The sequence below is a fragment of the Sebastes umbrosus genome, chromosome 19 (genome assembly GCF_015220745.1).
Source record: "Sebastes umbrosus isolate fSebUmb1 chromosome 19, fSebUmb1.pri, whole genome shotgun sequence".
Lineage (NCBI taxonomy): Eukaryota > Metazoa > Chordata > Actinopteri > Perciformes > Sebastidae > Sebastes > Sebastes umbrosus.
The window spans coordinates 19,465,178-19,587,073 of record NC_051287.1 but is presented as its reverse complement, the minus strand read 5'-3'; the positions used below and the strand labels follow the sequence as shown (position 1 = coordinate 19,587,073).

General features: G+C 40.7%; 2 protein-coding genes and 1 long non-coding RNA gene across 5 annotated transcripts; 2 read left to right on the top strand and 1 right to left on the bottom strand.

Moving 5' to 3' along the window:
- The first annotated feature begins 542 nt into the window (after positions 1-542).
- Positions 543-50,126, top strand: rai14 (retinoic acid induced 14). 3 transcript variants are annotated; one of them, XM_037752226.1, is made up of 21 exons: positions 543-837; positions 3,728-3,809; positions 26,135-26,265; positions 28,407-28,495; positions 28,753-28,817; positions 30,597-30,654; positions 31,333-31,403; positions 36,317-36,423; positions 36,535-36,719; positions 38,016-38,034; positions 38,466-38,559; positions 39,045-39,134; positions 40,918-41,055; positions 41,646-41,747; positions 43,357-44,073; positions 44,274-44,743; positions 44,975-45,143; positions 46,903-47,070; positions 47,304-47,474; positions 47,587-47,652; positions 48,207-50,126. In XM_037752226.1, exons 2-21 carry the CDS (start codon positions 3,774-3,776, stop codon positions 48,291-48,293), a joined length of 3,033 nt encoding a protein of 1,010 aa, XP_037608154.1. In that variant the 5' UTR covers positions 543-837; positions 3,728-3,773; the 3' UTR covers positions 48,294-50,126. The 3 variants fall into 3 exon arrangements, with proteins under 3 accessions (XP_037608154.1, XP_037608153.1, XP_037608155.1); XM_037752225.1 differs by having other exon boundaries at positions 544-837; positions 38,016-38,041; positions 38,473-38,559; XM_037752227.1 differs by lacking the exon at positions 38,466-38,559 and having other exon boundaries at positions 544-837; positions 38,016-38,041.
- On the bottom strand, positions 47,549-61,039 carry LOC119477950. The gene is made up of 3 exons (XR_005204349.1): positions 60,913-61,039; positions 50,458-50,512; positions 47,549-47,673 (listed from the first exon to the last, which is right to left on the bottom strand). It is a non-coding gene; the product is annotated as an uncharacterized LOC119477950 (long non-coding RNA).
- A 30,876-nt stretch (positions 61,040-91,915) lies between these two features.
- On the top strand, positions 91,916-112,376 carry LOC119478593 (fibroblast growth factor 9-like; the record flags this gene model as incomplete). Its single annotated transcript, XM_037753425.1, has 3 exons — positions 91,916-92,636; positions 107,458-107,561; positions 111,225-112,376. Coding segments are annotated over 3 exons (1,026 nt in total), but the record flags the coding sequence as incomplete, so codon positions are not given.
- Positions 112,377-121,896: the final 9,520 nt, after the last annotated feature.

Here is a 121,896-nt window from a genome sequence, read left to right as displayed (position 1 = left end):
ACATTGGACGCTTGGTGGGCTGTCACTAGACACAGGCTGTCCCCACCTGATTGGACGAAAGGTTTCCCTCCGTTGACTGCTGCTCCCAGCTTTCACACCGGAAACAGTGTGAAGGCTCGTTTAGAAACGTTCTTCTCTTATTTCACGAAAATAGTTCACCGAAATGTGTTTCTGAAAACATTTGAGGCGAGAAATAAGCCATGAAGTTGCTAAATCTGTCTTTATTTTGGATCGACAACGTTTATTTTAAAAGATTCTCGTGAGTTTTGAGAGGTGGGGAGTTGCGTCGGACGTCCGTGATTTGCATAAAGTAGACTAGCCCTCAACTTCATGCAAATGAGGAGCGGGCGTTGTGACGCTCCGTTTCTCGAATCGCGACGCCACGCTACCAGAATGCATTGCGCGGCTGCTTACATAGAAAATGAATGGGGAGCGTGGAAAGCACGGAGCCTGTGAAAACGTACCATTATCGTTCACTTAAAAGAGCCGGCTCTTTGAACCAGCTCGTTCGCGACCAACACATCACTAGTTGAGTCCCGGAGAGCCAGAGTCAGACAGACAGACAGAGACAGACAGAGACAGACAGACAGGCAGAGAGTCCGTGAACAACTTTTAATGTATGCGGGCCGAGCCGGGGCTCAGTGTGTCGGGTTGGGACGCACTGTTTTCTCCTCCTTTTATTCACCCTCCTCCTGCTCGACTTAGCTCAACTACGGCTCGCTGTTTCCTCACCGGCTCGGTAGATAATCTGCTTTTTTTGGCACAAAAAGGCGGTTTGTGTGTCCGTTTGTTTTATGTGTCCAGCTTCTCCCGCAGCGACTCCAACACATAACCCGGGTAAGTGTGTGTCCAGTCATTTCACATCATGTAAGGAGTTGTTGGTCGTACAAAAGCCTCACAACTAACTGTTTTTAAGTCTCAGTGGTGAATTAAACTACAGCTCCTGTTAGCAACCTTTAATATATCCATGGTTACAACCCGTTCTCTGTATATATCCATGGTTACAACCTCGTTCAGTCTGACTGTTGGTGCACAATGATGCAAGTTGCGCGCATTTTGATACTTTTTGTGCTAATTTGCTCATCGAGCTGCAGCCGTGACGTTAACCCATGTTGGTGCACGGTATTCCTGCACAACTCCCATTGTTTGAGGGGCCAGTGTGCAAATATATACACAGGTAGCTGTTTGATAGTTGTCTGAACTGGTTGTTGTTCTGTTAATTCGTGGTCCAATAGAAAGTTTGACTGTTTAGTAGTTAAGTCTGTTGTCCAACACTGAGACACAATGTGTTTGATGTCTCAATGTTGTCTTTATTGTTGTTTTCACCCCTTTTGGGGTTTAAGAAAATATAGACAAAATTGGTGATATTATGTTCTGTGATACTGTTTTGATTCTCAAAAACACTGTATTGATTTTTAATTAATACTATACATGCAAAGTTTAACTCTGTCAATACTTTATTTCATTTGCAAAGAGATGCACCCTCTGAGTGTATGTGCCTTCTCAAAGTAGTGCTATGATGTTGGATGATTGGTTGGTTGATTGCAGAAAAAAAACTATACTTTTTTTTTTACTCAGATTTAATGCATATGGTTTGTTCTTTATACTATAACAGTTTTCTCCGTAATTAGATTAAAAATCACAATACATCTCCTACTTACAGTGAGACAAAATCTGTTTGATGTCTCAATGTTGTTTACAATCAGTGTATGTGCCCTCTCAAAGTAGTGCTATGATGTTGGATGTTACAGTTAATGCAAGTCCCATTGTTCTGATTGCAGAAAAAAAGTATACTTTTTTTTACTCAGATTTAATGCATATGGTTTGTTCTTTATACTATGAGAGTTTTCCCTGTAATTAGATTAAAAATCACAATATATCTCCTACTTACAGTATTGCAATATATCGCAATGTATTGAATTGTAACCCCTGTATCTTGATACGTAAGGTATCGCTATTCTCAAAAACACTGTATTGATTTTTAATTAATAATAATATACATGCAAAGATTAACTCTGTCAATACTTTATTTCATTTGCAAAGAGATGCACCCTCTCAGTGTATGTGCCCTCTCAAAGTAGTGCTATGATGTTGGATGTTACAGTTACTGTGATAAATGCATGTCCCATTGTTCTGATTGCAGAAAAAAGTATACTTTTCTTACTCCGATTTAATGCATATGGTTTGTTCTTTATACTATGACAGTTTTCCTTGTAATTAGATTAAAAATCACAATATATCGCCTACTTACAGTATCGCAATATATCGCAATGTATTGAATCGTAACCCCTGTATCTTGATACATAACTTATCGCCAGATTCTTGCCAATACACGGCCCTATTTGTCATTGATGGGCTGCTGATATTTGACCGAAAAATAAGATTTGAATGTTGAAGGCAAATCTATGTTAATCTGTGGCTTGAATGCTGCCAGAGGAGCCCAGACATGGCTGTCCTCGATGCACTCACCTTCAGTACACCATGAGTATCTGTCCACGTAAAGACTCTTTGAAATTGGAATAACCCTTTGTAACTTATGCTATTGTCTGCAAAACCTTAATGAATGAATGAATGAATCATTTATTTTTGTGCCTGGTCATTTACATAACCCATCCCTCATGGGATTATTCAGACACATTAACTAACAACAAACATTACGGCATGTTAGCCCACCATCATCTAACAGCACAATACACCAGCATCATCCAAACATAAAATGAAACATCATCCAGACATAATCACAAATGTGAACCTCCTACAAATAATGCTCCAGGATATATCCCACAATGGAAATGCAACAAATAAACAGTCACAGATATACGAACACGGCTCCCTAAGCGAAAGACACATCTTATCATGACAAAAAAAGGCATAAGAGTCTGAGGAATTTATCTATTGCATATGTTACTTTTCTCCTCCTATCCCATGCTTTAGAAATATATTCAGAAAATACATAAACATTATCAAAAATATATTCAATTAAGGCTCCAGAGTGCACTGCGGGTTATCATTGCAAAGAGCTTGAAATTGCTAACATGTTGCTCTTGGTTGAAATACAAGCAGACACAGAGGAACCTGGAAATAATAATAATAATGAAGTAAGTGAGTAGGCTAATTTTGACTGGAATGCTCACAATGATATTTTGGTAGTAAATCACTGTCAGGCATGAAAAATTGGAAATTGCTAGAGGCATTTAAGGCGCAAAAAATACAGTCACCAGACATCCCCAAGGGTTCCGTGGTGATTTAAAACATCCTTATAGGAAACAATACAAAGCCGGATACCATTTCCAGCAACGGGTTTAAATTAGAATTGCATGTGGTACACATTCCCAAAACTGCCCATTGATTGGAGAGGAATAGTTGAATGTAAAAGTGCTTCAGATTTGTTACAGCTCGAGTATAGAGTTCTGTGATCATTATGAAAACGTTGTACACATTTACTTTTGTCACTTACTGTAGAGGAAGCTGTGCTGCTGACGAGGCTTTAATAAACGGCATATTTTAGTTTTTATGAGGAAGATGTTGATTTATTAAGGCTGTATTTATTGCCACTGCAAATCCGTGCTGCTGCACTGCACATTTACACCTCATATTGACTGTAACTTGTGTAGATAATAGTGTCACAAAATACCTGATAAATCAGATAGTTTAGTCTTCCAGAAACACTAAATCACATTCGATCACTCAGGCTGAGTTTAAACATCTGTGTCTTTTCTCTTCACAGCCTTGACTGAGTGATTGAGTGGGTGACTGCATGGACCGGACTGAACATGAAGAGCCTTAAAGCGAAGTTTAGAAAAACTGATGTAAGTACTGTAACATGTGTTCATAGCTGTGTACATGCTACCATGTGTGCATGTCTGCGTGGCTGAGTCAGTGTCTGTGTATGTATGCCCTGAGCAGTACTATGGCAGATTTTCTTAACCTTAGGGTCAGCAGCACCCCGTGGCTTGTTGATATTTTGCTATTTAAGAACAAATAAATAGGCTCTAAAGATAAAATAAATAGATTTATCATAATGTCTATGTAATCTATTTAGAGCTTCCCCGTGCTCTTGTAAACAGAAAGTATGCCATGCTCAATTTCACATGACAACTTGTCAGCTCTAATTGCGGGTGTCATGAGAACCTCAGGACCTAAAAACGGGATCATGAGTTTGAGAAAATCAGGATTTATGATGTTAGCGATATGACACACACTTTTATACAGACATGTGGAGTCACTTTAGGAAGGTGACTGTGGATGTGCAAAAACTTGGATTAATCCTTTAAAGACCACAAATATGCTCAGATACTGTGACTCTGCACCGCTCCAGATGAGGGTTTGATCCTGCTAACTATGAATCAGTCTTTAGGGAGGAATTTCTCTGTGTTGGTTCATCATCATCCATTCAGTCACAGTCTAAGATACTCTACAATCACAGGAAGAGAGGCGTCTCCACAGCGTCTGACTCATCTGTTGTCACAGTGACCGTAATGACACAGAGCCAAGCGCCAGACAGGAAAAAGCTGGAGGGTTTCTGGATGAATGGGATGAGTTTTAGGGGATGAGGGAGTGTCAGAAGTAGAGAAGTTGGCGAATGGAGAGGAGAATGCCTACTAAATGAGATACTTGGTTTATGTAGACAGTTTCCATGAGATTAAGAGTGTGTGGCGGGGCAGGGTGGTGAGCTCTGGTTAAATGGCATGCTCTGTTGAGAGAGAGAGAGACCGTCCCACAGAGGAAGAGTTAACTTTGCTTCTGCTTTTACTCATTTATAGCCACAATATACTGCAAAGCATAACTAGTGCATGGATGTGTGGAGAGCAAAATCAAGTCATCAGAGACCATCTGGAAGAATATTCAAATGTAGAGTTTAGGGCTGTCCTAAGACAGAAGTTCTTAGTCGACTAACACTCATACAATTTTGTTGACTAATCGATTAGTTGATTTAATCAACAGATATGTAAAACTGAGTTTCTCCACAAGGAATCTTGTGTTTACCAGAGATGTGCTCATAAGTTTCTTGGAAATAAGTCATTCAGCATGAAAAAAGCCTAAGACTTAGACCAAAACGACTGATTAGTCGAATAAGAGTGGGCAGCCCTAGTAGAGTTAGTTTGCTGTTTGGGTGTTTTGAAGTGGGGTTGTATGAGGTACTTGTATTGCTTACATTAGATGACGGTCGGCACGCTCCCAGCATCGCGAAACAGACCGGATTACCGACATCGGAGCAAAGCAATACAGTGCTGTGGATGTGAACGGCAGAAAAACTTATTTTAGCCACCTAAAAGAAAGGCTCACCTAAACAAAAATGACATCCGTTTACGTGTACGCTATATTTAGAATATTTTTACTGCTTTATCTTGCCGTCAGACAGCCCATTCCTTCTCCTTTCCGATGGGGAACTGGACTTAAAGTGAAACTTATCTATGCTCTCTCCAAAGCCAACAGGCTCAGATGAAAAAAATAGTATCAATACGTTTCACTTTTAGTGTTTCACTTTCTAATTATAGCATACACTTAAATGGATATAAATTTTCTTAGGTGAGCCTTTCTATTAGGTGGCTAAAATATATTTTTCTGCAGTCCCCATCTACAGCACTGTAATGCTTTGCTCCTGTGCTGGTACTCCTGTCTGTTTCTCGATGCTCTAGGTGCCCCAAACGTCATCTACTGTAGGTAAAATACTGACTATAGTTAAGTACCTCCATACAACTCCACTTCAAAACACCCAAACTATCCCTTTAAAACTCTCTATAAGGAATACAGATGCAAAGATATATCAATAGAAAATGGGAAAAATAACAATTTACTCCCGTTTTCTGATTCAATCTTTAACAGCCTGCAATTTTACACAGTCTCTACAGCCTGATATTAGCAATTTTTTGCAAATTCAGTCAGCTATGTGGGGGAGTACAATAGTGTCCCTTGTTCTAGAAAATGTTGAGTCCAGAAATGGGCAGCAAGGTCACAGAAGTTCCTCCTTAGTGTGTAAAATGGATGGTGGTTGTCTCACCTTTACTGGGTGTTATTCCAGTAAAAAACTGTATTGTTACAGTAAGGGTTGTAAACTGTTTGAGATGCTTTTGGAGAGGAATGCTTGTCGTCACTGAAATAGCTGGTCGTAGGCGGCATGAGAGAAGAAAGGGAAGAGCAGTGGATGTGCATGTTGCTTAGAAACACGACTGAAGCCATTTGCAGTCATGCATGCCTTTAGCAGACCTCTCACACCCACACACATTGTCGCACTTTGACCAATGTGATGTCGGGTTGTCTTTCAATTGTAATAAATCCCTGTTTTCTTATCTGTGCATTGATATGATACAGTTTGGGAAAGGAAACAATTGAACTGTTGTGCTGTACCAGTCATATACAAATACTAAGAACTGTTGACAGTTTTGATTGATATACCAGTTCTCTGGTTCGCTTGCACTCAAGCTGCATGGACATCATATAATGAAATGATAGTAATGAGGCGTTATTGTTTTGCTGTAGAGATTACATAATTCAATAACTGATCTGATTGCAAACGCATGTTTATTTCTTTTTTTTAAAGCATATCTAACCAACTATATTCTAAGTTTGGACAATTTTCTCTTGAGTAATTCTGAAATACAGAATACAAAATTATATTTTTTAAAAGAAAGATCCATAGATATATACAATGGTCATGATTAAGATATGCAGAAAATTGTTTCACAGACTAGCATGGTTATCCTCTGAGCCAACAGTCATTCCATTGCTTTTTATAGAAACCCTGAACAACCGTAATAGAAAGAAAATATCTCGGTTGTTCTATTTTAAGCTGTGTGTGTCAGCGACTGATTTCTCAGGAATGTTCCCCCCCAAACCCAAAACAGGCCCTTCTTTTTTTTTTTTTTTACAAAATAACAGAAACTTAATTCCTTCGTAAATATCTTTACTATGAAGTAAAGACCTTTCCAGATAATGTGTAATGGAATCTGTTTTGTCAAATCATTTCTAAATGCTTCACTAAATGCTTCACTTCCAGCCCAGTGTACTGAATGCATCACACAGCCAAACCTTTACTCAAACACCTACAACATGAGGCCTAAATAAAGTAAAAGGTATGATACAGGCAGGCAGTATAAGGGCTAAAAGTTGAGCTGGGTGATATGGCCTGATAATAAAACCGTGATACAAAACATCTAGAACTTTCCATTTGATGCAATGGTAAGAGAGAGATGTATATATGTATACAACAACACCAGATTCTTCTTTAGACCATTAGTTGATGAACAACTCAACTTCTGATAAACACACAAGAACTTTACTTTGCATCATGTATGGTTGCTTTATCCCTCATCAGGGTGTTATGTCTGGTGGTCTCATTTTTGTTAGGTTATGCTTTTATCTCTTCTTTGGTGTTGAGTGTATGCTTTTTATGCCTTGTGGTCATGTTTAATGCCTGGCTTCACACCAATTTCTTCTAGGATAAGAAGTTTATGTACGTGACAGGGGTGCACAAATATAAAAAAAATATGAATCACGATTTTTGCATCCCACAATTAAATGAAAATGATTGACTGTGATATTGACGTTTTAAAATTCTCCACTCATAGAAAAGAGGCAAATATGTCATGTTTTCAGGGCACTCGGAACAACATTTCACAGAGAACATTAGTCATCAACTCCGTTCTATCCCTTATGATCACCTAGTTCGACACTCCTATTAACTGTACAGCAGCCAAACCATAATTTGGATTTTTGGATGCTCTGGTTATAAAAATGATGGTATTGGTATTACGTTGGCACACAGCGACATAGTCAGTAACGTCACACATACAATACATGTCGGTGTGGAAGTTCTTCAGCTGAGTGAAGGATCTGCAATTTTCCACAACTGCAAGTCTTAAATAAGCCGTGGAGAAACAACCTTTAAAAACATTTGGAACAACTAACTTAATAAGAAACTTATTATATTGTAAGTCATTCCCATGATATTGCTCAGAGTAATCACAGTGACCGGCTCGTCTGCCGACAGCGCGGAGCTGAAGAGTTGAACGTTAACGGAAGTTCCATTGGGTTACATTATGGTGCGTTCAGGCTCTGCTCAGTAAAAAGCAGAGTATTGGGCGAAGGTAGATTATAACCCTATCATGATGCATTCAAATGTAATCTTGTAAAATGTAGTTTTGGTGAGGAACTTGAACAAATACAGTTGTTTGAAGGAAGAGAATTATGATCTGTTTAACTTCCTAACACTAGCTCTAAGCAGCTTATAATACATCATTAAAACTACTAATGCCAAAGCAGTGCTTGAATGACCTACCACTTCCTAACATTTATTACTCTTTTTTTTTTACTGTTATATTCTCCACCATGGCTTTACTGACTTGATGCTGGGTGGCTTGAAATGAATTTCCTCTTTTACAAAAACCTGACCTTTCTTATGTTTTGGGTTATGCTTGTAGTTATTTTTTGACCTTCCAGTATATTTGACTGTTATATGAACCTGTGTTCAGCTGCAGTAATGCCACGCAAACTAGCTAAAAACTGTCCAGCCAGGCAGACTCAGCAGAAAGTATCACCAGGTTAAGTAGCTCGGCTTTCTCAAATGCTGCACTGTGAATGCGCTTTAAGGCTAAGTAGTGTGAAAACGCCGCCTACGCTTAAGGTGCTCATGCATTTCTAACCTTGATATTAAACAGCTTTATTGCTGCACAAAAAAGATTAACTGAGAACAGAATGTGTGATTTTTCTCACAGATTATCCAGTATTGGTAATAACCGCACTGAGATCATCATGGCTATGTTGTGGTCTGACTTTTTCTACATGAAATGTGTCCATCAAAATTCTGTGCATGCCAGTAGGGAGTAACACCAGTGTTGCTTTATCAGCAGGTGTGTAGTTATGCAAGGTCAGAGTGAATCAGAGGAATTCTTTTTAAGTGTGTGTGTGTGTGCTCTGAAATGTTTGCATGTCTGTCTGCTAGACTGTCTGTGTTTGACTGTTGTTTCTGTCTGTCTGAATATGTCTTCGGAATATATCATAGACATTTTGGGATTCATTTGTGGATCATTTTGGCTAAGCCTATTTGGCCAAACAGTCAGCATAATGAGGGAGGTTCTGTGTGTGTGTGAGCAGTGTTTAAGACAAGCAGACGCTGTAATCTGGTTTCTGGGAATGGGGTTGGCAATCAGCCACAGAGAGGTTTACAGGCATTTTGCTTCGGCCATGCCTGAACAATCAGCCGTCAGAGATGGTTTTGCCGTGACCTGCACCGATAATGTCAATACGATTGTTTCTCTTTGTTTTGTTCAAACTAGGCCTCATTTATTTAAAGTTAATTTTAGAGCTGCAACGATTAATCAATTAGCTGTCAACTATTATATTAATCACCAACTATTTTGATAATCAATTGGTTTAAGTAATTTTTTAAGAAAAAAAAAAGAAAGAAATTCTCTGATTCCAGCTTCTTAAATGTGAATATTTTCTGGTTTCTTTACTCCTCTATAACAGTAAACTGAATATCTTTGAGTTGTATACAAAATGAGACATTTGAGGACGTCATCTTGGGCTTTGGGAAACAATGATCAGCATTTTTCAACATTTTCTGACATTTTATAGACCACAATATACCACAATATAGTAAGCAACTAATCAATTAATCGAGAAAATAATTGTCAGATTAATTGACAATGAAAATAATCGTTAGTTGCAGCCCTAGTTGAGTTGGAAATACAAGAAGACCCAGATTTAGCGAGTTGAGTGTGGTTTTGTTTGGTTTGGTTGTGAGTTTTGGTATAAATACTTATTTCACATCTATGCCAGTCTAAAGTTGACAAAGTTTAGATTTAATTCAGTAACTATCTGATCAAAGAATAAGTTAACAAGACTAATCTTTACAAACATTTAGTTCCAGCTTTTGGTACTACATTTTTTGGCAATACTTACTGACGCATTTTGGTGGAGAAGAAAACGTTATTGAAGTTTGATAACTAGCCCTAAATAGTACTCTGTAATACCTACGAGTAAAACAATGCAAAAACCACGTTGTAATGTAAAAAGTCATTCTACAATCATAATGTGTTTTTCTTGAAACAACCTTCATCGTAGAAAACGGTCGTGTGTAATTAGTTTGAGAGATCTTAATTAAGTCTTGTAGTGTGCGTCGACCCTTTGAGACCACATTAACAACTCTCCCTGCTGTTTGTACAGAGCTGCTCTAAATTAGTTAATTTGCTTACACTGTTATCTGTACTCTCAGCCCCTTACTACCATCCCCCAAGCACATTGCTTACTGGCTGTGCTGTTGTGCGTACACATACACATATTATACAGTGTTTGTTATTATGTGTGCATTTCTATTGTTGACAGTAGTTCTAGTATTAAACCCTCACCCAGCCCTTCATACTGTCACTACTTAAACCTGCACCCCCAGCCGGTAGACTAAGCAGGATTACTCGAGGCTTTCACTCACACACGCATTTTCACATCCATGTGTATAGACTGGTATCCACAGCATATGCGCAGACACACACACACCCTCCACAGTCTCTCTGTGTCTAATTGATGTGTGGATTATTTTGTCTCCTCTCACTCCACACATCTGTTTCATGGCTTCAATTCATCTGAGCTACACGACACTGGAGACTAAACTGTGCATTTACTGTTTGGCACTTATTAAAATGTATATAATCTGAAGTTGGCTATGTAAATACTGCAGGAATGGAGGCCTTCTTATCAGGAGTTCTGAAATATGTCCGCTGTGTTAACTGGAGCAGCACTGCAAAGCAAATCACATGCTGATCATCTGAAAGCATTTCTAAAAGAAATGTGCACTGTGTGGTTGAAAACCATAATACCGTATTTCCCTTCCTTCTCAGTACATCGAGGAAAAAAAAATGTTACACCCTACTTTTTCCATGAAAGTTGAAACATACTTTAGTCACAAAAAAGAAAAATCATTCTATACTAACACAATAATGAAGCAGCCCCTCAATTATAGAAGGTTTCTTTTTAACTGAAGCACATCCACTTGGCTCTGTTTGATTTGGCCCAGTCTAACTTGGTTTGGCATGGAATGACTGGGTGTAGTGAAAGCGTATTAGCGCTGGTAGTGACAGACAGTAAAACCTCAGGGACAGCCCAGCATTAATCTGGGAGAGGAGGAAGGGTGTGTGTGTCTGTGGATGTGTATGTTTGTCAGTTGTCAGCAGGAGATAGTACAGCAGTCCAAGAGATAACTACGGCCCCGTTCAGACATACTATAGTATTTTATCTCTAGATATACAGTGCGTTCTGATTCTGTCTACATTCAACAGGAAGTGTCAACAAAATACAAATTTAGCCAATGCAGAGAAGGACAATTAAGGATGATGTGGGTTCACAGCACTTATCAGTTGGATTTAATCATGATTGTCAGGAGGATGAGTGACCCATCAGCCAATCACACGTCTAGCCGTGGCTTAGGTTTAGAGCTGAAACGATTAGTCTTTTAATCAGTTAGTTTATTGCCAGAAAATGATTCAGCAACTTGTTTTGATAATTGATCATTTAAGTACATTTTTATGCAAAAAAGATCTCTGTCTCTCTCCAATATGAGGATTTGTTACTTTTCCCTGTGTAGTTTTGGACTGTTGGCTGGAGAAAACAAAACATTTGAGGACATGATTTGAAAACTGGGAAAGACATTTTTTTTACGGTTTTCTAATGATTAAGCAAGAAAATAACCAGCAGATTAAACGGTAGTGAAAATAATCATTTGGTCCTTACTTATGCCGAATTCACACCAGGCAGCAGTGAGGTGCGGCTCGCTGCAATAATAACATTTTTCTGCAGCCAGGAGGCATATTCATGTTTCAAGCAGGAAGAAATTCTTTGTAACATAGGTCAACATGTCACAGGAGTCACATGATCTGTTCACTGATAGGCCGTGGGTCCTCGCTGGCCGTACTTCGCCGCCACAAGTTTAACTTTTCCCAACTTTTGTTTGGTCACATTTCGTCGCAGAATCAAAAGTCCGCAGCTCGCTGAGCTCGAGAGCGGCCTCCCAGCTTTTTATAGACATTGCATGGCAGCTCGCCGCAGGCTGCACTTCGCCGCTGCCCTGGTGTGAATTCAGTGTTAGGGTTCCCCAGACCCAGCATGAACAGAAATAGAGCTGAAACGACTAGTCAGTTAATTGCTACACAAAATTAACCAAATGTTAATTTTGTCTCCTTTGTGGAACTAGTTAAATGAAGAGTCCTGCCTCTATGATGGTACTAGTGTAGCTTACTTATGTTGCATGCAGATTACCAGTCCAACTACTGGTATGCTCGCCACGGTTAGTCAGTTGTTGATTGCACTAGCCACTGTGGTCGTTATCCTAAAGTTTGACCCTTGATTTTGCCCCCATAGGCTTCTAAATGAATGTTAAAATATACAGACTTGAACTAGTTTAAATTAAGCCAAGGAAAGGCTAGAGGAAAATGGCTTAGAGCCTGTTTAAACATGGATCCAATTAAAGCAGGAACTGCCCATGGGATCTCTTTATTTCTTATCGCCTGTGTACATGAACTACAGGAAACCTGCTCATCAGCAAATACATGAAGCAGTGAGCAGCATGGTAAAAGCAGGCGGGTGTGATCCTTATGTCTGCATGTGTTTGCATGCTCATTGATATGTGGGCGTGTGTCTCTGCATGGGCTTGTTTGTTGTCTGGTGTGGGTGTGAGCACATGATGCAAGGTGCTTGACTGCTGCTTTATGTACTCTATATGTTTGTATTTATGTTTAAGAGGATTTGTTTGTGAAGGTATATTTATCAGTGTGAGCTTAAAGTTTTTAAGACAGCTGTGGCTGTATCCAGTGTAGCATGACTCACTAGTCTGTTGACATAGTTCAGAATTACATGTAGATGAAGTAATGGTGCGAGACATAACTAATCACTGATAATAACGTCGGCAGCAGAGAGATAGACGACAGCAGATAAGGTAGATGATGAGGGGAGTTCAGGTGAAAGGTTGTGGAAAAGTTGTGAAGAATAATAAGAGAAGAGGGAGAAAGATGAAGGAATAATGAGGAACAAGAAGCGGATAAAGGAGGAGAGATTGGGGGATGATGGGGGAAGAAAATGAGCAGCAGAGAAACCCTATATGAGCGAGAAGGGCAGTCCGGCTCCCCGCCTCCAGTCAGGTTCAGACGGGTTGTTTAGTTTGGCCTGCGCAGAACAACTGGAACAATATTCAGGCTTGGAGATGGATGGAGAGAGGGTTAATCTCAGTTCACCTGAAAAAAAATATCAGAACTTTCCGTCATGAGAGACTTTTGGCATCGCACTGCGTGATTTGCAGCGTACTTCCGAGAGCTGTTTTTGCTCTCAAGCGTTTGTGAGATGTGTTTTTAGTTATGTCTAATGATTTAAGTGATGGAGGAGTGATAGACAGTTTTATGGACACATCTTTAAAGTAGAATAGCCGGACCAGAAACACGGTTTCCTGTCAAAATTGAGTCCTTGGAGCTCAACAGAATGATCAGTGAGACTGTGTAACTTCTATTTGACTCTACTTTGACTCTTTGTACACTGACGTCTGTGCATGAACTCCTATCCTGTCTAAAGTGAGGAATACAGTAGATTTTTGCCCTACTCTGCTGACTTTATGAGCGGGCCTCGAGCGTAATGAGGCTGGTTGCTTTCCAAGTCCAGCAGTGTTTATTTATAGGGCAGGAAAGGCTATTTGTGTCAGGAGGAAGTGTTGCATGAGGGCTATTTTTTACTGGAGGTTTTCTTGCACCCATAAATGTCCTATGCCGGACTTCTGCATCAATTCATCAGCTTTAAAATAAGTACATTCAATGAAAAGAGCTGTGTGTCATAATTGTATGTAAGGAGTTCTAGTGGTAAGATCACATACATGTAGTAGGCTTGTGTCTTTGTCGCAGCCTATAATACTCTAAGCAAAAAACATAGTATATACTTATATTGTCACAATTCAATTCTTAGAGTCATGGTGGCCTCGTAGTATTCCCGTAACTAAACAAGTTGTTTATGAGGGGAGCACAAGAAAAGCAGTAAAATAAGAGGTAATTAGAGAGGTCAAAGGGAAACGTCAACTAATGGGAGTTTTTCAAGCTCCGACACTAAAGTGAAGAGAGGGTAAAGGGGGGCTGATGGATGACATGACAATTTTGTTTTCATTTCTGTTAAGTCTTAATGTTGATGCCCGGTCATCAGTGGAAACTTTTAAAACACGATCACATCATATGTTTAGTTTATCAGTCAGAAAATAAATACAATGGTACTTCCAATGCAGATTTACCACCTTAGGCAAGAACAATCTTATTCTTCTAAATACTCTAAGTGTGAAGCATAAACACAGAGCTTATTTAGCATTTATAGCACTTTCATCTGAGAGTCTCCACTACACCGCATTTAGCATTTACGTAAATAGAGGAAAGCTAAAAATAACTGAAACTGGACTAAAATGATGTATAATCATAACATTTCCTTTTTGGCAAACATATTTTGCTAGTTGAAAATGAATCACATTTTCCTTCTGTATTGTCCATACTATGATGAGTTACGAACTTCTATTTTAAACGAAATGTGTGTTCAAAATCCAGAAATGTTTCAGTGCTCGGATGATGACAAAATGGAATGGCTATTTAGTTTTAATACTTATAAATTGGCAACCTTTGTTTCTCAAGCTTGGAAAAAACATCAGGATGGTTTATTTGTCTCGTAGTATATGTTATTTATACTGCTACTCTGGTTTCTGCCTTTGTCTTTTCTTTTTTTTCTAAATAATGGTGTCTCGTAAGCCCGTTTGGGCTGGACATATTATAAGACACAATAATAATAAAATCAAATCATATTCTCGTTTAACAAATTATAACCAATCACATAATGGCAGACTTATTCTCTAAGGTAAATTGATTGAAAATTATTAATCATCACTGTATCTCGGGCACAGATATTCTCCTTGACAGTCTCGGATCTTGGCAGACTTTGAGTGGTAATATATGGGTGTCATTCAACTTGGCTGTCATTAGTGTCTCTAAAGGGGAACTCCACCGATTTTACACATCAAAGTCTGTTTACAGATCTTAGTAGTACAACTTTATATTAGGGGTGTAACGATACATCGATCAGGATCGATATATCGATCCCAACTGTTGGTGGTTGAGTTGCATTGTGGGTAATGTAGGCCTCAGGTTTTGACAAGGAAGAAGAAATAAATAAATAAAAATATCTCTGGGTCTGCTGCATTGATTTTGATCCTTTTTTCAAACTGTCCACCGTGAGTGTTATAGGAGTGCAATGCTAAACCGATGAAGTACACCGCTGCCTGATGTTCATATATGGACAATATATTGACTGTACCAACGATCACCAGTTTTGAGGGTAAAAGACATTTAGTGGGGAGACGGTGGTTCCAGTAAAATTGCAGTTAATCCAAAACAAAGTTGCCAAATGAGAAATATTGTCATGATGTAAATTTATTTCATTATCTAAACGTGCGGTCCAGATTGGGGGGTATTGTGAAATACATGGCAGCATCTTTCATCCTGAGAGCAACCATCTGGTCTTTGTTTAACAGTTCTGTCTACTAACTCTCTTATTCTGGGTTTGAGTTTCAGAGTCTAGTAAACTATTGTGTGTGTGTATGTGTGTGTGTGCTTGTACTACAGAGGGCAGTAAGCAGTTTCAGCTGTGGCCCGAGAGAAAGGATGTATTGTCTGAGGACATTTGAGCATCTGCTTTGTTGCAGATAAGGGGTTTATAGTTAACAGCCTACTGATCAAAGGGCAGAAATATTGTAGATGTGTCAGTCTCTCTTTCCTTCACTGTTTCTTTTCCTTTCTGTTCTGTACATTGTTCACTCGTCCATCCTCTCCTTCCTGTCTGTACTGCCCTCCTCTGTCTCTCAACCGTTCTCTAAAACAAAGAATATTCTTGTAACCTGCATAGATGTTATTCCCCTCTGGAGTTCAGTCTGCATGTTGCTTGTGTGTGTTACCTCCCAGCTAACCTACTTTTCTCTCTGCATTTGTTTAGCTTTATCTTTCATCTCTGCATGTAATCCCACAGACAACATAATGCTCATTTTTTTCACAAGAGACAAATCTGGTTTAGTGTGTGAATTGGAACAGTGGGGTTGTGTGTTCATGTTCAGTCAGCTCTCTGAGAACCTGGGAGAAGAAAGGACTTTAATACATGTATTAATGTATTTTCATCCTAATAACCTTGTGCTGCGTTGGTTGTTTTTTCCTTTTCCACTCTCCATTTCCTTTCCGTATTTCCTCTCCATGCTTAAAGGGGTAGTTTGGGTGTTTTGAAGTGCAGTTGTATGAGATACTTATCCATAGTCAGTGTGTTACCTACAGTAGATGACGGTTGGCACTCCCCCAATTTGGAGAAACAGACAGGAGTACTGGCACGAGAGCAAAGCAATGTACTGCTGTGGACGGGGGCAGCAGCAAAACCTATTTTAGACACCTAAAATAAAGGCTCACCTAAAAATATCAATATCAGTTTAAGTGTTTGCGATATTTAGAATATTTTCGCCAGTTTACCTTGCCATGAGACAGCTCTACAATCTATGTTTCCGATGGGGAACTGAAGCCGTTATCTATGCTCTTGCCAAAGCCTCCATTGGAAAAAAACTGTAATTTTACCTTGCAGAACACGGGAGCTGCTGGTCTACCGCTGCCTCAAATGGGTTAGTTTGAGTTCGGATTCACCAAAGTCACACAATAGCACAAACAAACTAACCGATTGAGGCAGCGATAGACCAGCAACCCCCGTGATCTGCGAGGTAAAATTACAGTTTTTTTTCAATGGAGTCTTGTGGCTCTGGCGAGACCATGAATGGATACAGCGGCTTTAGTTCCCTGTCGGAAAGAGCTGTCTTTCTGTTTTGCTTCTGTTTCCCTTATCTTCTCTCTTTATGTCAAAATTTTGTTTTTCCTGCCCAACTAACAGAGTGGCCTAGTTGGTTGTTCTGTCTGTCCAACACTTCAGTCCAAAACAAGATTTCCTTACAATTACTGCCCAGATCACCATGAAATGTGTTAGGGTTATTTTTCATCCCCAGGGTGCCAGTGATGTTGTTGCCACCGTCGGCTCAGATTTCCCTTAAACAACCTGACAAGGCATCTGGAAAAGTAATTCTTGGATTTTTCTATGAAGTCTGCTGAGGATATGTGTAGTCCTGGTTTTGCCTTTAACATTATATTCTAATCTTTAGATTTCCTGGGAAAGGATTTGCTTTGTTTTCTTTTTCAGTGTCCCCTAAGTTCACACAGATGCAGTACACCGACAAATAATAGAGTCAAAAGGCCTCCTGGTCTCTTTGCTTATCAAATCAGCTTTAACTTAGTTATTAATGAGTTATAGCAATAAGTAGTATAAGTATAGTATAAGCTTTTACCACTTTATATGTGGAAGTAAAGCAGCTGCATTGAAATGACCTGTATTCTCCACGTAGTTGTTCAAAGAAGAACAAACACCTTTTTATCCGTAGATCAACAAACATGTTATTTTGTCTATTTCGGAGGGAAATACTAAAGGTTTTCTTAAGTAAACGGTTTTTAAGTTAAACTCCACCTGCTCTTAGGGGCTGAACTCTACAAACATACAGACTGTGATGTAGGACTTACTGTTTCCCTATCTTAGTTTGTTTTTCCTTCAGAGAACCGAGGAAGTTCAGGGAACCAGAAAAAACACAGCCATGTTTACGCAAAAACCAGTAGGATAACAAACAGTCGCACACACTTGATGGGTATCTGTTTTCTTTGCAATTTATTCTAAAAGTGTAGTAATGACTGGACGTTTGAAGTTGTCATTCCATGATTTAGAGAAATTAACACCTGTGGGACGTGAGGAGAGGAGAGGACACAACGACTCATTGAAACATAACTGTAAAGCAACACACAGGACATTAATATATGGTAAAACCTCTGATTTCTACCAGTAATGTATCTCTGTTTCTTTTTGTCTCTCAGCATGTCTCTACCAATTCATTAATTGCTTTCTCTTTTTCCTCACCTCTTCAGCTTTCTCGCTCCTTGTTCTCTTGTCCTTGTCCTTGCAGCCAGCCTCATGCCTGGACAAACAGGAAACACTTAGTGTTATCAGCCGACTCTTTGTGTGTCTTAATGACTGTCAGGCTAAAGACAGAGCGAGAACACACTACCGTCCACACCCTGATTCCACTGTAAACACACTTATCGCAGCAAAAGAAACAGAAAGAGAGGGAGAACCTGAAAGAGAGACAGGCGGACGGACAGGGACGGACAGGGACGGAGAGGACGGGGGGGCAGTTGGGGAAACAGAACTGAAAGCAAGACAGGAAGTGAGATCCTTCTCACTTCCTGGGGGTACACACACAGAACAACGGTGGTCTTACTGGTTTATAATCACAGGATTAGTGACCCATGACTTATTGGGGCTAAACCCATGCTGTCCAGTGCAAGCCAATGTAGGCTAAGTCAACAGTATTCAGTACAAGCAGATATTGTCCAATCATTTAGAGTTCATGTGTTGTACACTGGTTTAGATGTTTTTGAAAGTGCAGTGTTTGTACAGTATTTGACATGCTCTTTGCTGTGTTGTCATGAGGGGCAGGGCTGCAAATAGCAATTGTTTTCATGAAAGTGGTTAATATAATTCATATTTTGTAATAACACTATCATATATGTGAAAGGGGTCGTTGTGATGAACCTTCAGAGAATTAACACCTGCATCTGCAGCTCCTCTCAGTTTTACAGAGCTTTATTGCGAGTTTCAGCTCATTGTTTAGCTGTCTTACTGTTTCGGTTCACTCTCTTTCACAGCATCGTTTTCGGTCGCAGCAGGCAGCTGTTTTCAGCAACAAAGCCCACTGTACACTCCCTGCTCTGCAGCAAATAGTAGACACACACAATTAGAGACTAGCTGGAGAACATAGTGGAGCATTTAGAAGCTAAAGAGCCAGATATTTCCCTCAGGAGTTGGTGGAGAGCAAAAACAGAGCTAAAAGAGAGAGAATATTGGACTTACATTTGTCAGGTGAGCCGAAACACGATTCCAAATGAATGCTCATGTTGCTGGTTTAGTGATTAATCTGCCAATTCTTTTCTCTTTTACTTGACTAATCGTTTGTCCAGCCAGCAGTCCAAAACCCACAGATGTTCAATTTGCAATCACATAACAAAGAAAGGCAGCATATTTTCCTCACAACTGAGAAGCTGGGACTAGGTAGTGTTTGGCTTCTTTGCTTGAAAAATGAATGGTTAATAGATTATCAAAATAGTTACAGCAAACTTTAAGGGTAACTTCTGTATTTTTCAACCTGTCTAAGTGACTAATGGGGACAACAATTTTTTGGTCCAGTATTGAGAGATAACGCCAAAACCGGCAGCCGCGAGCAACCAAGCTGCGATGGCAAGTGAGCAGCATCAGTGTAATGTTGTGTTCACTAAAGGTGCTTGTTTTTGCCACTGACAGGCTCAGATTGTTATCAAAAGTGTCTGACAACTTTATGGAAAGGACCCTACAGAGAAATAAAATGTTTTTCTTACCTTTCGCTTGATCCGGTCTGTTTGTCCTTTAGTCCAAGTCCCGTTCGTGGAGAAGTCTCGTTGTGAAACCTGAATATCCGTATACTCTGGCTCAAATAAGTACGGGTGGCCATCGAATTCAAAGACCTCATCCACATTGTCGAAATCATCTAAATATTCAGCCATGACATTGAGAATCTTTTAGATAACACTAAGCTACGCTTTCTGTACTCCAACACAACAAACCCTGCCCGACTACTCCATTTCCAGCAACACGTAACATCGCAAGATTTCAGAACAAGACTTCTCCTTGAGCGAGACTCTTTCCATAATGTCAGACACTTATAATAACAATCAGAGCCTGTCATGGCAAAAACAAGCATTTTTAGTGGACGCAAATGGCGGTGCCAGCTTGCCCCAATAGCACCATATTGCAGCCTGTGAGCAGCTGCTGTCTACAGCACCTCCCCCAATACTGGACCAATTTTAGAAATGATTGTCCCTATTAGTCAGTTAGACACAAAAACATGGGAAAATAGGGTCCAGGTTGAAAAGTACAAAAGTTACCCTTCAAGGACATGAGGATATTTTTTTTCTACTGCACTGCAACGGTATATGGTACACTGTTTGCCCTCTCAGAACAGGCAAAAGAAAATTTGGTTAAGAAAACTCTTCAATACACTTTGTTGAATCACTTTTTGTTAGAGCCGTGGAGGCCCGTGCTGATTTTGCACCATCTCTGCCGGCCCATGATTATTTCATCAGCCTCCCCGGGATGACACTATTTGTGTATGTGGCTGAAACTGGAGCAGTGCATTCCGCTCCACTTAAACCTGTCCATTGCAATGTACTGTAGTCTAATGCTATCGATGTCATGCTGCTTTGTCGTGATGGCCTTTCATTTCTTTGGTCAGCCTATTAAAATCACAGAAGCCATTAGGCAGGATCATGTGATACAGTACATCAGTGTTTCCCCTGTAATTTTTTCTATCAGCGCTGGTTGGTATTTGTGTTGGTAGGGGTTTAAAGTCCATTCCAGTTTTTCTACCACATGCAGTTCTTGTTAATGAGACCACAACAGGAGCCTTACCTGCAAAAATCAACTCTATACTTGGCAGTTTTTGGTTAGAGATGTTTCTTTTACAGTCATATAGTGTTCAAGAATCAAAATAAGAGTGACCCATAAACCATTTGTTTTGACCAAAAAGGTCAGCCACCCAAATTTGAATTACAATATGGATTTTTGTAGAGCTACAACGACCCGATTAGTCGATCGACAGATAATGTGTTTGAGTGTGACCAGCAGGATGCTTCAGTGTACAAAGAGGAAGTCCTGCTCAATATGAAACAAGTTAAATGAATCATGAACACTGGAGAAAGTACACTTCGGAGACACAGATGTGTGAAACGTTGTGCAGATGTTGTAATACTAGTTTCTCTGTCATATAAACCTTTGGGTAATAATGAATGGCGTGGTAATAATAAGTTACAGTACATATTTCTGTTTGACAGAGAAGGGGAGTGTCGACTCTACTCTGTAGACACAGTGGAGGTTCAGATGAGGTAAAAGCTTTTGTAGAGTTGCATACTTTCAGAGTGAAACTTTTGCCTGTAAGGCAGTTGTTAGAAAACGCAGGGTAGTGGGCTGCAGTTTCTTGATTCAAAGACTCTGACAACCAAACACAGCATGAACAAATCTTTACTGAAGCAAGTATACAGAGAACTGGCTGTCTAGTGTTCTTGGCAGTGTTTTTAATGATAGCACAAAGCCCTGAAGCAAGAGAATATACAGTACCCAGATCCCTGGACTTTAGTTTTAAAACTACCTCATACCTTTTTTTTTTTTTCTGGTTTTCCGTCTCTGTGAAACCACACTCTAACTTAATAATTTTCAGGTTCCTCCTCGTACTACCCTCTTAGGTTGGACAGGTTTGTGTGGTTGACCATCTTTCATGACAACTCTTCTCTTCTGGGTTTTTCTGTAAATATTGGGTGGGTGAATCGTAAGGATAAACATTGGTAGTCGTTTCTTTGCATGGTGCATTTAAAATCTTGTGTCTGTTCTCTGTGAGATATTATCCCAGCATACTTCTGTATTTGAAATGAAAACACTTCCATCTAGGCATTGTACCAGTATTTTGTCTTTTCAGTATCATTCTGTGTCTTTTGTGACATGCTCCTCTGGTTAAGCAACTCTGAAAATCATTTCATGTCCTGCTGTACGCCAGTGTGTTGAAAACATACCAGAGAAAAAGCATGTTCAGTTGTTCAAACAAACAGCTAAATAGGTGTGTAAGAAAATACCGATACACTTGAGTATTGCAATATTATGTTTTGTGATACTGTATTGATTCTCAAAAACATTATAGATTTTAAATTAATAATTTACATGCAAAGATTTGTGGCAGACAGTGGCTCATATTGGACAAAAAGCAGTGCTATGATGTTGTATGATACAGGGAATGTGATAAATGCAAATGTAGATCTCACCGTTGGGATTGCATAAAAGAAGTGAACTTTTTTTTACTCAGATTTTATGCATATGGTGATGTGTTTTTTATACTACGACAGTTTTTTTAGAATTAAATATAGATAGCAATATATCGCCTTGCTTACAGTATCAAAATATATTCAATCGTAACCCCTGCATCATGATATGTATCGTATTGCCAGATTCTTGGCAATACACAGCCCTAAGCAAAGTACAGCCTGGACTAGGAAAGGATGCAGGATTAACTTTTTTAGAAAAGGTACAGAGTCTGATTTGATCAGGTGGGTCACCAAATCCTATAGAAAGGAGGCTGGGTGACGGGCGGACATGGGTCTTGGGGTATGGGGTATAACACATGCGCAGTGTAACTGAAGCTGCGGTCGTGCGTTGCGATTGGCTCAATTTCGGCGACTGCAGGCCATATTTTACTGCGCATGTGTAATACCCCGAAAGATATGACGCGTTGATGACGCGTGACCCAGCCTCCCATAGGACTTGTGGGTCACAGGGAAGCTGGAACCAACCCCATCATGAACTGGGGAAAATAACAAGCTGGGTTAGTGGCCTGTCAATCACAGGGCTTCATATATACAAGCAATGTTGAGTTTACTTCACAGGGTTAGATATAGGAAATACAAAGTTTCAGATCCATCTAAATTATTTTAATCAACTCAGTTTGCAGACCTTTCATGCAAATATCTGCAAAGTGTCAACACCCAGTAAAGAATCAGATGCAACATCAAGTGAGTTTGTTATGATGTTTATTTTGAGAGATCTGGAAAGTTACTGAATTATTCAGGTGCACACAATACAAACTTAACTTGAACTGTAGCTCCCTGAATAAGGTCCCATTAAGTGACACCTCACCATCTGCAAGATGCGACTGCTCCTGTTATTCAATCTGTAATGTGCAGTATAGGAATGGCTTTGTTTTGCTGCTATTTCCGGATCATAAAGGCACTAAATTACAGCAGCAAGTTCCACCCTTCCTGATGTCCCCAAAACATGATAAGAAGAGTACTACCGGGTACCGTGTTGAATGAATAATATAAACAAACAACTCTACAAGTTCCTTTTACATTCTCTTTGAAGATTTTGATAAAGCTCGGGCAACAGAAACACAGGGTTCATTCGTATGCATATATGTATTTTTTTCCTTTTTCTTCAGTTATGGCTCAGTTGTTTTTTTAGTATTTGATTGCTTGAGTGCCCTGCATGCTGCTTGAAAAGCACATGACTGAGACTTTTCTGACCAGCATACTGGGAGGCAAATACCACTCACCTCTGTGAAAACAAGGAATCCTAAACACTACACCATATGGGATATGTCCTCTTTATAGCTTTAGTTATCTCCTGCTGTGTCATGTTTCACTGCACGTCAATCATAGTGACGGACAGATGCACGTTCTCTGACTTTTCTGTTCCACTTGCACTTACCCCCCCAGTACCATTGTGCATGTTTTACTCTGCGACACAGGGTTTCCCCTGAGATATAGATTAGCAGAGGCGGGAAGCCACCCAGGTCCTTATTCAGCTCATCTAATGATCAATGGTCTTGAAAATATTTTTAGCTACAAAAGGGGGGCCCTGTAGAAAAGGTTTGGGAACCACTGCTGTAATGCATTAACGCAATCAATCTTTCGATGTTGTAGCAGGCTCAGTTTTAAAGCTAGAGTGAATGTACTGGCATCATATGAAACAAGAACACCTAAGGAATCGATTGGTACAATGTCATACTAGCTTGTCACCAAAGGAGGTTGAATAACGCTGCAAACCTGCGTTAAATTTTGGCGAGGAAAAACTGTCATGGCCATTTTCAAAAGGGTCCCCTTGACCTCTGACCTCAAGATATGTGAATGGAAATGGGTTCTATGGGTACCCACGAGTCTCCCCTTTACAGACATGCCCACTTTATGATAATCACATGCAGTTTGGGGCAAGTCAGTCAAGTCAGCACACTGACAGCTGTTGTTGCATGACAACAAAGTTGCTGACTTTGCCATGTTATGATTTGAGCATATTTTTTTATGTGAAATGCAGTACCTGTGAGGGTTTCTGGACAAAAATCCACAGTTTACCTTTAAGAAAACATAAGCAAATAGACAAAACATGAGCAAATACTGAAATGCTGTAAGTCAACACAGCAGCAGTTTCTGGGGGATACTGATGAACACGCTAGTAATAAACAAAGGGCTACTGCTAGGTGTATTGCCAGGACAGTATCTCTAATAATACAGGAATTGTGCAAGCAGAAAGTTAAAACTCAAATTAACACAGTTAATGGTAAACTTTGTTATAAAGGTCCAGCATTTATTTTGTAGTAACTCTAAACTGGTCTTGGATATTTTTGGAAATACTTGGTGAAGTACGCCCATCGTTGCTCATCAAAGACATGGAAGGGCACCTGGTAGATTCATAAATCTTTTTCACGTGTCCCTTCAGTGCTCAGCTGAGTATTTTTATATCCAATCTGTTATTTCCAGTCTGTCGGAGAACTTTCTCGTCTTACACAGCCTCCTAAATAGTATCTCACCTCTTGCTTCAACGCTTTGAAGCCTGGAACACAAAGAGCATGTGTGGGTTTACAACAGTTTTCCAGAGCTCCTCGCCAGAAATGCAACAATATGTCTCTCCTCTCAGTCTTACTTTCTTTTTAGTTTATAAAACACCAACAATTTAGTGTATTTAATTTCCTCACTGCTCCATATAAATGACTCTGTGGCTAAGGCTGCAGCGCTAGGTGGTCATCCTAGCTGTTTCAGTGACAGAAGGGATTTTTATAGCCCAGCAATTTTCCACCAGCTGTGCAAAACGTATTGCAGTGATTGCATTTGGGGGTTTGCCACAGAGGCTATCTACACCAAGTATTGCTATGTTAGCTTATTGCTCTCTTGAAATAGAGTACAGTTTGCCACCACAAGTATTTCTGGAGTCAGAGAGTTCACCCCCCTTATCACGTGTAGGTCAGTAGGCTATCGGGTCAAATCTAATACTGTGCGCTGCATCCTAATATGCACAGATGGTTGCATGGAGAGCTGACTAATGAATTTGTGCTGCCAACATGTTTGAGGAGCGCAGGTTTAGTTCTGCCTGTCACTCTGTTATCAAGTTAAGGAAACAAATACATTTACAACACGCTCCCTTTACAACAATTTTGTTAAACACATTTTTGAATCTGTCTTTCTTTCAAATGAGCGGCTACTTCTTTCCTAGTTTGATATTTATGATTTTGGTTGATTATAGTTTGAGTGAGTCCATCGTCCTTTTTATATGGTTAATGTATATGGTAAATGTGTTTTCATAATGTTGGTTTTGTTTTTTGCCAGAGGTAAACGCTTTTGTGGACAGCTCTTAAAAAGCTTACTGTATTTTTTGCCATCAGACTGCAGTGTGCAGTGAGATCATGCTTGAAGCTTTCCAATAGCTGACATCTCTCTATCTGAACAGCCTGTCAGTGATACAAAAGTGGGGCCGTTTGGTTTGTGTACGTGTCCACATTGGATGTTACTTAGTTGTGTGTGTGTGTGTGTGTGTGTGTGTGTGTGTGTGTGTGTGTGTGTGTGTGTGTGTGTGTGTGTGTGTGTGTGTGTGTGTGTGTGTGTGTGTGTGTGTGTGTGTGTGTGTGTGTGTGTGTGTGTGTGTTCTTCTCACATATGGAGACTAATGTTTTGTGCGGGCCATAGCAGAGCCAAAAAAACATTCCCTCCCTCTGAGAAACATTACTCACATTAAGGGCATCTCGGTCATTTTGGCTGCAGAGTAAGATCTGCTAATGTGTATGTTAATGTCCAATGATGCACGTCATTGTTGGGAAAGTATACATTATTATTAGAGATAAAGTTAAATGTCTGATATAACATACTTTCTTATAATTAAAACCATGGATACTTCCCCCTCTTAGTTGATCAGCCGACTAGTCTCGTCTTGGTCTAAATCGACTAAGATTTCTTTATTAGATTAGTAGTTTTTTTATGCTTTTTTCATGTTGAATGACTTATTTTCATGAACCTTATGAGCACATATCTGGTAAACACAAGATTTAAAGTGGTGGAGTTTTAGTCGACTAAGAATTTCTTTGGTCGAGGACAGCCCTACATCACAACAATTGATATCTTAAAGTCCGTCTTGATGATGTTGATGGTTTTATCTTTCTCTCCCATCTCTTTAGGTCAATGAGTGGAACAAAAATGACGAGCGCCTGCTTGCTGCAGTGGAGCACGGCGAGGTGGAGAAGTTGGCGTCGCTTCTCGCCAAGAAAGGTGCCAGTGCTATAAAGCTGGACAGCGAGGGCAAATCAGCGTAAGCATTCTTACTAATATCTACAAAAGAATCAAGGAAAATGGCTGTGATAAAGATGTAGCAATCAGGGAAATTAGCTTTTTAGCACAAAATTACTCCCGCAGAGTAATTAATTGCTTCTGTAGGATGGGTACTGTATGAGCTCGGGGAAGCAGCTTCAGTCAAAAAAGAAAAGCACTTTGATTCAGATCTGCTACACTGACAAGGCTGCAAACCAAAAACCTGAGGAGAATAAAATGTGCAAATCTCCAGTTTGCAGCCTGGTTTAGTAATATCTGACAAGTAAATAGAAGTGCAGCTATTCAGGTGCTATCTGGGACTTAGCTCACACTTTAATAACAAAGGTGTGATAAGAAATAGTGTGGTTGTGGTAAAATAAAAGTGGGTGTATTAAATTTTAGGGAAACATTATCCAGTCTTGGTGATTTTTGTGTTTTCCTTTCAGTTACAGCATATGCTCAAATCCTCATGTGTTGGGCTTGTGAGACTACTTTCACGCTCCACAGCACTATGTTAAAAATGAATGGCCAGTCTAAAAATACAGCTTTTTTTCTATTTCCTGAAAGGTTGACATTTTCAACCATTCATTCAGCCTCCCTGATATTCAGTGTTTTGAGAGCCGGTTCATTTCTGCAGAGGCAGTGAAGCTCGTTGCCTCACCAGTTCAGATTGTTGATAACACAGAGGCTCAGTGTTAATATTTGACCTCCTTTCTTTTTTCTGAAACACAACACCCGCTGACCTCAATGTGTTGAGCGGCTCACGCAGAGCCAGGAACATCAAAACTCAGGAACGCTTAGACTCTCACATGCCGAAACAAACACACAGGCTTTTTTTTGTTCCATCAGTAGTTCACATCCTTGACCTTTTTCTCTGTGTGTGACTATTAGAACGCAGAAACACACATACAGATGCATACTCGCAGCCTTTGTAAATCATGATGAATGTGGTGGTTTGGGATCTCAGAGCGCTCCAATCTTTTCAGGACGCACAAAGGAGGAGTCTACAGTATCTCTATGGTGATAAAACCTGATTGAAAGGCATGTGGGCATAGTTGTGTGAGTGTGTATCCTACACACACTCACACACCAAGGGAATGCTGGGCATGTGTAGTAGTTTTTTTCATTCTGCTCGCTGAGGTGGAATGGGGTTGTATTGATTGGCCACTGCACGCATACGCACAAACAGACAAAATGTAAGAATTAAGAGTTGTGGTTTTACAGTGGGTTATGTGCTGTATGAGCATGTAGATGCACTATTTTGGAAAGTAGTAGTTTTCAAGGAAGTTCAGGTTCCTACGCTATGAGATCTTTAATGCTGAAAACTAGCAAATACCTAAAATTGCTGTCAAACATACAATACATTACTGCTAGGGCTTTCAGTCGATTAAAATATTTAATCAGGATTAATCACATGATTGTCCATGATTAATTGCAAAGTAATCACCCATTTTTTATGTTCAAAATGTATCTTAAAGGGAGATTTGTAGTAGTATTTAATACTCTTATCAACATGGGAGTGGGCAAATATGCTTGCTTTATGCAGATGTATGTATATATTTATTACTGGACATCAATTAACAACACAAAAAAATGACAAATATTGTCCAGAAACCCTCACAGGTATTCCGTTTAGCATAAAAAATATGCTCAAATCATAACATGGCAAACTCAAGCCCAACAGGCAACAACAGCTGTCAGTGTGCTGACTTGACTATGACTTGACCAAAACTGCATGTGATTGTCATAAAGTGGGCATGTCTGTAAAGGGGAGACTCGTGGGTACCCATAGAACCCATTTTCATGCACATATCTTGAGGTCAGAGGTCAAGGGACCCCTTTGAAAATGGCCATGACAGTTTTTCCTCACCGAAATTCTGCGCCAATTCTGCGCATTATTTGTTATCGTTATTGTTCGTTACAACCTATGACATGGTTGGTACCAATGGATTCCTTTCACATGATACCAGTATCATCACTCTTGCTTTAAAACCGAGCCTGCTACAACCTCTGAAAGATCGATTGTCTTAATGTGTTAAAGAAATTAGTGGCGTTAAAACAAATTTGCGTGAACACATTATAATTTGACAGCCCTAATTACAGCACTTCTAATTTGTTCTTTGTTCTTGGCTTTGTATCTAGTCTTCATGTGGCAGCTGCACGTGGACAGACAGACTGCCTATCTGTCATCCTGGCCCATGGAGCTGACCTGTCAATCACTGATGCTGCAGGTATGTACTGTTGTTATATATGCAGTATTAATAGAACAGATGGATATTGTTTTGAATCTGTGTTTCTGCAAAAAATGTGATCTCTTTTTCAATAAATACTGTGAATAGAAAAGTATAATGCTGTGTCCACATGCTTTCTAGTGCCACTTCTAGATGCTTTCTTGTGGTCGTTTTCTTTTTCATCTTATCCAATTTCTCACAAAATTCTTTGGCCCAGTGAAGATCTCAACTAAGTTCCTTTCTTTGTTTATGTTCAGGTTTCAATCCGTTACACCTGGCTGCCAAAAGCAATCACATCGAGTGCTGCAAAAAGCTCATTCAGGTAAGATGGATATAGTGAAGTAGGCTTTTATAAGTAACAAATTGTGATTTGTATCTCTAAATTGGCTTTGTCATATTTAATGCCCTAAAAATATTGCAACAATTTGCTGCCATCTATCAAGCCATGCTATTTTACACACAATATGGTCCCATAGTGATCATTTACTACATGGTATTTGATTTAATATAATGGCTTTACCATATTTTAGGTTCAGTGAAATGTTTTCGTGACATGTTGTACAGCAAAAAGTGCAAGAAATATGGAGCTAAGAATGTTTTAATGGCAGAGCATCTAGTCACCAAGCAGGCCTTCTTCTTGGACGCATTACTTTGTGTAGCCAATAAGGAATGCGTGAAAGCGGTAGCATGAACCGTGTGAAACCTACACTCTGAATAGTCTCACTATTCAGTTAATATGTCTGAAACCAGACAGTTTCAATGCTTCATTTCTTCAGCCTGCTGATTGTGTGTGTATGTGTGCGCGCAGATCAGCAGATCTCAGCAGGAGGAGACACACACAAACTTTCACACACACTCTTCCTGCTCTGATCTGTTGACCGAACTACCCCATGACAGTCTGCAGCATCTCAGCAACACACACCTGCCTGTTTAACGTGGCATTTTGACAGTTGATGGTGCTTTTTGTATTCAAGCATATGTCCCACACAATAATAATAATAATGATCAATCACACTCCCGTGACATGCTACAAAACAACTCTGAGGAAACAATGGAGCCTGCCGGGCCCCTCAGTCAGATGCTGAATGCTGAAATACTGTAGATCTTCGTCATGGCAGCAACTGTTACCCACAGAATCACGTCCTCTTTAGTGATTTTGTCTACAAAATAAAAGCGTGAGAGTTTGTTTTTTACAATTTCACAATACAAATTAAATACAATAACGAGAGGCTTTGCACTCACTTAATGTGCAAACTGGCATCGCCCATCGGTCATGATTTTCTTGGATGTCTGGTGACATGGACGTCACTTTAATCCGCAGGCAGTTCTCAAAGTTTTTTACGTCAATCGATTCCTCTCATGCGTCTTTATTCATTGATGAGGAGGTCGACTCGTAGGTTGAAGAAGGCCCGGTGCATGCACTTCTGCTGCCATAGGCGAAAAACAATTATGCCGCCCCTCAATTTCCCCTCACTTCGATGCTGAAGACCTTCATGGAACTTAATCGTCGCTTTATTTTGCTGTTTCGCTCTCAGCTGCATAGGAGTCTTGTAAAGTTGTTGATGATGAAAACCCAGCATTTCCTGATTTTGCTACTTCATAATAAAGGCTTTTAAATAACAAAATAACGGGGGACTTTATTGTGAAGAATATAGGAAATGAAATGTGTTTATCACCGTTTTACAGCTACTCCTTTGACCACTAGTCACAGCCGTGGTTACACACACCCTCAAGCAGGTAGCTCTGTTGTAATGGAGCTCCAATGGCAAACTAACATTATAATCTACACCAGCATGAAATGTAGCCACGTGACATTTTGGACATTTTTTTGAGAATCATTTGGACAGATGTCATGTTCTCTGAAAAGTTTTGAAAGTCATTCAGGGAAATGTAGGAATTCACCAAATTAGCAGACAGACACGGCAGGTTGATGGAGAGTGGAGACTAAATGTAATCACAGCAGTTCATCACACCACAAGCACTGAATATGTTGCATGTCACAGACTACTGACACAAAAAAAGTGTATTTAACAATTTCCTTTCATAATTCATGTGTAAGACATTGATTTGCACTTCTAATATGTTTCTGTTTCCCCTCCAGAGTAAATGTCCTATCGATGCTGTAGACAGCTCAGGAAAAGCTGCTCTGCATCACGCTGGTAAGTGTCTCAGTGTCCCGAGACTTAATTAAACAAAAAGTGCTTTTCTCGAAGATTAGTCTGCTTAGACAAGGACGTGGGAAAATATCTTGTGAGATTAGGTTCAAGCTCTGATTTTATTTGGATGAAATCCTCTACCATATTTGGAATTAAGTGATTAAACATGTTCAGCCCAGTTTGTTTCAATCTAAAGTTCCTATAATACTCTTGCCGGTTTTCATTCAAACCAAACACTGTGTCAGAGTGATGGGAAGATTCTCACAGACCTCATCATTTTTTCATGGAGCTTCTACTTTCTGTCTCTAAAAATAATGTTTTTCAACATCGTCTGCCAACACTGAGAATAACAGATCTCTTCTGAGCTTCTTTTCAGTTTGTGTTACAATGATGAGTCGACAGGGATGTTTAGGTAAATTCAATGTTGTCCTTTTAAAGTTGAGGCAATGGCTTACTAGTGTCATGTGTTACAACAGTACAGCTACCATAAGCCTGCCAATGGGAAAGTAGACAGTCCAGTCATGTTTAACTCATCTTATTTTAAATTCATTTGGTGTTTTGGAAATCAGAGAGGGAGACAAAGCAGACACATTCTTGGTAAATTAAATCCTAACTGATCAAGACCACACTGCAATCTTCTTTTCACGACTGACTTTCTGACTTGTTTTATTTTATCCTCAGCTGCCAGCGGGAACATCCAGATCGTCCAACTGCTGTGTGAACTCAAAAGTCCCATCAACCTGAAAGATGCAGTATGTACTTTCATTATTACTTCCACTTTCTTTCTTACCCAGACTTATTTTTTCTGGCAGGATAGCAAGGGGGCTCTGAAACAGGATAAAGACCACAGAAATGCTCCATTCAGTCTCATTCATATCGCTTTCATACTGTGTTATTTCCAGAGAGGAATTTGTTCTAGGAAGGTTAATCACTATTTGTACGCTTTGGATTTTACCTGTCTATTGGTTGTGTGTGTGCCCCAGGATGCTATTGGTCTGTGTCCCTTAATGTGCTTTTTGAGTTTGTTAAGAGAGCAGAGACAGTTGTCTCTCACAGCTGTAAATCTACACTATGAAGGATCCTCATTAACTGACATTTCCTCTTGTTTCTCTTTCTCTGTTTAAAGATTGATTAATGTACATTGTGTGTGCGTGTATATGTGAATTTGTGTGAGGTAGGGGGTCAGTATATTGTGGGAACTCTGCTCTCAAGCCGCAGACATGTGGTCTCCATTGCAGTGACGCTCCATGCCTGTGGTTTTTTACCCAACTGGGGTGCGTGAGCATGATATTTTGTGTTTGTGTAATAGAAAAAGAGAGCAAGTGAGAGAAAAGAAAGAGAAGAGCATGTGTTGCCCCTTTTTATTATCCCGCCACATCTGGCCTGTTGGAGATAAATATACACACGCAGTGGTCTCTTAGCCTACATGTAAAGATGTTATGTTTATTTTTAATTAAAATGTATTGCCGCCTCATGCTTGTTTAAGTCTTTGACAAGATGTATGTTGTGGCTTTTAAAACTGGTACATGCTACCACTTTGTACCACTGGCTGTAAGGGTTTTAAAGCTAAAGTATAGTGTTTCTGAAATCCTATTACAATTTGAGGAGGCCCAACCAGACTTTTTAGTTTTTTTTCAGTGACATTTACACACGGTCTTCAAACATTTCTTCCTAATCTCAAAATGTGTCAGCAGATCGTATATTTACGTGTTCTCACACTTGCACATTTTAGGTTTTATACATGAATTTGTAGCTGAAAGACAGAGCTTCAGTGCAGTTTTCTGTTAACCGGAAGACAAAATGTGATCATTTACTTTTCCAGCCAAACATCTGCAAATATGTGTGCGAGATGTGAGCAGCTCTGTCTGCTGTTAGTCGACATGTAGACTGAGAACCACATAGTCGTCTGGAACATATTGCTCTCTGTGCTGAACAGAACATGCCAGCTTGTTAGCCTCAGGCAGACATCATGGCTGTAACAAATACCTATACCTGATCTATATTTGGCTTAAATAAACACACAGCAAGATATAGAAAAGAAATAGGGGAACATCTGCCAGGTTTCACATATGTCGGACAAAGAGTGTTTATAGAAAATCAAGTAAATGTAAACTACTGTTCAGAAACAGTGGTGCTATGAGTGTAAAAGCTTCCTTATGCTTTCAGTTGGAAAGAAATATATATCTCAGTTACTTAAAAGAAGCTCAGCCTTCCTTGACACAATTCAAAGACATGGCTGGGTAATTGTTGTTTGGTTTGAGTGGGTCAAAGAGTGTTGGAAGACTGCAAAAAGGATATGAGTCATGTAGCTGTTAATATACAGACAATACAGAGTATAGCCCTACCAATGCTTGATTTTTGAAGCTGATAATGATATTGATTTTTGGGTGTTTAGTAATTCCCATAATGATAGGTAATACTAATTTCTGTTTAATATATAAACACAACATAAGCATGTTCATATATGCAGTTAGCTAAGGCAAGGTGAGCTGGGCAGCAGGAAAAGGTGGAGACCTGGGTGTGCCAACCCCTGGCATCGCAGACTCTCTCTAGGGACGAATGTCACTTCACTGGCGGTGAAGGAACCAGAACTGGTGCGGGAGTAGGAGCAATATCAACTAGATATAGTTGGGCTCAACTCCATGCATAGCACTGGTTCTGGAACCAGACTCCTGGAGAGGGGCTGGACTTGCAAGCCCCTGTCTGGGGTTAGGTGCCGCTGTGTTGGAGTTCTCCCCAGGGAATGAGAGGGTGGCCTCTACGTGACTGAGAGAAAGACCCTGACTGTTGTATGTGCTCATGCACAAAGGTCTCTGGGTGGCATCCTAAAAAGGGCGTCTATAGTTCTGCTGGGGGACTTCATCGCTCACGTGGGCAACAATGTAGAAACCGGGAGACGGGTGTTTGGAAGGAACGGCCTGCCTCACCTGAATCCGAGTGGTGCTTTGTTGTTGGACTTCTGTGCTAGTCATGGATTGGCCATAATGAAAAACATGTACGAATATAGGGTGGTTCATAAGTGTACTTGGTACCGGAACATCTTAGGTCGAAGATCGATGATCGACTTTGTGGTCATATCATCAGATCTGTGGCCGTATGTCTTGGATACTGGGGTGAAGAGAGGAGCAGAGCTGTCAACTGATCACGTGGTGGTGAGTTGGATCAGATGGCAAGGAGGCTGCCAGACAGACCTGGTAAACCCAAACATGAAGTGAGGGTGATCTGGGAACGTCTGGCTGACGCCCCTGTCCGTGTGGTCTTCAACTCCTATCTCCGGAAGAATTTTTGTATTGCGCAACCCAGGGGAGGCTAGGGACATGGAATCCAAGTGGGCCATGTTCATAATTTCCATTGTGGAAGCGGCTGCTAGTAGTTGTGGTCGGAACGTCGTTGGTGCCTGAACCAGAACCCAAACGATGCCGTCAAGCTGAAGAAAGGCATGTACAGTACATGTTGTGCTAACCTCAGTACATGTTGCTAACGGCGTACAGCTGATGTTTCTGGGCGGAACTTACGCTTGTGAACTGTGGTTCCGCATTACATGGATCAATCCACATACCGTGTATTCTGCATGCCGCTGTTTGCACGGAACCATGACCCCCGTACCGTGACGGTTCAGCACAAATACAAGAACCATTAAAGCCCTATCGGCCTGGACAATTTATCTGTCTCCCTACTACAGAGTGTTGAATAAAGTATCCTGAAGAGTTCTACAAGACCAAATGGCAGTATGCATGTGTATTCTAGACAGCATGGTACAACAGGTATGAGTCAGGTCTAGTCTGGTCCAGTGGACATCCACATACCAGAAAGTAGCATGGTGAGTGATTCATTACTTTCCCCAGTACTGAAATAAAACTTAAGTGGAATTCAGATGGAGCTTTTAGCAATGATTCCCAACCTGGGAGTGAGGACCTTGTACTGATTTACGAGACAGGATAGGTCAGACAAAATTGTAAATATTTCAAACTGTTTTTTCCAATATTTATTTTTCTGTGTTTATAGTTTTACTTCGTCAGGCCTCTGAAATTATAGAAATGAAACAATCTGATCACTCTTTGTTTCGACAGTTCACAGCTCAATGACATGCAACATGTGAAGATGGGTCACAAATAGACATTGCTTGGTTTTATAGGGTGGCATGCTACAAAGGTTGGGTTCATAGTGTCCTTCAGCCTACTCCTCAATTAGCAGCACATAAAGTGATAGAGCTAGCACAACAACCACTTTTGTATCCACTCTCCTGTCATTTTTCATGAGTAAGAGGTCTTATGAAAAAAAAATGCCCTTTCTAAAGTAGTTTGTCACATGTTGTACTTATTAAATATTCATTCACAAGGCTGTTACATGCACACAGACATGTACTGTATGTAGTATTTGTGTCTACATCAACCACCACAGAGAGTTAATTATATTATGCTTCCTCTTCTCTCTTGAAATTCAACGCAGATCTATTTTTTTCTCACAGTTTACAGTTTTAAAGCCAATTTCAACTCTTTTAATGCGTATTTTGGTGGCAATTTTGATAATTATTGTTCCATTATGAGTGTATTAAGCCTTAAACAGGGGCATGTTTTGTGTGTTTTTGCTTTGATCGACAGGCCTCTCAAATTATCACACTTAGCTGTGATGGCTGCTGCTCTGCGTCAGCTCTGCCCAGTCTTTACCTCGTTGCCCAAATTTGGTATTCTGGCTTTAAACTGACAAGATGGCAGCAAGTTGTAAACATAACTTGTAGACAAACATTTATACACCTACGCTCTCACATTCATCCACACAGACACTGAATCTATGACCCTGACATGAAAAACATATTTCAGTCTTTTATATTCCCGGAGAAACAGTTCAGTAGAAACAGAGACTGAGCAGAGCAGACACAGGGCTGTTAAAGTCTTTAGCAGAGCTCAGAGGAACCCACAACATAGTTTTGTTCTCTGTGGTGTGTTGAAGCAGCAGCCTTGTAATATAAAACACAAAGCTATGCTGACACACTTTACTGTTTCTTGGCATTCTTTCTCTTTTTTCCAGTTGGACATGACTTTAGATTTTATTCCCCCCTTTTGTTTCACTTTAACAAAATAAATTGGCAATGTGAAAAAGGCTGTTCATACAGTTTAATAATGAGTTCTAATGTCATCTTTGTGAAGATGATGTTATGGCATCAGCTCCTTCCAGGCTGTACACCGCCCTCCACAAGCCCAGCCAATCAAATGTTTATGTTAGATTTAGGTCATAGAAGGAAATGTCATGCTTGGGGTTAGGATTTGTCAATGTTGGTGAAAAATGTGGGATTACATTGCATGACATACCGCCTCAGTTGCCCAACTCATGGCAATAAATTCTACCGAGTCAGCCCATTCATTTAGAACTGTAAATGTATAATTTTGGGGATTTTCCCCAAATCTACGCCTCTCCAGAAAGTGGAACAACTTTGGCTTTTCTGTTTATGTTCTGGGAAATTCATTTAGGAGACATCCACTCCTTTTTCACATGGATCTGAGATTTCTCTCACCACACAGACACTTGCCATATTTCATGTCCAGGCCCACGTCCTCATGTCACACAAGTTAAGTTATGTAGGTGTGTGTGTTGTGTTGATTTGTGGTCCTTCCATAGGATGATTTCAATCATATCTGATGTTTGTAATGTCTTGTTTGTTCCAAAGGACGGGCTCACCCCTTTGCTGTTGTCAGCCAAACACGGTCATGCTGAGGTGTGCAGCACTTTGCTGGACTGCGGTGCTGAAATCAACACTTCTGACAACAGTGGCAGGTACAAACACAGTCAAGACACACACTGAAAATTCAGAAATGATGTGTAACAATAGTGATGACTGATTACAGACACTTATGTATTGAATATTTGTTATATTCTGTGTTGCAGGACAGCCGTGATGCTGGCAAGCGAGTCCGACGCCGTTTCTGTTGTTGAAGTCTTGGTTCAGCGAGGAGCAGATCTGTCAGCAGTAGATTCACAAGGCCATGATGTCGTACACTACACCAAGCTGTTGGGCAACTCCGAGGTCAAAAGTGCCCTCACTGCTGCCCTGAACAGACAACATGTCTCTGGTAAGAGTTATGCAAAGTCACACACACATACTCACTGTAGGAGCATTGAGGCAGCAGTAGACAAGTGTTGTTGTGTTTTTACATTATACATTATACATACATAAAGTTGCTAAATTCGAAATTCAGAGCATGTCTATTTCTTCCACACGGCTCTCAACATGACAACCGCTGAGCTGGCGGCTCGTAGCTAATGGTGCTAACAGTGCAAACAACGGCAACAGTGCTGACAGAGCTAACAGTGTTTACCTGGGGGGAACCTGAGGGTGGGTGCTACGCTTCTGTGACGCCGCCATCAGTCGGGACCGCATTATCAGCTGTAACCGCCGTATGAGAGCAGTGCAGAGCTGCGGCAGCGAGCTAGGGCACCCACACATGCACTAAAAGGCCTGTGGCCAGCCCGGCTATGTAAACAAAGCACGGAGAAGCTCGGACTACAACACACAGAGGGAGAGTGGCTATGTCCAATATACCCAATATGTGTACTGTCTGAATTAGCCTGAACTAATTTGAAATATATATTTACGCCTGGCAAAGTTAAATCGTATGCTTAATTTAAACGGAAGCATTATTGACGTTACAGAGCTGTCCGTCAACGTCTGTTATGAATGTTGTCGTCACTGCCGCATTGCATTGTGGGATATTTATGCCGTCGTAGTGTCCAGCGTTGCATACTGTAATATTTCACCGGAAATGGGATGCAATTTGCATACTATTGGTTTCATACTAAGATTTTCGGACATAATAAAAAAATTTCACATACTGCTTTAGTGTACTAAATAGCATGTTAGTATTGAATTTCGAACGCAACCAGTGATTTCATTCTCTGCTCAGGTAGACATGACTCCATATTTTTACATAATTTTCCTTGAGACTTACTCTGAGTTTAACCATAACCAGCATAAACCTAACCTCAGACCCAACCCAACCCAAACCGTAACCAAGAAGGTCTTAACCTTACTATTTAATGGTTGATTTGGTGAGGACCTGGTTTTTGCCCCCAGATGGGAGTTGAGTCCCCATAATGTCACTGTTTTTATCTTTGTCCCAACAACATGATCAATACTAATACACACATGCACACAAATGTATCGCCTCTATGTGGTAGAGATTTGTACTGCTCTGGTTTCAACACAAAGTCAACACTGCCATCTGGAGGAGTTCTCCCATTAGTATTGTGTATGAATGCAATGTCACCTGTAGTAGAAACATGTAAAATATCTAAAGAGAAAGCTATGGTTATTACTTCTATTTTTATTTTTGTTCATTTTTTGTGTTCTTCCTATCTCCTTTTGACAGATACAAAGTCTTCTAGAAGTCCTCAGGTAACACACCAGACTTGTCTTTCAATACTTTTCTTTAGAGGTCATCACAAAAACAGGCAACCATAGTTACTACAACATCTGAACTTACAACAACCAATCAACTATTAATAGTGAAAGAGTCTAATAAGTTTTTAGCACTACAATTTGATTCATACTGAGGAAGAGCTGAAGCCCAATTCTGTCTAATTTCTGTTGTGTAGCTACAACTCATGGATTGTAGTTTAGTATCAGCTTTTTCTAATGTGTCAATATCAAATTTCTCAGCTTGTAAAAAAATCTTTTAGTTAATATTTTTGGAAAACAAAACTTAAGTCTTACTGTAGCCCTCATTGATTGACCCTCCTCTTACTAACCAGCACTGAATCCCTCCTTTCTTTTTCTCTCTTTCCGTTGCCTTTCTTCTCTTCTCCGTCTCTTTGCTGGCTCCTCAGCATGATCAAGTAGCTAAACTAAGTGATGAACGGATCACAACTCCCAAAAAACGAAAAGCACCTCCACCTCCTATTAGCCCACTGCAGGTAAATGCATGTCTCTCTTTTGTATCCGTCTGCTTGTATCAGTATGCCACTCTTTATATTAATGCATGTCTGCAGTATATTCATAAAATGAGTAGTCAGACCTGTATGTGTCTGGTCTGTTTACTGTTATATTATTGTTCTCTCCGTCAGTCAGTCTCTCATTAGTTTATGGTTTGCCAAAGTATAACAAAGTATTTCACTCGTGTAGTATGTTAATTTAATTTATTTACTAATCTACCTTTTGTTTTCCAGAGTTTAGGATTTAAAATGTACTTAATGCAAACATTTAGGGCACTTGATTATTGTTACAGGACACTTAACATTTTGAAGTCTCTGTGGTTTCTGTACCAATAAATTATAAACGTACTGCACATTTGTTTTTAAAGCTGCTCAAGAACAAATCTTGACTTTCATTCCAACTAAATCATGACAAGGGTTTATGAGGAAAACAAATCCAAACACTAATCAACTTCACCCTCCTTCAGAGCTCTGGACCCTCTTCTCCTTCAGTCCTCATCTCCGCTGGGACCCCTGGATCCAACAAAAGTGACACTCCCAAAAGATTCACCTACAAGGTAATATAAAGCATATAAAATAACAGTCAACATAACACATATAATAACTTGAATATGAAGATCTACAGAACTTTATTCCATGAATTGATGTTTTGTCAACAACATGTCTTCTTCAGAGCTTACAATAGTGTTATTTATTGCTACAGGGACATCAAGATGCACATAATTATTAAAGGAAAATTAAAAATAAAAAAAGTAAATCAATTATTTTATCATATATTAAAATATTCAATAAGCCCCAAACTTGCAGCAAATGCCTTTGAACCTATATCAGTGGTAATAGGAATAAGAAGACCCTCATAGAAAAATACAGCATATTATGTACTGTAGTAATTTCAACTTAAAATACAGCATATTATGTACTGTAGTAACTTCAACTTAAAATACAGCATATTATGTACTGTAGTAACTTCAACTTAAAATACAGCATATTATGTACTGTAGTAACTTCAACTTAAAATACAGTAAATTATGTACTGTAGTAACTTCAACTTATATATGAAAAAATGCAGTATATTATGTACTGTAGTAACTTCAACTTATATATGAAAAATACAACATATTATGTACTGTAGTAACTTCAACTTATATATGAAAAATACAGCATATTGTGTACTGTAGTAACTTCAACTTATATATGAAAAATACAGCATATTGTGTACTGTAGTAACTTCAAGTTGTATATGAGAAATACAGCAAAACATGTCCAGTAGTAACTTCAATTTATATATGAAAAATACAGAATATTATGTACAGTGGTAATTTCAACTTATATATGAAAAATACAGCATATAATGTACTGTAGTAACTTCAACTTATATATGAAAAAAAACAGTATTATGTACAGGTAGTAGCCTCAAATTATATATGAGAAATACAGCATGTTATGTACTGTAGTAACTTCAACTTGTATATGAATTAATACAGCATATTATGTACTGTAGTAACTTCAACTTCTATATGATAAATACAGCATATTATGTACTGTGGTAACTTCGACTTATATATGAATAATACATTATAATATGTACTGAAGTAACTTCAACTTAAAATGCAACATGATGTACTGTAGTTACTTCAATATAAATATTAGGTAAATAATGATTTATGAAAAATGCACTAGCCCTTTCCTTTGAAAGGTTTGTGTCAAGATATCAGATTTTCACTACACGGTTATCGTGGCCAAAAGAATTCATGAAACTATATAATCGTTATAGCCATAGAAAATTTGAAAAAAAGAAAATCATCTTTAACTTTGTTTATTTTGCATTTTGGCTCTTTTTTGTAAAATTAATTAATTCAAAATACAAGTGTAAGGAGGTGGAAAGAGAGTATGTAACCATAACTGTATATATAAAATGATTTAAGAGGTGCAGGATTATTTACATGATATTATTACATGTGTATTATTAACGTGATATCAATATTTTATTTTTAAATATCACGGTTACCATCAATACTGGTATATCCCGACACTCCCGAGTGCAATTAGTCCTCAGATGCGAATGTTGATTGGAAACATGCAGCGATGTTTCAGGAATGTCATCAAATATGCAACATTCTTCTCCAACTCCAGAGGGAGACACTTTGTACATAATTAACTTATGATTTATGATACAGTAGCATCTCATGTGCCAATTAGCTAAATTCTTGCCTTCATCCTCCATACCCTTTTCCCTCCTCGACCTCCTCCTCTCACCTTTACTCTCTTTCTTCTCCTTGTGCATCTTCTCCCCTCCCACTACTCTTTCCCGCCACTCCTCCTTTTTCCCCCATTTCAAAGGAGGATGAGGTTAAAGGAGCAACACTGAGAGACGAGGTTGAGAAGCTCCATGAGGAGAGAAACATGTTGCTGGAGACAATCGAAGACCTGAAGCAGTCGGTGGAGCAGACGGTGACTGGTCCCGAACTGGATACAAAGGTGATTAACGACTAAGCAACACTACACTGACTGTATTTAAACTACAGATGAGCAGATTTGAAAACAGAAGTGGTGGCTCGAACAGTCTAAGTTAATGACGTCAGACTTTTAGTTTGAAAAGAAGAGCATTGAAACACAGTGGAGTACAGCACATACACCGAGTATAACTATTGGTGTATAAACATATTGTAAATGAATCTTTGACCTAATCCAACTTAAATTTCTTCCTATTTGGATGAAGAGAATTCAAAACATTTTAGGCTAGAATATATAGATATTTTTACATATTTTTATATTTTCAATAATGTTTAGCTTTTTTCCTATGTATCACAAGTTAACTAAAAGTCTTTCTGGTTGTTAAATTCTTAAATCAACACTGCTTTTGTAGGTGTAATACTATACTCTGACAACAGACAGCTGTGTACTGCTGAACTTTTTCACCTTGGGCATTCTTGAAGGAGGTCTAACCTAAGCTTCAGACGTGTCACAACTCGATTTTGTTTTTCAGTCGGTAGCTAGTGGTCCTTAACATTGCTTTTCTGTCTCCGTGTGCCTCTGCATGGGAACGTATGTGTGTTATGTGTTGACAGGTCGAGCACAGTTTTACAGCATCTGCAGCTCTGGTTTCTGCTCTGCAAACCAAGATTACTGCTCTTACTTTGGAGAATCAGCAACTTGTAGGCAAACTCAAGGTATGTAACCCATTCATTCACGCTCATTAGTTCACCATAAATCAATGAATGAACATACTCAAGGTCAGGGCAACACACTGTGTATATATACTGGTATAAGCTATGCAACTGCTGCACAGTCTTCATGTGAGAGGCTAAGAACATGAACTACAGCAAACAATTCAAGTTCTAAAAGTTGTGTTTTTATTTAGATATAACAAGGCAATGCAAAAATACGTAATGTTATTATAGTCACTATAATATAGTATAACAAAAATAGCAGCAAAATCCAGAGTCCTCTTTCTGTGCAAAAAAGAGAACAAAAGTTTAAAAGATAACCAAAGATAATAATGAGGCTTCAGTATTGTGATTTTAGTACAAAATTACTTTTTTTTTCTTGATTTATTGTCTATAAAATGTCAGAGATAGTTAAAAATTCCCATAACCCAAAGTGACACTACAAAATCCAAAGATATTCAGTTTACTATCATATATAACATATATACATTTTTTGCTTAAACAATTACAAAAATGAAAACAGTTTATAGCGTTTAATTAATCTTAAAACCCGCTCACACAAAAAAAAACAAGCATGTGCACATGATACAAGAGCAGAAAACAGTAAGTGGAAAAGCATCCTCGTGAGGGAACATTTCTGCTCAGCGTGCACAAATGCCTTCCCGCAAGCACATGGTTATGATGAGCGTGAGCTCAACCCTCTACGCGCTTGCAATTGCTTTCCACTCTCTTGCTTGTCAGGTTGACTTTTGAGATTTTGAAGGCGAGGACGGAATAGTGGCTGATGTCTCCACTCCTTTGATTGGTCACTTTCAACGCCCACAGTCTCCGGTCTGATCTATGTCTCTCTTATGATACACAAACCACCATTCAAAAGTTTTCAATCATGAAAATGATACGGTCTATACCATCCCTGCCTCCAAAGTCTCAAAAGTCATCTCCATGAGCAGTTGCGACCGTGTAGAGAGGGTTTGTGCATGAGGAGCAGAAATGTTCCCTCGCGAGGATGCTTTCCGCTCACGGATACTGTTCTGTGCACTAGTATAACATGCACACACCTGTTTTTTATGGCTGCAGGTTTTTTTTAAACTAATTAAATGCCATAATAGGTGCAGACTAATTTTGTCAATCTATTAACTAAATCTAACCCATCTATTAATCTACTAATTAACTGAAAATTTAAAAAAGATGAAAGAAAAGAAATAGAATCAGAAACTTGTAGAAAATGTAATTTATTAAAAGAATCACATTAACAAATGAAGGACATAAAGGTGTAATAGGTGATACCATATTTTCACAAATTAGCCTCAACCCACCATAAAAATACCAGAAATATACAAATCCAATCATCAGTCAAAGCTATATTCAGATTTCCCTCCCTTTCCCATTTGTTTTATATGCAGTAAATTGATTTTATTAGTGCTACAATGATTAGCTGATTAATCGATTCATTATTAAAATAATTCTTTTAAGCAAAAATGCCAAACTGAAAGTGAGAATTTGCTGCTTTTCTTGGTCTGGTCCCCTCTGTGTAATGACAAACTTTAGCCACAAACTTTTATCTATTGTGCTTTGTTAGTGAGATTTTTATATTTAATCCCTCACCTCACAGAAACATCCGTCCTGCCAAGGAAGCGAAGACCCGAAGGACACCAGTCGTCCAAACAGCATGGCCTCAAACTCCTCCTTCCACTCCACCCAAGACGAGTTTGAGTCACTGCCACAAGTGGAAAGAGAAGACGGTTCAGTCGGTGTTTCTGTCAGACGAGAGGAAGAAGAGAGTGAAGGAGGGAGAGTTGGGAGCAAAGAGGAGATGAGACTGTTGAGACAGGCGCTAGACAGCGTTCAAGTGAAACTGCTAGAAACCAGGAAGGAAAACCGCTCGCTTCATGCCCAGCTGAAACCTGAGCGGGGCAGAGAAAGAGAGGAGGATGAAACGGTGAGGGAGAAAGGAAGAGAGGAAGAGTTGATGGAGAGTCTCGCGGAGCTTCAGGCGAAGCTGACGGACACTCAGGAGAGATACCACCAAGCTGTGGAGGAGGTGGAAGAGCTGAGGGTGCAGATGGGAAGGGGAGGAGGTGAGCCGACGGAGAAACAGGAGGTCCAGAGACGTTCATCATCCACACTTGAACATGAAGTAAAACAGCTGAGGGCCCTGCTCGTCCAATCGGGATCTGAACAAGAGAAAGCAGCTCAACGAATCAGACAGCTGGAGGAGGCGCTGAGGAGGGTGGAGGAGGAAAGACGGAGTGTAAAGGAGAAAGAGCAGAGGACTGCACGGACTGAGGAGCTGTACAAGGAGGCACAAGAGGAGATCAAGATGCTCCAGGTGAATATGGGCCTCTTTTTCTCTCTGATGTATAAAATCGGTGCAGTCGTCCTTTCATTAATACAGAAGTTTAAAGTGCTTCAACATTGACATCAATTATCCTTTATTTTATTCTACTTGCTGTGCATCACCTATTTATTGAATTCAATGACATGTATCCTACTTTTCCTCTTTAAATGTTTCCTCTTCTCGTTGTTTAGGAGGCTCTGAGGGGCACAGTGCCAGTTGAAGCTGCAGCCAAAGACTTTGAAGAAATGAAGGCTGAGCTCAACGAGGTAATTGCCGGGCTGCAGCGCCGCTTGCTGGAACTGTCACACTCCTACAGTGACACCAAGAGTCAGCTAAGTACCGCACAGAAACAGCTGGCTGAGAGCAGCGCAGCCTCATCTCCCTCCTCAGAACAACAGCAGCAACAGGTGCTGAACAGCAAGGTGGAGGAGCTGCAGACGTTGCTAGCTGAGACGGAGAAGAAGCACTCGGCCGCCCAAGAGGAGATTTCACTTCTGAGGCAGGAGGCAGAAGCTCAGGCACAGAGCTCTGTGGCCCTCGCCGACCACACACAAGTGATGTCATCTCTGGGAAATGCCATCAAAGAGTTGGAAAGCCAGTCGGAGGCCCTGAAAGAGCAGCTACGCCAGAAAATCTTGCAGGTGGAGGCTCTCCAGAACAGGTGAGGAAGAAAACTGTCACCTGTAGTTGATAGATGCATCTTTTTCTGCTTTTACTAGAGACTACAGCTGGATGCTGAGGGTGAAAGTGGGGCTTATGAAATGGTATATAAGCAATTAGAAAAGCAGTCGAGGAATGTAATAAACACTGTACGCCTTTTAGGGTATTTTACTCAAATATTTCCATTTATTGCAACTTTATACAAGAAAATATACTTTTTTTCACAAAAAAGGCAGACAGCAGAGAAAGATGTCACCCCAGATGATTCAGTTTCCCGCGCTGAGCACGAGACTACGCAAAAGCAACTGGAGGGCGAGGTGAACCACCTGACGCAGCTCCTCCAGGGGGCCCTCAGGAAGCAGGACGAGATGGCTCTGGAGGCTGCTGATGCATGGCAGAAGGTGAGAATAAAAAACAACTTTCAAACATTGACTGTTTATTAGGCTTGGGACGATAGAGCGATAGATCAATGGAGAGAGAGGAAGCGAGCAAGTGATAGAGGGTGAGCGAGAATGCAATAGATTGAGTGAGCGAGAGAAAAAGCGATAGAGATAGCGGTCGAGGGAGACATAGAGCAAGCGAGAGAGGGAGAGCGCGAGACATAGAGGGAGAGATCGAGCGAGTTAGGAAGAGAGGGAGAGGTGGAGAGCGCGAGACATAGAGGGAGAGATAAAGAGAGCAGGAGAGGGGGAGGGAGTGCTGGAGAGAGAGAGATGGAGAAGGAGCGACGGAGAGAGCGGTAGGAAGAGAGAGCAGGAAGGAAAGCAAGCGAGCCAGAGATGGAGCAAGGGAGATATAGAGAGAGAGAGCGAGCGAGAAATAGAGCAAGGGAGTGGGAAGAAGAGGGAGAGATAGAGAGAGCGGGAATGAGGGTGAGAGGGAGAGATAGAGCGAGAGAGAGGGGGAAGGAGAGTGAGCAAGGGAGAGATATAGAGAGAGAGCGAGCGAGCGGGAAGGAAAGGGAGCGAGATAGAGAGGGAGCGAGGGATAGAGAGAGAGTGGGAGCGAGCGAAGGAGAGTTAGATGGAGAGGGTGCGAGGGAGAGAGAGAGTGAGGGGAGGGAGAGAGCAAGCGAGGGACAGATAGCGAAAGAGAGAGAGAGAGAGCGAGGGAGAGTGAAGGAGAGGGAGCGAGAGCAAGGGAGAGATGGAGAGATAGCGGGAGCGAGCCAGAGATAGAGAGATGGAGCGAGCAAGCGGGAAGGAAAGGGAGCGAGATAGAGATGGAGCGAGTGGGAGCGAGCAGGAAGGAGAGGGAGAGTTAGATAGAGCGGGAAGGAGAGGGTGCGAGGGAGAGAGAGAGGACCGAGGGAGAGATGTTGAGAGAGCAAGAGATTGAGAGGGAGAGATAGAGCACGGGAGGGAAAGAGAGGGAGCAAGGGAGAGATGGAGAGGGAGCAAGGGAGAGATGGAGCAAGCGAGCGAGAGATAGGGAGTAGGGGAGAGCAGAAAGGAGAGCAAGCCAGAGAGCGAGGGAGAGAGACCTGGAAGGAGAGCGAGCGAGCCAGAGATGGAGCGAGCGAGGGAGAGAGAGTGGGAGCAAGGGAGAGATAGAGAGCACGGGAGAGAGAGAGAGAGCGAGAAGGCGAGGGAGAGATGGAGCAAGGGAGCAATGGAGAGATAGCGAGAGCGGGAGTGGGGGAGAGCGAGCCAGAGATAGAGAGGGAGAGAGCGGGAAGGAGAGATGGAGCAAGGGAGAGAGAGCAAGAGATAGAGGGTGCGAGGGAGAGATTGAGCGAGCGGGAAGGAGAGCGAGCGATAGAGAGAGAGTGGGTGCGATGGTGCGAGCAAGGGAGAGTTAGAGAGAGCGGGAAGGAGAGGGTGTGAGGGAGGGATGGAGCAAGGGGAGGGAGAGATTGAGAGAGCACGGGAGGGAAAGAGAGAGAGACAGCGAGTGAGCGATAGCGAGGGAGAGGATGGGAAGGAGAGGGAGCAAGCGAGCAAGAGATAGAGAGCGAGCGGGAAGAAGAGGGAGAGAGCGGGAAGGAAAGGGAGCGAGATAGAGAGGGAGAGATGGAGCGAGTGAGGGAGAGAGAGCGAGCGAGGGAGAGTTAGATAGAGTGGGAAGGAGAGGGAGAGCAATAGAGAGAGAGAGAGGGAGCAAGGGAGGTCAATAGAGAGAGAGAAAACTTACCTCTCCAGCCTGGTTTCTGTTCATCAGGCGCGAGACAACGGTGCAGAGCGGGAGGCTGTGCAGGAGCTGCTGATGTCGAGGGAGAAGGAGAACCAGACGCTGAGCAGCAGGCTGGCTGAGGCCCAGGATGCAGTGTGTCAGCTCAAACAGCTGGTGGAGAACCACGTCGCCTCAGAGAGAGAGAAGAACAAGAGGGTCAGTAACAATCTGGTACTGGGCCACTGCACAAGTACCATCACTACTGCAGTACTGACACCAGACACATGATTCAGAAGTTGGTTGCGATGTAATTTTAGACACAAGTCAACCTAAACTCAGACAGTCTAATCTGTTGTTTTTCCTGTTATCATACCATTTTTTTTTTAGATAAAAATCTCTTTAAAGTTAATAGTTTAATTAACTAGATGTTTCCTGTTTCTCCCTCTCAGATAGATGACCTGTCACGGGAGGTGGGGAAGCTGAAGGATGCCTTAAACAGCCTATCACAGCTCTCCTACAGCGCTGGGTCTCCCTCCAAGAGACTGCAGCAAAACCAGCAGCTGAACCAGCAGCTGGAGACACTGCAGCAACAAATCAAACAACTACAGTACCAGCTAGCTGTAAGATTTGGTCTACATATTTTAAGATATAACACAGAATATTTACTGTACTATGAATACTTGTATTGTAAAAGGTGAAAACATTTCTATTTACCTCTTGTTTTCTTTTTAGGAGTCAAAGAAGCAGCACAATGAGATAGTGTCAGTCTACAGGATGCACCTCCTCTATGCTGTCCAGGTAAATCCATCCATTAGTTTGCTGATAGAGTGCAAGTTTAGTTTTCAACTCAAATTGTAAAGGAATGGTACTCAAATTATGAAGAAATACACTTTTCCCTCTTACCAGTTGTGGTATGTAGCCGTGCAGATAGTTTTGCAATAATATTTCTGCCTCCATCCCAATACGAAGGAGGTGAATGGAGTTGCATTTGATGTGCTCTGAAAAAAGACTGAAAAATTACTTTAAAAAATATATTCTACAGCATACTATATAATAATTTCTTATGTAGAAAGTAGTTCCACTGAAACACATTTTATTGGGTTGGCTGCAGAAATCTCAGACGGACATCTCAAAATCTGGAAAATCAACCCAAATATATCACAAGATGTGAGAAATTATGATTGTTTTTGGGTGAACTGGCCCTTTAAATCCCATAGTAACTTGGGTTGTGTACGGTGTATGCCCAGCTTTAGTTGACTAAGACCAAAATGAGCGATTAAGAGGGGGCAGCCCTAGTACTTATTGTGTATTTATTTGAGTCAGTTAACTGAAGCGGTGTTGTGTGTCTTCAGGGTCAGATGGACGAGGACGTCCAGAAAGCCTTGAAGCAGATCCTGATGATGTGCAAGGTGCCAAGCCAAGCCAAGGAGGCCTGCTAAGATACACTGGGTGTGGTTTCCCAAAAGCATGTTGTGAACGAAAGTGAAGTGACTTGCTGCCGTCGGCGCCTCCCGTCCGAATTCACACGTCGCTTGTGCTGATTACAAGCAAGGCCAACACACATGGTGCCTCTGGATAAACCTTATTACTGAGGAATAGGTTTACAATCATGCTCATTGCCTTTGCTAACGTAATCGATCTTATGATATAAGATGTTTTTGGGAAAGCCCAGCCCAGCATACAGATAATGCACATCAGCCAACTGACAAGAACCAAGTGGTTCCAGCCAAACTTTGTATGTGCATGTAAACACTACTGTCAAATGTGCAGTAACCTTAAATCACATGCAGTTGGACAATAACAATGCAAAACACGTGTACTCTGACACAAACATGTGCGTACTAATCAGTCCACTCAAAACAGTGAGTTTAACGTGGTTGGTTTCTGTTACAATGTGCGCTAAAAGACTCACTTGGCGCTGCTGTTGCTAGTATCTATTTTATGATACAACAGTGTTAGTAGTATTTTACTTGTCTAAAAAAGGATTCATGGTTGTCAACATTTTCCTGATACAATCTAAATTATTTGTGCCCTCTAAACAATGCATGTGACTTTGCTCAAACAGCCCAAAAAAAAATCACATAAAAATGTTTTGTTTTTTTGTCGCACTTCTATGAAGAAAAAGCATGATACTGTTTGTATTGCTATTTTCCCCATTAGCACAAAAAAATTATAAAAATGTATTTTACTGAATTGTATTACATGCCATGTTTTCTAAGATACTGTACTTTAATGAAGAGGTTTGATAGCTGTATTTTTGATGGCCTTGTTTTGTGTGAATGAAATGACTTTTCCTCGAGTATAACAACGCACTATTTTGGTCTAGTGACGCCTGAATTAGTTGATTTCCTGTTATTATTATTCATATTTTACATATAAGGGGTTGAATGATTGTTTACTGTGATAAAACATTTCAGTTGTAACTGAATATTTTGACTCCAAGGACAGTTAGGAGGTAAGATTTTTTAGTTCTTACATTTCCTCTCTTGTCTAAATCTTACACGTTGGTCTTTTGTTCAATCCCTTACTTGAAAAGCAAAATGTGTCCGCTGAAAGCAAACGATTGAGTCTGCTGTCACGTGCCTGTAATCAGACAGTATTTTTCTGCAGTACTTTTCGACTGAGAATTACTGTCAATATCAGTAATTCTCAATTGCGTTTGATGCCAATTTCACCAGGCTTCCTTATTAATTTATTAACATTTACCAGGAGGAATGCTTTCTGTCTTTCTATTAGTCATACTCTCATCTCTTTCAGTGTTTCTTTGTAGGTACGGATATACACTAGTATGTACAGAATGCATTTCTTTTGTGTCTTCTAGAGGCTTCTGAACTGTTCTCACATCACACTCCTTTGCCTTAGTACTGTACTTAGAGCCATACGCACTTAGATATCACCCTGCTTCTGCTCAGTGTTTGAGATTAAACACTAACGCTGTTCAACTTTAGTCAGATTAATTTGTGTATGACCGACTGAAGCTCCCACCCTCGTCTCTCACTCAGGAACTTTTTTACCGATTTACACCTGACTGTAAGGTTTGTTATACCCTGAGTAGAGCTTTTGCTTTATTTCATAGGTTTGTAGAATATCATAAACAACTTCTCTCTTTCTCTCTAAGCCTTTGACTGAAATGTTTTGTAACAAGAAAGGGAAAAGAACGAACTCTGCTGGTCGTTTCTACACTAAGAGTTTTGTAGTGACATGAAAAAAATGCTTGTTTGCAAACTGCTTTTGTTGCCCACGTTAATAAATTTTCAAAATATTGTGCCATTTATGTGTCTGTTTTATGTTTCCCTCCTCATATCAAAACCTCATTATTGTAAGAAAGGTAGCGTTACTTAATTTGAAACCTTAAAAGGATTTTAGCATAGTGATTGAAATTAGGTTTTGGTTATTGTGTCATGCATACAATGACAGTACGCCCAGCCTGCATGCATTTACAACATACCACAGATTAACTTAAAGCAGATTCAGAGTGCCACATACAGTGCAGTGAAAAAGTATAAACGCTCTCAGATCTCAAACACAATTGAATACAAGACAGAGATAACATGAGTAAACACAAAATACAGTATTTAAAGGGAAATATCATGACAAACTCACCTTTTCAGTGCTTGTACACAGACATTTGAGTATCTGGAGTGCCCACCAACACAGACTGTGGAATAAGACAACACAGTCAGTTTTTCGTGGGCTGCCTAGATCAGAAAAAACATGTAATTCATTAGAATATATCGTCCACAGCTTGAGAACTACCTTTGCAAAGGTGCACCATAGTTTCTCCTAAGCCAGTCAGAGCAGACTGGGCTTTTTCGGGAGTTTTTTTTGAAAGAGACAGGCGCTAAAACGGAGCGTTTCAGACAGAGGGTGAATAAGGGCTGCACGATTATGGCCAAAATGATGATCACGATTATTTTGATCAATATTGATATCACGATTATTCATTAATTTTAGCAACAACTATTGGACTTTCACATTCAAATAAACAGAGCACTGTTTTCACTTTCATGCTGTTCCTGCTAATGTACAAATCAGGGCTGCACGATGTTGGAAAAAACTGACATTGCAATATTTTTTTCTGGTATAAATATTGCAACATAAAAATTACAGGAATATTCACCTTACCCCTTTTGTTAGCTACATTTTAAAGTTAAATGCATCAATGTGGTGCACTTCAAGAGCAAAATTAGCAACAATAAGAGCTAGATAAACAATTTTATGCTCTTAATTTAAATCACACATTGGTTGTATAAATAACATCCATGGCTGTTAGTTTAGGAAGCGCTTGATTTGATATGCTGCAGCGCTTTCTAGATAGATAGATAGATACTTTATTTATCCTGAAGGAAATTTAGGCATTGAGTAGCTTAAACAAGACGTCCAACACCAATACACCTTAAAAAGAGATTAAATCGAATAGAATAAAGTAAAATAAAATTAAAATAAGATAACATAAGTACAGCAGTGAAGTGAGAGTGTGCCAATGGTAGTGTTCTATGAGCAGAACGAGCATTTTAAAACGTCAATATTGCAGGCGATCATGTTCATTTAATTGTGGGAAGCCAGAATTGTATTTGCGATTAATATTTGATTAATTGTGCAGCCCTAGGGTGAATACATGTATATTCAGACTGACAGTATGAGAAAAATAATGTTTTTTGAACATTAAAAGTAAATAAACATGTTCTATAAGAAACCCCAAATACAAGTCTGAACCTGAAAATGAGCACGATATGTCCCCTTTAAATGATCATTTCATGTATTGAAGGAAAAAAGTAATCCAACACGTACATCACCCGTGTGCAAAAGTAATTAACTAGTTGTGCCACATTTAGCTGCAACCAAAACGCTTTCCGATTTCCGGAGATCAGTCTTTCACATCGCTGTGGAGGAATTCTGGCCGACTCTTCTTTGCAGATTTGCTTTAATTCGGCCACATTGGAGGGTTTTTGAGTCTGAATTGCACATTTAAGCCGCAGCCACAGCATCTCAATTGGATTGAAGTCAGGAATTTGAATAGGCCGCTCCAAAAACCTTAATTTTGGTGGACTTTTTGGGTGGACTTGCTCTTGTGCTTTGGACCGTTGTCCTGCTGCATAACACAGTTGCGCTTGAGGTTCAGATCTTGGACTGATAATAATTCATGCTTCCATCAGTTACGGCAAGTCGTCCAGGTCATGAAAAGGCAAAGCATCCACACACCATCACGCCACCTCCGCCATGACTGACTGCTAGTTATTGTTGAATGCAGAACATCATCCGTAAAAGGCAAAAGGTTTAATCACTTAGTTTTTTGTGTCTCTTTCTTTTAGTGGAATCACGAGCGCTGACGTTAATGGAGGCGAGCGAGGCCTGCAGTTCCTTAGATGTCTGTCTGGGTTCTTTTGTGACTTCCTGGATGAGGCGTCGATGTGTTCTTGGAGGAATTTTGGTAGGCCGGCCTCTCCTGGGAAGATTCACCACTGTTCCAATTTTTCTCCATTTGGACATAATAGCTCTCACTGTGGTTCGCTAGAGTGCCAGAGCCATAAAAAATGGCTTTGTAACCCTTTCCAGACCGATATATTTCTTTCTTTCTCATCTCTTCTGGAATTTCTTTTGATCGCGTCACACTGTGCTACTTATTGAGACCTTTTTAGCCAACTTCACATTGCTGGAAATGTAATGTTTAGTAGTAATTATGACTGTGTCAAGTCTAATTCAACCCAGTTATAAATTCAATTTGGTCCATTTTGTTTGAATGAGTAACTAAGGGGGCAATTACTTTTTTCACACATGTAGGGCCAGTTGGTGTTGGATGACTTTTTTCCTTCAATAACTGAAATGATCATTTAAAAACTGTATTTTGTGTTTTACTCAGATTGTCTTTGTATGATATTCAATTTAGTTTGAAGATCTGAAACAAGTCAAGTGTGACGAATATGCAGAAATAGAAGAATGATTTCTTCGGGACGGGGCAAATACTTTTTCCCTGCATACATGTTCAAACAACACAGCAACACTGCCTTCTTTTCCAAGCTTTTGAGACAAAGTTGGCCAATAGAAACACATCAGAAGCAAGCAACAGATACACTTGTTTACCAGAATATACTCTTAAATGATAAATGTTGGGACACACTTCTCCCAAATCAAACAACTCACATGATCTATTTTTTTAATCTGCCGAACTCAATGACCACAGAAACACCACTAGACCTTTGGTTTCTAGATAAACAAGATACAACAAATGATTTTACATCACAGGCTTGGTTTCATTAAATCTTGGCTATCAAAGACAAAAGCTGATCCTTTCTTAACCCAGAATGGGCCACAATGTTTCTTTGTTGAATACAGAGTCAAATCCGATTTATTTTAACATACTTGTGGCAAGTGTTTGGTGAAGAGCAGTTTAAGACTGAACAGGCGGTATATGACCACTAGATGGCAGCCTTTGCCAAAATTGGATATCTTATTTATTGTCATATGCACAACAATTACAGAGTAGTATGAAAATCTTAGATTCCCTTCAACAATGCTCATTAAATATGAATAAAAAGAAAATCACGCGACTAGAAAAATTAGAATCTAAGACGTAAAATAGTGCAAGTTAAAATATAGGGATAAAGCACCAAATTAAATAAATGTAGGTGATTTAAATGAATAAACTGAATGTAAACAGGGATATAGTAATATGCATAATTTTAAGTCATAAATATATATAAAGAAATGTAAACAGTTTGTAAAACAGTAAGTAAAAGTATATAAAGGTAAAGTGTCAATATAATATAATGGTAAAGAGACTCCCATAGGGCCGTCCTGCTCACACACTTTTACAGATAGGTGACAAATTGTAGGAAAAAGCTGAATAAATTAAATTAAATGGCTTGATGAGTATGAAAATGATGTGAATGGGGCTTTCCTAGTCACCACATTTCAACCTAATTGAACTCCTATGGGATATTTAGGACGGACGTGTTAGACAGACTCTCCACCACCATCATCAAAACACTAAATGAGGGAATATCTTTAGAAGAATGGTGTTTTATCCCTCCAGTAGAGTTGCAGAGACTTGTAGAAATCTTGCAAAGAAAGCATTTGAAGCTGTTCCGGTGGCTGGTGGTGGTCCAACGCCGTACTAAGTCCCTTTATGTTGTTCATTTCCTTTCATTTGTCCCCATATATACATATATATACACATGATATCTAATGTTCTGTTTCTGCATTTACTCCAACCTCCTCCAGAATCAGAGTAAGAAATATACACTTTGAGTTTGAAATAGTGGGTGAATTAAAAAAAAACATTGTTTATCTTCCTGTTGGGTTAGGCACGGCCGTCCTCCATGTCAACACTCTGTCCTCCCTCAATGTCCACTCAGCTTTGGCTCTCAGAAGTCCTGCCAGCCCGACTCCGGGTAATTTATCTGCCGTTCTGTTTCCTCTAACCGGTGGCACAACCAATTCGTTTCCTGTCCTGGCCCTGTGTTCTGCCCGCTGGGCAAACACACACACACATACGCATAATGCACGCAAGAAACTACACACATTCGTACAAACACACACACACACGCACACACCTCTGCCTTTACACGTCAACTTCCTGTCAATCTTGCTTTCCCACACGTTCTGCCCTCAGGCCTCGGGGGTTAGTGGAGAGAGATCTGGTGCTGTGATCACAAGGGCCCATATTTGTCAAATATCCCAGCCCCAGTGTGAGTGGCAGGATGAACTCTGCTTGGCTGAAATAATATTTAAAAATTTGACGTCAAAACTTTGATAAATCAATTAATTGTTTAAATAATTTTTCAAGCAAAAATGGAGAAAAAAAAACTGTTTGCAGCTACTTTTTTTTATTATATATATTATTGTATATTTAGATTTTTGACTGTCTGTCGGACAACATAAGCAATTTGATTAATTTCCCTTTGGCTCTGGGAAAATATCAAAAAACTGTTATCTATATTAATATTTAACAAATAAAATTAACTTAGTTACTGAGAAAATTATCTGCAGATTAATCGGTGATGGAAATAATTAGTTGTTGCCCAACTTCAAAGCAATTTGAATATTGAAAATCAGATATTGTGATTAGTATGAACGCACCCTTACATCCAATCGAGAATTGTAAATATTTTGCACGTAGTTTTACATTTCTCTGTAATGCAGGTTGGTGTTTCTTATTTCTTATATTATTCTTAGGTTTGGGCACTTGCTGATCTGAACTACTATTTAAAATAGAGCCTTTGTAATGATGACTCGCCGTTGAGGCAGTGAAGTTCAAGGGGTTAATGGATTTAGCCCACGGAACGGCAAAACATGGCAACTAATGAGGGGACCCAGAGATGAACCCTGAGGAACCCCAGAGCACAGATAAGGCACTTTGTGACTGACACGCTTCCACTAAGAGGACAAAGAAAGACAGCTCATGATATGTGAATGCAAAAGAGTACGTGAATTGATTCGTGGTGATTCTGTGTAGAGAAAAAGAGTTCAGTAAAATGAAGAGCGGAGAGTTTAGACGATGTTGAGAAGTCATAAGAGAAGGTCGAATCCCAGGAGAGGAAGACTGCGGCTAAAGGAGCCCACTCCGGGAGGAAATGAGAAGAGGTTGTGGCCAAGAGAAAAAAAACATGGAGAAGCGAGAGCAGCAGATCAGGAGAGAGGGACAAGTGTATATGTTGAAATCACTGGAAGGATGACTAATCTGCCACTAATAGACTCCTCTGAAGTGGCGTGCAAACCTGTATAAGGTGCCAGAAGCTTGAGAGGAACAAGGCTGAGGGGGGGGAAGAGGAAGTTGTTGATGAAGAGGTGACTTTTCTAGTTAGTTTTCTTGACAACCATGACTCACTAGTGATTAAGCACGGCAGCAATAAAGCAGCGCAGTTTATACTGTGTATTTCCTACCAATCAAGGTTTGTGGGCTTAGTAAATATTGTTGAATGGCTTCTCACTAATGTGCGTCAGAGGCCGTATGCTCGGTCTCAGCGAGCGTTATCTGCTCAAGTGTCACTACTTGTGTCTGTCAGTATGTGTTGTTTCTGCTTTAATGAAGTATTTCCTAATATTTTGGCTGCTATCGAAGACATCTGGACTGGGAATATTTCAAGCTGACTGTGACACGGTTACAGAAATAGTTATCAACGTACATTGTTAACGTGTCTGTTACAATTTGTGATAAACAGCTGACGTATAACCAGCTGCTGCATCCTACACGCAAAGACTTGATAAGCTGAGAGGTTCCTCTGCCTGGTGGTGACGTGACCTTCGACATATCTGGGCTGCAGCTGATCTCTCTCTGCTGCACATCTCCGATCAAACTGTGGTTAGATGTACCCATAATAAAAATGTGCTGAAGAACGTCACCCCATTTGTGGTATGCAATTCCCGCCCACCGTGGGAAATGAAAAGAAGTGCACACACGGCAACACGTGTCACAGTGCTGCGTGTCCTTGATTGTTGGTGGGATGGCGGTTTAATCCAACATTATGTGTAAATGTGCACAGCATATTGTACACATTAGATACGTCATGGACAATGTCAACAGACCGACATTTCAGATGTCAGGATGCGTAATATATTCAGATTCCAAAAAAAAAAAATAGCATGCTGAGGCATTTAAAGCCAAAAGTATGCATTTTAAGTGATTTGGGTCTGGCTGTAGCCTTACCAAGAAATGACGAAGTTTGACATTAAAAAATTATGTTTGATTTCCGAAGTGTGCTTTCACCAGCCATAGTCCGTTTGGCTGGTCCAAATCAGAGTGAAATTGATACTTTTGGTTCGTTTTCTATTTAGTCTGGTTTGGTTTCACAGTGCACAAATTAAAGCAGACCAAAAATATTATAATAATTTGCAGAGGGGCGTGTAAGAAGTGTATCTTTTTTTGTCTCAAGAGCTGCCACTTCTATGTAGGGAATCGCGGACTTTGATATATTGCTGTAGAAGTTTTTTTCACATAGACTCGGCCCATCCCTTCTTCTCCAGTTTCTCTCCAATAACTTTACAAAACGTCAGTATTATTGTGGACTTTATTTAGCATGTTCTGTATGTTCTCTTCGGTCCAGATATCAAGCAAACATCGGACATCTGCAGAAGTCCAGGTCCGTCCTCTCCCACTCATGTTAACCTGTCGTTTACCTGTATCCATCTCAACAAACGCCCGCACAGGCAGCCTGCGTTTTGGTACGTTTGGAAACGGTCCGAGGCCACCTCTCGCAAGCGGTCTCGGACTAGCTGTTTTGATCCGAGTATGATTACTGCATTCACAACCGCCCAAACGACCCGCACCAGAGTTCGATTAAAGTGGACTAAATGTTGGCTTGATGAAGCGTCCATAATTCTGTAGCAGTTTCCCCCATTCACCAGCTGATCTGGTTCAATAGCACCCCCCCAATTGCCATAATAACCTGCTATGGACTAGAACCACCTGGGCAAGTTCATATTGCTTATTAACAAAATGTATTTACTTAAGAAAACCGTTTATTCATTTTCCAAAGCTGACTGGTGTCTATTTCTGCATTACTCTATTCTTTGTCAGCACTTGGGTCCTATCTACCAGTCCTATCAGAGCGCTGGATATTATTATCATTTTTAAGTTTTGTAGTAAGCATTTGAGACTTCAAAATAAGTCTGCACCTGGCCTCATTTATTATTTGTGCATTTACAACAAATTCAAGAGCCCCACCAATAACGAGCCCTAGCTAGAAACAATCTCTGGAGGCTCCGATGGAGCCGGCCAGGCCTCACTGCTTGACGACAGTGCCTGACCTCCCAATCTTATGGAAAAACCTTCCCACAAAAGTGGAGGCTGTTATAGCAGCATAATAATAGCCATTTAGAATCAGATATTCAACGATCACATAACGCGTAATCTTCAGGTGTCCATATACTTTTGGCCATGCAGTGAAGGTCATCAGTGCAAAGAATGTGCTTATCAATAACCACTCAGGTTATCAACTTGAGACCAAACTTTAATTTACCAAAGGATGTCAAATATAAAATGTGCTTTACTGCTGCTGTGCTTAATCACTAGTGAGTCATGGTTGTCAAGAAATCTAACTAGAAAAGTCACCTCTTCATCAGCAACTTCCTCTTCCCCCCCTCAGCCTGTTCCTCCCAGGCTTCTGGCACCTTATACAGGTTTGCACGCCACTTCCGAGGAGTCTGTTAGTGGCAGATTAGTCATCTTTCCAGTGTTTCAACATATACACTTGTCCCTCTCTCCTGATCTGCTGCTCTCGCTTCTCCATGTTTTTTTTTTCTCTTGGCCACAACCTCTTCCACTACGCAGCCACATAAAGCCGTCCCAGGCCTCATTGTCTACATAGACACAATACTTCTGTGAGTCTACATCTACAAGAGATCATTTGTTTGTTGACTATCTGTTGAACTACACAGTTAAAACTAATTATATTTTGACATGTAGCCGTGCTAAATGCCTCTTGGTAATGCTGGGGACAATTGGCTTCTGGCATCCAGGCTCCTACAGTGTAAACAGGGAGAGGTTTCGGTATGTCAGTAATCTCAGCCATGATAACTACGTGCGTGGTTGCATTCATGCTGTCATCGGGGAACTTTTTAAGTATCACTGAGCCGCGGCTCTCTCTCTCTCCTTGGCAGAACACCGTGTGTTTACATATGTATTTTTATGGGAGGTCTGACGGTAATGAACGCTGTGGAAGTGATGGAACCAAACTGAGAAATAAAACAGGCCTGACACATTTCCAAATGCAAATTTTCGTTCCTGGCAACTGTTTTTCAGCAACTGTCATCACATTACAGCCTTCACCTCATCTCTCACTTCACCTATATCACTCTACCTCTCTTTTGCTTCCCTCCTTCCTCCTCCTCCTCCTCCTCCTCCTCTCCCTCTTTCTTTTCATCTCTTCCCTCGGCCGCACATCTCTATGGTTTGTCAACATTGCTAACATGCTTACTTTCCATCTAATGCGACCGCATTTTATTGTCGAGTAATTAACTGATGTGTGCAACATGTTGTTGCTGTGTTCAACCGTCAAGCCACCAGCCACCAAAAAGCCGTCAAATGTTCTCAGTTTGTCTAACGCAGCCCGGCCTTGAAACGAGACCCCGCAGTAGACGAATGGAGGGGCGTAAGAGACGCATGCAGCTTAATTGCTGCAAGATGTAACCTCGCCTGCAGCCTACTGTGGCCCACAAACACACTCGCACACATCCACCAACATGAAAGCATGCAAACACACAATCAAATGTGGACACACATAGTATATGCGGTAGAGAAAACACAAACTGCTTTAAGTGTTTTACTAAATTACAACTTGGCTGGATTTGTTGCTCCGCATCACGGCATGGGCCCAAACTTCATAGACACATTTGTTTTTTTGTTTGTTTGTTGGTGAAAAACAAGGTTTTAATTCTCCTACGATCCTTTGATGGAGAACATTCAAAAATCCTTCTCTCTGAAGCAAACCAAATGGAATCAAACCAAATCGAAATGATTCAAAATCTACGGATTTCGTTTCCTAGAGGCATCTTAAGACGGTCTTTTGAACCGAACGTCTAATGGATAAAAGATGATATTAATGCAAAGATGCTTTTGAGTAATCTACATTTGGCTCTTAGTAGAATCCATCAAGCATTACTGAACAGAAAATGATGAGAGGGATCAGAGAGTAGAGAGACGGGAGAGAAGCTCGGGTCTGATTTGATCTTATACTTGAGCAGCTGAAGCCACCAAGGGAGCTCCTCTGAATTACACCATTACAATATAATATTCCTAGGATTGCTGAATCTGTAAACTGTACGTGAACAGTCATAAACGATAAAGAATCTGTGAAACGGTACACAGCTCCATAGAGAATCAATTGGAAAAGTTGGAATAGGTGACTGTAACAGTACGCTGGAACATTTCCTCCGGGGAAAACGCACATTTTATGACTCAAATCTAACATCAGCGAAGGCTCACAAAAAAACATTTCACTAAAATTCAGCCTCATCTTGATTGTCGCTCCGGGCGGCGCACCAGGATGACATCACGCAGATTACAGCCTCGGCTCTCCGGTTTCCTCGCTATTCGGTTCCCCCTAAAAAAGAGATTTGACGGTGCTACGCCGTGATGATAGCAGATGTGATTTGTTGAAATTGAAGTGGTATTCCCCCGGCAACCGCTACACCATCTCTGGGCGCGCTTGGTGCATTCCCTGACATCACTGAGCCGACTGCAGATCTGCTGGCGGCAGTAACCCAGGTCACTGAGATACAGTTACACTCACGACTGTGGAAGACCACAACACCACAACACAGCAAAGAAGTCCTGCACAGAAACACTGCAAGTGGTGTACTGTGAATAGCAGTAAGAGCCATGGTTAAGTGTTTACATTATTCCTCTTGTTCTTAAACATGATTCAGCGCAACAGTTTCATGACCCACTGTCTTCACTGTCTGCAAACCTCCAATGTTTGCATGCGTATTGATGATATTCAATAATACATTATCGTGTGCTCTTTTGCTCCGTCTGGATGTGGGAGAGTTGGATGAGATCCCTGATTTGAGAGAGTTTTGGCTACAGATCCAAACCCCAGAGATGTTTATTTCTGCATCTGATTTAGCACAGAATGATTGCAGCAATACTGTCTGGCGGTGGGGTAATAGCAGTGGGCAGAACAAGGCCTTTGATCAGACTATTTTCTTGTTTGCGTTTTACATTATGGCATCTTACAAATATGTTAATGGTGATGTCAACGTACTCGTGTCCCAGGGCACCTACACATTACTTTGTAAACCAATCATATAAGACAATCTAATTATACGATCACTTGTATATGGTGAACAATATGTGCATGTAAACATTTGGCGGGGAGCCATGAAACTAAACATCTGGGAGGGAGAATGTTTTGCACGGCGTGTCATGTGAAAGAGGTCAGAAAAAAAACACATCTTTATTTGACTATTTATTGTTCGAGCTGGATAATAACGTCTTGCAGCTCGCGCTATCTTTCCCAAGAGTCCTCTCCTTATTCCAAACAGACTTTGTGAGTTTTCATATATCACTGAAGTGTATACCTGCGCACTGAAATAGTGGAGACCCTGTGATTTAATTACCTCGCCCTGTGCCGCCGTTCCCACTCTAGTTCCAGGCTTCCCAGTTTCAGGTCCCTCGTGCTCACTCCGGCCTCCCCACATCAGGTTCTGATGAACCTAACTGGAAACACGTGGTCCACGCTGGCTCCCCCGACAGATGGGACAATATCATATTATTAATGACAGAAAGAGAGAGACCGAAGGGAGGGAGGGAGAGAAGTGGGGAAGGAAAATCCTCCCTCCTCAAAGGCTCGCTGGTCTTAAATAGCTCAACACTGAGCTGCCGTCGCTTCTGAGGAAGTTATTATAGGAAGGCAGCACGTCTGTGTTTGCATATGGAATATCCTCTCAATCTAACTCAATACTCAGCAGGCTTAGCCCCATGTCACTCCTCTTGAAGCCGCTGAACTCTGGACCCTCGTGCACACTCCTGAGAAGGTGCCCAAAAGTATGTGGACGCCCCTTTTGTGTACTTTTGGTCCGGGGCTGTTATTCAGTTTACTGTAGTTCTAATTAAGGAAAATCTAAATATTCTTCCGATGATGTTTCAAAAATTGGTTTCAGATTGACATAACGCCCCCATGCACAGCGCTGACCTTTGCGGGTGCAGCCAATCGCTGTTGACCACAAAAAAATGGACGAGAAACTAATTACTTCTGTTTCTGAACTTTCCAGAACTGTACAAAAACATAATTGGCCTCAAATTGAGAGGCGATATTTGGTGAAATATCAACCTGCAGATGCAGCTACCCGGTTTGTTACAAAAACACTGTTTGAGTCTCTGAAACGTAGCGATCTACTGCATTTTCTGACTACAGTGTACAGAGCTCAGTGGTCAGATGTGGTTGCTCAGTCGGCCATGTTTAGTTTGATTAAAGGCCTTTGAACGCCAAATCCGTATTTTTTTAGTCCGAAATGTTCACGTTTTGAAATAAACACAACCTCACGTTGTGACAATCCATCGTCCATCATTAAAGTTTTCGGAACAAGTTCTATTTTCTGCGTTTTTTTTGCATTTGTCGAAGGGCAAAAGAGGGTTGTTTGACCACTCAGAGCCACCGTCTGTGCATCCTAAATGGCATGATAAACATTCACTTTGTCTCCCAGCGCAAAGCACTTTCCGATAAACAAAAGACTACAGAGATACAGAATTTAAAGATAGATTATGGCAGGTGATTGCAGAGCAGCTTGGAATCGGGGATGGTTGAAACATAAAGGATGTACGAAAGATTAGACGGTAGTGATCGTGCTCTAGGCAGCTAAGCGAGAGCTTCTTGCTAATGTCATTCATTCATTAGCCACATTTTGGACTAGCGCTATCCATTGTACTCACGTAATTAATTCAGCTTTGTCTCGTATTGGTACATTTTCGCAATGAATGGAATAATACAACGCATCGAACTCAGTGTACAAGATTTATTTTTTATCGAATGACGGATTAAAGAAAACGCATACCAAAAATACTGACGTGTTCAAAGACCTTAAGTCTTAATTTACCCAGAATTCATAGCAAATCATTGTTGTCCTGCTTAAGATAGTCAAGAACAATACAGCCTTGTGCGAGAGATGAATTTAGACGTCCATCTGAAGTCGGACTATTAGTTTGATCTAATCCATAGTCAACATTGATCTTTGATGAATGAAAGCAGCTCTAAACATCAGGGCTCAACCTCACTAACTCTTGCGGCTGAACGGGAGCAAAAGGTTTCTACGTTAATACTGCAAGGTATGAGCTTTAGAGACAATCCATTTTGTTTTTTGCACACATCACCATCTACAACAGTTTTATCTCCCACAAAGACAAAAGACAAAGATGAGAAACAACAACAAGAAGAGGAGCGATTTCATTATTATTTCACTCTGGCCACTGCCATCAGGCAATATTCACCAGCACCCCGACCCTGGATTACAAAGAAAACATCCTGGTGCTACAGACTGAGTCACTGAAGCCGGATTCCCCTGCACCGAATTACTCCGGGAGCCTCAGGCCATGTATCCCGCCAGCGCAGGAAACACTGAGCATTTACAGATCGTGGAGGTATGGGGGCGAATTGCGGGAAAATGGACGAAACCTTTTTCCCCTTTTAAGATGCCAAGCTGAGCTTTTGTGGCTGACTGGAAGCAAAATCTTGCTAGCAGCGAAATAATAATGACTATGGTTTTGGAATAAGGCCTCATACTATTGTGTATGTTCCTCCATATAATTTCTGTTGAACTGAACTGCACAGGTATTGCACATAAAAGAGCACACGCTGAGTGACAATTAGGTGGTCTGCTGCTTTGTTGGCTTTCTCACCCTCCAGTCACCACTGATTCACTTTGTATCAAAGTACCGGAAACTACATTAACCCTGAGTCAAACCACCAGAAAACACCTCTGTCTCTCTCTTTCATTTGCCCCCTCTCTCACACACACACACACACTTGTACAGTGCCACAGCATATACACAGAAAAGGGGTCTCTGAGTTCGCAGCCAAGTGACAAAGAATTTACAGGCGTGTTTGTAAGGACCTGTAGATCTAAGTGTGCATGTGAGTGTGTGACAGAGTGTGTGTGAGAGAAAGAAAGAAAAAAAAAACAGTCTGACACTTGTCTATGAGTGTCTTATTAAAAAGGTGAGAAGTGAGTGCGGTGTCTGGAGGAGGGGGTTAATTGTGCTCTTAAAAGAGGACTTCAAAGGGAGGCTGGTGTCAGGGCTGAGGGGCATGGGAGCGAGAGGGGATGAGGAGGAAGAGGAGGAGGAGGAAGAAAAGATACTGTAACTGATGTTGGGGGCTCATGGGAATAGCTAGAAAGGGCAGAACTCAGCTTGGGTGAAGGTAGTGTCGGGGTTATACCGATGATTTTGAGATGCTTTGAAGAGAAAGACAGAGTTAAGGAAAGTTGGGAGGGAGAGCGAGTGTTTTTGTCAAGAAAAGGTCAGTCCACCACTTTGGTCTAAACTGAAATATCTCAACCACTACTACATGGATTGCCATGAAATTTGGTACAAACAATTATGGTGTCCATAGGTTGAATCTTATGGACTTTGCCGATCCCCTGATATGTCATCTAGCACCACCAACAAGTTCAACTTTATCCACAAAATGCCACAAAATGTTGTGCAGATATTTATGGTTCCCAGATGATGTGATCCTTAAGCCTCTTTCACACATAAGTCCCAGTAAATTAATGGGACAGCCTTTCATGCATTCAAAAAAAGAACTGTCTGTCTATCAACTAACTGATTAAACAACTACTAATCTCAGGGTTAGTTTAGACTTTATTTGACTTGCTAGATACTGGAACAGCCTCCGAAATGTCATGTGGGTCAGGCTGCTCTCATACACTGTTCGTAGCTATACTGCACCTACAAAAAGTAATGCACTATAACTTGTGTACATCTCACAAAATCAATTTGTGTGTAATCAACATAAGCGTGAACCAAGAAATATAAATAGCAGCAAACGGCGCGTAGGGAGGAGATTGAGTTGGATTGGTGGGTCAAAAAAACACCGGACTTTCACCCAGGAGACCGGCGTTCGTGTCCCGTGTGATACCAGAAGTCAATGTTGATTTATTTGTCATGTAAGTTATGTACTTAAGTAACGCCACAATATTTTCCTAAACCTAACTAAGTAGTTTTCTTGCCTAAACATAATTAAGTAGTTTTTTTGTTGCCTAACCAAGTCGATCTTTTCCTAAACCTAACTAAGAAGCTAAGGAAGTTGTTTCCTGTGAAAACAGAAGTTTATTTTGAAAAGACTGTATGCATGTAACGAGCGGAAATTGACGCGTTGCTGGACATTCATAGGAAAACGGATGAAAAAGGAGAAATAACTTTCGTAAGATATTATATGAACCGTTGTATGATAATATGTTGTGTGGGTACATCCAACACCAAATAAACTCAAAGTATTTACTGGTCATCTATATTTATTAGCAAATAGTGCTCAGTATGATTATTAACAAAACTTTGCTATTGGTTATAAGGTCATCAACGTTAGTAACCAAAATGTAACAAATCATACAGAACTGTTTGACAGTAACAGTTCCTCTTATGAGCTTTGAGCCCTGGTGCTCCCTGACCTCCTGATTGGTTGTGTTAGATGTTAGCTTAATGTAGCATAGATGATTGGACATTACCATTGTTCTAATTAGCCCTTCGCTCTAACAGGCAGCTGTAAAGCAGATGGTGGTGTGCAGCGCTCAGACTAAACACTCCAGAGCCAGAGGAGACGGATTCACAGTCACTGCTGTCGGGTGAAAACTCACATCTCCAAATATCTAAACTTTGTAGAGGCTCAGCCTGATCGTATGCTGGATATTTCTGTTTATCCAACAGGTTTTGGACAGTTCAGTAATAAAAATTAGAGATACAAGATTTTATGCTCAGCAAAGTTGATAATAATGCGGCAGAAGGATTTACTACAGCCTGAGGAATCACTACTGTACATTTTATTACATCACTAAGTGTGCATTAGTTTCTTTTTTTCAGAAGTTCTTGGCTTCCTCTCTTAAAATATTATGTTTTGATGTTTGAAAAATGTGACATGGCTTCTTAGAAAAATAATAGCATGTGATACTAGAGACCATATTGTGATGGGAATGCTGGCCAGACCATTTGTTGCATGTCATTCCCCTACTCTCTTTCCCCACACTTCCTTTCTCTCTCCACTATCACTATCAAATAAAGACATTAAATCCCCAAAAACTCTTAAAAAAAGGAAAAAAGAGGAGAGAAGCAGACACATACTTGCCGCCTCAACGCAAGTCTGACTCACCGGATGTAGAATGTGGGTAAAAGTCTACCATTGGCCGTGTATTTCAAGCGGCATTCTCCTCCCCTTTCAGTTTATGTTTTGCAAGGGCACCGTCGCTGCATCTTCTGCTTAACGCCGCCAAAGACGAATGTGATTGGTTTAAAGAAATACAAACGAGCCAGAGCATTTTTTCCCCCCTATACCATAATGGTAATGTGTGGAGCCATACCTTTCTTTAGCGCTGACATGTGACATTACCGCAATACGATAACGTTCCCTGCCCACGACAGAGTTAGCATGCAGCTGTGAGTGTGTGAGGGTGCAGGTCGTAATCACGCTGACCCTCTGCCGTTCACTGCTCTCTCGTTTCCGCTCGCTGCGGCCGCTGTGGTTTGTTTTGGTTGACGGATACGGAACGGATATGATGTCACGTTGATCAGACTACAACAATAAAAGCGGTAACTTCCTTCTACCTCCGTATAGACTCAAATGGCGCAAATTTGATTCTGGCATTCAAAAATCTATTTCAAAATCTTAAAATAAATAAATAAATAAATAAATAAAAAAGGCGATACATAAGTGAATACATTTCTTTTTCACACCTTTAATTTATTGTAAAAAAAAGAAATGCAAGAAAAAAATGCTCGCCTTTTGTGATATCTGTGTCTTACTGTAGACCAGTGAGGAAGTTTGCTTCACTCAAAACTGCAGACTTGTAATGGAATTTAAACTCTACAGTGAACAAAATTGTGTCTCCACAAATCATCCAAATCACAACCGTTCGAAACCACACAAGCGATACATGCAAATAAGCACAGTTATAGATTTATGGTTGAAATAGCATATAATTCATGTCCATTAACAAAATGTGGAACACTTTTATGCTCATGTGAACCACCTTGTGCTCCCTGGGAGGGAGAAAACATGGACTCAAATAACTCCAGGTGCTAGACCTTTAAACTGCTACGCTCTATAGAAAACGGCGCACAGTGGCAGGTCAAATCAGCAACAACGGTAACGTTTAAAAAACACAGAACACTTTCTAAGAGCCGACTTCAAGGCTCTCACGAGAGCTGTCCAAAGCATTGCTTCAGATTTCCTATACAGATTTTTAATCAACATTTTTCCAGTGATTCATGGTCCATCCATGTTATTTCACCTGACACTGATTGGACAGATGGTTTTGCAGCAGTTGCGTTGAGGGATTTCACCCCAACCGCAGCACCAAAAAATGAAAACGAAAATATCATTTGTAGCTGAATCAACTTGGCCGGCGGCTCTTATGTGCCTTTTTCCATCTTTGAAAAAGTATTTCAGCGCTGTTTAAACCATTTGTCTTGTGTAATGACATGTTAGCAGGTATGCCATAAAATATCTGGAGACTTTCTTTTGAGCAGAGATACATATTAGGAGGATAATGACTGTTCAGATGAGTTCAGAATATTCTGTACTGTCACCTGCATCTAGAGCTTCAGTTGCTTTTCTTTATACTGTATAACCGCACACACTCAGCTTGAAAACTAAAGTGGTGCCCCGTGCTTACGTGACACTACAATGTTGGCCTCTGAGGTATTCCCTCCCAGCAAACGTCTGACAATAATTACAATGATTCATTTAGTTTCATTACAGAAGAGACATCTCTCGCTGTGTGTGTCTTCGGTCTGGGGAGACTTAAGTGTCTCTAAGTGACGGGTCTTTAATTACAAGCACAAACAAACGACACCACGTACATATGTTCTGGTTTACTGTAATGAGGGAGACACCAGCATGAAAATAATGTCATCGCGCAAAGGATTACTGAGAGAGAGATATCAAATTCTCTTTTCTTTTTTATCTTTCTCTCTGTAAGAAGCAATCATCAACTTTAAGTTCAGTAATCCAATCTGCTGATTCTGCTTTGATCCATTGCTGTTGCCAAGGCAATGAATCTTCATGTACTTACAGTAATGAATTAGATCTAGAGTATCTGGCCCTTACGTTCGCTTCTCATCAGGGCCTTTACAGCTGTTTAACCATGTGGTTCTGATCAGTTAAATCAATCACCGTTTATCTGGGTAAGGTTAATTTCTCACTGGGACAAAAAAAAAACAAAAACAGCTTTTTTCATCCGTGTGATGCTCTCTGTCTCTGTCACCTGCTGGAGCTTTGCTTGTCAAATGTTCAGAGGAGAGAGGGGTTGAATTACAAACCAAACTTGGTCTGCGAGCTGCAGTCAGGTAACAGGCCGAAGGAGCCTGAGAGCGGTATGCACACATCGTTCAAGCTCTAAGTGGTGTTTTTGTGCATGAGGGTATGCATGTGTTTTTTTTCTGTACGTCCGTGTGTGTGTGTGTGTGTCAGCGTGTGACCAGAAACACCAGGCGGGTGTGAGTAATGCCTTAGCCTTTGGATGCCTCTCACATGAAGCGACGTCAGAGCCTGTTAGCAAATGATTAATCAACAACGTTATTTGGGCTAATGCTGTCGGATAGCATTTTTTTTCCCCAGGAAGCTCTGGAATTCGTCTTCACAGCTGGACTTTTACAAGACCTCTCTGCTCTGCAAGGGAGTGACACGGGCAAGAAATGCAAAAGCGCGGCAGTGTTGCAACAGTCGAGAAAACTTTCTTGGCCGGTAGAAATTAGATAATACCTAATATATCAAGAGGCTGAAGACATTGTTTAATCTCAGCTCCCAAACTCTGCAAACAACACTTGATGGCAACTATCAATAATAACAATGATAAAACATCATATCAATAGTAAGAGTAACAAACTAAAAGTTTTATTAGTTTATAAGATGCATTACAAGCACACTGTCTCAAGTGAAATCAAATTAGTGCAAATACCGACTTGATGTTATCTTATCGCGTCTCTTAGTGGTGATATATTTTGTTGCGTTCAACCTCTCTCTCGGCCTCTCTCTCTCTCCATCTTTCTTAGATAACAACTTCACCACTTGTCTTTATCTCCCAGACAAATTGTTCTCGTGACATCATTGCTAGTTACATATATCACAGCCCACCCACTCTTCTCAATACTCCCCCTTTACAACACACAGCCCTAAGAGCTTTAGCTCATTTGCTTAGTTTATCACTAGTCGTCATCTTTCCTACCTTGGGAATGGTTCCTATTTTTATGGAGTAGAGTATTTCAACATTTAAAATGTTTCAAAATTTGATTACCAAGACTTTTGTTTGAAACATATTTTTCATTCTGAGTTCTAGGGCTGTCAAAGTTAACGCGTTAACGCCACTAAATTCTTTAACGCATTAACGCAACTTGCGATTTCGGCGGTTATAGCTAGAGGGAAGATAGTGGCATCATATGAAAGTAGAAAACCTAAGGAATCTATTGGTACCGACCATGTCATACTAGCTTGTAGCGGAAGAGGCTAAATAACACTCTAAACTTGCACTAAATTTTTGCGTGGAAAAAATAGCATGGGCATTTTCAAAGGGGTCCCTTGACCTCTGACCTCAAGATATGAGAATGTAAATGGGTTCTATGGGTACCCACGAGTCTCCCCTTTACAGACATGCCCACTTTATGATAATCACATGCAGTTTGGGGCAAGTCATAGTCAAGTCAGCACACTGACACACTGACAGCTGTTGTTGCCTGTTGGGCTGCAGTTTGCCGTGTTATGATTTGAGTATATTTTTTATGCTAAATGCAGTACCTGTCAGGGTTTCCGGACAATATTTGCCATTTTGTGTTGTTAACTGATTTCCAATAATAAATGTAAAATGCATCATAATACATTTGCATAAAGCAAGCATATTTGCCCACTCCCATGTTGACAAGAGTATTAAATATTTGACAAATCTCCCATTAAGGTGCATTTTGAACAGATAAAATATGTATGATGAATCGCGATTAACTATGGACCATCATGCGGTTGATCGCGATTAAATATTTTAATTGATTGACAGCCCTGAGTTCATACATGTATGAAAAATGGGGAATGTATGAAAGTATTTGTGCAGTAAAGCAATACATTCCTGTTTATGGTTTTCAAGCTACTATTGGCACAAAAAAACACAAGTACTCCCTCCATCACAAGCTGAGTATTTTGCATCCCCAGCACCCTTTTCTTAACTTCCCAACATCAAGAAGACTCCTGTTGATTTCACGCTAGTGGCTGGACATGCTAGATGTGAGGGACAGACGTATATAACGTCAGACACACTGACAGATTTACCAGCGCAAGGATCACTGCATCTGCTCGGTTATCAAGGGAACAGATGAGCACGCTGGGAACTGACGTTGTAGATTGATTTAAGTTCATAATTTGACCGAACCAAACAACGGACAAAATGTGGGTCACCCTTTCCTACTGAGCAAACCGAGCTGGCATGACCCACTGCTGGAGGTCCTTACATACTGAACACACACTGACTGGCTTTAATAGGCTCCACACAGGCCACACAAACAATTTCAAATGCAAAAATGATGGAAATCTGTACAATTGGGACATATAAAAGGCATTCATTTGGCAGCTGCTTTAAAATGTTTGCTGTTTTCAAACCTAACAGAACATTTTTACATTAAAATATATGCATATATCCATTCTAAATATATGCTCCTGCTGTATGCTTTATCAGAGACGACTTCTCTCAAATGTTAAGAAAAGAACACTGCTGATTTCTCTCATCAAACAATTCACAGGGAAGAGGAAGCTAGATTTATGACTCCCCACAAAAACAACAACAAAGACAAACAAAGTGCTGCTGGAGAAATTGAACATGAACACTGTTCCATTATGTAACTTAAACCATAAACTATGGGATCAAACAGATCAACCTTTACAAGGATCGAAAGCAGCTGGTTTTAAGATCTGGTAGGACTTATTTACCCGTTGTGGAAAAAAAGGGGTTCAAAAAACAAAACCAAGCACATCTTGCAATGCAACTGTGTAGCTGCAAGAGGTTTTGCCATGACTGGCACTGAGGATTGACAGCCACTGCAGCTGCTAAAAATGTGAAAAGGGCAAATTAGACTTTAGTAGTCAAACTACAAGGACCTCCCGCTGTTACTGAAATAACGTGCAGCTCTAGGCAGCACTTTTTCTACACAGAACAAGACCAAACACCTAAATCCAACCAACCGACACCTCTAATGCTCAATGATTAAATCCCGAAATGCATCATTTGTAGCTGCCCTTCAGAACGACACAAGCATATGTGTTTGACGCCCACATCAGCAGGACTGCGTCATTTGTCTGTGCCTTCAAAAACCGTTACAAACCAGCGCCGCAACAACAAAACCATTTTCCGAGCCGACACCACTACGGTTGAGGTTTGGTTGGATGTGGTTAGGGAAACATTGTGGTTTGGGTTCAAATTCGTCATCACGGTTGCAACCATAACCACTCGGTTAAGGTCAGGGAACAATCGTTGTCATGGTAACGAGAAACAAAACGTCGACTGTCGGAAGGAAACGGGAAATTAACAGTTCCCATGTCAAAGTCCGCCGTCTGGTTGACCCGTACATCCACCCGACCTCCGACCTCTGCGGACTTTTGTCGCTCTATAATATCACACCATTTTCGTCCTTGCTCCTGACAGAGCAAATCATTCCTACGGTCGCTAGGGGGCAAACACATGTTGTTTTTGTGGCATTTGCTGAAACAACTGATGAACAGTTGAATTTTCAGGATTGGCACTGTAGCTTCAGCCCCTGCTGTGAGAGTGACATTGCACCCGAAGCCAACAATGAGGCAGATATTATGGTCGAGTTCAGTGAGACATCATGTAGTGCCCATGAAGACTTCTGTTATGTAATATCCTGTGCACAAATTGAAATTTTAGTGTAAAATAAAATAAATATTGGTCCATAAAGATTTCTGCACAGCCAGCTTCTTCCACTGTCTCCACTTTTCTGCTTTAACCTCCCTTCATGAACGCCTGATTTACCAATGTTACACTTTGTTGTTCACTGCGAACCCTCCAGGCATCCGTCTTTGGGCTGAATTTACAGTTACATGGTGTTTGTTCTAAACGCGGTAAAACATAATTTTAAAGAATTTCATGTGTTCTTGCTAAAAATGTGTTTAACTTAATCAGTTAGCATGGCTGCCTATCACCTTGACGGGTGAAACACGTCTGAATTTAGAGAACGAAGTTTCAGTGGGCCGTGATCCAGGTGCCTCCTGTTGAGGGAGCGGATATCTTGCCTCGGTCCAGTGGACCAGTCGATGTCAGGTTCAGGATTAAATCCATAATCAGACACGATGTAATGAGGTTTCAAACCAGCAACCCACTGGGACAAAGTACTGTAATCCCCACCAGTGAAAGGTTGAGTAGTCATCGTATCACGTGTGTTTGTTTTAGGCTCAGCGGGGAAATGGCTGAGGGCTCCAATAATGTTATTTCTTAGATTAGTTTGTTAACTCTCGACAGGCAAATGTAAACTGTCAAGGGTCATTATAAATCTCAGCCTCTAAAAGACTCTCTTAAAGACTAGCAGTTAAAAAAAAAATCTGTTAATATGGTAACCATATTTGCCAGCTGTGTCTTGAGATTGGAAGAATTAATGTCCATGAGGTACAAATGTGTCTCTTTAGATGGATGAAACTTATTTTAATTATCAACGAGAGGAACTCAGGTCATGGACCTTAAGACACGGAGAGAGAAAAAGAGTGAGGGAACTTGTAGATATATTTTTCTCTGTCTGCACATGTGAAAAATACCTCTCCTTCAAAAAGAAGAATTAGTTCCAGTTGATGAAAAGAAGAAAGTACAAAAAGTTTAGCAGATAGAGCTACATGCAGGTAGGTAGGTACAGTGGTGGAAGAAGTACTCAGATCTTATACTTCAGTAAAAGTAGTAATACCAGTGTGAAAATACTCTGTTACAAGTAAAAGTACTGCATTCAACATTTTAGTATAGTGAAAGTAGCCAGGTTTTAGCATCAAAATATACTTAAAATACCAAACGTAAAAGTACTCATTATGCAGAATGTCCAATTTCAGAATCATATATATTATATCACTGTATTATAATTATAAATGCATTAATGTGTTCATCATTAATGTTACAGCTTGTAAAGGTGGAGCTCATTTCAACTACTTTATATACTGCTGGGTAGCTTAATCTATAATAGTACATCATAATTATTAGTTGATTCTATATTCATAATCTAAATCTGTAAAGTAATTGTCAAATAAATGTAGTGGAAAAAAAAGTATAATATTGTTTCCAAATTGTAGAGCGGTAGTAGAAGTATGAAGTAGCATAAAATGAAAATACTCAAGTAAAGTACAAGTACCTCAAAATCGTACTTAAGTACGGTACTTGAGTAAATGTACTTAGTTACATTCCACCACTGGGTAGGTACAGTAGGTAAAGTGGGAACTAATGTGTGGTTGAATATAACGTCAAAGCCCTCCCTTAGTTTTTTTGCCAATGCCACGCACAAGAAGTCATCTGAGCTTTTCTACAAGAGTCTATCAAAAACAAAACGGAAGTAATTTTCTCTGATTTCGGCGGTGGGTTGATGGCGTTTATGGAGCCATTTCCATTGGAAGTAATTTACAATATGACCCATTTATGATTGTGATTCAAACCATTCACCCTTTTGAAAAAGTTTTGCAACTGCATATTTCTTTCTGCAGGTCGTCACTTCTCAACTAAAGAATTGGTAAGATGTGAGAACTTACAGTATTTGAATCAAAGTTCGAGGAAAAAAATAAGGTAATAGTTAAATGATAAAAACTATTATGACTGCAACTAACGATTATTTTCATTGTCAATTAATCTGTCGTTATTTTTCTCGATTAGTTGTTTGGTCTATAAAATGTCAGAAAATGGTGAAAAATGATGATCAGTGTTTCCCAAAGCCCAATATGACGTCCTCAGATGTCTTGTTTTGTCCACAACTCAAAGATATTCAGTTTACTGTCACAGACGACTAAATAAACCAGAAATTATTCACATTTAAAAAGCTGGAATCAGAGAATTTTGCCTTTTCTTTTCTTAAAAAATTACTCAAACCGATTAATCGATTATCAAAATAGTTGGCTTTAGATTTAAAAGTTGACAACTAATCGATTAATTGTTGCAGCTCTAAAAAATATTATCTTTAACTACAAGTATGAGACGGGTTGGTAAATTTAGCTGTCACGATGTAAGAGGCAAATGTTTCATACGCCCAATCAGCACCCTGATCTCCACTGGACTTCTCACTACTTGCTGCATTGGTGCTAAAAGTTTTCAATGAATGTCAACTGCAAATGCGGAACAGTTGAATATGAATGTCAATTAGAGAAAAAACTGAAAAATGGTGATGAACACAGACCTGCTTTGTTAGGAATTAGTAAATGCTTGCAAAGACAAATGTTTAAAGTCAGGATGATAATAGTAAGTTGGGTTATATAGCGTATTCCATTTTTCTCAAGTAGCAACCGCTAGGCAAAGTTTAGATATCATCAACAACCCAAGTGACAAAAACGTATCCAATAAAACAACTTCTGTCCATTTTCTGAGCAGCCTAAGAAGCAGAATTCAAGGAGTATATGTTTCTTAAAAATCATAAAAAACAAAAAGAAAACAGACTGTTCTGTTCACGTAAGCATCCATACATCAATAAATCATGCAATTTGCATTTCAGCTCCATGCATTCCCCCTTCTGCCCTCTGAAAGTGGTACATTTCTCACAAATCCACAGCTTGCTTGCACATTTGCAGGAAATACTACCGTCACTAGAGGCCTACTATAGGTGTGAAAAAGCAAAGTCTCCAGGCAGCAGGATTACTTTAAGTGTTCCTGTTGAGTCAGCTGAGCTGCTGGAAAATTACAGGAGAACCAACAGTTCTGAAGAGAAGAACACTTCTGCAGCTTGTTGTTGAATAAAGGACCTGACCACGACGGCAGCAGGTGGTTAATGTGTCTCCGAAGACACGGTTTAATTTTGCAGCCTGCTCAGCTGTCTTGGCCTGTCAGTCCACATGGCTAACTAAAGATGCTAAGCTTATGCTATCTTATTAGTCTGCCCATGATATGCCTTACTTACACCAGATGCTTGACAGATCACATCAAAGATACACTGCTGCTGACTGCGTCCAATCTGCGTCGTTTTTATTGTTACCCCGCCACATCTTAACAGAATGTGTTGAGCTGATGTAGGAGACTGAGGCAACAGTGTGACATTTCTCCACTATCAGTGTCAAGGGCTGCTTTTGAGAGGTCTGTAGAGGATACCGTGTGCTTGGCTGCTTTCTTCTCAACAACGACATATACGCAAAGAGATGTGCCACACAAGCTGGTCCAACTATGTTGGGAATCCAGTGACACAATAAGGATGTACTGAGGAAACAGATGGGAGGATAGTGATGATGTGAACTAAAAATAAACTGATTCATTTCTTCTTTTCTAGTTATTATTATTATTATTGTGTCAACAACTCTAAATATCACATTCACTTCTCCAATCAGGTGTCTTATACAGTTGTTGATCCAAACATGTCAACTGAACTGGCCTAGATGCAAAATGTCAAATGGCTCTGTGCTATTTCAAAAGGTAATATAATACTGCCGGTGATATATAATATGACATGAAATCTGCATAAATCATAATATAAAATAAAGATCTCCAAATTAGACTGAAAACAGCTCTGCATTCAAATTGGTGGTGGCTTGTTGTACTGGTACTGGTGAGACAATAATCCAGGAAGTCCAGCTGGAGTGACAGATTCATGCATTTAAAGGTCTATCAGATGCCAAACACTGTAAAACTCAGACAGGATTTCTGTTAAGTTATCACGGCTGCAACTATTTCATCTTTCACCACGACGACCGCGAGGTAAACGTTCACGTTACAAAGTAATTAAGTGCTAAATAAGTGTGCTTGCATGTATTTGATTGGCTAACGCAGAGCCTTGCCGGATGACATAGCATTGCGTTGCAGCAACAGTTGAGCCTGACCCCTGACCCTGCATTTTTACCCCCTGGGAAACCCCTTTTATTGGCGCCCTGGCTACGTCGACAGACTGGCTCCATTGAGATGAATGAGAAGGCTTTTTCACGCAGGGCTCAAGTCGGCCTGAACGCAGTCTGACATGGACATGAATGAAGCGGACATGAGTTAAAAATTGCAGAAAACAAAGCTCCAAGTGCCAAATCTTGTTTGATAAAACTATGTACAAAACTATATATATATAAAATTCAGGTTATTCCTGTAACTTGCACTGCCGTCTGTTTGTCTGAGAGAAAAAAGAAACTATCCTGAATAATAGTTTTTGTGAAGATGAACAAGAATTGCGAGGTTATAAATGAAAGGTTACATAATAACTAATGTAGTCCATTAGTCCTAACAAGGGATTTCTGTAATTTTGTCGCCTTAAAATGAGTAACAGGTGCAGGGTAATGTATTACTGGTTTGAGAAGGCCTTAGCCCCATCTGCTGATGTAACACACGTCACACATGCGAGCTCAACTGCGGTTTCTCTCTCTGGAAGCTCCCATGTTGCCTCATCACTCATCAACATCTCAGTCGAGACTAACAATCAAAACCACTGCCCAAACAAATGTGACATGTTTGTTTGTTGTGAATAAAGTTCATGACCTGTGTTGCGGCGGTGCTCGTTAATCCCTTTCTGTTCTATTAGCCATTAATCGTCCTCTTTGGGGAAACATGTGGACTCAGTTGGGTCGGCATCCAAAACATCAAAGAAAAAAACATCAATCATTGGGTGTTGTTGCCTCCATATGAGGGAGTTGGCCTCAGCAGACACTTCTTTTACTTTATTTTAAAGGGTATTAAACTCAATTTGTGTGTATTGTGTGTGCATAATGATCCAGAAAGAGAGAGTGTGAGAGAGGCCGGCGACCCCAGAGGCAGAGGACAATGCCGTTTGTTTTGTTGCCTCCATATGAGTGACTTGGCCGAAGTTGACACATACTGATAGCGATGACAGAAGTCAACATGCCAGTTGCACTGGCCACCATATGAACACGAAGCTTTGAAATTCACAAAGATATGTCAGAGCTCCAAAAACTGTATGTCACTGTCATATCTGCGAGAGAATGTACAGATCTGAATCTGAATACATCGTTCACTGCTGTGAATCCAAGCAGAGACTACAGCTGCTGTGCTAAAGACTTTCCACAGCCATCTTTCAAGCCTACAGGGGGTGAGTGTTGACACATGTAGTCAAAAGAAAGATTATCTGTGAAGTCTTCCATTAAAGGATAAGGCTGGTGATACTTACCGGCCGCAACATCGTGCGGCTGGTATTGTTTTCACCTTGTCAGTCTGTACCGTAGCGGGAACTGCCACAGAAGAGGTTTTGAGTACTTTGCCTGGTGTTTATATGTCTGTCTGTGGACAGATGTTGTCAACGCGATAGCATCACGACCGTGCAAGATGCAGTCCCGACTCACGTAACAAAATGAAGGCAGAGTTTGAAGATGGGTGTGGTTCGAGCAAAGGCGCAGGAAGTAATGGGGGGTAGGAAGTGGGAAGTTTACACCCCTGGCCCGATTTAGTGTGATCCCAGCGCAAGATGGTCTCTACCTGCTAAAACTAAACAAAACTAAACATAAATGTCATCAAAAAAGTATTACATTATTTATCCTACATTTATGAATCAGAGCATTCACAATAGTCACTCAACATCAGCAGGAGAAGGCACGTAGAAACAGCTGATTATGCTGGACGGACGGGGGGGGGGGGGGTTCGCTAACACCAACAGGATTATTCTGGGGGGGTCGCGACTCAAAAAGGTTGAGAACCACTGCTCTAATTAACCAGCATCTGATTGGTTCTGGTGCTCATTTTGGCTCATTTGATGCATTCAAACAAAGCAGTCTACTTGAGGCCCCTCTCAACTGGTTGCATACAGTATGTCTACCAGTTTTGACCAATTCAACCAAAGAGTGTTATATGTATAGTCAGTATATAAGTACTTTTGATAGGAATTATCTAATAAATCACAATATAAAAGCAAAGATTAGATGCAAGTCAGAAACTTAAATCTGTGTGGCAGAAATGTTGTTTTTTTGAGATCTCTCAGCTTGATCATGTGGTCCCCTGTGGGGGTCCTGACCCCCAGGTTGAGAACCATTCTGATAGTGGGATTTACCTTCAGTCAGGACGTGTGAGGGACAACCGCCTGTGGGAACCTATGAGTCAAGACATCAGCAGCTAGACAGGGGGAAGCCCGGCCTCACTGTCCTCATTACAGGCAACAGACCGTTGTGATGATGAAGCGTGATGACTCCCTTCATGTGAGACCAAGTCTCATGTCTAATGGCCCCATCATTACTGGAGAGTGTAAACATGAGAAAACACTACATACTGTACAGACATGGGATTAGTCCTTGAGTAAGTGTTTGTTGTGGTTTTGAAAACCACAGATTCATGTGTGTGTTTTATGTGTGTCTGTGCGAGTGTGTGTGCCATCTCCGGTAGCAGCAGTAGTGCTTCTTCTAACGCTGTAAATGCATTTGTTGTTATGAGCCCCGGCGTGGAAACAAAGCGAGTTAAAGGGCAGGTGTTCACACTGGCCTTGTAAAAACTTGCAACACAGTTATTACAGACAAATGACAACTTATATCCCCAATCAACCATCACAAAACACATTTAGACTGAAGGAAGAAAGGAGGTAACGTCAATATCAAAATACATCGCTTCTCTACAAAAGGCAGAACCGTTATTTTGACTGTAGATGTACTCGCAGCTTACACACTACAGTGTGTCAAATCAGCATAGTGGGACTTAGCGCAGTGGAATTAGAGAAGGTATGCAAGATTTGAGATGATGCTATTCTTTGATTTACAATTGTAGTAAAGAAATATTCCACTGAAAGTCTCAAATCCTTGCCGCTTGTAGCCTCGGAAGGTGGCTTTGAAAAGATTAAAGCTTGCTCTCTTGAGGAAGAAGGCAGCTGTAGCTCAAAATCACAATAGTTCCGATGTATTCAAATCACAGGAAAAAAAACTAGGGGTGTTCTCAACCAAAGAAATTCTTAGTCGACTAACGCGTACAACTTTGTCGACTGATCCTTGAATCTACAAAGAATCACACAAAAGCACCCCTTTAAATTCTGTGTTTACCAGAGATGTGCTCATTTCTTTCAATTCTCAAGGTTAGGGAAGCGAGCTCGTCACCGCAAGGTCGTCGGGTTCAATCCCCCGGAACCGGCATGTTAAATCTGGGTGGTCTCTCATTACCACCACTGAGGTGCCCTTGAGCAATGCCCTTAACCCTATAACTGCTCCAGTGGAGCTGCTCAGTGGCCAGCAGATCAGACTGGTTGTAGGGCTGCAAACAACGATTAGTCTGTTGATTATTTTCTCGATTGACCGATTAGCTGTTTGGTCTATAAAATGTCAGAAAATGGGTCTCTAAAGGGTGCCTTGTGCGTCGGTATCTAACGCCGGCCATGACAAAGCGTTGGTATTTGACGCCTTGGGAATGACGATGGGCTGAAAAGTCAGGGGGTCACAATGTCGTTAGGATTCATCATGATGGGATCATGAATGTCTCTACAGGATATCATGGCAATACATAAAATAGTTGAGATATTTTAGTCTGAACTAAAGTGGTGGACTGATCAAAAGACAGACAGCCATAGAATGTCTCTAGCATGACAGATCCGTTTAGCAAATGACAACAGGCTTATAGAACTGTACACTAATGCATTTGACTTATACACACTGGTAAAGTAACATATAAAGATGCAGAAAATACAAATGTTTTTCCACACTTAAACACTTCGTCTGTTTGCCTATACCTTCAGACCACATGACTGCCTCACTCTAGTCCCGCCTTCTAATAAACCAGCGTCGGATTGGTTCCGGCGCTCATTCCGTCTTTTAATGACGACCGCTGATTGGTCACAGGCCTACTCTGCTTGAGATCAACAAGAAAGCCTTGAGAATCAAGACAACTAACTCTCCCTTATTCCCTCAGTCACCCCAAAGCCTCCCCCCCTTCTCACCCAAATACCTCTTTCTTGGTCTCTCCTGAAACTACACACACACGTCTGGACTCTGACAGATGTGCCAGTTTACGCTGAATGTCAAACTTCATTATGCTCACGTGAAAGGTGCTCACATAAGTAACGTTAGTGGTTCGGGGGGGGTGCTGTTTTGTTCAAGATGAACATCCACTTAGCGCTTTGAGTCTGCTTTGTATCTTAGGAAAAAAAAGAAATACCTGCTCCAAACATAGAGAACGCTGTAAAAATAATCTTTCTTGATTGATCTTTAAAGTGGAGAACCCACTACTGAGACAAGTGCTTAACAGGTTAATTCAAGTGCATTTCAAGTGCTTCAAAAAGAACTTTCAAAGCTTTTTCAGCTCAACAATTTCTTGTTGTCGTCTCACCTCCTAACGAACGTCTTCATCTTCTGTGTGGAACTCTTTTTGCTTTGAGTTTGCTCGCGTGTCTAGACAGAATGCATTTTGTGGGGCTTTGACTCGGCTGTCTATTGTCTACCTGTGTACCTGGGGATGGTTGGATGGCTTCACCACATCACAGGGCTTTGTCTGCCTCAGTTTGTTCTCTCATCAGAGACCAGACATAATTGCCTTTCAACTCCCGTCGCCCTCTCTGCTCATCGCTATGTGTCGTGCAGGGGGAAGGTGGAACGGTCTGTACCGGGCTGCCGTGCTTCTATGTAGAGGATAAGGCTCCGCCGGTCACCTGCTCACCGAGTGTGTGCAGAGAGGTTAGGAAAGGGGAGGGACGGGGTTATTGGCCCACTTAAACCCGATACCTGAAATTCAACCTCAGGACATGGAACAGGACAGGTGTCTGGTTCCAACTGTGGCCAAAGTAATGGACGTGAGTGGTGGTGGGGGGTGGGTTGGTGTGTGTGTGTTAGGGCCTGGTGTGGGAGGTTACAAAATCCTCATCAACTTCCCATGTCTCACTCTTTCCCCTGACCTCTCACCCTTATCTGACCTTTATGCAAATGTGTATGTGTGTGTGTACATGAGTCCATGAGTGTGTAAGGTTGGAGGTGCATTCATTTGTGGCAGCGTCAAGGTCAAGAGAGCACTGAGAGCTATCTTTAAAACGAAGCAGACCACCGCACTGTGATGTCTAAAGCAGGATGCTCTTCGTGCTTGAAAGGTCTGGGAGCATTTTTGGTCAAATAAGCCTCCGAGCCTCCGCTCACACACACCTGGCCTCCATTTTACCTCCTGCCTGACGCAATCCTGCATGTCATGGTAGCCGCTCCATAGAAATATCCCCTGCAGAGGATTCCTCAAGTGAACTTTGGTTACTATGAGGCATGGCGGCCCTGAAGAGACAAATATCATAGCACTGGATGTGTTTGTAAAAGCTAGAGCTCATATCTTTTGGTTTTGGACATTTGGTCGAATAAAACAAGCGACATGAATACAACACCTCTGCAGATTAATCAGTAATGAAAATAAGTTGCAGCCCCAGATTCTCAATACTAATTCGGTACCACTGTAAAAAACTAAAGTAAAACAATAAATCCCATGTACTTCAACATACACTCCTTTTTTACCGTTTACATATTGTTTTTTGTTAGGAAGTTAAACAGGTCAAAATTACTTGTCTGTTATCTATTTTATATTGCTATATAGTTTCTCAGCAAAAACTACATTTTACAAGATTACATTTGAACACCTCACGATAACGTTATCATTTACCTATGCCTAAAACTCATTTTACGGAATAGAGCCTGAACACATCATAATGTAAGTGGCACGTCCCCGTGTTGAAATCGGAAGGATGAGAGCTAGTTAACGTTAGCGTTCATAATGTAGGGTTATTAGGGGAAAAAATAGGGTGCGTGCCCTGGACAAGTCGATATTGAATTTACTACGTCGCAAAACATTTTCAGTTGTCCCCAGGTTGACGGGGCGTTGTTAGTCTCAAGCCCTGACGGTACCGGTACGGTAGTGCAGTACTGTACTTGATATCAGCAAAAGAAGACCTTCTGTATCCTGTCAAGCGATTCATTTTAGTAATGAATGTTGGATTCAGTTACTTGAAAAGTTGAATTCAATGAATGTTTACCACGGACCTTAGAGAGAGATGTGAAGAAGTGTAGGAACAAGAGTCTACAGCTACAAGTAAAGAGTTTAAAAAGTTTTACAGACTTAAAAACTCCTCTCAGATACAAACAACATGTCTCACTCACTTGTCCCGCCTTCTAATAAACCAGTGTCTGATTGGTTCTGGCATTCATCCCACCTTTAATGATGACCACTGATTGGTCACAGGCCTAGACTGCTTTCAACCTCCTGCCTGGTGAAATAAACAAGAAAGCCACGAAAATCATCAATCATCTACGACAATTATCTCTCTCTTTCTTTCTCACTCTCCTCCTTCCTCAGTCCTCCCCGAAGACCTCCCCCTTTCACGCTCATGCTGTATTCCTTTATTTAGTCTCTCTTTAGCTACGTACATGTCTGGACTGTGACAGATGTGGCAGTTTATGCTGAATGTCAAACTTCATTATGGTCACGTAAAAGGTGCTCACTTGAGTCTGTTAAATGTAGCATATGATTTCTGGGCCTTAGACTACAATAGATTTACAAGTGTCAAGGACAAGTCATGTTAGTTATATATTCCTTCAAACAAAGTAACAAGGCCCCAATTGCAGCAAAAACGGATGACCTTGAATGCGTCACCCCACAAAACTATGATACACATCTGGATTTTGAAGAGTTACTTTGAATATAAAAAGGTATCTGTTTGTCATTTCCGTGATGTTTGAGTGAGTAAGTGAATGCAAATTTACATGACAAGCATTTTCCCTTCCTCTAATTTCCTCTTTTTCTGCCTTTAATTCTGCCAGAGAGGTGGATGGAAGGAGCTATAATCATTAATTTATCCATCCGCTCGCTTTCTCTGAAACCAGAACTAATCCACCTGTTGCATTATTCACCCGGAACCAACACTCCCAGTCCCCGCATCAATATTTCAGTGAAGACCACGGACCTCCACTGGACAGCGTGATGAGATGGATGTGGATGTTGGTTCAGTGGATGGTGGACAGAATATAGCCCGCAGGGGATTTAGTTCAAATTTAAAAAGGTGGAGACTGGCAGACTTTTGTTTTGCTTTATTCTTTATGTCCAGACGGCAACACGTTGACTCCCCCTCTTTAGCATTTATGAGCAGTATACACACATTAAAAATTGTTTTTTAACAAACAATAATGTGCCTTTTCTGACTACATTTTTACAATTGCAAATAAAAGTTGCGGTGAGAAGACATCTACTGTAGCTAAAAAGTATATGTGTCTTAGGTAAAGAAGACATTTCCAGCAACAGATAGTGAAGAATAGGCATAGGGAAGACAATTTCATGTCTCGATTAGGGCAGAACGATTTTCAAAAAATATATAATGGCTATTATTCTGACTGATAATGTGATTCCGATATGATTTGCGATATTAGAGGGAATGATTATTGTTACATATTTTTTCTCATTTTCATTGAAAAACATATTCACATGATTATGGTGTGATATTTGTCGACATCTGTACCAAACAAAGAGATTTTCTTATGTCTGTCTGAAGAATATGATATGAAGGCCAGGACATCGTTGCAACATCACCATATTTCATTTGCCTTTAACAAATATTGCAAGTATTTCAAATTCTGCGATTTGAAAATTGCAGTAGGCCATATTGCAATTTCAATAAAATTTTGATAAATTATGGAGCCGTAGTCTCGATTATCCTGGCCAAAATAATTGCAATTCACGATATTATCCCAATAATCTTCAAAATATGCGTAAAATTCTTAAAATGGCACTAAAACATACTGGAATCACTTAAACCTGCAGTAGGCAGAATGTTTTTGGCATAATTTTTTGCAAGTGATTGACAGCTGCACAGAGACGGCAAGGCTCCAGCTCCGCTCTGATTGGTTGTTTTCATCCGGTTTGTGAAATCTCTCAGTTGCCATTAGGAGCACCGGAGGACATCACAGGCACATGATGTTTTTTTTCAGATTACCTGTCTCATGCACTACTGTCAGGATATAGTGACCGTTTTATAAAAATAACTTTTTTAAATCATATTTGCTCCAATCTTGTCTACTGCTGCTTTAACCTCACATTTTATTAAGAAACAAACATTTTTATTTATACTTTTTAATATTTATATCATACTTTTGTGCGAGTCTGTTCTTTCTTACACGATAATTCCTGCATTTTTTTTTTTTTTTTTTTTAAATCAGGCTCTATTTTTCCACTTCTCTAACATGATAGTGAGCTAGACAGCTTTTCGAGTCACTTGTGAGGATATTCACAATTATCCCGATAATTATTAATAAAACAATAACTATTGTGAGTGTCTTTATCGCGATCGACGATAAAATCGTATATCGTCCCATCCGTAGCGAAGAAGGCTACAAATAGAGAATATGAGGATCAGTCAGGAGCTCTCCAGGTCAGTGAGTTCATTTCATCGACACTCCAGTAAGTAAACAGCCAGCCAAGTGATGGAAATGATCATCGCCTTGGTGAAATGTAATTTGTTATCACGGCACATGTATCATGAGAATTACCCTTCCGGTGCCAGTTGTGTTTAACATTTCAGCTTTTAAGTCTCCGGCCACACGGTAATTACTTCCATGTAGTTATTAAAATATGGAAGCTATATCTCAGCTTGTAGAAGCACGATTAAAAGAAACTGTCGGCGGCGCATCGGGCAACGTTTCAAAACTTTAGGTTTACATTTCAAAATGTAAACTCAGTCTGAGAAGCGGCACCGTCTGATATGGGGAATCGCAGTTTGTAATTTATGCCAGTAGTTGACAAATTAAGTGTGAAACCGGCTGGAGACGGATCCGATGAGGTTTTGTGATGTCAGACTTTGAACTGGTCCGATGCAGAGTACTCTCTTTGCTTAAACATGGCGGTTACTGCTTCTCCACTTGTGCCGTAAGAAACCAGGGTCATCTATTTAAATCCTATGACTGCCTTTGTTGGCGCTGCATTTCCACTGACAGTAATTCTTTATCCTAAACCACATCCAGCACTAGTGATGATGTTAGTTTATACTGCGTTTACAGATCCAACACACAACAAATACTTCCTATCGAGGAGGTCCAGAGCCATTAATAAAATCAACACCTGCTGCACGCACTTCCTATGTGCTCTGTGAAGTCCATGTTTCTGACTGTTGTTTGTTTGACTGTATAGCTCATTATGGCATCAGGGCTGATGGTGTATGGATAGATCTGTAAGGCAGATGTCAGAGTCTGCTTCACAGATGCGAGGTTTGGTGTGTAAGAACCAAAATTTGGCAGCACTTTCCTTCAAATGTATAATTAGCTCAGTTATGACTTCATATTGAGTCATGATTTTCAGCATGATAGCCCTAAGAAATAAACTATTCCTTCTCAATGTTGATTTTTAGAGGACAGTTGTGGATGAAGAGGAACAGCCGGCCTGCATCAGACGGATCTCTGTGTTGTTTGTTTCCATTGGTAATGACCCTTTAGTCCTCTGACCTACACAGGTGCATTTATTCAGATGGATCAGATAGAGTCTGTTTTGAGAATTCCCTGGTTGTGATATCTTGATCCAATAATCATCTGGATCAGCCCTGCAAAATAAAATTGCTTACCGCAAAAGGAAATATTCATGTGGGGCTCATATGATGTTGCATAATATAATTTCCAAACAATAAAACATTGTGGTGAGTAACAGAAACCAGATCGTCAAGACTCTAATATGTGACGACGGTGACGTTACACAATACATTATTACCTAGGCTGTCAATTGATTAAAATAGTTAATCACACATTTTTTATCTGTTCAAAATGTACCTTAAAAGGGAGATTTGTCAAGTATTTAATACTCTTATCAACATGGGAGTGGGCAAATATGCTGCTTTATGCAAATATATATATTATTGGAAATCAATTAACACAAAACAATGACAAATATTGTCCAGAAACCCTCACAGGTACTGCATTTAGCATAAAAATATGCTCAAATCATAACATGGCAAACTGCAGCCCAACAGGCAACAACAGCTGTCAGTGTGTCAGTGTGCTGACTTGACTATGACTTGCCCCAAGCATGTGATTATCATAAAGAGGGCATGTCTGTAAAGGGGAGACTCGTGGGTACCCATAGAACCCATTTTCATTCACATATCTTGAGGTCAGAGGTCAAGGGACCCCTTTGAAAATGGCCATGACAGTTTTTCCATGCCAAAATTTAGTGCAAGTTTGAAGCGTTATTTAGCCTTCTTCGTGACAAGCTAGTATGACATGGTTGGTGCCAATGGGTTCCTCCGTGTTCTAGTTTCATATGATACAAGTATCTTCACTCTAGCTTTAAAACTGAGCCCACTACAACTTTAAAAAGCAAGTTGCTTTAATGCACTTAAGAAATAAGTGGCGTTAAAACAAATTTGCATTAACGCGTTATTATCGCGTTAAATTTGACAGCCCTAATTATTACGTAAACACAGTGCTGCCTTTATGTGTCATTTGCCGCTTTGGGAGAGACGTGTTCGTGATTATAAACCTGCCTCTTTATTTTTAGAGCATCAGCATGAGGAGACCATCAGAAATACTGTGGTGTGTGAATCATAAAATGCCCTTAAACCAAAGCACTAGTCTTATTGTTCTACGTCACCGTCTCCGCACATCTTTTGTTTATGCGATGTTGAAGGTCGTGTCTCTTCGCTCAGGAGTCTGGCATACCTTCTGAGGCGGCCTGAGAAAGAGGTGTTTACTCGTGTTTCTCTTATTGCCGCAGTTAACACGCTGATCCGTGTTTGTTTCCATTTCAAGTGCATGTAGTACATTACGATGGAATGACAACAATAATGCACTCAGTGGGGAGGGCAACAACACACGGCTTTAAAAAGGGCCGTGTTGATTAATTTAAAACCATGACTTCAGATTGAAAAGCTTGTTGGAAACAGATCGTAATCAAAGTGCTCTGCGTTATTAAGATTGTCACTGATGTTTTGCATTCACTGGGAATTATCTATTCAGCGGCTTGACCGTAACTGTAATGTATCTGTACGTTATCGCAAGACCTCCCTTTTTGTCTATAAGTGTTTTAACGTGTCTGTAATTAAAGTTAACTGCCAGGGCCATTTCTGCAGAGCCGGTTTGAAGACCATAATGCGTTCAAAGCCACCGGCTCAACCGCAATGAAACAATTAGAATCACTGAGCCGAACTGCTGGTCCCTAATGGCGTTCTCCTCCTAGGCATGAGCAATCAAGACTTATCCAAGGCATGACCAGCGGAGCCAGAGGGGACCCCGCGTCAGCTCATCTGGGTTGGAATATGCCAAGCTGCTCACATTCCCTGATCTAAAATCTGCGTAGCTCTTTGGGAATAAATAAGACCACAGCCGTTTGCTTTTGGGTGCTGACCCCGGATCAGCACTTCCACTTGGCTTGACTTTGAAGTTTTGCCTCAGATTGCGACGGCAGTTTAAGCCAAAACCACGAGACAATGAGGCTGACTCATTTCTTTCCTACAACGGGGGAAAAAAGATTTTGAGAAATGTGGCCACATCTAAAAAAAATATATATATATATATTCATCATTAGAGAGGCACCGCTTCTGCGTTGTGACGTAAACATACGAGACCTACAACTGTATATGTATTAGTAGCATCCAGAGGTGGAAGAAGTACTCAGATCCTTTACTTAAGTAAAAGTAGAGTATCATCAGCATAAATATACTTCAAGTATCAAAAGTAAAGTACTCATGATGCAGAATGGCTCTTTTCAGTGTTATAATATAATATTCTGTTTTTATCACTAATGAATACATGGAAGAGCAATTTAATGATGTAGTTCATCAATTTGGAGTCATTTTCAGATGTATGTTCTACTGGCTGTGTAGATCACTGCATCATATAATGTAAGAATATCATGTTTTATATATTTTAACAAGTAACTACAGCTGTCAAATATACAGTATATAGTGGAGTAAAAAGTACAATGTTCCCCTCTGAAATGTAGTAAAGTAGAGGTATAAAGTGGTAGAGAAGAAGAAGTAAAGTATGTCAAAATTGTACTCAAGTACAGTACTTGAGTAAATGCTCTTAGTTACATACCACACCTGGAGGCATCATAATAATAGAGAGTCTATTTTGAGTCTGTTGAGTAACATTAAAAAAAAAAATCAATTGCTAGTAAATAAACTGTTATGTAAAATCATGTACATCAATTTGGAGCTGTGTGTAACTTATTGTAAAGCAAACAACCTTTGAATTACAATTCTTTCCAGAGAGGGAAGCCCCTACAGCCTTCTTAAGTAGTTCAGGGGGGAAAAAGAGGAATATGCGGTGCTTCGCTGCGTCCAACAAATTGTTTTCTGGTGTGACGAAACATTTTCTTTCCCTCACGGACGACTGCCTTCCAACATCTGAGTCTTGTTAGGACTGTTACACAGAACAACAAGACTGCGGGGCGAGGCAATGAAGAGATCAGTCAGTAATTGATCAGCAACTGATAATTGGTTCAATAGTGATGCGTGCTTGCTAATACGACACAGCGATGATTAAACGGCTTGAAAATTTCAGAGCAATAATAGAAGGGTCAGAGACATGCTCGTACTACATGTGTATTTGTTTTTGTGTTTGTCCGTGTGTGTTGTCATTCTACACCCCATATTCAAGCCACAGAGCCACTGACCAGATGTTTTTTTTCTCTCTTTCACTCAATCTCTTCTATCTCTTCTTCTCACTCCTTTGTTCTTTCCCTGGGAGTTTCCATTTTTATTGCTTCCACAAGTTCCCATTCATTCATTCATTCAGTGTTCTGCCTTTATACCAACAGATGGCATGTTATGCACAACGTATGAGCTCGAGACAAGTGCTGTTACAAATATCAAAGTATCGATGCATATCAATACTAAATATTTGAAAAGGTTTCAATACTCATTTTACGCAGTATCGATATTATATAATGTATATACACAGTATACCAGCTGCGCTTTCTGCTCTCTCCGACATTGAGTTGACTCACACACACACAAACACACACACTATTATTTATCTTTAAATAAAATCTAAAATGTGCAATACATGTTGTATGAGTTACAACATAGTGAAAGGACAACATAGACAATCCATATGACAAATTAATAAATATAATGGGAACATATGTGAGAAAGTAGATCCAGGAGGATGTCCAGCACCTGTATCACAGTGTGTCACAACACTTTGCTAGTTTCTTCTTCAGACAAAATCATGTCTGTACATGTCTGCCTTAGAGAATACTCTTACGGCACACTCTACGGAAAGTTTAAGGTATCTACAGCGAGCATCTTCAATTACATACGGTGAAGAACTACATCGTAAAGTGCTGTCCGTGGTGCTGAATTTTGTCTGCAGGTGTTGACGTGTAGCACAGATGTTCTCCATTAATCATTTGCTTTATAAAACATCAGAAAATAAAGAAACCTAAACTGACTTCTAAATTGCTTGTTTTGTCAAACCAACAGTCTAAAACTCAAAGAGATTCAACACATGAGAGAAAAACGACAAATCCTAACAATTGAGAAGCTGGAACCAGCAAATGTTTGGTATAAGTTGACGTGAATGACAGATTGTTGGCAGCATCCAGCAGCTGTTTAATCTCAATTAGAGTTAAGAGGGAAATGCTGGTGTGTTATAGGTCTTTCTTTTGACATTTGCAGTTGGTGCATCGGCAAAAGGAATTACTTGAAAATCCTGAAGTAGTAACGCATGATGAATTGACACTTGAGGGGCTAAATGTAGGAAGATATTCAGTAGAACGTCATAACTCCCATATATCTGCTGCATACCTCAGACAGGAGTCAGTAGCTCCAGCAATAACTGAGAAACTTCTGAGAGAAGGGAAGAGAAGGCAGGGGCGGAGATGTGGCTGTTGTCTGACAATGTGAAAAGGAAATTAAACAATGCTGAACCCAGACAGTAGACCTAGATTCTTGACAGGCGAAAGACAGCAACACATGTAAGGTACAACTTCTTTCATCCAAACACAGAGAGATGTCGGTCTAAAGATTGAGCTCCAAGTAAGAAATCACTTGATATGTCAAAATAGCTGAGGGGGACTCAGAACTGGTCCGTGCATCTGACAGGCAACTACAGTATGTGATATGGAGGATGGAAGATTCATAGTCTTTTAACGTCGTCACAAACGGTACAGGAGGTCATTTTACTACGAGCATTTACAGCGAATGGCTAGAAAGTCGCATTTGGCAGGAAATGCTTTGCAACAAGCAATGTGCTTGTGGTGGGGGGAGTAATAGTGTGAGGTGTCAGGTTAATAATGGCCGGGCTCTACACCTGCATGAATATGATTGGATGTTACAAGTCAGCTGGTAGCCGCAGAGCTGTGAATGAGCCGGCAATTGTGAAGCATGAATGAAGCAGCTGACGCCAATCAGCTAATGCCTGAACTAACGCTACGCCTCATCTTTTATTCATAGTTGAACTTTGAACCGTCATTTGTTTAGGTTACGTCCCCAGGAATTAATATGTACTGAACCCAGTATGTATTATAAAAGTTCAAATATTGTTCTGGTACGGACCAAAAGACGGAAGTCATAATCTTCTTCAGATAGTTCCTGATTTAAAATTTCATTTGGCCAGTTTCAGACGATTGTATTTAGGCAACATTCTTGCAGAGCTGCAACGATTAATCGATTAGTTTTCAACTATTAAATTAATCCCCAACTATTTTAATAATCGATTAATCGGTTTGACAAATATATATATATTTTTTAATTATTAAAATTCTCTGATTCCAGCTTCTTAAATGTGAATCTTTGTTATATTTTCTGGTTTCTTTACTCCTCCGTGACAGTAAATGGAATATCTTCGAGTTGTGGACAAAACAAAACTTTTGATGATGTCATCTCGGGCTTTTGGAAACACTGATCGACATTTTTCACCATTTTCTGACATTTATATACCAAAAATGAATCAATTAATAAAGAATAAAAAAATAATCGACAGATTAATCAACAAAGAAAAAAATATTTAGTTAAGGGCGTACATTCTTGTGATGCATATTCAACATTTCATAACTTTGGCTTCATTTCTAAAAATGTGCGTTGAAGAGAAATATCATCATCTTTCTCAAATAAGGCCGTGCTATTTTGGTGTCGTAAGTACCAAAAGTCGGATATCTTACCAGCATTAGTATTGAAAAAATTAAAACAACACTAATACTAACAATACATAATTTAGAGGACAGAAATATTAGAAAGACGTACTGAGAGCAGCGCAAAAGGAGAGAGATATGAAGAATAGTTTTCGCTCTGCTAAACTGGTGGGGTTTTGTCTGGGAAGGGGAGGAGACAGAGAAAAGAGGGAGAGGGAGGGAGGGAAAGAGAAAACGGGGTGGGAGAGATCCCCCCCACACACCCCCACTGCACACACACACACAAACACACATGTACATGTGCAGACACACACATGCACGCACACACAAATGCACACAGCTCTTCAAAGCCAAGTGGTTTTCATAGACATCCAATTACACTAAGAGATGACATCTGGGGAACTGCAGCAGATAAATAAGGTGAAAGGAAAGACAAGATTCAGTCACCTCAGAGAAACTCCAGATAAGCCGAGAGCGCACCGCTGATAGAGATAGGAGGGAGGGAGAGGCAAAGGAAAGAGGGAGGGGGCCAAAAGGAGAGGGGAGAGCCACACACGGGAGGAAAGAAGAGAGGCAACGCACTGCTCCGGCGCTCAGACTCCGAGAGGACAGAGGAGAGATAGGGAGCTCAGCTCACTGACAAGACGCACAACCAGAGAGGGGAGAAAGACGAGAGCTCCGGGGCTCAGTTACACACTCAAGTAACTTCAAACCAGCTCCGACAAAACCGAGAGAAACAAAGAGAAGAGAAGAAGAAAGTCTGGATTCTGTGACTCTTTTTGTTGTGGCCTGCCTTGCGTGGATTTTTCAGGACATTTTATGAAAAGCAGCATTAATCCTTTTTTTTTAAACTTCCTGTTATTTAATCAATTTGGACTGAGAAGTTTGGCATCTTTAATCCAGACCTCCTCCTCCTCTGCCTTCTTACTATCCACCTCCCTGGACTGGAGAAGATCACTGGTTTTGGGACATGTGTGTGGAGTAGCAGTGTGTATGAATGAACTGGGTGTTTTTGTCTTTGGATGTGAGAGTCTATAGGTGTGCATTCAAACTTTAAAAAGGGATTTTGAGTGTGTGTGTGTGTGTGTGTGGGAGCAACCAGGAGCAAAGAGCGGCAGTCTTGGGAGGAGGAGAGGGAGGAGGTGGTGAACCCCCAGTTGTTCCTGTTGCGAGGTGATCTGAGTTATGGATGTTGACGCATTCCTGCGGCGCCACTGAGGAATAAACAGCACCGGGGGACTACAGCAGAGTCACCACCACCAGCAGCTGCATCACCATCACCATCAATATTACCGATAACGCTACATCACATCTACCGCAAGCAGCCATTCTACAGGTTTCAACGCCTACACCTACAGCGAGGCTGTGGGTCCCCAGACGGAGGAGGTGTAGTCGGTCAGTCAGGGGGGGTTTCTCCCACTCTCGCTCCCTCTCCCTGCACCCAGCTCAGCATGCCCCAGCCCCTGAGCACCTCCATAGCTCTCCCAGCTCCACTACCATGTGTAGATGGACAGTGACAAAAGGTGCACCGGTCGCCTGGTTCTCCACCTGCCCCTGCTACAGACCTCCTTCACTCGTCCTCTCCCTCACCTTCCTCCTCCTGCTCCTCCTGCTCGGACCCTCCTCGTCCGCACCCCTGTCCGCTTTATCATCATCAGACTCACACAATGCAAAACCACGAGGGAATCCTCCGCACGCCTTCATCTCACGCCCTTCATCTCCTTCCTCATCGCCCGCACCGCTGCACGCATCCTCCGCGAGGTTGCCACGGGCGACCAACGTGTCGTCGTCCTCCGCGACGGTCATCGGGCGCCACGTGCGGAGCAGCTACAACCATCTCCAAGGAGACGTGCGAAGGAGGAAACTGTTCTCCTTCCAGAAATTCTTCCTTCGCATCGACAAGAAAGGAAAAGTTAATGGCACCAAAAGTGAGGATGATCCATACAGTAAGTCCTCTTTGTTCTTTACATTTTAAGCAGCATGGAAATAGCAACTTGTGAGAATTAGAGAGCCATCTGGGAATTTTTCAAGCTATTGCTGGATATTGAGCCGTTTCATTTCCTCTTAGACTTTTTTTGTTGCACTAAAAATTGACAGAAGAGCGCAAAGGGAAGTCCACGTTAGGAAGTTTCCTGCCTATATCTGTCAAAGAGGGCAAATGTTAGACTAGTTTTGTCCCACTGCATCTCCTGTGTTAGTGTTGTGGGAAAAGAAGGGTTTCTGGTTTTCCACCCTGGGCAGACCATGCACATTAAGACAGGTGCCTGGGCAAAAGAACAAACAACAGAGCTGCGTGCTTTTCGGCCCTTTCACCATGTGTAGAGGCAGGCCAGATTACAGAGAGTTAGAGAGAAGGGGGGAGCATGAGAGTGGGAGAGGAGAGGAACAAACAAAATGAGTAAGCCAGGAAGATAAAAAAGAGAGATGATCCACTGGAACCAATTAGAAATTTGCCCAGAGAAAGTTCCTCTTTGAGGAAATATCTAAAACACAGCTATTACCAAACCCCAGGGGAGAATGACAAGTCCACTTACTCCTTGCTGCTATTGTGCCGCAGCTATAATAGCGGTGGGCATATGCTAAGCATGAGGTTCTACGGACTCAGATGTAAAGAATTAACCACGCGATTCCTGCTCCCCTTTTTTCTGGTTGTATATTTCGGATGGCTGTGAAATATGATTTTAACCTTTATTTATCCTGAGAAGGGTCACTGAACACACATGCTCTTTTGTCAGCACCACTCAGTCTCACATTCACACAGTTGCACTCTTTCACTCTTCAGCTCCTCCACTGTGGAGCACTGAGAAACTCCGCCGGTACCTTTAAAGGCACCTTAACTTTACCTTTTTAAGGGAGGAAAGAGTATGATTGCATGATGGATGCAACATTTGTGGAATCTCTTGTAAGATAATAGGACTGAAGCATGTTAAAACGCACATATAAAATGATGCTAAATGCTTTACTTTGTTCTCAGTTACTTAAAAACCAAAACTGTACCACAACAGCTATATGGTAGCCACAAAACATCTGATCTGCACACTAGCAAATACTTTTAACAGCTTGTAAGGGCCATCACAATCATTTATGACTGATGCAGAGCAGAAAATCAGCTGTTATCATTCTGGAGCCCACAACTTTATCTTCTAGTTAACCAACACATCTGGAAGTTCTCCAGGACTGCCACAGTCTTCTGGTCTCAGGATAGCTGCATCGCCTCAGGGCACACCGACAGTAGTTGTTGAGGGAGAACAGAACATTACTCCCACATTTACCTGCCCAGAGTTTTCCCTGCCAGCTCGCTGAATTAAGAAGGGTGACGTCCAAAACACGGGCTAATTTCTTTAAGATTAAACAACAGGCTCTAGCTGCGTTACGTCTACTGTGTGTGTGTGTGTGTGTGTTTGAATCCGTCACAGCATGTCGAGTGTGTGTGTGTGTGTGGGAATGTTATATTCATAAAATGGATCTTTATCTCTCGCACAACTTCAGACACATGTCAGAGGTTTGTATGCATCCGTCTGTGGGTCTGTGCGGTGCTGTACAAGCCTCTCCTGCTAAGAGCGCACACACACTTGAGCACAGAGAGGCCAGTCTTGCACATGGCCTCCATATGGCAAAGCCCACTTTTATTAGGGCCAGGGCCAGTGTGAATATGTGTGTGTGTGTGCATGTGTGTGTGTGTGTGTGTGTGTGTGTGTGTGTGTGTGCCACTCAGACACCAAGGCTCTGCCAGACATGGCTGAAGGAATTTCAATTAGCGTCTCTTCCTCCCTCCCCTTGCCTGCAGTCTTCTCTGACACACACATGCACATGTGCACACACACATACACTTTTACACACATGCACATTAAAGAGCTCAACCATTAGGGTGCAACGTGTCACTAACTATAATGGCATCAGGTCATGGCATTAGGAGCACAATCCATCAATTTCAACAGCTCCTGCCACTTGATTGTGGTGGGAAGTAGGGAAGAACTTTCTAGAGGAAAAAGGAAAATCTTAGATATGAGGAGTTGGAGGCAAAAACCTTTTAGCTCATATTTTGTCTTGCCAGTATATTTAGTAGGGCATTTCATCATTTTGTATCTACCTGACAGCAAGTGCAGATGTTTAACGTGTTTCAGATAAAAAAGAAGATGGGTGGAAATTTGGTGATAAAGTGGAGAGATTTGTCTGTAATGTAATAAAGATTGAATAATGCATGCATCTGCACACCATATTATATGTTTAGGTGCTTGTGCATTGACAGTATTTGTGCACAAGCTTGCATGTACAGCATTTTGTATGCTTACTAATAGTACTATACCATTTTGCATGTGTTCTAAAATCTGTAGAGTACAAATTGTACCCTTCAAACTAAATCAAACAACAATTTAATTCTCCTCCCCTAACTGACAATATAGATGTGGTACTATACGACATAGACATGTTTTTGTGCGTGATCATTCCTGCTTAGACGTTTCAATACATTTTAATTTTTATATGCTACAGATGATAACATTGTTCATTTATACTGTATAGTTTTAGAGCTGATAGATCCAAAACAACTACTTCAATCTGTGCACAGACTTTTGGATAAATGAGGTCTTTGATGCAGTTTTCTGGCCTTTATGTGCTCATCAAACACACATGGCTCATTGGAGACAATGCAAAAAATCCTCTATAGAATGACATACTATATTGTATAATATACCAACATAACACAGAGTACAAAAATTGTTCCAAGGTGTCAGAGCAAACTCCGCTGTTGCACATCTATAAGTTGATCCAAGATCTTATTAGTCAAAAATAGACTACTCCTTTAGGGAAAGCATCAAATTGAAACGCTATCAAGGGGGGAAGTTGTTAGTGTTGTTATCATGGTCTAGTAGTCTGGTAATGTTCAGGAGGTCAGATTGCAAATGAGTGTCATTAGATGGTGTCAGAGGTGATGAAGAAGTTTCAGCTCCGGCTCCGGGGGCGAGGCTCTCCTCCGTAGCCGAAGCCTTTCTAATCATCTTGTCAAAGCTGAGGGCAGTACATCATTCAGGGTTAAGGGCCTGTATTAGTGTGTGCGCTCACTGGTGCACATCAATGTTTGTCTATTTATGGTCATGTGATCAATGCTCATCTATCCATCTCACCTCATAAGGCCTTTAAAATAAGGCTCTCCTAGTCTGAACATGGAGATCCGTTCGGGCCGTGATGTGATTAGCATTGATCCCGCCACCGACCATAAGCAACAAAACTGTCCTTGTTTCCTTCCCTAAATGTCGTCCACGGACTGTCACATCGTGTTTACCAACAAACGCATAAAAAAGCAATGAAACAATCGGACATGTGTTTACAGTTGGACAACAGACTTGTGGTCGCGCGTAGCTCAATTAGCATTGGGCTGTGCCAACTTGACCACAGTTAGAGCTTTGATTCGCACTGCGGCCACCCGGATTGTAAAAGCTGCCACACGTACTTATTGCGAACATTAATCACGGCAGACACATTACCCACTGACATGAGTGAATCGAACGCAACGCGATTTATGGAGGGTCTAATACACTGGACATTATTCTGATTTAGTGCAGGTTTTCCATGTCCAGGCTAATTACACAGGTCTGCCCCCTCTGGTTTGACCTCTACCTATTGACCCAAGTCAGGAAGCTTTAGTAATGCAAAGGTCAACGGTACACATAGTGCATCACTTTACGTTACTCTGCCACTGTTAATTATGTGGTGTAGCTGGGGGGGATGCAAATTTCACATTTGTATTTCCAATTATATCTTTAAATCCAAATTCCGCTGAAGGAAACCTTTCCGTACAGTGCATGTTCTCCATTGTACAAAGTCATTTTTTGTCTCTAATCGAGTCTAAAAAGTTTTGTTTTCTTAATATAATATAAGTCAAGAAATGCGAGTATCTTTAAACAAGACAAAATAAGACAGATCACTGCACTAGAATGAAGGAAAATTACACCTGATTCTAGAAAATTCATGAAACAAGTGGATTTGTATTGGAAATGGTCAAATTATTTCACCGCACTGGCAGATTTTTCCACTTGTGTTGAAAAAATGTGACCATTAGAACTCAATAATAATTACTTGGTGAGATTTTTGCAGTTACACTCCGTATTACAAAAAAAAAAGCACCAAGAAACTCTAATCAGTCTCTTTCTCTTTAAAAACATGTGGAATGTAAATTTGTGTTTCGGGAACATCTGAATAAGGTCTCCTAAACCACAAGCACGTCTTCGTCTTTCTCCTCCGCATCCATAAACCTCCAATGACTCAGCAAGGTTAACGCAAAAAACAAAAATGCATCAAGTGCTTGCCCTTTCCTGAACATCTTGAAATTAGTCCCACAGCCTTTTTCCCCCTTTTTTTCAGTTTCTGTTATGTCTTCATTTTGCCGTTCCTCCCTTGCTCTCTCTCTGCTTGATGAGTGTGTGTTATGGTTCTCGTGGGAAAAGGTAACAGTGTGGCCCATAAAAGAGAGTTATGAGGAGGGACTGGATGCTCCAGAGGTTAGTGTCAGCGTTGCTTTTCATTCAAAGTAGCTTTGACATCTTCATGGACTCTTCTGTCCAACAGCCGTAAATAAAAGTGGAGCGCAAACGTCGCAGTGCGAAGCTTGTTCAGGAAATACTGAACCTATCATCGGGTGCTCCTAAAGCTGCCGGAGCCGAGTTTAACATCAACAATTACATTCAGCTGTACTCTGGAAACTTACAATAAACATATACTGCCTGCACACTCCCTCTGATCCTCCCGACGACTACACTCACTAACATTCATTGCTGAAACAAATAGGAAGCGCTCCTGAGAGGTTGTAAACAGAAATCATGGAAAAACCATTCAAGGTAACGAGTGAAATTAGTCTTTTACTTAATCGCCTTGTAACATGTTATGAGCTGCAATCTGCTTATATAGACAAACAAATCAATTCATTTTCACATTGCCACTCTTCATGATGTTTGGTTAATATCTAAAAATGCAGCGAGAGTCTGGATCAAATCATGTCAGTTCTGATTCATGACTCCTTTTACTGGAATCTAGGGAGCAAACGCCATCGATGTCCTGCAGAGACATTACATTGATCACATCTTACATAAGAGCAAACATTAGTTTACTGTAATGAAATAGAGCCAAAGCATTGATAACACTGCTGTAGAGTATTTGAGAGAGACAGATTAACAAGCCGTTTACTGGAAGTTTAATGGCACTTCACAAAAAGTATTGCGCAATCTTTGACGTCTGGAGCCCGAAAAAACGTAATCGGAGTCCCAGAAGACAGGCCGTCAAAGTATAAAAAGGCAGAGAAAACACTGCATGTACTGATGTACAAACAGAGGCTGTGAGGGAGTAAGCACTGCTGAATTTACCTGCTTTAGGAATTTACAACTTGCTGTCTTTTAATAAATATTAGTCCGAGGCTGGAAACTTTCAAAGGCTCCAGCATGAGTTGTTATGCAAGAAATTCTCTGGCCTGTATCGTGGCAAGATAGATATGCAGCACTCATTTGTGTTTGGCATTTTCATCTCCTCATGACTGCAACAATATTGTGATGGTCTACACATTGTTGTGTAGTATTTAGGGCTGTCAATCAATTACAATAGTTAATCGCGATTAATCCCAAATGAATCACACATTTTTTTTTATCTGTTCAAAATGTACCTTAAAGGAAGTTTTGTCAAGTATTTAATGCTCTTATCAACATGGGAGTGGACAAATATGCTTGCTTCATGCAAACGTATGTATATATTTATTATTGAAAATCAATTAACAATACAAAACAATGACAAATATTGTCCAGAAACCCTCACAGGTACTGCACTTAGCAAAAAGAAATATGCTCAAATCATCAAGGGGAGACTCGTGGGTACCCATAGAACCCATTTTCATTCACATATCTTGAGGTCAGCGACAGCCACTTCTTCGTCGTCAAAATTTAGTGCAAGTTTGGAGCGTTATTAGACAAGCTAGTATGACATGGTTGGTATCAATGGATCCCTTAGGTTTCATATGATGCCAGTATCTTCCCTCTAGTTTTAAAACTGAGCCTGTTAAAACGCCGAAAGATTGAATAGTGGCCGAGCCACATGGCGGCCCGTCAGATTCCTAAGAGGTTAATTAAAAATCACAAGTTGCGTTAATGCGCTAAAGAAATTAGTGGCGTTAAAAGGAATGTGCGTTAACGCGTTATTATTATTATTAACTTTGACAGCCCTAGTAATAAAAGATAACCATCAGATACAGCATTAATTAATTAAAACAGTGCCCATTTTGGACTTCCAAATTTGATTAGACTCATATGCAATATTTTCATCTAAAATGTTTTTTTGTGTATCTACAATAAATATTATCTAAAAGTAAGTAAAAACAATTACCATTTATGCAACTTCTGGCCTCTCTCGCACCATTTTCCATCTCCCACAGGGGGTTGAATGTGAAGGTCCAGAGGTTCAGATGTATGAGTGCCCTTTGACCCCATAACCGTCCCAACAGGGTAATTTACGGAGCATGTGCGCATTGGGGCTTTGGACGTGTCTGGAAGAAACATGCAGTGCTGAAAATGATCAACTCTTCACAGTTAATAAAAGTTTCCCCATCAAGATGTTGGTTAACATATTTCTACATCGCCGAAGTGCAGTTAGATTTTTGAAAGCGGCGTGTTTTTGCCAAGAGGACATCGACAGGATCCGTCTCATTTTTCGATCACTGTTAACATATTTCCTATCATCGCTGCTCGATACTTTCCCATTAATTCACTCCCTTGTCCATTAATGTGTCAGCTAACAACAAGACTGCAACAAGAGCCAGATTTCTGTAGGCAGAACCACAAAACCCCACCAGTCCGGCACCACCTTAAACAAAAGTCTTTCAGCAGCAAATCATGTTTCTGTAAGATCTTCGACTCTCTGAAGACAGAACGGCTCCAAACATCGAGAGTCGATTACTGTCCGCAAAGAATCTTAAATTGGACATCTTTGTTTTGATGGACGGCCTTTTTCATTGTTTATGTTATGTGGAGGATTCTTGCAGAGTACAATCATAAATATCCTTGAGAGGGAGAGAGAAAGGAGCAGGCGAAGATACTCGGACTTACAACTAGTTCTCAGTAATCAAACAGATTTGAATCATCATTTCCACGTAACTGGTATGTGGCATACAAATCTGCTAAATGAGCAAACTTTACAAATATCTGTGTGGACGTTTTTTGGAAGTTTTACATGCAGCCCACAGTATTATCAATACGGAGAGGCATTTGCTGTGTGAATGCCAACACATTGCCCGTTCAGCTCAGTTCCTGGCTCATCTCAGGGCTGTCAGCAATAATCCAAATGTTTGTTGTCGTCTAAATAACATCTAATTACATTTGGTAAAGAACTGCGAGGCAGAATCACAGCAATATTCACTTTGGAATAAACAATAACGGGAACGTTGTTAGCATCATCTCCAGTTAAGAACCGGAAATTGCAGTATTTGCCATGTCAGATAGAAACTATTCTCCACGGCTTAACGTTGTGTAATGTCAGCAGAGTTGGAGCCAGAGCCACTTTGTTCTGGAGAGGATTTCATTGTGGAGAAAGAGAAAAAAATGCAAACATCTCAAATGTGAAACTTGGAATATAAAAACACAGTTTGCAGTGCAAACATTGTGCAGTTTAGCTGCTTCATCTGCAATCTAAGAAGTCCATGAGATGAGCCCTTTATACTGTAAACTAGACTGAACAGTGACCTCTTGTAGCAGGAAACAGAACAGCTTTCTGACACATGTAAACTTAATATCCAGGAGAAAATTTAAAATAATATAGTAGGGCTGCAACATTGTCGATTCATCTGTTGATTATTTTCTCGATTAATCGATTAGTTGTTTGGTCTATAACATTTTGGAAAATGACCATCAGTGATTCCCAAAGCTCAAGATGACATCCACAACTCAAAGATATTTAATTTACTGTCAAAGAGGAGTTAAATATTCACATTTAAGAGGCTGGAATCAGAGAATTTTGACCTTTTTTCTTTAAAAACAATACTCAATTCGATTAATCGATTATCAAAATAGTTGGCAATTAATTTAATAGTTTATAACTAATTGATGATTCGTTGCAGCTCTATAATCTAGTCCATTTTAGATCAGAAATCAGTAGCAGATAAATCGACTGGGGCGATCGACAGAAATTTATCAGAAACTATTCTGATAATCTTTAAGACATTCTTCAAGCTCAATCATCAAACTTTCTTTGGTTCCAGCTTCTCCAGTGTGAGGATTTACTGCTTTTCCCTGTTTTATACAACTGTAATTTGAATATTGTTTTGGACTGTCGGTGGGACACAAACAACATTTAAAGACATCACCTTGAGCTCTAGGAAATCGCGATGGCCATTTTATAGACCGAACAATTAATCAAGAAAGTAATCGTTACATTAATCGACAATTTCCTTTTTTGTTTCCGTTTGATTAGTATTGTCTGATTTTTATAGCCACGATTTGTTTGGCTTCAAGAACAAAAGTGTACAGTGTAAGATACTTTGTGCCTGTTGACTTTCTACTAACATAAAAAGATATATAAAAAAAAAGAAGATTAACTGACAACGAAAATGATCGTTAGTTGCAGCCCAAGTCCTTCACAATCTTATTTCTACAAAACCAAAATCAATGAACCTTAAATTGCATTATAGTATATTTTCATCAGACTTTCTCTACCAGCAACTATGCTGAATAATGCAGTGGAAGCCTGATACTGAAAGTGTCATTCAGGTGTTGGCCTGGTGCATGTGAACAGGCAGGATTCATGGCCAGTAAAGCAGCGGGAGCTGAAGAATAGCACCTGTGACAGATAACATCCAGGGCTGCTGCCACCTAGACACCATGTGCTTCAAGAAAAGCCCCCCTGCCAAATACACACACACACACCCCTCATGTTCCTGCGCCTCCATACTCTCTCAGTCACCCCTAACCCCACTACACACACACACACACACACACACACACAGTCGCTGCATGAAAGTGAGGCTCTTAATGGAGTCATCAAAGGTAGAGCCGAGTCCAGAGAGGCATCTGGGCAGCCTGGCTGTTTGAACAGAGCAGCCAGGAATGCCAGCTAATTACCCTGTATGTGTGTGTGTGTGTGTATGTGTGTGTGTGTGTGTGTGTGTGTGTGCGTACTGTATGTGTACGAACATAAATGCATGTGCAAGGCGAAGCAAAGAAAGTAAGAACAATACAGAGACCGAAAGTGAAAAACGGAATAATATTTCTGCATGTCCGTGCGTTATATCTGCGGTGTAAAATACCAAGATCTCCAAAGCTTAAAAGTCCAACGCCAACAACTCCGACCTCAACAGTTGGGCAACATCTCACTGGCAGCTGAACTGTAAATGAAAAATGTGCGAAATGCAGACGACCGTCACAGCGCTTTGCCTGAAAAACATAACTCCTCTGCCGTGTCAGGCCTGTGAAATGTTTTGACAGAAACTGGCAGCTCCGGCACTTTATCATGTTACAAAGTCAACTGTGTTAAAGGAATCACAATATCTCAGGTGGTTATGGTTTTTTTTTTTTTTTTTTTCCTCCTCTCCATCAAATCACCATTAACATCACTGCGAATTTCTTTTGGTTTCCTCCCAGCTGCTCTTAAACGTGTGTGACATAACTCGCTGCGGTCTCGCTGCGCCCCGGTAAAGTGATCTCAAATTATGCGGCGCTGGAATGATGAGCGGCGCAGACGAGAAACTTAACGCTATCTGTTGGCCAGACCTCTGGTATTTTAAAAAACTTGAGGGTTTTCGCTCAGGTGATCCCTTTTTGTTTGATTTCAGGATTAATCTGGGTTTGTTTTTCTTTTCGTACCCCGGCCAGTTTTTGAAATCACATACAGCTTGAAGAAGAACAGTGTGTGGTTTTTTGCTATTTCGGTCCAACAAGAAAGACAGTGATGTGAGTGTTCCTGTCAGGGAAGGAAATAAAACCATTATGGGGGCAAGAATAAGCTGAATAATAGTGAGCGCGGGTCACATAGTACAATCCTGCTAATGAAAAAAATACTTTCATCCAATGTAGTGCACAAAAGGGCGCGCAATGTCTGTTTCATCTAATTTACAACCCAGAAATTGAATACGAGCAAAACAAATTTTGAAAAATCAGTTTACCAAAAATTCTATTTGTAAAAAAAAAAAAAAAAAGATAAATCATAAGCAGGCCTCTTGTTTTCTCAGCTTCAGTCAAAACCGTCGGGTTAGGCAGGCTTTGATGTGGCCACTTAGCGCAGGATGATACTGTTGTCAACCACATCAGTCCGACCCAATACCTCAACGCTCTTCTACACACATAATATACAGCAGTATCCACTCCAACCCAATATCTTCACCTCACCAAGCAAGAAGCGTTTGTTCTCTCTCAAACTGCATAAAGAGCCAGAAATATTCAATCAAACATCAAGAAAAAATAATGCAAGGAAATAGTTTAAACCTGTAAACAGCGCGGGTTTGCTGAAATGAAGCAGCTGTCAAGAAGACTTGTTTGCGTGCCTTTGTTTTTTGCATCTAAAAAGGCCAAATACAGGAGAATAGTTAGATATTCTCAACTGATAACTGATTTGGTGGTCCATTTGTTCCTTTCTGAATTCTTCTTTTGTATCTTTGTTTTTTTTTCTTTACTGGCGCAGCTTTTCTTTTCTTTCGAGTCTTCGGCGGTTGCATGGATGTAAACTCTTGTCACAAAGAATACGAGACATCGTCAGTCACTCTGTTGCCGTAGTTCTCAAGAGAAAAATGATCTTAGTGTTTAGACTTCAACTGATGCAAATCAGATATTAAATCTTAAAAAGAAAAAAAAAGAAATACATGGGCCGCTTTTGCTTCATGAAATTTTCGTTTCTTGGATGACACATTCATATTTCACATCTAAGAGTGAGAGGATTAGAAAAACACAGGAAAAGTCAGGGGTTCATCCAAACATCTGAGCATTGGATCCAGAATAAAAGAACCAAACTATCCATTCTTCTCGCTGAGGGGAGTTCATGACACAAACTAGTCCGCAAGTGACAAGATTTCACAATACGGAGCGAGACCACTCTCAGGACTGCAGGCACGCAGTAGACCCAGTCACAGCTGGTCACCGTGTCGAGGTCAAATTGGGAACAACCGCGGTATAATCTTCAAAAAAAGCCTCTGGATAAACAGTGGAAACATTTTCATAACCTCCCTTCACCTTTAGGTTCAGCTGGAGTCTCAGTGACCGTGTTTCTAAAGGGGGGCCGGGTGGGGGCCAGGAGGTTTGACGGGAGCTCTGCAGTATGTGTGTGTGGATCTGTGAACATGTTATGTGTATGTGCGCTGTTGTGCTGTTCAGAGCAGTAAATGCATCTCAAAAGTGAGTGTTTGATTCATCTTAACTTGCAAGTGAAGTTTCCACTCAACTTAATTTTCTGTGGTATCAGGGCAAAAACAAAGATTATCAGCGACAATACTAAACTTTTGAATCTTCTTACAATATCGCATAATGATCAAGTTACCTATACGTCAATTAAATAATGCAGCATATCACTAAACACGTGGAGCAACTGAAGTATAGTTGACTGAAAGGATGTTGTAGAAGTATCACATTGGGGTTTGGTTTCTTCATGAAGTTGTTAATGAACAGTTTCTTACTGTTAGAAGGCCAGGTTGTGTTTATTTGTACTCGTTGCTCCGTTAGTGTTACGGTTTGGGTTTGACTGGCAAAACTCCCTTTTGGCTTGTTTTTTATGAAAGTTGTCGTGTTGCCCTGTTACACACAGGTGTTTGCCCTTGGTAGTTTTTTTTTTTTTTTTTTAAATGTTGATAGCGGAAAATGTCCATGCCTTTTATATTAACTCAACCCCGTTGCTGTTTGTGCTTCAGTGCTGGGTTATAAAACTTTTTTTTTCCCTTTCCACTTAAAAACATAAATTCATAATTAAGATGGGCTGAGATCCAGAGGGCACAAGGAGGGAGAAAAACTGTTTTCCCTTCTCCGAAAAAAAATGAGAAGAGAGAAGAGTACATTAACAGACTGCAATGTAGGTCTAGCACCTGAGCTTCAACCGTTCGCTTACGTATGTGCATGACTGCGTCTGTGTGTGCGTTTATCACAAAAACCTGACGAATGGTCCGCGTTACAAGCCGGGGTTCTGTTTTTCTCCGTCTCCTCGCCATAAACTCTGTTGTTGCAATCTAAGCCTTTTGTTGCGGCCTGGCCTTTTAACTCGCAGGCAGACGGGGCTGCTTCTGGTAACTGCTAAAGGGGCCATAAAAGAGCCCTGCGCTTTGGTTTTCGACAAACCACATCAAACGGGGAGGAGAGGGAAAGGGTTTGAACAGGTGGACCGGCCTTTTAGCGCAGCACAAATCTCAGTCGGACAGATCACGGCTCAGAAATGTCAGCTGTGTGTGGAGCGAGATGGAACATTTTGAACCTGACGAGTGATGTGTTGTGGTACACATCAGTGAGTAATGGACTTAACATAACGAGCTAATACTGCGCTGCACTGCGGGTTTTCAAAATTTACTTGAAGTTTAGAGTTAGTTTAACAAGACCAAATAAAGGAACCATGGGGATGGATTAATGCCAAGGAATACATTTAACAAAAAGAAACAAGGTCAGAAACTATTAAAAACAGCAACAAATGTAAAACGGTCTCTCTTTGCTATTGCCAAGCAATGAGAATACTATTGGAGACAACAGTGACACAGTTTAGCAGTGATAGATAGAGAAAAAGAAAAGATACCTCAACGTATAGAGGTTCAGAGTGAGGGCAGGCTCCTTCAGATGTCTCCATCTGAAGCTCCTCCTCAACCTTCATCCCTTCATCTCTCGGACCATCATAAAAATCACACCCCTGCAGGATGTTGCAAATCCCTGTCTGAGGACGAGAGAGGGGGATGAAGGCAGGGAAGGGGCATCTGGTAAGAAGACTTAAGAGACATTTACTTGATCTTCAACCTTACTCTTTCAACATTCATATTCAATTCGTATGTAATTCACATAATTGTGAGCCACAAAGTATAAAGAGTGGCGAACGCCGCGTAGAGAGGAGGTTGAGGTGGATCAAAAAACACAGCACCACTGTTCGTGTCCCGTGTGAAACCAGAAGTCAAGGTTGATTTATTTGTCACGTAACTTTCGTACTTAAGTTTAGACACTTCTGGTGTTATTTAAACCCAAACCGCGATCTTTCCCTAAACCTAACTTAGCAGTTTTAGCAGTCCATCTACTCCAAAACTAAGTAGTTTTATTTTGAAAAGACTGGAGTGGAAATTGACACATGCGTCACGTGTTGCTGGACATTCGTAGGAAAACACAAAAAAATTTGAAAGTCGTGCTGAGCATCACGAAAAAAAAAGGGGAAATTCGTGTCTATGTACCCGAATCAATTACATAGATAGATTTTGTGACTATTTCAGAAACTACCGTAAGACTGTGTTGTGTATTTATTGTAACTTGCTTCTACTGGTCACTGTTTCTTCCAGGGTTTACTGCCTACCTGCTAAAGTTGGGGAAAATATGTGAATAATATAAAAAAAGAAATCATACACAAAATCCATAATTAAATATTCACATTTTTTGCTTAAGCTGTGTCCGACCTCAGTCTACTGTAGATCCAGCCAATTCACAGATTCAACTGTTTTTTGGCAATGCAGCATGACATAAGGTTGTCCATAATACATTACTCCAACAGGAAGCTGTCTAATACTGTCACTTTAAAATCTTTAAAGACCTCTAGAGATACTGGATAGACTGTCCCGGTTTCTCACCTCATCCTTCCGACTATTCCTGCAACCAGGCTCCACTTCCTACTGGCCCTTTCAGCTAATCCTCTCAAACCCCTGATAGTTTTACGGCTTGGTGTAACTGGCTTTAGCATGAGAGAAGAAAGGGCCGGCGACCACAGCTTAAACCAGTAATTGGTTCAGGCTTGAAAACTGATACGGACGCCTTGACCTCTTGCCAGTCTGGCAGCCAGAGAGCTACTCTCCGTCCCGTCCGTGTGCCTGCCTGCCTGCCTTAGCTCCCCTGGTCAGAAAAACAAACATGGGACGGAGAAATGTTTTTTCCTGGCTTACACCTCGGTCCCAGGGCACGCAGCCCACAAGCTAACCAGCAAATGAACAGGGGGCAAGAGGCCGGTCTGAGGTCCGACTGTCACATAGTGAAGAAAAAAAGAGCGGGGGATGGATGAGACTGGGGTTCTCTTGTGCGAAAGAAACTGAGATGATTTTCTCCTGCAGTATTTTTAAGCTATTTTGCAAAATTATAGAATGTAATTAAGAGTGATGCATGCTGACCTAAGACCTCATATTCTAAGATGCACCTTTTCCCATTTGAAACCAATGCTAATACAGTCTGAGCGCTACTTTTGTGGTGTTTCAGATCCCATAATCTCTCAAATGAGTATCCATATGTTCTTGGTAACAGCACCAACACTTGAAAGAAACAGCAAGAGCCATAAACTTCAGCACTAGCGCAGAAGAGTTTAGCCAATTGATCAATTAGTTGATGGACAGAACAATGTTTTACATTAATTTTGACAGGCGATTCATCTTTTAACTCATCCATGAAGCCAAATTTGAATTTCATATATATATGTGCATCACTTGTGAAAAATGTCATAGGCGTTACTAATGAAATAATCGTTAGTTGTGGCCCTATTCACGACCATATGAAGCTGGTATCAGCAGAACAAAACCACAATGTACATGAATGCAACAACATCTGAGGAACCAGTCCGCACAAAGTTTTGACGTGTGTCTCCCTGTCTCCGCTGCACCAGGCATGTTGGAGATCAAGTCGGTGGATGTGGGAGTCGTGGCCATCAGGGGCCTCAGCAGTAACTACTACCTGGCAATCAGCAAGAAGGGAGAGCTATACGGAGCGGTGAGTAGCTGTTATTTAGTATCCATATTTAGTAGTATTTTTTTCTCTCCGCCCCCTCCTACTTGCGTGTGTCCAAAGGGGAAAAAAACACTTCAAAGACGACATAAGGCATCTTACCGGTAGCCTTCAACTAAAGAAGTCGGAGATGACGGAGAAACAACAGAACTTGAAATCGTCCTGCTGCCCTGAAGTCACCAGTGCGGCCACATTTTGCCTTTCCCATGACTTATGTAAACAACGAATGCATCGTTGACAGAAAAACTACAGTTTGTAGGCTGCAGAAGATTTAGAGACAAACAAAGTAAACTGCGCTCGGCGAATTGTTCGGCGATTTCAGCTGCGGTCGCAATATCTCCACTTAAAATCGATTGTGCGTCAACGTTGCTTTGTACAGTAAAGCAGGATTTATGCTTGCCGTAAAGCATGTAGGCGCCGACAGGGACGTCATGGTGCATTCAGGTGTGCCTCGTAAACTCTGAAAAACTCTAGCTGTTGTTGTAAAGTATCCTCCTGCCATCTATCTATAGATCTTTTGTTGAAAGTGTAAATGACAGCTGTCAGGGCATAAACCAATGATCTGTTGATCTTTACGAATCAAGACTCCATGGTCTAACAATGGCGTGCATAAACTGAAAATCGAATCGTGACCTTAAAATCGAATGTCAAATCGAATCGCACCCCTAAATCTGCCCCTCCATTACTTTTTAATCCAGAATCTCAAGGTGTTTAGTGTCCAAACACTTACGCAGTCTCACGATTGTTAAATCTGACCGGTGATACGCCGTAAAATATGTCGATCTTAATGAATCAAAGTCTTGCAAAAGAGACACTTTTCGCCCTAAACTGGTGACCCTGCAGCTTGGACTTTTCTTGAATGCTTTTTAAAACAATGGACAAGGCTGCGAGACTCTCTATTCCAGAAATAGGAACCACAGTTCGTCAATGAGAGCTCTCCTCTCTGCTACCTACCTCTCCTCTCCGCTCCATTCAGAAACAGGAAACACAATCCTTCAGTTTCTCTATTCTGCTTCAGTCCCTCTGGGGGGAGAGCAGCCCTCGTTTCATCTGTTTTCTCTCTCTCCCTCCTTTTCTTCATCTCATTCTCGCCCTTCCTTTTTTTCCTCTCTTTTGCTCACTTTGAAAGACCCAACTTTCAGCGGTGTCTCTCTGGGAGCCACACCACAGATGAAATGACACACGGTAGAAAAAGACAGAGAGGCATTCTGTTGCATGGCCTGAAACTGAATTCCCATGACGTCTTCTGCGCGGTGCAACACAAGCCATAGTAGCGCGGCGGTGAGGGGCTGGCGTTCGATTACACTTGATGGGTTTACACAGTGACTTCTTTATCCGGTGGTAATCAAATGAAATCATTGTTTCGTTACATCGCCAGATCAATACACGCAAGGGACACAAAAGGATTATGATTGCCTTTAGGTTTTTTTTTACCATAATTCAATTTGTACAGAAGAAAACCAAAGATGGATAAATGCACTGTGTGGTCTCTGCAAAAATTAATCGTGTTCAGCAGTTATTCCTCTATCGAATGTAGAGATTGACACTTAGCAAAACGGTACTGACATTATTATTTTTTCATAATTCATTTCTATGATTTGATGTCACTTTTGATTAAAGTTTATACCCCCGTTTGGTCGTACCAAGCACCAGCGTACGTTAAAAAAGCTGCACAGTGTATGTAAAATATTCTCATTTTGCTTTGGGAACATTCAGTTTTACTTCTGGAACCAATTTAAACAGCTGTGGCCAGATACAGAGAGAGAGAGAGACTGAGTTATATTATGCGTGTGTGTGTGTGTGCGTGTACATTTTTGCTCGTGAATAACCGCATCCAGTTAACTGGCTGTTTAAGCGACGTTAGCCTTAAGCACAGGGGCAGCTTCCAGTAAACTGACAAATGTTACTCTCTCAGATCATTTTCTCTTTATTTACTAGTGGTGGGTGGTCACTGCGGTAACGTAAGCCACAAACGCCGTGTCACGATGCCCTTTGCTGGCTCGGAGCCCGAACCTCTACGACGTCACATCTCATGCTAACCTCTCGGCCCCCCGTCCCCAAAACATCTCCCCTACCCCCATCCCTCTACCTCCCTCGAGTCCACTGACACACAAACATCCTCTACAACAATTTGAGTTTCATGTCATCATTTTACAATTGGCCTTGATTACACTAGGGATTGGTGCAGCAGATTCTTAAGCATTTGTTGATCCATGTTGTCAAAAGAATAAAAATATCATGTTGCTGAGCTCAGAACGACTTCTAGGAACAACTAAAGCAAGTTAGGATAGAAATAATGAAACTCTTAATAATGACACGGAAAGATTAAAAAGAGCAACTGAGGACAAGATGTGGATAAGGAAATGATTAGGATTAAGTAAAGACTAGGCTCCATTACATTGGGGGGGTTATTAAAACATACAGCAAGTAGCCTGAGCAACCACAGCTGTACAGTATAACAGCCTCCTGATTTGTTAAATATGATGCTGAGAAATCCACTAATCTCACGCAGCACCATCCAAGTCCTGAATTGTATCCATTTCAAGCATTCACACGCATTAGGGCTGCAACGAATGACTATTTAGAATTATTATTAAAGCTGCAGTCGGTAACTTTGAGCAAATATGATAAAATAATTATTTCTATAAAACTGTCACTATATCCTGACAGTAGTGCATGAGACAGATAATGTGTGAAAAAAAAAAATCATGTTCCTCTGTCTTCTCGCAATGCTCCTAATGGCATTTGCAAGTTTCCACCGTGCCTGGAGGAAAACAACCAATCAGAGCCGAGCAGTCTCGGGGCAACGGACAAGCATTGGTCAAAAACTCGCCAACTCCGATCAAACGGTCAAACTAGGCAGCGCTGAACAAATTTTAATGAATATTCTGTTACGGTAATGCCTATTTCTCACCTAAAATTTTTCAGAAACATCTTGTAGTGTACTGTTTAGCTATAAAATGAGGAAGTTTGTGACCCGGCAGCCATACCAATACCAAGCACCGCCCACTGGCCGGAGCAAACTTTCTCATTTTACAGCTAAACAGTACACTACAAGATGTTTCTGGAAACATTTGAGGAGAAAAAATAGACATTACAGTAACAGAATATTGATTTGTATTTGATCAGCGCTGCCTAGTTTGACCGTTTGATCGGAGTTCACGAGTTTCACAAGCAGTGATTGACAGCAGCTGTAGAGACTATGATTGGTTCTTTTTGTTTAGGCACGGTGACATCTTGCAAATGCCATTAGGAGCACAGGAGGACACAGAGGAACATGATTTGTTTTTCACAGATTATCAGTCCCATGCACTACTGTCAGGATATAGTGACAGTTTTATAAAAATAACTATCATATTTCCTCAAAGTTACTTACTGCAGCTTTAATCTTATTTGTACGGACTATAAAATGTCAGAAAATAGAGAGAAATGACCATCTCAATTTCATAAAGTCCAAGGTGATGCTATCAGATTGTTCGTTTTGTTCAACCAACAGTCCAAACCCCAAAGATATTCAGTTTACGTTCATACAAGACAAAGAAAAGCAGCAAATCCTTGAAATTCAGAAACTGGATTTAGCATTAATCAACTCAACGTTTCAGATTTTAAAATCTGACATTTACACTCCTTGTCGTCTCTCCCCTGCAGAGGGACTTTGGTCCGGACTGCCGTCTGATTGAACGCATTGAGGAGAACAAGTACAACACCTACGCTTCAGCAGAGTGGCGCAACAAGAAGAAGCACATGTTTGTGGGACTGAACGCCAACGGCAAGCCAATGAGGGGGAAGAAGACACGGAGGAAAAACACTGCCACTCACTTCCTGCCCATTGTGGTAACACCACGATGATTGGACATATTGGCCACGACAGAGCTCTGCCCACTGCAGGGCATCGGACTTCTTTGGAGTTACAGCGATGGCTACATTGGACAGATCTGAATCAGATCTGAATGATGCACTGAGGAGGAACAGAATGGAAACCTATGGACATTTTATCTCTGTTGGATAAAGACATTTCTATTTTTAAAGAAAGAAATAAGATATATTGCTATACAATGTATATATTATTTTCTGTTTTAAGTTATCAAGTACATTGGCACAGTAGAAAATATGAAAAGAAATTACTTCTGTGCCAAAATGTGATCAGTAACTCACATTTCTAGATTTGTGTGCATGTGAAGCGCTTGGCTGGGAAGAAATTAAATGATAGAATGTGTAAGGGAGGAAAAGAAAAAAGACAAGAAGAGGAAGTATTGATAGAAGGCTGATTGATAGAAAAGGAGGAGAAATGAACAAGGAAAGCAGAAAATGGAAATGATGAGAAAGAGTTGAGAGTCAAGAAGCCCCAACACAACAGCAAGTCTAACACTATCATGTTTTTTTTTTTCTTTAAATTTATTTATTTTGTGTAATATTTAACAAAAAAAGAACAAAAACACAAAAAGGACAAATTCTTGTCTTTTTTACCATTTATGCTTCTCTTTTTGAATACTAATCATTTAAACCTGAATAAATATAAAAAATATATTTGTCTTTAAGTTGTTTGACTGACTTTGAATCTTTTTTTTAGATATTTTCACATAGGGCTGGGCAATATGACGACATATATCGTCAAAACAATATAAAAATGTCTATCATATATTTTTGTCTATATCGTTTCTATTGCGATATACGCTAGGCCTATATTTATTTATTCTCACTATATTTATTTCATTTAAAACTAATAAAATACTCAGTACTTTTTATTTGTCAAGTATTTAATTCACACAGGAGTATACAAAAATAAGCGTTACCATGTGGTTATTTCATATAGACTACTTATTTATTGAATTACCAGAAAACATGCTATATCGTGATATGTATCATTATCGAGTTATGAAATTACCTATATTGTGATAGAAGATTTTGGCCATATTGCGCAGCCCTATTTTCACGGTTCAAGTATTGGTTGTTCATATTGTAAATACAATGCGAAGAGATAGAAATAAATACATATATAAACTAAACATTTAAGGAAATGCTTCAATCAGTTGACCCAGGTAAATGATCCACTGTATTATTTTTATATTACCATGAAAAGTGCTGGGAATTAACAGATTAAAAGAATTAAAAACTCATTCTTGACCTTCGAAATTAGCAGGTTGACAAAATAATCCTAACTTTTTCTAGAGCTTTCAACCACATCTCATGGTCTTCATTGGCAGATGGACTATTGCTCAGTTTGCCGGGACAGAACTAACACCATTCACCGTGTGGTTGAAAGCTTCAGAGTTAAGCGTTTTTTAAATCCGTCAGCCGATAAAAAACGTTACGCACACACACTTTGCAGTCCGATGCGTTTTATTATTCTGTTCGTTGCAAAAGTTCAAAGTAGGTGACAAAACTGAATAAATTACGTGGGTGCAATGGATAGCACTAGTCCAAAACGGGGCTAATGAATGAATGACAGTAGCGAGAAGCTATCGTTTAGCTGCCTGGAGCACAAAAACTACCGTCTTTTGTATCTTTTGTTTGCAACCACCCCCGATTCCAAGCTGTTCTGCAATCAACTGCCACGATATGTGGCAGATAATTTAAATATATCTTTAAATTCTGCATCTCTTTATCCTTTTATTTCTTTATTGTAAAATGCTTTGTGCATGGAGACAAAGTGAATGTTTATCAGGTGCTATTTTGAATGACGATGTTTGCACGTACGGTGGCTCTAAGTGGTGAAACCACCCTCTTTTGCCTTTTGAGGGATGCGAAAAAAATGCAGAAAATCAAAACCGAAAACTTAAATGACGGACGAAAGTTTCTGAGATGGTGTGTAAACGTGAAAGACACAATGTGAGGTTGTATATATTTTTAAACGTGCGACAATTTCCAACAAAAAATACAGACTTGGTGTGTAAAGACCTTTAGTGAGTAGGCCATGATTATTTTTGTTAAACTACTATTCCAAAAAGGCCAAGAATGACCTTTTCACACTCAGATATTCAAATGTTTTGGCAACTCAAAAGCGTTTTTATCTAAGTAATCAGAGTCTACAACAAACTGTGAGTACGTCGGTGGGGTATTCTAAAACAAAGACGTGAATCTGTAAGAGATTAGACGTTTTGAAAGAAGCCCAGCTAGACAACCCTGGTTGATGAGTTCAGGGGTTTTCATTTCTCGCTGCGAAAAAACCTCTCCCCTTACAAGTACACATGGCAAACATGGCTTCCTGGAGGATAAACACTGTCTTTTTATGTGATAGCAACAAAGACAAAACAGGCTTTAGAAATGGCCCACAGGCACGCACGCACACACACACACGCAGAGACACACACTGGGGCGGCTGGGTAAAGGAGGTGTGTGCATCAGTGTGGTCCAGCAGCTGGGAAAAGCCTCCGCCTTGACCTTACTTGTCTGAAACCTGTTGCTGTGCCCCCCCAGAGACAGAAAGACACATGGAGCAGGGCATGTGGTATAACGTAAATATCACTCCCTTGTTTATCACCTGATTCTAATTAACTATGATGTCATGTTTTTCTTTATTCTTCCCTCGCTTTCCCTCTCTTTTTCTTTAACTCCCTCTCCGGTGTTGTTGCCGTCCGGGGTCCCTCTGCGCCGCGTTCACGTTGTTTTTCAAACTTTTTGTCATGTCTCGGTAAAGTTCAGATAGATTCCAGCAATTAGCGGGATCAGACCTAGAGCAAGGTTATCGCACAAACACACACACACGCGCTTCCTCTGCCCAGGGCTGCGGCAATTGTAATTTGTTCATTGCATCCATCACCTTCAACTCTCTGCCATCTGTTTCTCCGTGTGTGCGTAAGGTAATTTCGGGGGTATGATGGAATCCACCGGAGTCGGGCCATCCCCGCTGTGTTTATTACAAAAAGGTCCTGGATCCTCTTTTTTTGTGCTCAGGAATCCTCGGTGCCTTACGCTCGTGTCAAAACGCGAGTAAGTATGATGCATCAGGGGGAGATTCAGATTTCCTTTCATCCTCCCAGGGCATCTAGTCCTTTGTTTATATGATTACTTGGGTGTTCTGTAAACGACATATCAAGTACAATTACTTTGAAATGTGTTCAAGACACTGATCCCGCCTCCTCCTTCCCCCCCCCCACCCGTTCTCCCTCCCTCATAAAGTTCAAGGGCTGGCATTCCTAAGCCAAGATCTCTTTATTATGGTGGTACAACTTCAGAGATCTACATATGTAAAACTTCCCGTTTCATCCAAATGTGGATGAGACATTTGAGACAAATCCGTCCACTTGTTCATTCAGCGAACTTGGAATCAAGTCTGCACACATATCATGTGTAGACCTCTTGGAATAGCTTGATGTATTTTTATTGCAACCTTAACATGACTTAATGTGCCTTTACCCATAATGCATAACAAGGCCAGACGTTAAAAAGCGGGGGTATTCATCCAAGACAGATGTTTCACACTGATTATCAACCCCGGTGACATCTGAGTGAGTCTGTTCGGCGGCACCGAGCCACGCATCATTTCTCCCGTTTCTACAGTGCGCCCTAACGTGTTTCTAAAAACTGTTTGCCAATGTCGTTTTTTTTTTTTTTAGTGTTGTGCTTGGGTGTGTTTGGTTAGTGTTTGGTTTGTTGAGGCATGTGGCGAGGCTCAGTATGCGGTTTCTGTTTTGACTACATCAGGATCTATCGGACCTGTGTCGGACCTCAAATGAAACGTACACCATCGGCTTCACACGTTCACAGCTCCTCTGTTTGCTCAGAGAGTCTTGTGGCCGTGCGACCTGACCGCAGCAGCAGCTGTGAATATTTTACTTCCCGGGGAGAGGGGGAGAAAGAGAGCGAGAGAGAGAGAGAGAGAGAGTTTGCAAGCTCTGAATTGGAGAAAGACGTGTGGGTTTGGAGGAGAGGTGAATAACTGAAAGAACCACAGTCCTGGGGGCATTTGCGGCAGTCGAGTGGGGGTGGGGGGGGGGGAGCGCGAGAAAGAAAGGGAGGAGGGGAGATGTTTGCTGAGAGGGCAGCAGTTTGGACGCGATGCCAAAGGGTGAAAGGAGGGGGTGAGTGGTCGAGAGGAAGAAGGGGTGATGGGGGCGATTAAAGGAGTTGCCAGAAAATTTGGGGTTGGAGGGTTGGGGGGTGGTTTGAAGGGGTATTTGCAGAGGTAAAGAGGGTTGGGGGGGCAAAGGGGCTCGGGGGCAATCATTGGAAGCAGACCAAGGGAGTTCCTGGAACCGAGGAGGTGAACCAGGAGTCCTACTCCTCGCATGTTCAGCTCCTTTTACTTAATTTCTGCGCAACTATTTGTCATTATCTTTCATGTCAATAGCACCTTTAACCCCCTGCGTGAAAGCTGAATTAAATCAAGATTTTGTATATCAACAATGAATCACTACGCGTAATGTAATTTGGTTGCTTGTACTGACAAAACCCAGAGACAATTATCACAAAACTCTGAAGCTCCAAATGGCTTTTTAGCCTTACATATCACAGTGTTTTCGTTTTACAGCCTGAAAGTGAATTCAAATCTCACCAGTCCATCCAACACTGTTTTAAGACAGAAGCAAGCAGCCGTTTCAAGCAAAAAAGGCTCTGATTAACTGACTATATGCTAGCTGTCCAGCCCCAGACAGACAAATTTAGCAACTACCTGGTACAGAAAGTCAAACATCTGGCTGCTGTAGAGGTAGATATTTTTCTCAGATGTTGGTGGAGACCAAAACAGAGCTAAAAGGAATCATTCATTAGCCAGAACTAACAGAAATGACTCCAATTGATGATAATGCTGCTCTGCATCTGCTGTTAGCCATAACAACTTATCAATACAATTACATGTCATGTGTCTGACAGCTTGATTTGGAGTCCTGTCCCTAGAGGCCAAAGATGGTAACTGTAATTATTTATCATTCATTAAAAAGTAAATGTTTATTTTTAGTAATAAACTTCTACTTATTACTAGTCACAGATAGAATTAAACAGTAGTAGTCTGTCAACTGGAGCCACAATTGGGGCGGCAGGAGCTCAGTCCATAGGGACTTGGCTTGGGAATCGGAGGGTCGCCGGTCAAGTCCCTGCACGGACCAAGTACGGAGTGTGGACTAGTAGCTGGAGAGGTGCCAGTTTGCCTCCTGGGCACTGCCGGGGTGCCCTTGAGCAAGGCACCGACCCCCTCAAAACTGCTCCCCGGGCGCTGTATAGCAGCTGCCCACTGCTCCTAATTTACTAAGATGGGTTTAATGCTGTAGCTAATTTTACTGTGTGCTGTGCACTTGTGACAATTAAATTGGATTCAAAAAATGTTGTTTTTAATCAAACTGTCGTTATCGGCAGAATTGTGCTCCGAAAGTGGCCGATGGCTGCACAGCCGCCGCCAGTCGCACGGGGACGTACATCACCGTTTTGGTATTGGCCGATTCATCTGCTTTTTCCTGCTCCAAACTATTATTATTATATCGACCTAAAATTCACTATTGGTCGATCTCTAGTGTGCATTTTGTGTTAGCTTGTCGGCCTAAATGCTTTAGCTACTGTTATAAGAGTTTCTAGAGTGATGCCACAGTAGTACACAGTATACGGATATTAACTTTACCTGCTCTAGTGTACTTGTATGATTAAATTATAGCTTACGCTAGGTACAGTAAATAGCTAGAAAAGGCTGGTGCTCAACATGTTTAGCTACCAATGTAAGCCTAAACACTGAACACACAGTCCTCCACAGTAGACAGTGTCTACCATCATACTAGAGAAATAACACACACACACACACACACACACACACACACAATACATATTATTCCATAAACTGGAAATATTTCTTGGGAGGAATTGGGGAATAGAAAAATGATTAAACTTTAGCCAAAAAAATAAGAAAACTAAGGAGAGAGATAGATAAACAGAAGATAAATACAAAGTGAATGCTATTTAATCATTTGATTAGATAAGAGGTTATAAGAAAAAATGTATCTGATAACGTTTTACTTCCTTTTGTCACTTTCGGGGCTCTATACCACCTTACCTTGATTCTTAAACTACTTAGTCTTGAGTTTTTACTTGTTTAGTGTTTTCACTTGTTACAAATTCCTGTCATTTGACATTTTGCTTCTGTTGAAAAGCATACCAAAATAAAGTTGTATATGCAGATGCAGTGGAATAATAAGAAATTAAAATCCTATAAATCATCCAAATCTTTTTTTTCTTTTTTTCCCGCTGGGATTATTATTTTTCTTTTAATTGAGGCGTCAGCAGACAAGCACCCTGAAGTTTAAATATAGAAATATCATTACATCTCATTTGTAAATGTGCTTTCACACAAACACACACACACACACACACACACACACACACACAGTCACATCAAGCAGTTCACCCCCCGCCTGCCCGTTGACACAAACGCACACACGCTGCTCTGCGTTTTCTGTCACCCTTTCTGCTCTGGTTCAGAGGCGACCTGTACCTGGAGCGCAGCCTCAGCTCCAGCTCCATCTTCACATCTCCTGAGGGCTTCAAGTTTCCTGCAACAGGTGGCTCAAACATTTGCCTTGGCCTGCACTGAGGTGAGGCCTCTGTTTATCGATTCGGAAAGAGTGAGGAGAGTCAGGAGAGGGAGGGAGAGACAGAAATAAAAAGAAAGAGGAAGAAAAAAAAACCCTGTTAAAGCCTGTCAGCGGGAGAGAGAAATATTCAGGGAAAGTCACAAGAGTCCTAAATGTGAGTCACTCAAGTGGAGTGTGTTTCATGTTAATGCATTTGCTACGCGGAGATAAAAACAAGAATGTAAACATGTATTTTGTACTAATATTTTAGTCAGGGCTTTGATAAACCTATGAAACATTTTCCAGAGCCTGAGCCAGAGCAGCCAAAACCCCAAAATTAGTCTCCTCTCAGTTTTTTCTCATCTCATTCCTGCCTCGCTTAAATCATTGGGTTTCTCTCCTCTGCTCTGCTTTACCTCTCCTCTCCTTTCCTCGCCTTTTACTCCTCCACCCTCCTTCACCCCCCTACTCTCCAGAGGAATATGCCGGCAGTCTAAATGAAAATATATTTGTTGTTTTTGTTGGCCTTCTCTCCTCTAACTCCACTGGCGTGATTTAGCCTTAGACCCAGGGTCGCTGGAAGCGGCTATGGCAGCAGAAAGCCTCTATTAGTCCTTGATCACTGGCTGCCTGACAGCAGAGTCAACATGCAGGACATTAGGGCCTGACATGGGATCAAATAAAGGCTAATTTACTGGGTGTCTGTGTATAGTAAAACCACATTAACCATTCCCCTACCCGGTTTTGTTTTCTAATAATTAAGTTAGCTGAAATTAATGATTGAAACGATTAGATGAACAAGAGGGACAGTTATTTTTACTGTAGCAAAATCAAAAAAAGGAAGAGAAATGTTTTATAATGTATTCTTATAATGGTTAGAGAGACGGGTAGATGATTCTAAATTAAACATTATTTCCTTTATAAAAAATCATATATCGGTTTAATTCAAAGGCGACATGGCAATCAGTTTTTTTTTTTCCACTGGAAGGCATTTGCTGATTTTAAAAGAGGGTTTGTTTGAATGTCATGTTTACATTGCAGGGTAAAAATCTTGATACAAAGCAAAAAGGATCCTGTTATGATAAAGAATAGCTTTACCATCTGCTATTGATTCGTGTGGATTCCATGTAGAAAAGTGCCATAAAACAGATTAAAATCAGAATATCACTCTCCCTGAGGGAACTTTTAATTGCACAGACCTCCAAACTTGATGTGAAGGGGTTTGTAGGAAGGATTAAATGCATTTAGACGTCACTGCTGTGAACTAAGCTCACAAAGTGATAACGCTTATACAAGCTTATAGAAGGTCACTACATTTTGCAATACTTGTCTCTGTTCTTCATCATGAACCAAGTACACAGTATCAAACAAAAGTACCTCCAGTGCACCTTGTGGTTTCAACAAACTTTCTTTGCCAGCAGTAAGTTATATTCAAAACCCCAGAACTGTTTGGGCCCAGTATGCTTCAACAGAAGTGCTTGATGGTTGAACAGTGTCTGAAATCCCCTCCCCCCACACCTTTCCAATGTCAAAATTAGGGGGGGTATGTCCAACAATTTTCTAACTTTACAAAATCGATGATTCGCCATTTACACCTATTTCACACAGTGATAGGCCAGGTGTGTAGAGGAGAAAAAGTAAGCTGGGTTTGAACTCCTAACTTAAACTCTCTCTCTCTCTTTCATTCTATACACAACTATTTGTCACTTTTCATTTGTACAATCAGGTGTCCATATAGCATTTTTTTTTTTTTTTTTTTTTCTGGCAGAAAAGTGCTGGCAGGGCGATGAAGAGCGCTTCATCCACAGTGATGACATCAGCACTTTTCTGAAAAAGAGATTTTCAGCAAGAATTGCTTGGAGTGGCCGCACAAAGACGCTGGCGCTCAAAAAAAAAAAAGGTTATATGGACACTTGTGACAAATAGTCAAATAGTGTAAATGTGTGCCGTTATCCCAATATTTGAAGGTGCTAAATGCGTGTTTGAAAGCATTTCTATTGCTGAGAGCAGTGCAAAGCAGTGGCTGTTTTTTTGTTTTTTTTAAGAACAACTAAATACATTTATATCTATGACTTTATGGGTCACATTTTGTTTTACAAAGTTAGGAGAGCAATGTTCAAGCCAAGCCTGATGATCCCAGTCACTTCCACACAGTGAGGCATACAGCTTATTAATTAAACACTGGTATTGGATCAGTACTTGGTATCGGTCGATACCTAAAGCCCAGGAATCGCTATCGGCACTGACAAAGTCGGATCGGTGCATCCCTAGTATAAAACATATTTGAATAGCATTTTGCCTGTAGGTAGTGTAAGGCCACATATAAGAATTTAAATGTTCAAAACTTTGATGCAGATCCAAATCAATAACTTGTAAACATTTCATATAATAAGATTAGGATTGTGCAGCCCTTGTATATACAGTATGTCATCTCTGAGTGCTTTCTAGTTCTTACAACACATGTAGTTGTGAGAATTATAGCTAGCCATATGCTTTTTCTGGTCAGAGTGCTGGTAATATGAGGGGTTGCGGCTGAGATTGGTGGTTGGTGTGTAATATGTGTGGTGAGAGTGTGTTTTAAAGTAAGAACAGACTTTTGCTCAACATGAGGTAAGGTGGCAAAAGGAGTGAGTGGGCTTTTTTGTGGTAGTGTGGGGAGATTGGTGTGGTATAGGCTCGAAAAGGGCTGTGGCAGGAGTGAGCTATATTAGGGTGCTGTGTGTGTGTGCGCGTGCTTAAGCTCTACATTTATATGGACTTAGTCGTGCACATTTTTTTAAAAAACTGTAAAATGCAAATACTTATGTGAACTGCGCATGGAAAGCAAGAGAAATATGTTCCACTCTAAACATGCTGCATCCTCCAATATGTCTTTAGGCCATCTATTTTCATTCAAACATTTGCATACACAGGTTAAGACATTCAGTCTTTTTGTTTCCTTTCTGAGGCCGAATTTCTCCCATGGTGCACCTGATGGTGCAGTTTCCATGTTAACATTCTCTGGAAACGCTGGGTTTGCATTCTGATAAACACATAAGAGCTTTTTAAAGTGTATTATTTACAAGAATAATAGTCACACAAAGCAGCGAAGTCTCCAGTTCTTGTTGAACTCTATTCCAGTTAATTCTTCGGTGTCTTACCAAATAGTAAATGTAATATATTAGTTTCTCCCTCACATATTTTGCTATAATAACTACATCATGTACTTGAGAATCTCTACTGCTCACTAATGTCAGTGTGAGTTATTAAAAGTGATTTCTTTTTTTCCAGTTTGTTCTCATTTACTCCCCCTCGAGCTAAACTCCCACTGGCTGTTGTACAATTGAGCTCATTCTTGGAGAACTCTTGGACTACTTCGTGACACACAAGCCAAGAAAATCAACACATTTGGAAAAAAAAAGAATCAAGTGGCGAGTCTTGAAACCTGTCATACGTGATCATTTGCACACACTGTTGAGCCCGAGTGTCCCTTGATCCCCAGATTCAGCTCGATGGTTGGAATGCCTCGGTCTGGTTTGGGATCAGCGTGAAAACGGTCTGGTGTGGCACAGTGTTAAGATTGTCTGGCAATATGTGGTTTTGCACTGAGGGGGGTCTGTGTGGGTGCACCACATCAGAGGTTTAGATGGCAATGTGGATCCTATAGAAACATCACCCTGTATATCCACAAAGCTTTGAACACCAAAGCCGGGTGTTTCACGAATAAAGTTCACCACAGTTTCACATAGGCGGTAGATTCCAGCGGCGTAGTTTTTGTAGTTCAGTGCCAGAGCTTACCCGTTCATAGCAGTACACTAGATTGATGCTCAAGATGCATCATGCTTTAA

Coding starts and splice junctions, on each gene's coding strand:
- rai14 (XM_037752226.1), top strand. CDS start 3,774: ATGAAGAGCCTTAAAGCGAAGTTTAGAAAAACTGAT. Junction 3,810..26,134: donor CGAAGTTTAGAAAAACTGAT/GTAAGTACTGTA, acceptor CCATCTCTTTAG/GTCAATGAGTGGAACAAAAA. Junction 47,071..47,303: donor AGAGAGAGAAGAACAAGAGG/GTCAGTAACAAT, acceptor TCTCCCTCTCAG/ATAGATGACCTGTCACGGGA.